Source organism: Mus caroli, unplaced genomic scaffold, assembly GCF_978045245.1.
Source record: "Mus caroli unplaced genomic scaffold, Mus_caroli_1 scaffold_19, whole genome shotgun sequence".
Classification (NCBI taxonomy): domain Eukaryota; kingdom Metazoa; phylum Chordata; class Mammalia; order Rodentia; family Muridae; genus Mus; species Mus caroli.
This window is the reverse complement of record NW_028227274.1, coordinates 1,279,297-1,423,475: the sequence shown is the minus strand read 5'-3', so window position 1 is coordinate 1,423,475 and position 144,179 is coordinate 1,279,297. Positions and strand designations below refer to the sequence as shown.

The following is a 144,179-nucleotide window of genomic DNA, read 5'->3' as shown; positions in this document are numbered from 1 at the left end:
TACCTTTCATATTGAGGCTGAGTCTCTCTCTCTCTCTCTCTCTCTCTCTCTCTCTCTCTCTCTCTCTCTCTCACCTAGAGCTTGCTAGCTTAGTTGGTCTAGCTAGATTGCTTGCCCCAGGGACCCCTGTCTCTGTCTCCTGGGTGCTGAAATTATAAAGTGAGCCATAATAGCTGCTTGACATTTACATGGTTTTTAATGGGCTCTGGAGGTCTGAACTCCCAATAGTCACTCTTGCACAGCAAGTGATTTACTCACTGTGCCATCTACTCAGGCCCCCACCTAAGTTTAGTAAGGGGTTCTTACGTAAGCATTGGTATGGCATATTAGTAATTTATTAGTGGCCACACTACTGAAGAAAAGCGTAGCCCCCAACACCCCAGTAACCATTAGCTGCCAATAGCTCCTTGAGCCAAGAGACAGCCATCCATAATGGTATGTTAATGGGCCCCAACTTTTTTTTTTTTTTCATTTTTTTTCGAGACAGGGTTTCTCTGTGTAGCCCTGTGTTACCTCCTTCCAGCCTAGCTAGGCTGGCTTCAGACCATCCGCCACTGAGGCGGAGCCACCTGCTGTGCTGCTTCTCATTCCTCTCCTTTGATATGCCACTACCTACCACCTGCCTGAGGCCTAACTGGTTCTCCAAGATCTTCTGGAGCCTACACGTGGTCACCTGCAGCTGGACTCCAAGGATGATTTGGCGGGAATGCCTCCCCCCCTTCTTTATAAGCGCATGTTCCCCAATATTAAAATTAAACCTTGATCAGACTATTGTCTTGGTTCCATCCTTTCTCTCATCGCCTAGATTCCCTCTTTTCTTCCAGATTCCAAGGTGCCTTCCAGGCTCGAACCCAGACATGTGAGCCGCTGGCTGGCCCCAACAGCCCTGGCTGTCCTGGAACTCACTCTGTAGACCAGGCTGCCCTTGAACTCAGAAATTCGCTTGCTTCTGCCTCCCAAGTGCTGCGGTTAAAGGCGTGCATCACCACGCCCAGCCTAATGGGCCCCATCTTGCAGAGGTCTTGGACACATACTCATAACAGCTGTGCATTCATGAGCATAACAGCCACACCATGTCTCAAATGCTGAGTTTCATAGCAGTCTTCCCAACCTGTGGCTCTTACATTCTTCCTGCCTTTCTTCCAGGGTGTTTCCTGAGCCCGGAGGAGGTGTCTCTTGTTCCGTGCTAAGCTCTTGATATTCACTTATTCTCAGCACTTTGGCCAGTTGTAAGTCTCTACATTAGCTGCTGCCTGCTGTAGAACGCAGCTTCTCCAGCCAAGGCTTCGAGCATCAGTTATCTCTAGGCTCGAACACACTGCTCTAATTTCCTTGTTCCTTGTACATACCTCTACCTCAGAAGCTGTTCATCTAGCAAAACTGGGCCACACTTGATAACAATTCTTCTTGAGTTTGCAAATCTCTTCCATATTTAATATTTAAAGCACTGTTTTCTTAGTTCTCTGCAGCGTTTCCAAGCTTTCCTTTGCTTGCTTGATTTCCTTGGCTAGAACTTCAGGGGTCATGGTCTACAGAAGACCTAAGAGCAGACATCCTGGTCTTAGTCTAGTTTAAGAAAGACACTCAGAAGCCGGGCGTGGTGGCGCATGCCTTTAATCCCAGCACTCGGGAGGCAGAGGCAGGCAGATTTCTGAGTTCGAGGCCAGCCTGGTCTACAAAGTGAGTTCCAGGACAGCCAGGGCTACACAGAGAAACCCTGTCTCGAAAAACCAAAAAAAAAAAAAGACACTCAGTATTTCTGAGCCAAATGTTAGCTGTGCTTGGGACTCATCACACATAGCATTTACCAGATTATATTCCCTCTAGTCAGCTGACATTTTCCATAATGAGTAGGTGGATGGATGCATAATTCATTTCTGTTTTACTCTGACTTTAAAATGTATAAAGTCATATTTCTAGAATAAATACCATTTATGTACAATGTGATAACAGCATAGACTTTATCAGTTAAGTATCCATAATTATCAAATTTGAAATATAAAGTGCTCTAAACCTGAAACGTTTAGAAAGTCATTAAGTACTTAAAAGGCTTGTTTTGACTTTGGGAGCTATTGAGATGGCTCAACAGATAAAGGCTTATCCCCAAGCCTGATAACTCAGACACAGTTCTCCAGCACCATGTCTGCTTGTATGCTTCCAACCATGATGATAATGAACTAAACCTTTGAGCTGTAAGCCAGTCCCAGTTAAATGTGTTCCTTTATAAGAATTTCTGTGGTCATGGTGTCTCTTCACAGAATAGAAACCCAAACTGAGCCACCATACTAAGAATTGGGAGAAAAATGTAACTGGGTCTGATTGCTTGGAATCCAACGTTGGCCTCCAACACCCATACTTTGTGTAAGCTCCCAGTCTTTACATTAAGTTATGGCAGTGAACAGAGTAATTTCTGACCACTGCATGTTAAAGCAAAGGGAGTTGGGAGTATGTGTTAGAGTAGAAACTAAAACCACAGCTTTGGAAATGGATCCATAGGTTTTTGTGGTAGAAATGGGTTGTATCTACTTCCCCATTTCCTAAGTGATTTTAGGGATACCTCTTCTGATGGTGTCGGGAAGATTTTTAGTAAAGAATGGCATCTACCTCCAGGTGAAGACATGCCTCTGTTTCCTTCCTAAGGGTTAACCCCATTTTGCCAGTCACTCATCCAGCCAAGGAATCGCCTTCAGGAAGGCAGGTTCACAGTAAGCCATGCTAATGATCTCTTTAATGAGATCATGTATTTTTCCTCTCCAGGATGCAGTGCAGTTCCTTGGTACAGTCTGTCTTTCATGTTGAGACTCAGAAATGAATAACTCTTTTTGTGTGTATGTGTGTGGTTTTTTTCGAGACAGGGTTTCTGTGTATAGCCCTGGCTGTCCTGGAACTCACTCTATAGACCAGGCTGGCCTCGAACTCAGAAATCTGCCTGCCTCTGCCTCCCAAGTGCTGGGATTAAAGGTGTGCGCCACCATGCCCGGCTAAGAAATAACTCTTGTTCTTTCTTCTCTTCTACTTTTTATTTCTTTTCCTTTCAGACACTAATCAGAGCCTTGAGTGTCTCACTCAAGCGCTTTCACTCTTTTTTATTTTTGAACTTGAATATCAATTTATTTATTTATTTTTTATTAGAGATTTTCTTTATATACATTTCAAAAGCTATCCCGAAAGTTCCTTATACCTCCCTCCACCCTGCTCCCCTACCCACCCACTCCCGCTTCTTGGCCCTGGCATTCCCCTGTATTGGGGCATATAAAGTTGGCAATACCAAGGGGCCTCTCTTCCCAATGATGGCCAACTAGGCCATCTTCTGCTACATATGCAGCTAGAGATACGAGCTCTGGGGGTACTGGTTAGTTCACATTGTTGTTCCACCTATAGGGTTGCAGACCCCTTCAGCTCCTTGGGTGCTTTCTCTAGCTTCTCCATTGGGGGCCCTGTGTTCCATCTTATAGATGATTGTGAGCATCCACTTCTGTATTTGCCAGGCACTGGCATAGCCTCATACGAGACAGCTATAACAGGGTCCCTTCAGCAAAATCTTTCTGGCATTGTGCAATAGTGTCTGGGTTTGGACGCTTTCACTCTTTCTCTCAAGCATCCCTCCCTGCCATGTGGCTACTTGTCCACCATGTGGCTGATGCCCATGCTTATCCTTGTGGAGGCAGAGGCAGGAAAGATGGTGGGGCTAGGAGTTAGGGAGGTGATGCAACCAGGAATGCTGTGCAAGCTTGACAATTTGAGTTCAATCCCTGAAACCAACATAGAAAAGCCAGATGTGGTAGCCTGTGACTCTAATCCCAGTGCCCCTACTGCAGGGAAGGAGTCAGGGCAGGAGGACTGCCTAGTGGCTTGTTGGCTGGACAGTATGGAATATGCAACATGGAAGCACAATCAAGAGAGACCTGACTTAACCAGCCCCGGAAAGGTGTTCTCTGACTGCACATGAGTGGGTACATAGACACACAGATACAAACAAACAAACAGAATAAAAATAAATACATAAAAAGGAAGGGAAAGGACAGGACTGCTCCTATGTATGGTGGAGTAGAATGTTTATTATAAATATAAGGGAGAGCATAGCCAGAGACGGACACATCTGGAAGAGTCCAGTATAGTCATGATCCTGAACTATGTGTGAAAGGGAGAGGGAAAGAGAGAAGAGAACCAGATGCAGCACAAAAGGGTTGGGTAACTAAAATGTCATAGGGAAGACCCTCTGGGGAAAGGTCAGCTAAGATCCTTGGCTAGAAAGTTTAGCATAGGGGGCAAAGTATGCCAGCCATACCCTGTAACAGGTAGAGAGTGAGGGATGCCAGAGAACCTAGCAGCCGTTTGTCCTGGGTTTGAAACAACACAAATAAACAACTGAGTTTTAAAAGAAGCTGGGTTGGGCAATAGTAGAGATGGGTTGGGGTAACAAAACAAACAAACAAACAAACAAACAAACAAAAAACCCCACCCCAACTAAAGGTCTAGGCAAAGGAAACTATATGCTTGACCAACAAGGTATGCTGGGGAGGTGCAAACGCTCTGAGATAAGATATACATTTGGCTTTTATTCTAACTCAGGTGGTGGCTGTGTCTCTTCCCCATTGGCTAGCATCCAACCTCAGTCTCATTCAGTTGGATGGGCTGAAAAGTATTGGCACACAGGAAATGAAGAAGGGAAAAAGGTAAACTGTTCCAAGGGGAAAAGGGTCACTTCTCCAGGCCATCAAATTCCCAAAATGTATGTCAAATGTGCATATGTATATCATATGCAAAAAAAATTGCATGAAAACTCTTACAAGTTGGGGAAAATAATATTTTAGTTCCTCATCTTAGACACAAGGTTTTCAATATTTGATAGAAAAGACTCACATTTGATAATTCTTACAGGTTTTTAACCTCGATGCCCACCCAAAACCTTTTTGTCAGCTAGACCCTACCATCTGTAGCATCCACAACCTTTTAAGACAGAGCCACCTGCTGAAGTCATTGAACAGGGCTTCTTACATTCGGACTATGCAACAGTCAATATTGCTCAAAAATCATTATACACACATGAAAAAAAATCAGTTGAACGAGCTTCTTGAAAGCTCCGTGAGAGTCAAATTATCTGTGAGTCAAATTGCAGCTGTACCTCTGCCTTGTTTTCAGAGTACATCAACCCTCTCTCTTCCAGCAGATTTCCAGAAGAGAAGCCTGGCATAGAAAATAGGGGTAACTTCTTTTTAGAGATTAAATATTCCCAATGCAGCTTTGTCTTGGACATTCTAGGTAGATTTATAACAGAGATACCATATAGCTAACCCTTCAGCTGCCTTCTGAGCTGGCCAGCTTTCTCTGCCCAGAGAAAAGTCCCCCTCATGAGGACTGTAGCAGACACAGACCACTGTGAGACTGGGAGAATTCCCCTAAATGAGGAACTCCAGACCTTTGAAACTTGTCTGGTATGGCTCTAGTTTCATCCACTCAGCTCTAGCATGCTTTTATGATTCACATAATCACAGAACTTGCATTTCCATTAGTATGATGACATTATGATTCTAGTTTTTTCTAAATTTCAGTTAGTATACAAATAATAAGCTTCAATATGACATTTTCATACATATTTATCATGCATTGTTCTTATTTGCCCTATTGCCCTTTCATGTCCAGCTTTCTCCCCAAGAATAGTCCCTCCTGCCTTCACGGCACATGTGCTCCATTATGCTAACCTGTTCACTCTACTGTAAAGCGTCCTCTCTTCCCAGTCCGCCTCAGTTGCTCACTCTATCTTGCTCTCCATCTTGTTCCTACACACAGACACACACACCTTAAATCTAGACATGCCATGAGAGAAAACGTGTTTTTCTTGCGTGACTTATTTTCCAGCCCCACACAGCTCCCTCAAATGTCATAATTTCATCCTTCTAAGATGAATCATTATTTGATTGAAGCGAGGATACAATAGAACCACCAAACTGGGCCACTCCATGGGTAGAAAGCCTCTTGTGTAGAAGAGCCATCAAGGAAATTTTCTGCTATTATTTAACTGGATGGATTCATATGCCATTAGTTATTATTTTAGAGCCTTCTTCTGTCTTTGGATTCTGAGGGTCATTAGGAAGCTTAGTCAGATTCTCGAGTTGTTTAACTTGCCCGCTTTCTGTCTTTACTGGCGTAGGAACTTTGTCTTCAGTGTTGGATATGCTTTCTTCTCTTGGTTTTTTGTTTTGTTTTTGATTCATTACAATTTTTATTTCCAACATTTCCCCCCAAATCTCAGTTTCCTCACAAACTTTCTCTACTGTGTTGCTGGCATTTCCCCCACACTGATTTTCCCACCCGGTTTTCTGACTCTCTATTCCTGACTTCCCTTTCTAGGGGATTCATCACTGACAATTTTCACGGGTAAACATTGGAAATCTTCACAAGGCATCACAAGGATTGTCTCCCAGACAGGACTTAAATCATCTAGGAGACAAATCTAGGGCATGTCTGTAAAGGGGTTTTCTAGATTCAGTTAATTGAGGTGGGACAAACCACCCTAAGTATGCCCATTCGATGGGCTGGGGTCTGAACCAAAGTAGAAAGCAAGCTGAGCACCAGGGCTTATCTTTCTTTGCTGTCTGGCTGCAGACACGGTAAGACCAGCAGCCTCATTAACTACCATCATGACTTCCCAATGGATTATGCTCTCAAACATTGAGCACCTCCCCCCACCCCCTCAGGAAAAAAAAGTCCTTTCCTTTTTAAGTTGTATTGTGGGACTTTCTTGGATGTGCCAGTAGTTCAATATTGACATGGAGACATCTAATATAGTTTAAAGCTTAGGCCTTTTACTGGGGCAGTCCCCCAGCTACTTTTTTTTTCAAACAATATTTTATTAGATATTTTCTTCATTTACATTTCAAATGCTGTACTGGCTATTTTTGTGTCAACTTGACACAGCTGGAGTTATCACAGAGAAAGGAGCTTCAGTTGAGGAAATGCCTCCATGAGATCCAACTGTAAGGCATTTTCTCAATTAGTGATCAAGGGGGAAAGGCCCCTTGTGGGTGGGACCATCCCTGGGCTGGTAGTCTTGGGTTCTATAAGAGAGCAGGCTGAGCAAGCCAGGGGAGGCAAGCCAGTAAAGAACGTCCCTCCATGGCCTCTGCATCAGCTCCTGCTCCCTGACCTGCTTGAGTTCCAGTCCTGACTTCCTTTGGTGATGAACAGCAGCATGCAAGTGTAAGCTGAATAAACCCTTTCCTCCCCAACTTGCTTCTTGGTCATGATGTTTGTGCAGGAATAGAAACCCTGACTAAGACAAATTGGTACCAGCAGAGTGGGGTATTCCTGTGACAACCTGACCATGTTTTGGGGAGGACTGTGGAAGGACTTTGGAACTTTGGGCTTGAAGATCCATTCGTTGTTAAGAGCTCTGTCAGATGTTGTGTAGGAGCTTGGAAGATAATGCTTAGAACAGTGCAGAAGATGGAGGCCTGGTTTGTGAAATTTCAGAGGGAAAATTAAAGACTCTCTTCAGGGCCATTGCTGTTTTTATTGTGAAGATTTTGTAGTTCTGGTTAGCTGGGGCTGAAGAATCAGCTGTGATTAACAAGATACCAGAACTACTAAAGCAAAAACTTTGCATTACTGGGACTATTGATGCTGGTTAGCTGGAGCTAAGAAATTAGCGGTGATTAAGAAGAGACCAGCATCGTTGAGGTGACATCTTCTGGGAAGTGTTTTCTGAAAGCACAAAGAGGCTGTGTTCCAGAGATAGGCAAGGTTGTACTCCTTCTGCAGTGGGACTTGGTAATGTGTAAGGGTCACCCAGGTGGTACTGGTTTTGAAGGCATGAAGGGGCCATGCAGAGGAGCTGAGGCTCGGCACTGTGAGAGGCCATGGAAGGCCATTGGTGAAGGTGCAGCCTCAGTTGCAATTGAAGGCCCAGGACTGAAGGGGTCATGCAGTGTTTTGGAGATGCCAGTACCACGAGATGACCACCAAGAGCAGCAGCAGCAGTGGAGTACAGGCATCTGGAGCCCAGAGGACGACGTGTGTGCTACAAAGGGCATGGCTGGAGAAGTGACCCAAGCCCTTGGAGGAGCCCAGAAGATCGTGAGTTGGATCCCAGACGTTGGACGGTTAGAGATTGATTTTTGCTTTGATTGTGACTGTGCCCTGATATTTTCCCCCTTGAAGGAAGAAACTGTTTTAGTGGAACCCACAGTTAAGAGACTTTTAATTGTAAAAAGACTTTGGATTTTAAAAGAGATGTATATTTTAAAGAGATTGAAATTTTAAGAATATGTAAAGACTGTGGGACTTTTAAAGTTATTTAGATCTTGGGGATGAGTAAGAATGTAAGGGTTGAGGCTTACTAGTGATGTGTTTGTGTGTCAAGTTGACAAGGGGTCAATTGTACTGGCTATTTTTGTGTCAACTTGACACAGCTGGAGTTATCACAGAGAAAGGAGCTTCAGTTGAGGAAATGCCTCCATGAGATCCAACTGTAAGGCATTTTCTCAATTAGTGATCAAGGGGGAAAGGCCCCTTGTGGGTGGGACCATCCCTGGGCTGGTAGTCTTGGGTTCTATAAGAGAGCAGGCTGAGCAAGCCAGGGGAGGCAAGCCAGTAAAGAACGTCCCTCCATGGCCTCTGCATCAGCTCCTGCTCCCTGACCTGCTTGAGTTCCAGTCCTGACTTCCTTTGGTGATGAACAGCAGCATGCAAGTGTAAGCTGAATAAACCCTTTCCTCCCCAACTTGCTTCTTGGTCATGATGTTTGTGCAGGAATAGAAACCCTGACTAAGACAAATGCTATCCTAAAAGCCCCCTATACCCTCCCCCTGCCCAGCTCCCCAACCGACCCACTCCCGCTTCCTGGTCCTGGCATTCCCCTGTACTGGGGCATATAATCTTTCAAAGACCAAGGGTCTCTCCTCCCAATGATGGCCGACTAGGCCATCTTCTTCCCAGCTACTTTCTAACTTAATCCAACTTCCCAGCACCGTGTCCCACCACATGCTAACTCTTTCCCTTTCTGCTCTGCTCTGGTCTCCCTTCTGTTCTGTTTTGTATCTGCCTCTGAATTTCCTGGATCTGCTTTCTTCTTCCCAAGTCATTCTCCCTGCCCAGAAGTTCCACCCTCATAGTTTCTGCCCCAGCTATTGGCTGTCAGCTCTTTACTATAACCAATCAGCAGTAAGACAGCACCAGAACATCTCTTAGCTTGACTAAGGCATTGAGAAAAGCCTGACCTTCATGTTTTGGGTAGGTGTGGTAAGCATTTATAAATATAAAGCTGGTGATAGGCCATAGAAATGACAACACCAAAATCCTGCCAACACTCTGTTGACACTCTAATCAATAACTGAAAGAAAAGACATACCTTAATACAATGTGAATAAGGTCATCCTAAAAATGTTGCTTTTGCCTGGTATTTTGTTACAACAATGAAAAAGGGATAAATACGGGCATTTTAACCATTTCTGTATCTTTAAATATAAGAACCTTTGAATATAAGATCTTTGGTGGAATCACAGTCTTGTTTTTTCACATTTTCTTATGACATGGTTCACACAGCTATTGGTTTGGCCATCCCTCCTGGTTGCCTTTGGGGATTGCATTATTGAGTAGTCTACTTTTGAGGGCTCAACCCCAATACTTGTAATGGAGAAAATATCTAATAAAAAATTGTTTGAAAAAAAAAGGGAGGAAACAAACTGCGTTAGAACAAGGCTTCTGCTACCCCTGATTCAGTTGGATTTTTTTTTTCCCCTCAGAGTATCTCCTGAGTGCAGAAAAGAATGCAGCAGGACCAGGAACTCCCAGCAGCTGCAGCTGGCCAGATATGTTTCATCTTGCGGCCTGATTGTTTGTTTAAACTTATATTTCTGGGCCTATACAGATCTCTCAGTACATGGTATACATCAGACCCTAAGTTTTGTCCCCAGAACATCAAAAATTAAAAAAAAAAAAAAAGTGAGCAGAGCGTTTCCATCTAAAGCAGCTTTCTGAGGAGGAAGAAGAAACTGATATGTAAAATATCCAAACTGGAGGCTTCTTGCTATCTCAATTGGAATTTTTTATATCAAAAACTATTTTATAAGATTTTATTTATTTAGGGGTGTGTGTCTGTGTGTGTGTGTGTGTGTGTGTGTGTGTGTAAGCCAAAAGAGGGTGTAAGATCACCTGGATCTGGGGTTACAGGTAGTTGTGGGCTACCTGACATGGGAGCTGGGAAATTAGTCCTCTCTGAGTGCTCCTAATTGCTGAAACATCTCTCTAGCTTAGAGATTATTTAAAAATTAATATGAACGAGGGCTCAAGAGATGGCTCAATGGCCAAGAGCATTTGTTGCTCTTGCAGAGAATCTGATATTGATTCACAGCATCCACATGGTAGTCCAGAACCATCTATAAACTTCTGTTTCAGGGATTCCATACATTCTTCTGATCTCAGCAGTTACCAGGTATGCACATGGTACACAGACATACATGAAGACAGAACACTCATGCACATAAAGTGATTCAAAATAATAATTAAACAACAATAACAAAAGTAAAGCGACTCCAAATCCTTCCAACTACATTTTCATTTGCTTTGTTTGGTTAGCATTTAGAATGCTGCTCAAATTTCTTTCTTTGCCATTGTACCCATAACAAGAAATCCACAATAACCTAGCACAACACAATTATTTCCTTGAGGCACCATAGGTAGCTTACTAGAAGTGGACATTTATTAACATATTCAAAAGTAGCTTTTCCATTCTTGCCTTTAGGTGGAGGAAAAACAAAAGACCTGACTCATTACAATCAGTATAGAGCTATTTTTATTTTACATTATACTAAAAAATAGACTGCTTCTTCAAATATTGTTTTTATTATTAAAATTATTTTAAGTAAAAGTTATGTCCCATTTTCTCAGTTATAAGTTTAAGAATATCTGTTGCATATAGCCTTTTGCTCCCCGGCCTTAGCTCTGGGATCTGGCTGTGCTACCAGCCCTCTCAGCTACCCTTGAATCCACTGATAAAACACACACACACACACACACACACACACACAAACACACAAAATTGTTCCTCAACTTGCTTTTGGACACTATTGCTGGGTGCTACTATCTCCCACCTAGAAAAGCACACCCTTAAAACAATATTTTTACCTCTACACCTCCCACTTGCGGTTGCTAATTACATCGCTGACCACCTGCCTGGAGGGGCAGCCTGTGTGGCCACTCTGTTTTGAGATCTCACATGGCTCTTCAACCCTTCTCCATCAGAAGCCTGGTGAACTCTGTCTCTCTTTCCTTGTGTGTCTCCCTTTTCCTCCAGGGACCCAGAAGTCCTGCCTGTACTTTCATGCAGCAATTGGTACATGGCTTTCTTTAATGACAGATTAATAACCAACTGGGGAACAGGACCTTAGCATCAGACCTGCCCTACAAATATCAGTTTGTATTATAAAATAATTGATTAAAAAACAGGGCAAACTAGTAAAATTTAATCTTAATACAGTAAAAAAGTATGACCCATAGTTCATACACATTATCTACAAGAGCTCCAGGGGTCACACACACAATGATAAAGGCATAAATCTGTCCCTGTGAAGTCAAGGTCAATGTTACCATTCTATTCTGCTTTACAGGAAGCCATGGCCACTCTAAGCAGAGAGAAATGGAAAGCAAAAGATCAAAGGCTGAAGAAACAGTATAGTTATTTGCAGGTGACATAGGAGAATTCTGTGGCATCTAGAAAATGCCACAGCACTGTTGAAGGTACCAACAATATTATTAAAAATTAAAAATTTATGGTATGCAGAAGAATGAAAACAGGCCTTCCTCTTTCACACTATATAAAAATCAACTCTAAAGATCAACGATCTGAAACTCTGATGCTATTGGAGGAAAAGGTAGGGGAGGGATACTTCAAGGTAGAGATGCAGACAAAGACTTTCTGAATAGGACTCTAGTCACTCCAGAAATAGTACTAAAAACTGAAAACTGTAACTTCATGGAATTAGAAAGTTTTGGCATAGCAAAGGAAACAATAAAGATGGGGTATTCTACAAACTAGGAGAAAATCTTTGCTATCTATCTGACAGAAGATTAATATGTGTAATACAAAAAGAAACTCCAAGAACTAAGAACTCATGTGACTTAATAAATAAATGGGCTAATGAAATGAAGAAATAGTTCTCAAAGGGAGAAACAGTAAGTAACAAACTTTCCCCCCACTACAATCAGAGCATTGCAAACTGAAACTACATTGATTCAAGCTCACCCCAGTCTGAATATCAGTCATTCAGAAAACAACAGCAAAGGGACTGGCCACTTGGGGGTTTGAGCACGTTCCAGTGAGTATATGGACAACGGAAACTGGACTTGCTGTCTCCTGCTGCTGCTGCTGCTGCTGCTGATTTGCTACAGGAAGTCATAAGCATAGAGGAGTGGACCTGAAAGGACTGGGAAGTGAGGTGATAGGAGTGCCTTATGTGAAATTCCCAAGTAATCAACATAAATATTATAATTATTATGTTAGGAGAAAAAGGTAATACAAAAAACAAAAGAAAAGAAAAAGAAAGAAAGAATACAACAAAAAACACTGCTCTGGATGTGGAGAGAGGGAATTATATAATGCTGATGGGAACAGGAAAAAGTTTAGTCACTCTGTAAATCAATATGGAAATATTTCAAACACCTAACAACAGATCTATCTTATGACCTAGTTATATCACCTCTGGCATTTAAATACCCAGCGAACCCCATTCATGGAGAAAAGACAAAAGATGTCCTGACTCATTACAATCAGTGTAAAGCTATTTTGTTTTACATTATGATTTAAAAAAATCTACAAGAGCTACATTTTTTGACTCACTAGTCTGCCTGCTTTCTGGAAGCCACACAGGACCCAGGAACCCCAGGTAAGAACTTACCCTATGCCTGCCAACACCCCTTAAAACATACCACAACCATAAACTGCCCACAAATTCAGTAGAAGACCCCTGCTTTCGCAAAGGCCACACTGGTTTTAGGAACCCCAGAGGAATCTTGGCACCCCAAGCCCCAGATGCCACAAAAATCCCAGCAGACACCCTACTGGATCTGAAAACTCACTGGTCACTAGAACCCCAGGCTACTCAGGCAAGAAGACCAGAGCAAAAGAGTAAAGCAAGGGAAAATAACATCCAAAAAACTCTCATCCAACGAAGATAAAATAAGAAATCAGCACCTAAACCTATAATAACCCCAAGTCCAGTTGACGAGAGGCCAGCATACAATCAACAGCAGGGCAGTATGGCACCACCAGAACCCAGATATCCTAATACTTCAAGTCCTGGATATTCCAAGACAGCTGAGGCAGGCACAGGCATGTGCATGTGCATGTGCACACGCACCAAAACACTTGACTCCAATCTTGTAAAGATGATAGATGCCTTTAAAGAAGAAATGAATAAATATCTTAAAGAAATACAGTAAAATGCAACCAAACAGGTGAAGAAAATGAATGAAACTGTTCAAAACCATGGAAATAGAATCAATTAAAAAAAAACAAAAACACAAACTGGGGGAATTCAGGAGACAGAAAATCTAGGCAATCAAACAGGAACTACAGACACAGGAGCACCAACAGAATACAAGAGATTGTCAGGCATAGAAGATATGGTAGAAGAAATTGATACATTAGTTAAAGAAAATGTTAAATCTAACAAGTTTCTGACACAAAACATGGAGGAAATCTGGGACACTGTGAAAAAAGAAAACAACAACAACAACAACAACTAACCCTCAAAATAATAGAAATAGAGAAAACATAAAATTACCAGATCAAAGGCCCAGAAAATACTTTCAGCAAAATCATAGAAGCAAATTTTCCTAACCTACAGAAAGAAATGCATACAAACATATAAAAAGCTTAAGGAACATCAAATAGATTGAACCAGAAAAGAAAATTCCTCCCTACCACATGATGATCAAAACACTAAATGAACAGAACAAAGAAAGAATACTAATAGCTGCAAGAGGAAAAGGCCATGTAACATATAAAGGCAGACCTACTGGAATTATAGTTGACTTCTCAACAAAGACTCTAAAAGCCAGAAGGGCCTGAGCTACCTTCTAGACTCTGAGGAACCATGGATATCAGCCCAGGCTACTATACCCAGCAAAGCTTTTAATCCCTGTGAATGGAGAAAATAGAATATTCCATGACAAAACCAAATTTGAACAATGTCTATACACAAATTCAGCCCTACAGAAGAACTAGAAGGAAAACTCCAACCCAAGGAGTTTAGCTAAACCCAAGAAAATACAGGGAATAATTTCACACAATAAGAGAGTGGAAGTGCACACATTCACACACACACACACACACACACACACACACACACACACACACACACACACGTCATCACCACCACCACCAACAACAAAATAGCAATAATTAACAATCACTGGTCATTAATATCTCTCAATATAAATGGACTCAATACCTCAGTAAAAAGGCACAGGCTAACAGAATCGATGGGAAAAATACACCTCAACATCAAAAATAGGCATTAACTCAAGAGTAGAGGCCTGGAAAAAGATTTTCCAAGCAGTTGAAAAGGGGGAGAAGGTTCACATGAAGTCACCCGACTGATTCACTCCTTGTCCCAGGCAGCCCCTCTTGGAGAAGCGGAATTAGCATCAAAATACAAACAGCACCAGGGCAATTACAACAATCACCCAGCACAAAACTCAAGTCCAAGTGGATAAAAGACCTCAATAAAAAAACAGCCACACTTAACCTGATAGAAGATAATGTGGGGAAACAACCTTGAGTGCACTGACACAAGAGACAAGTCCCTGAACAGAACACCAACAGCTCAGGCTCTAAGATCAACAATTAATAAATGGGACTTCATGAAACTGAAAAGCTGTAAGGCAAAGGGCACCATCAAAAGGACAAAATGGCAGCCTATAGAATGGGAAAAAAATCTTCACCAACCTCATATATGATAGAGGTATAGGAATATGTCTTTCACTTGCTTAGAGTTACATTGTGGGTGTATAGGAAGGAGGTGGGGTTCAAATAGGAACAGGAGGGATCAGGTGGGGTAAGGATGGAGGGAAAGAGTACTGGGAGAGACAACTGGTGTGGGAAAATATCTCTGGGATGAACTAGAAACCTAGGCCAATGGAAACTCTGGAATCTATGAAGGTGACCCTAGCCAAGACTCCTAACAATGGGGGATATGGAGCCTGAACTGACCATCTCCTGTGATCAGGCAAGATTTTCCAGTGGAAGGACTGGACCACTAATCCAGGCACAAAACCTTCTGCCTACACTCGTCCTGCCTATAAGATGTGTGGGAATAAACATGGGGCAGAAACTGAGGGAACAGCCAACCATTGGCTGGTTCATCTTGAGACTCATGCCATGAGAGGGTGCCTACCCCTGATACTGTTAACTATATTCTGCTACACTTGCAGACAAGAGCCTAGCATAACTGTCATCAGAGAGGCTTCACCCAGCAATTGATGGAAACAGAAGCAGAGACTCACAGTGAAACATTAGATGGAGCTTGGAGAATCCTGTGGAAGAGGGGAAGAATTAAGGAGCCAGAGAGGTCAAGGAAACTACAAGACCACCTACAAAATCAACTAACCTGGGCCCACAAGGGCTTAAAGACTAAATCTCAGAGCTTTGAAAACTTTCTTTGCCACCATTTCTCAGTAATATTGAAATCAGTTGTAGTTGATACCTACTCTCATATGGGTTTTCTACCTCACCTTTGATCATTCTGTTCCCAGATAAGACACACAACTTTCATATTTATAATAAGCCTTTAATACACTAGATCTGGGCAGATACCTACCCTCTAAGGTATTATTAGAATCTACTTTCCTTGCTATTATGTCTACTTCCCCATCAATAACTCCTAGGTCGGGCGTGGTGGCACACACCTTTAATCCCAGCACTTAGGAGGCAGAGGCAGGGGAATTTCTGAGTTCGAGGCCAGTCAGGACTACACAGAGAAATCCTGTCTCGAACGCCCCCCCCCCCCAAAAAAAAACCCAAAAAACAAAAAACCTCCTAGTTATAACTTGCCATGTTCCATGTGGGCTGCTCTTAACTCCAACTGGCCAGCCCTCATGCCATGACTTCATAACTCACCTACCTCAAGGTGTGTTGTCCTCTCTCCACCTTCCTCCTTCTCTTTCTTGTATTCTTCCTCCAACCCCCAGCCCAGGAACCCAAACTCTGCCTGTTTCTCTTCTGCCCAGCTACAGGCTGTTGGCATCTTTATTCAACCAATAGTTTTAAATTACAAAGCAAGGTCACATAGCATTACTCTGTGTGCATGCTGATTGTCTCATTGGGGTGGGGGTGGGGGGGCAACCAGGCCTTGAAAGCCAGTATTCAGCATTTCAATACATAGCAAAAGACTAAACCTCAATAAAAATCACAATGATTGTGAAAGGGTGAGAAAAAGACAGCAGGTTTTATTGGGTACCACACACATGGCCTTTGTCTAAGTCTCCAAGCCTTAGAAAGGAAGCAAGGAGGTGCTGAGGAACGTGGAATCCAAGCTGAGTGCACTTGCTGATTAGAACATTTGACCTTATATAGAAAGGCTGGAGCTGTTGGTCCTCCATGTGTGACTAGACATGCTTCTGATGGTCTTAGAAAATATGTCCTTGTTGCATATAATTTTAAAATCACTCTTGCTCCTTTGCCTGGGGCCACACTCTCACCAGCCCAAGCTCCACCTAGTTATCTCTTCATCCTAGCTAGCTTTGCCAAGCCAGAGCTGAAGATCACTCTTCCGCCAGCCTGCCCTCCACCTGGTTACCTCTTCCCTGGAGCTTTGTCCTTCACTGGATCCTCCTGTTCCAAAGCCTGACAAATTCTGTCCTGGCTGTGCTCTTTCTCTTTCAGCCCATTTTAATGCAGCAATGGAAAACACCAGACAGCCTTAATATTTTAAAACCAACCAGGTAACACAACTGCTGGGCACAGAATCTATAGCCTTAAACTCATTAGTTATCCTATGTCAGAATTTTGCAGGTGGCAGAGGCCACCACTGGTTCTAGTTGCCCTGAGGCCTTATATGGTGTCCATTCATGCTCCTCTCCCCAAAGTCTAGTGGAAATTCACCTATTCTTGTCCCCTTCTCTTCTTCCTGGGACTTGGAAATCCTACCCCTTTTCTTTCACCCAGTGACTGGCTTCTGCTGTCTTTATTGACACAATCAAGAACCAATTAAGGAAAAGACACCTCCACCTACATGTCCTTTGTATCTTCTGATGCTATCTGAACTTTTAATTTTAAAAGCAAAACAGATTTCAGCTGCACAGGGTTTAAACAGACTGTAGATATGTAACTGCATTTAAGGCCGAAAGTATTTCCTCTTGAATCCATATATTTTATTATGAATAAAATTTATTCCTGGATGATACTGCACTTACTTAATCATAGTCAAATCTTTCTTCATCTAGAAGACTAAATACAGCTAATATGGCTTAGAAATGGGAACTACAAAAGGCTTTAAACAATGCAACCTTTACACTCAACATCACCTAATGAAACTTCCATCCGACAGCCACACGGCCTTTGAAGCACTGCTTTCCAAAGCTATGAAGATAAGAACAAAGTAACTCCAGCTTTCACATGGTTTTATTAAATATGTAGACTTGCTTGGTCTCTGGCAATCCAACAGTGCTAAAATATATGTAACACATTATAATTATATATGGAAAACTATAAAATAAAGACATCAATTTTTATTGTTGCCACAGCAAATGTAGACTGTTTACATAACTGAAAATAAGACACATGAGTTAGTTATATTTCACCTCAGGTATTTCACCTGTGTACACATGCATTTAAATCTTCATTGTAGGATATTATAATAGGACGAAGATGGTTCAAAGTACAAGAATGCTGTGCAAGTGAAAGGGCCTGACTCTGCATCCTCAGCATCCACATAAACATTGCCATGGCTGTGTACCCTTGCAACCACATTGTGGGGAACAGAGACAGATGGACCCTAGGCGTCAAAATACGCTCTATATTCAGTGAGTAAGTAAGGTAGAAGGTAGTGGGAGACACTCGCCATCCTCCTATGGCCTCCACATGCCACATAGAGCACATCTCCTCCCCCAGTAAAACAAATAATAAAAACATTCCCAAGAACTTATGCTAAAATTTGAAAAGACATTTTCTAATGTCCCTTTTTACAGATGTCTTTCTTTTTCAATGTGTGTGTGTTTGCATGCATGCATGTAAGCGCACCACATGCATGTGTCCAATGTCCACAGAGGCCAGAAGAGGCCATTGGATCTCTAGGACTGGAGTAGAGATGATTGTGAGAGGCCATGTGGGTGCTGGGAACCAAACCCACAGAGCAGAAAGTGTTCCTAACGGCCATCTCTCTAGCTTTTAACTTCTTTTATAAATAAGAATATTTTTAAAAGAAGATTTTCGGCCTAGAATGCTTCATTCTTTATCTTTGCCAAGACAAGTATTTTGAAAACTTTTCTACTTCTCGGTTAAGTGTCTCAATGTATACATTCATCTGTACACATTTATCATACATGGTACACACACATGGTACACATACATGGCATTTGTACACATTCATACATGGGACATATTCAACCTTGAATTCGCATGGACAGAATCCTCTGAGAAAAACCACAGGCTGGATGTCAAAGGAAGGCATGCTCTCTGCTTTCATGGTGATAGATGGGTGTGGCTCCAGTTGGATGATTGCACAGAATCCCATTCTAACAAGCTGGTAGTGAGAGAGCACTGACTGAAAGTCCCTGAGCAATACACACTCCTATACAGGGGCCAGGGGTTAGGGTCAACAGACCTCATGGGTTTCTAGTAAAAGCAGAGCAAATAGGTAGGAGCCACTGCTACAAATGACAAAAAAGTAGAGGGATAAAAAGGCCAGCAGCTTGAATACATCAGAGTGCTCAAGGGGTGAAACACTACAAGTCTGATGAGAAGTAAACTGCAGGGAAGCCCAATCCTTTCAGGGGAACAGGTGTGGGAGACATGTACTGAAGCAGTAGTTCACAACTGAGAGGGCCAGACAGCAGTGTGGACATATGCTGAGCATACCTGCCTGGGATTTGATTTTTCCTGCCAGTGCTACAACTTAGAGTAAACACAAAACTCTATACTGAATCTATCCTCAAAATATCATGCCCTTTCTGTAACAAGGGAACCCAAGATTCTCACCCACCTTCTAGACACAAAAGAAAGCCTTTTGCATGAAGCATGTCACTCCCCCCCCCCAATCCCCCAGGACCACTAGCTTTTGCTCTGCTCAGCAGGAATCAATATCACTGGTTTCTGCTCTGCTCAGCAGGAATCAGTACCACAAGAACAAGCAGAGCCATGGAGGGACAAGTCACCAGGTACTTCCCAAGCTGCTGTATACAGGAAGAGAAGACCAGGTACTTGAGTTGAGAATTCCAACCAAATTGGAAGTTTTTGGCAAAAGTGTAGAACTGAGAAAGAAAACAGGAGGAAAAAAACAAAAAACAAAAAAAACAAACCCTCAATTAAAATATAGTTTAATAGATTTTAAGTTAAATGTAAAAAATGATATATTGTAATATAGGTCAGAAGTAAACTGAGATAAAAGGAGAGACTTAGAAGGGAAGCAAACAAAAAGGTTTAACAGATGTAGCTGGATGCTTAGAATAAAGGTGAATGGAGCCAGGGCAATATTTGAAAATAAAATCCATAAGTAAATGGGTCCTACCCAAGTAAAGGCACTTGGGGAGCCACTAATACCAGAAGACTGGTATTAGTCAACCTTAGGGTCTGTTCCTCAGGGGTGATCAATGATTAAGAAGGTCCTACATTTCAGTGATACTGGCATGCTATGAAATAAAAGAGAACAGATGGAATTCGTTTAGAATGAAGCAGAGGTGGCAAGCCAGTCAGTTATAGACTTAAAACCCTTTGCCATGAGTTAATTGTCCAAACGCATAAAGGATCTCTGCAGGCCCATTATACTTTTCAATCTACTTTCACTATGTTCATAATTATCAACATAATGGTCAATATGATTACCGGTGAGCTTGCTTCCCTGTGAGACAGCAGCCAGCTTTGAGAACTACCTTCTGCGGTCAGGTTTAAGAGAGCAGAATAAAAACCTGCCTTCTTGCTCAGCCCAGGCAGGATAAACACAGCCAAGCTTAATGACATCCGCAGATGCAGTCCTCTGAGCCCAGATCCAGAAACTGTCACAGGAGAAGTTTTGTGATTGGGCCTTACCAAGTGACACAGTAAAGTGTTGGCAGCAGAGGACACAGTGCACATTAGACTGACAATGTGCTCATCTGAGTAAAGAGCATGCATCATGGGAAGTGCTCAATGCTGAACACTGCAAAATGAAGCCAGAGAAAACCACCACCTACTGTTCATTAATTTCGACTTGGTGAGCTCCAGATATGGTACAGGCTGAGCATTGCTAATCCAAAACGCTGGGGCCAGAGTGCTTCAGATTTTAGGTACTTGGATGGGGGTGACTGCAGAGAACATCCCTAATCCAAAAATCAAAACTAGACATGCTCTGCAGTGAAAAGCTTTCAGAGCACTGATGTGATTTGATGTTCAACCTGTAGACAACACATAACCATCCCTGTACATACAGAAGATCAACTTACATGTGACACTTTCACTGTTATTTTGTTTTTGAGACTGGATCTCAATGGAGTCCTGGTTGGCTTTGAATTCTCAATCCTCCCACCACTGCCTCCCAAGTGCGGGACTGCAGGGCTAGGCACCACTCCCAACTCTCAAGTATGCATTTTAATTTCTTTTAGAATTACATGTGGGTATTTGTGCCCAAGCATATGGGTGCACAAACCTGTGTGCTGGCCAGAGGTCAATGTCACTGTCTTCTTCTCCCACTCTCCTTAGTCCCTTCAGATCGGATGCCACTGGACCTGGAGCTCTCAAGTTCGACTGGCTGGCAGCCAATCTCCAGGATCTGCCTGTCTTTGCTCCTCTACGGCTTTATGGGCTGGGGATTCTCAAGCAAGAAATAGCAACTACAAAAGGCTTTAGAACAATGAGACATGATGAGACATTTACATTCAGTATCACTTACACAACTTCCATCCTACAGCCACATGGCTTCTGAAACACTGCCTTCTTCCAGAGCTATCATAAGATCAAAATAACTTACGTTTTGTTGTAGAAGGAAAATGTTTTAACATAATTCTCATGTAATGGACATTTAAAAAAAAAAAAAGCAAATTTCACCTTTAGAGCCAGTGAGTAAGTAAAGGTGGGTGGATACACCATAGAGCGGTTACATCACGTTTAAAAGGCAAAGTAAATAATTGGGGGATTTTATGTATCTTGAGTCAAAGATACTACAGATGAAGAATGTTCTTTGCAGCAGACACTTTCTAAGAGCTATTTCATGGGAATTTTTGAGGATCACTATCATGTTTGTATCTTCTGCAATCTGTATCTGCAAATAACTCGATTCAGGATGGAAACCAAAATAAACCTAAACATTTCAAATAAACATCCCAATGCTATACCAAGGTGAAAATGACTTCTGGTTGGTTTAATCTCTTCCAAGTATGTACTACTAAGAAGTCCTTGTTATCAAGAGTTCGCATGAAATCCTATGATCCCTGCACTTCCTGCTGAGGGTCGTCTCTTCAGCAACACATGAAGGAGAAAGAGTCATGCAAAGGTGAAGGCCAACCTTCATCTAAGTTAGTGATGGAGCCTATGGCATTCAATTTACTACTAAGTCTAGTTGGCTGGATCTAATGATCAGCTGCAAACACTAATTATGCCCTGGCACAGAGTTGTTACCATGGAAAACACCATTATGCAGTTCGCAGCCTTTCAAAACTGTCTTAGTTATGTCTATTGCTCTACTAAACACCATAACCAAAGTCAACATTGGGAGGAAAGGTTTATTTCATCTTATACAACAGGTGAGGGAAGTCAGGGCAGGAACTTGAGCAGGAACCTGAAGGCAGGACTGAAGCAGATGTCAAGAGACTGCTGCTTACTGGCATGCTTGTGTCTTGTTCAGTTTGCTTTCTTATACATCCAGGACCACTGGCCCACCGTGGCACTGCCCAAAGGACTGGGCAATTCCACATTAGCAGTTAATCAAGAAAATGTCACACAGACCTGTTTACAGGCCAATCTTATAGAAGCATTTTCTCAATGAAAATTCCCTCTTCCCAGATATGTCTAGGTTCTAATCAAATTGGACAAAACAAAACAAACAAAAAAGGAAACAAACAAGCAAAAAACAAACAAAGCAGCACAACAGCCTTGCTCAGCTCTTAAGCAGCAATGTAGATCTCCTGGTTTCTAACACTCACTCCTGACTCCTTTCCTTTCCTGGGATAATCCCCTCTCCATGTATCGACCCCAGTGATCCAATCATGTCAAACAGAAATTCTACCTATAACATTTTGAGTAATCTCTTATCAGTTAGCAGAGACTGAACACTAACAGCTACTCACCCATCCGATGCCAAGCTCTGGGAAGCAGAGAACTCACAGTGGAGCTACTGTACCTTCCTGTGGCTTTGCTACAGATGTCTCTGCTCTTCTTATTCAGACATGCAAACACAGCCTTCGTCTACTGCCAAACCTAGGCTAGGAGTTCAAAACAGCCTATCAACTAAATGAGCTTCAAGAACAAATGAAAGCAGCCTTTGCTGAATACCTGTAGGAGAAAACTGCCACTGGCCTGCCTTCAGATGTGAGATCACAGCTCTGTGGACCGACTCCCTTCAAAAACGTACTTTCCCGAAATAGTCCAATTCATTAGAATTCTGTCCAAAAACTTTAAGTTTACCACTATAAGCTCTAAGGGTAAATTTTGAATAGCAGGAAAAATATTAGACTATGAACTCTAATGAGTAGTAGGGGCTAAGATTTATCTTGTGACAAGTGCTTGCCCAGGACACACAAGACCTGGTGTTCTGCCTCCAATGTCCCCAGTCAAAAGCAAGAGCAGGAGCATTGCTGAGAATAAGCTGAGCATCCCTCTAAGTGCTAAGACTCCAGGGACTAACATGGACCTCAGGAGTGTAAAATGGCACAGCACAAAGCATATTCATGGATAACTGCATGCTGCATATGCACAGATCTTAGAGAATAGGAGTGAATATAGTGCTTGTCCCTGCTCCAAGGTTTGTCATTAAACACTGACTGTGTGACAGATTTTGGCCAACACCTTCCTTGTACCTCAGCTAACCATTATACATTTCTAAACTGCACCATCTCTATCTCACAAGGAAAGCTACAGAATACAATGTAAAATATATTTCTCCGTGTATGTACCGTTTCTTACACAGAGAGATCTCAAAAGCAGAAGTGAAGAAATATTAGAAATACTGTTATCACAATTCAGTAGAAACAGGGTTTTATTCTTGAAAACAAAAATAAAATTTGACTTGAAAGTACAATATATCCACAATTCTACATATCTGATCGGAACACAGAATACATTGACTTAAGTGTCTGCACTTTTATGTATCAGAGACACAGTTTGGGAAATCAAACCCAACCTGTCTAACTGGGAACGGGGAACTTTACTTGAAGTACCTCAGATCCGGGAGGATAGAGCTGTACATTTCCTCTCCTGTGTGAAAGTTGGGTTCCCTTTTGATATTATGTGTGAAGCATGTATGAAACTCTGGGGACCTTTTGGGGGAAGGGAAGAAGCAGCAGAACAGTCACTCATACATGAAGCAGAATCCAACTGAGGGCTAGTGGGGAAGAAAAGTGAGAGAGGGTATGGAAAGGGCAGGAAAATCAAAATCAACAAAGACAAAGCATAAAAAGCCTGATGGGATACAAGCACAATGCTTTATATACTAATTGAAAGACAAAACATCTAATAAGAGAACTTTGATTGAAAAATAGAAAATAGATACTAAAGAGTACTATCAAATTTTGAGCTTTATTGCATTCATCACCTATATATGAAGATAACTGAAAGGGTTTTGAAATGATTTTCAACTAGAGAGTAACAAAAGTATCAACCAGGTTGCTGATAAAATTCCTTTTTACGATTCACTTTGCAGAGTTCAAATATGCCTTTTGCAAATTTTTTGCCACTGATATTTTAATAAACTCCATCTGATCAGAAGGAAAATATCCAGAACTTCAGATCAAGTAAAAGCATGATGACATCAGATATATAAATGTTAAGGCCTATGAACATTCAGTGGCAGTTCTTCCCAGAAGTTCACAAGGTTGCCATCATGCCTGTGTACTAATTGTTCTCTTTCCACTGGTATCTGTGGACCTGTCAGGGCTGTTACTTTTTATGGATGCTAACAAGCCTTTGACTTTTTCACTCATCGGCTTTTTCTTCTTCTGCCGGGAGAGAGAAGTGTGGCCTGACCCAGGTGGCAGCAGGAGGGCAGCCAGTCCCCAGGGTTGCCTACTCGAAGAAAAAGGCTGATTCTTATCTTCCTGTTCCAAAATCCAGGCACTGTCTCTTGCCAATTCCACAAATTTTTGTAGCTGGTTCTGACTCACATTTTTGCTTATGTTGAGAGATGTTTCAAAAGGATTCTGGATGTATAGAGGAGAGGAATCAGGCTTGTTTTGTTCCCTTCCCTACAGACCACAACAGAGAAGACACACATATGTAAGGACTTAGCTGCCAGGAACACACAAGGCCAACATAAGTCACAGAGTAAAGAACTTAATTTCCCAATCGTTTTAGGTACATATGCATTTATATCAGTGCAGATATGATCAGGCTGTTCCTTATCCCACATAGTTTACAAGTATTCTCTGAAGACAATTACTTAGATTAATGATCTATGAATGATGATGTCAATGCTGAGATGACAGGTATCTGGACTAAGTCATGATAAAAAAACCCTCTTTATATAACACAACTTCTACTTAAAAAGAAAAGGGTCTGAATCAAGAGATGGAAGAGGGAGGGAGGGAGAGTGAGAGAGAATATAAATGAAGTCAATCTTTGTTAAGTGGCATGTACTAAATTAAGCCTCAACTGCTGAACCTGAGGGAAGCAGTCAGATCTATCTGTCCTTGAGACTTGGAATCAGGGTAGTAGCACATGCCTGCAATCCCAGCACTGGGTTGTGGAAGCAAAAGTACCCCAAGTCCAAGGCCAATCTGGGTGTACATGACAAAACTTGTCTCAAAAATAAGACAAGTTCTTCCACTGGGCACATCCTGCGTTTCTTTAAACAAGTCTATGTAAACTGCAGCGTTGCTATCCCACATCTTAAAGGATACAGTCTTAGCATTAAGAATAGACCATGTACGGTGACAACACCAGATGCCAGAGTTGCCTCTATTCTTGCAGCTCCATGGATGCTGAGCTCAGTCAAGTGCCACAGCCCATCTCAGTTCTACCTCATGGCTGTTACTAAGATCTAAGCGTTCATTAAAATGCTTTAAAAATGAATCAAATGAGAACACTAGTACAGCAGCAACCAGTTGATAACAAATGACACAGTCTTTACCTGTCGAATGTTTATGGAATTTTTATTGAAAGCGAAATTGCCAAAATACTCAAAAAATTCCTTTATTAGTAATTCTGCAAAAAAAAAAAAAAAAAAAAAGATAAAGAAAATTAGAAGAAAATCTGTCAGAACCTAAAAAAGGAACAAGAAAAAAAAGGAGAAAGACTTACCTAATGTTTCTGTGTTTCCAGAAGGTTGAATTTTATTCACATCCTGGATGAATGTACAGTTGTTCCCCTCTAGAATACATCTATCTTCAGCATCTTAAATACACAGAGAGAGATTTTCATCCTGTAAAGTATTTCCTCCTTCAGAACTATGAATATACCAGTTAAATTCCAACGTACTATCATTCGTTGTGTTATATGTATTTAGTTCATAGGTTTTACAACTCCACTTACAAAGGATTTGAAATGATTACACAACAGTGGACACAATGCTACAGTTCTTTCACTGTACTAAAGTTAGAGTCTAGCAACTCAAAGATTTTAACTCATCTTTTGAAGTAATGAGTTTTCTAGTTATAAATGAAAACAGGCAGTTTTCAATGATTAAAACTAGTGGTTCTAAAAGGATTTAAAACTGTTAATTTATCAAATGAGGAAATCCAGAGTGATTAGAATTTCGTAATTCGGGAAACAAACTAAGTAAGAATATATTAAACCAGGCATTCACTTTCCTAATATTATTTATCTTAAGATGGAGTAATTTTCCTTATTTTTGCTAAGTCCACAAGTACCATGAAATCTACCAGGTACCCTACATGATGTTTCTCAAAAACAACTCCAATCTCACAAGGCTGATCAGCAGCTGCCTCCTGTTTGACTATTTCCTAATATAAGCCATCCTCTACTGAAACTTACCTGACTGCATTTTGATTATAGGCATGATGTCTCTCACCAGACTGCCCCAGTCTAGGAATAAAAAGACCACTCTCCTGTGATTATCCCTCTCCTAGTTTGACCTACAACCATATCTATTCTGTAGCAGACACTTTATAATCTGAATGACTGTGGATGTCTATAATTCCCAGGGGAAAACTAGAAAGAGATAAGGTTCCTTCAATCCTCTCTCTCTTTTATGTTATTTTTACATTTTTTTTTTAACAAAATAAAATCGACATTATTTCCCTTGCAATGTTATGTGTTCTACTGTTCCCATTTGAATCTGGAGTGTCCCCCAAAGGCCCATGTGTTAGAGACTTATTCTCAGCTTGGTGATCTTGGGAGGTGGTAAACACATATTGAGGACATACATGCCCTTGAAGGGAAGAAACAGAGGGACCCACCTCTTCCTCTTCTGCTCATGTCTGTTGGGGCCCAAATGCCCCTGGCATCTCAGCCTCCATCTTGTCCCTGGGCCGTCATCTATTAACTAACACTCTTTGATTTCTTCTTCTATCTTGCCTTCGTTCCCGCAATGGACCTGGGACATTTTATGATAGGAAGCTTTCTGGACCTTTTATAATGAGGACATTCCTTTCTGGACTTTTTACAATGGGACATTCCACTTACATTATTATGTAACCAAGTAATAATATTGGTTTAGCCCGTGCACCTGGGCAAACACCTTTGTGGTTTGTAGCTTTTTAAACCCTTTGTTTCCCTAGAGTAAACTGAGACTTGAACAGAATTTTTTGTCTTGTCTCCTTCCTTCCAGTCTCCTGATCCCAAATTTGTTGTTGTTGCTCCCTTCCCTGAGACCCCTGTTGCTTACATCCTGCAGGACCAGGCACATGTCTATATCCTATAAAATTCCCGTGCATCCTCCACTACTGTGTGCAACCTTACCACATGCCCAAAGCTATAACAACACAAAGTCAACACATTACCACCCATGAAAGGGTTAGTAGCATGGAACTCCCCTGGTGGATGATTTTCACTAGGCATAGAGGAATAGCATAATTAAGTATTTACTAAGAGACCCCCGGTGGTGGGTTAAACAATAGACTAGAATTGCACCTGGGCATATTAGCCCTTTCATCTGGCTCCTGTGAATAACTGACTTTAGATAGGGCTGATCTTATCTCAGTTGTAAATACTGCCTGGTTCCTGTCAGCCTTTATGTATACACTTCTCTGTTTTGTGTAAAGAGTCATTTTGCATATCGATGTACCTTGACTGATGTATTCGCCTAACTTCCTTTTTTCTTCTATATTATAAGTCTGATGCTCACGTTGAGAAATTACGTTCAGATCTAGCACTCTCTGATGTTCATGTCTGTCATTCTCCAACTCTTTGCCCGCTTGAGTACCGGGACCCTGATTTCTCCTGCAGGGTTGAGGGACCAACTGAGGCCAGCCCATGGCAATTCACTGTCTTTTAGCAGCTGTGCCCCGACCCCCAGGAATGTGTCTCTGATTTATAACATTACTAACAAAGGGGCCCCATGGAAACCCCTAAACAACCCAGGCTACTGCCAAGGCTATTGGTTGCTCTCTACAAACTGATAATAAGGCCTATTCCTGAAGACATCATCTACATAGCTTCATCAAATTCCTCCCCTCAGGGCTCAGGGAACTCCTCCAAAGAGGAGGCAGAAACATCTTAAGAGACAGAGAGAAGGAGGACAGCAAGGAGACAAAGCCTTATAGACAGACACAGCAGGACTGAATCACATAAGAACTCACAGAGACCATAGCAGCATGCACAGGGCCTGCACAGGTCTAACTAAGCTAGGTGGGGACCCAGGGCTGAGGGAAATGAGACACAAGTCCCCACTCCTAGTCTACCAGAAGCTATCTCCAATTGATGACCAATCAGTCTCACTGAGTACACAAACCTAGTAGCCTGGTAGTAGATGGTTAACATAAAACAAACTCAGTGTTATCTATGGAGGTTTTTTGTCTCACAATGTCTGGAAATTTTTTCTTCTTACAGATCTTTTGCTTATATATTATGCTTTCCAATTTTGTTTTTATGTGTTTTCTGCATGTGCAAATGTGTGTCTCGGCATTTGTGTGTGTTACTTGTGCTTTTTCTTCAGCTGCTTTTTCTATTTGTATGTATGCTTCTACTTTATCTTATTTTTTAAGCTGCCTGTTTGTATTCTGAGACAAAAAAAAGCTGTGGACAAGGGCTAGTGTGGAAGTGGAGAGCATCTGGGAGGAGTTGGGGAGGGAAAACCATAATCAAAATATATAGTATAAAAAAATCTGTTTCCAATTTTAAAAATTACTAACAAAGAAAAATAAGAGTCACATTAAAAATATTTCTATAAACACACTCAATTAAAAACCCAGAGACTTTCTCTACTGACGTATTTATATCTTAGGGTTTCTATTGCTGAGATGAAACACCATGACCAAAACCCAGCTTATACTTCCATACTGCTGTTCATTACCAAAGGAAGTCAGGACAGAAGATCTTGGAGGCAAGATGTGATGCAAAAGTCATGAAGGGGTGCTGCTTACTGGCTTGTTCAGCCTGCTTTTATGTATAGAACACAGGACCACCAGCCCAGAGATAGAACTACCAACAATAAGCTGGGCTTTCCCTCATTAATCACTACTTAAGAAAATGCCTTAATATAGATCTTATGAAGGTATTTTCTCAATTAAGGCACCCCTCCTTTCAGATAACTCTAGTTTGTGTGTTAAGTTGACACAAGACTAGTCAGCACAGTGTTCCTTTTCACTAAAAAGATTTCATAGAAAATACTGAAACTCAAAGGCAATTTGATTTAAGGTAAGACCATCTTTGCTTTTTCCACATCTTAGCATTGAAGCCTGATAAACCGTTTGGTTTTCTATTCTTTTCCTCTCTTCTCTTCCTGTTCTTTTCCTTCTTTAAGTATCACCCAAACATGGACACTGTCCGATAGGATAGACACAGTTACCTTTGACTACTAAAATGAAAGTAGGGTGAAAATCTGGTGGGGAAAAAGGGAGACTAGTAGTGGAGGAGTAGGGAAGAAAACATGTGACCAGAATATATTACATATGTATGAAACTGTCAACTAAATTAATTAAAAGCACAAATAACTGGACTAGACCTAGTAAGTCATCAAATCTTCTGAGTACCTAGCATAACTCTTTGTAGACAGGCATAGGCAGGCTTGAACAGAATGAACCTGCAGCAGTCATATTATGCCACCCACAGTAAGCATTACAGTGCTACTGCAATCCAAGTACTGCAATACTGCTCAAAGGGGAGACAGACAGCATCTGAAGACATGTCAGTACAGAAATAGGTACACACAAATATGGGCAAATTATTGTCATTAATTTTTGGTGAGGGTACAAAAATAACTCGATGGAGAAAGTGTACCTTGTTTTAAAAGCAAACAGTGCAAAGAATAACTGGTTATTCACATGCCAAAAAGAACTAACTTGAAATGGATAACAGGACAAAGTGTAAAACATAAAAGTTACCAAAGAAACTTTAAGAACACGTTAATCACCTGGAGTTAGGCAAAGTTTACAGAATTTCAAAAGTATAATCTAGAAAAGAAAAAACTGATTTATTCAGACTCATTGAAATTAAAGGGCAAAGCCCAGAAGAATCAAATGCTATGGATCAGTGGGATTTTCAGAAAGTGGAGTCAGCAGGTCCAATGTTTGTAGAGATGGGCCTGAGTCCCTGATGCAGACAATACTCTGGGAGGCATTCAGAATGTGGTTTTTAGGCAGTTCTACATTTTGGTACACAGCTGATTCACGACTATGCTATGGAACAACTGTTGTCACAAATAAGACAGGAACATGGAATAGCCCCCAAAATACCAGAGAGCGCATTTCCTCTGAGACTGAAGGGAAGGCATCAATATGAGAACTAGAAATGGCACATTTACTTTCTCTATTAAAGAAGATGAGACTGTACGTTTTTCCTTTGGAGAAATAAAGGTAGCAGGGATCAGTGGAATGCATCATGACTTTGCTAGAGGAATGGAGGTGTATATCCCCTTCCCACAGAAAACCCCACAGGTCTACAGAAGGTGTCTTAACATGTTCTAAGGTGATATGGACAGAGTGAAGGCTTGCAACATTATATAATAAAATAAGAGAATGATGAATAACTCTTATTATTGTTTCTATTTTCCCACTTTTAGTTCACTCAAACTAGTATGTGACAGCCTCAAATGAGAAAAGGTGAAAATACTATTCTAACTGGCTATATGTACAAACACATACCTCTCATATTGCTTACTCCCCAATATCTTTTACATTTATCCTTTCGTTAATGACCTCCTTCAACTACCACCTCATTTCTCCAAATCACACAACAGAACCTCTAGGGTTATGTTTGTATTTTCTCAATTTCCTGACTACATATTTCTCTTCATCTTACCTATGCTGCTCTTCTCAATGGAATGAGCAATTCACAAACAAACTATTACGAATGTGGCTGCTCCCAAAGATAACGCTGAAAATGTCAGATCTGTAATGATGTCTTTTACATAAGAAATAAACAGGTAAAAATCAAGCTATCCCATTAAGAGCTGGCAGGGTAGTACCCCCAGATAACACAGCTGCAATTCCTGCAGTACATTATATGCTTACAACATTGTACTCCTGAAGTAGACATGCATCCAGCCCATGGAGGCACACACAGTACCACTTCCTGCAGGGCAGGAAGCAAGGCCAGGCAAGCCTGGCAAATGAGAGCCACTCAGTACAGAGTCTGTCTTTTTGCTGTCCTGACTCATCTTGTGGCAGTTCTCCATAGACCGTGGTATGACAGAGAGCACAGCAGGCAAGGGTGGGGAGAGGTGAATGAGCAGGTACAGAGAGAGCACGACTACCCGAGACGAGCAAGAGAAGAGGCCCCAGGAGAAAGAGAAATAGGCAATGCTGAGAATGTCGGCTTTCACCTTATCCTAGGTACTGAACAGTGGTTTGCAAAGTTCTAGAGGCTCTGAAGGGTACTGCAGGAATTAAACAAACAAGCAAGAAAACAAAATTATTTTAAAGAGAACATACTGGTAAGACTATCCAGTGTTCTAAATAAGAGGCCCAGAAGAAATCAAATATGAAAGACATTCAGCTAGTTAATGACAGTTTCCAAAATGTCTTACATTCTTTGAGTTTAACATTGTTTTTTTTTCTCTTAGCCACGGACTTTTTAATCAACATTAATACTAGCCTTATATAAATCAACATGTACTAATGCAATAACTTTAAACACGTGAACAGGAAAAAGACATTTTGATAAGTTCGCCTCAAAGTGATTTCTACCACATACTTAACAGATATTCATTTAAGAAATGTTCTTTCATGGCAATTTTAAAATCGAAAATTAAAAAGTAACCAAAAGCCGGGCGTGGTGGCGCACGCCTTTAATCCCAGCACTCGGGAGGCGGAGGCAGAGGCAGGCGGATTTCTGAGTTCGAGGCCAGCCTGGTCTGCAAAGTGAGTGCCAGGACAGCCAGGGCTACACAGAGAAACCCTGTCTCAAAAAATCAAAAAAAAAAAAAAAAGTAACCAAAAAGTAAATTCTACTTTGAATTGACTGACAACCATACCTACAATGTGTTATAGAGAACTACTAATCAGTTTGCAAATCAATGGTTGGATATCTTTAAGTGGAAAACTAAGGAATTCCTAAAATAACCCCTTGTGGTATTTTTAAATGATTTAGAATGAAAACAGCATACTTTGGGGGAAGGAGGTTGTGGGGGAGATGAACTTCGAGCCTTGTATTTGCTTCTCAAGTGCTGGACTACTGAGCTAGAGTCCCATCTCTCAACACACATATATTAGTTTGTTTATAAACCATACTCTTGTATTAAAATTACTGGCAGATACCAGGAAGATGTTGAAGAACTCCAAGGAAGAGAATGAGACCATCAGATACCTGCTTATGAAAAACCTCCATTAGTACTCAAGAGCTGAAGGGCAGGGAAGAAAACTGTGGGAATGATGCCAGGGGAGTCCTCTATGCTGGGAGAAGGGGGTCACAGCAGGCCAGAGGAGGCCTGACTGGGGCTGAGGACTTTGAGACTGAAACAGAGCAATGATATACTCCATCATTTTGGTGTTGTTATTGTTGGTTTTCCAGTTTCCAGATCCCAAGAGCTCCATGACAAGATGACTTCTCAGTTTTAAAACATCCGTGTACCCAGCAGGAGCAGAATAAGAAGGAATGTTTACAAGTTGTTCATTGATGAGAATCTTCCTTCATTTTGCTTATGTCTTACCTTTCTAGTTTGTTAGCTATTGGAAACTGTCTATCTGACACATGCAGTCACTAAATACTTTGTGAATGAAGGATGCCAGGGAGGAGGGGCCACAGGCAAGGCTGCTGCCTTCTGTTTCAGGCTTAGGACCTGAGACCAAGTCCCACTCCACCCTGCTAACTCTCTGGCAACCAACCAACTCAGCTTTTTCTTAGCTCAGTTGTGAACTATACTAATATCTGTTGCATTTCCAGGAACTTCTGATTTGAATTAAGGGAAGGTAGCAGAGAGAGATAATTTAGTCTGAGAGAAGAGAAAGCACATTCCAGGCAAACATTTAATTATGACTAAAGGAGCAGATTAAAAAAAAAAATCTTATGAGAACAATCATAGTGTAGGTGGGCATGGGAACACATAGGGAAGACTGGCAGAGGATATTGTAGCTTAGAAAGCAGATGGTTTTAAACACTAACACATAGTTCACAACTCATTATATAGGAATAAAATTCCTTTCAGGGTTATTTTAAACAGAGAAGATCATCCACAAACACTTAAGAATTACCTTAGAGCAACATGCACAATGGGACATATGTCCCCCTAAATTATCTTCCTTTTACAGATTAGAATATTTTTCCATCTCTTCTAGCAAGCTATTAAAATTTCAATTTATTCATAACATAAAGAGCACACTGAATTTAAAACACTATATATCCAGGACTAATTTTAAACTCAAATCTAAGTCCGCTGAGAATCTTTACAAAATCAGGAAGCTGTTTCAGACAGCACAGTGCAGTCTGGAGAGCAGACGCTGGAAAGTCTGGGAACTGTGATCAGATCCAGAGCTGGACCTAAGTTGGTTTTCAACTTCATCTCAGACTAGGTCAACTAAGTGAGATGCTCCAGCTCCTGGAAGGCTATGATAAACAAGTTGCCAATAGACACAAATAAGGCCTAGCTTGACAGCACCAGTTTTTATGACTGATGGTGAAAACATACACATACAGCACTTACAATTTAGAATCAGAATTAAAATTTATATCCATGTATCTTTAGATTTAAAAATAAAGACATAAATGACATGACTTACAAATATATGTGCTTTGACTCTACAGGGTAAATGTCTAACCAGTGTCAAAAAGAGAGAAAGTCACTTCTAGTCTTACCTGCTATGGACTTTAGGGAATCTAGAGTTGGAAGAATGGGAGGTGATCTTCTCTGGAGGAAAAAGATGACCATCACTGTTAAGGAGAAGTTTGTAATCCAAGCACCAGGAATACTGCTTGTTAACGAATGTGCCCGAGCCCAGCATCGCACACTGAACACCAAAGCTCTTACTCTCGAATCCAGGGAGCCATATATATAAAGGAGTTCGGAACTTTTCAAAGCAATACTTTAAAACAGAAAAGTTAAAAATAAGAACTGCAGACCCCAAGTTAAGACACAAGGGTCAAATAAAAGACACATTGGGGAACAGATCTAAACATCTCACTGCTTCTGCCTACATTTGATTAATCCAAAGCATTATGCTGGCAGGCATGGTGGCAAACACCTGCAAATCAGGCTACATGGGAGGTAGGGGTATGGGGACAAGGAGCTGAACAACAGCTCTACCTATAAAGTAAGCTGGAGTCCATCCTGAGTTACATCAAACCCTGTCTAAAAGCCAAACCAGCTATGCATTCCCAATATTCAATTCAATGTAAATGCTTGAATATCAAACACATTCACTGCCAATGCAACATTCTTAAAAACAGTGAAACCACAATCCCCCTGACTCACACTCTCCAGGACGGGGATTATAGATATGTGCCATTATACCCCATTTAGTGAGTTCATATTAAACCAAAGAAACCATTCAGTATTGAAGTATGTGTAAAAGAGCTCTGAGCTACTGTTTGTAAACAAGAATTGAGCTAAGAACACAGTCACAGCTAAGTGAGTTCGTTTACCAGGTCATACCTATTGTTAGCAGTCAGATCACACTGGAATCCAGAGGCCTGATGGGAAAATCTCACCAGTGGACATCGAGCATTGAGTATCTTCTGAACACCCACACAGCCAGGGCCAAAATTGTCAAGGCACTCTCCTATTACAGATAGGATCTTCTGGGTTGCAATTCTTTCTGAAGGAACGTTTTTCACTTTAAATTCCATTAAAAAATTCCCTGTATTCTGAATATGAAAACACTGATAATTATGAGGAGATTTTTGAGAAGAGAATTTTTTTTTAAACTTTAAAGAAAGAATGATTTAGAAATTAAGAGTATAAATAACTTCTGGCCAAACCAAAGCAGTACTGAGACACATGCAATCATACCAAAAATAGACTTAAAGATATTTGGTAGCCTTTGAGTTTTGTGAAATACAAGCACTAACCTACAAAACCACTGACTTAAGATTAACATATGTACTGCAGTAGAGTACGTACATAAAAAACTAATACCCACAGACTCACTTATTACACACATAGCCAGCAAACACCCCAACAGACCTGTTAACACACAATGGTGGGGAGGATACAGGCAGAAGAATGGCAGATCAACAAGAAAAAAACAAGACACAGAGGCATAGAGGTCAACAGAAAAGTAAACAAAGAAAAAGATCATCCATTTAAGACAACTAGTAATAAATATATTTGAAATTAACTCATCCCAAGATGGTTTTTAAAAAAGTCACTAACCTGAAGAGCAGACAGTAGAGGAGTGAGTGAGACTTGTTCTCTCATAAGCAAAGGATACAAAATACATGGAAGAGGTGCAGGTGATGCCACAAAACAAACAAACAAAAACAAAAACAAAAACAATCCAGTTCTGAGGTTCTGAGCAGTGGACTTCAAGGCGGAGAACTGGAGCTGGGAAGGATGGCCAGTTCAAGGACAGTGAGTGAAGCTGCTCTGTGAATGTGTGTATGGTGCTGCACCCATGTGGGTATGCTTTGTATGTAAGCAGGCTTCCTAGATCATTCTTAGGATCAGAACAAGCCATAAAGGGCCACACTTCAGCTCTCTATGGTCTTGTCAGCATTTTCATTGGTAGGAAGGACACAGGCAGAGACAAATGAGTCAGCCTGGCTGCTGGAAAGAAAGGGATGACCAGAAAGCTGACATTAGGCTGCTCTGGATTCAGTCTAAGCAAGAGATAGTCATATGTAAGGGGGCACTGAGATCTGGGAAAGTGACTGCCACCAAAGCATACTTGAGCTTAGAATGAATGATATAAAAAGCAAGAGAACATGTAGGCTAATCATAAACCCTGCACCAAAATAACACAATGTTACTATGGAAGACGCAGATGAATACACTGATGCTTGCCTAGTAAATAAACAAAACTTTGACAAAATAGGGCTAGGAAACAGCTCCACTGGTACGTGTCTGCAGACAACCAGTGCTACTGGACAGCTTGTCTAGCCAATCAGAATGCTGAATTCAATAGAGATGATGTCTCAAAGATAGGGAAGACACCCCATGTTGAACCCTGGCCTCTACAGATAATTACATATATGTGCCTGGATGACCACCCATGTTGAACCATGACCTCTATCAAGCACTCACATTTGCATGCACCCCATGTGTACACATGCATTATATATAGGCAGAAAAACTGAAGAAACAGCTAACTCCATGAGTGGTTCTCATATTTGCTGTTCCTATAGCACTACATGTCGATGAAATTCTAATGAGAAAAAAAAATAGCACACAGCCCAACAGGAAACATTACTCGGGACATAGTTACTAATTTTTACTTCTATTGCCTAAATCCTGGAATACTTAAGACTTCCTGTCAAAACAGCAAAACTGGAGAAAACCAATTTCCAACACATGTTAACCTTACTGAAATTGACTTGTTTAGCTCTGATGTCATTGTACCCCTTGCTAATTTCAGTGATGTGAACACACACATGTTTGCTGGCTTCAAGGCTAGAGCTGTAATAGAGGTAAAGCACAGACAACATGCCTGCCCTGCTCAGCTTAGGACACCACAGACACATGCCTGCCCTGCTCAGCTTAGGACACCACAGACACATGCCTGCCCTGCTCAGCTTAGGACACCACAGGCACATGCCTGTCCTGCTCAGCTTAGGACACCACAGGCACAGACACACACTTGCCCTGCTTAGCTTAGGACACAGGGGGAACTGGCAGATCAGTCACTCATAGATAGGACAGGAAGACTCAAAAGATACAAGCATCCAAAAGGTTCAAAAAAGATAGTGGGGTGATTAATTTTGAGCAGGGTGGGGGAAAAAGAAAGGACAGCTACAAGAAGGCTGAGGCAGAAGTAGGCCTTAACTCTAAGAGACAAATCTTTTCAAGGCTGTGCTAACAAGAACTATTCTAGAACAGAAAAAGTAATTCTAAGACTGCAAGAAACCCAGACCGCACTCTAAGATAACTGCCAGACAGCTGAGAGCTGGAACACCAAGTGTCACCTAGGAAAAGTAGAAAACAGAATGGTTCAAGCCATGAGGTAATTCAAACAAAAGAAGACTGCAGGGAAAATGTAAACCTACTGATATCTGAAACACACCTATGCGTGTGGACATGAACGTCAGTGCCCCAAACCCCGAGGAAGCCAACTTTTGTGCACATGTAGAAGCAGCACAGTAAGTGACCCCACACCAGACCAACACAGAGAAAGACATTACAACTCCAAATAATCACTAGCAGATAAATTGCATTCTTTAATCATGTTCACTAAAATTAAAAATCAACAGCTATAACTATATTAGGTCCAAAGACTTCTATCTTTTTATAGTGGGGCAAAGAGATATTTATTACCTTGTGAACATCAAGTTTTCCAGTTTCATCTAGATCTAAAAACATGTCCAAATCACATCCTAATTTGCCAAATGTGTTCACTGAGGAGCCAAAGGGCCGGATGACACAGCTGGGAAAATATGCAGCAGCAATGTCCTCAATCAGAGAGCAGGTGAGATGTCGGAGCCTGACATTCTCCTCTGTGAGCTGGAAGGCCTGCAGCAGAGTGTTCAGCTGCTCCTCTATCTAGCTGGCCAAAGACAGGGACAGAATACACACATGTTTAGGTTCTGTAAAATAAGGTAATTTTCATTCTAACAAGATTTACCTTAAAGAATTTTTTTTCTCAGTCTTAAAAGTAGATTTAAAATGTATTTGCATGTGTACACACACACACACCCACATGTGCTCCTGTGATATACTAGTATACACAAGAGTATTTATGGAGATCAAAGATTAACACTGAGTTTCTTCCACAGCTGCTGTCTACCTTACTTTTTGAGATGGGGTATCTTTTTGAAACCAGAGATCACTGTTTAAGTTAGATTTGCTGGACAGGGAGCTATGGAGATCTACCTGTTTCTGTACTGCCATCCCAGTGTAGGGATTATAGGCTCATGCCATGACGGCTCTGTTTTCATGTAGATGCTGGGGATCCAAACATGGGTCTTCACATTTACACAGCAAGCAGTTTTTCCACTGAGCCATCTCTGTAGACCAGGCTGGTGGTGTCAAGCTCAGAGATCCCCTGCCTTTGCCTCCCAAGTACTGAGAATAAAGGCAAGTACCACCATCAACTGGCAAAAGCTGATTCTTAACACTACTACTAAAAGTGCTAGCGAAATAAAACTTAGGCCGGGTGTGGTGGCACACGCCTTTAATCTCAGCACTTGGGAGGCAGAGGCAGGCGAATTTTTGAGTTTGAGGCCAGCCTGGTCTACAGAGTGAGTTCCAGAACAGCCAGGGCTACACAGAGAAACCCTGTCTCAAAAAAAAAAAAAAAAAAAAAAAAAAAAAAAAATCAAAACAAACAAAAACAAAAACAACCAAACAAAAAACTTAGAATTAAAACAAGTTTTCATTATAAGCAGTAAGTAGGAAGTATTGTTTTAGCAAAAAGAAAGGAAGCAAGCATCTGACAAGAGGTCAGAACAAGCATAAAGATCAGAGCGGGCACCCCAGTGTCAAAGGGTAAGAAACACAGAATTCAAGCAGTAAAGGCCCCACTGACTCCTTAGAAGACTGATACTAAAAAATAAGTCAATGGCAGTGAAGGAAATATGTAGACTAGAAGCAAAATATTAGAACTCAGAAAATCAAACCCAAAACAGTATTTAGATAAATAAGCTGATTCTTTGTAAAGATCACTAACCTACCTAAAAGTTTGATCAATCAGGATTAAAAAAAAATACTAGGATAAAGATTCAAAACTAGAAATACATTATAATACATTATAGACACTTAATTATTGCATTAAGAAGAGAAAAAAGGTCTACATTGTTCAAAAGGACCCCAAACTTCGGCATCACGGCATGGGGAGTCTCTAACTGGAGAAGGGAGACTAATTTTTTCATTCAGCTACTTCTGTAGTGTAGGTTTCTTTTAATTACATGTCTGGGTGTATAGACATGAGAGTAAACTGCCCCAGAAGAGGGATCGGATGCCCGGGAGTTAGTCACAGTGCTTGTCCAGCATCTGACAAAAGTGCTCAGGACCATTTAGCAATCTCTCCAGTCCCCAAGCAGAAAGAATTTCTTCAACCAGTTCCATTCACTAATAAAACTTTGAGTTGTTAAAAAATGAGTCAAGCAAATACACATTTAAAAAGTACACCTTGATGAAACAGATAGATTCTATGAGTACAAGAATGTTTTGCCACCAGGACCCTTATGACAATTCACTACTCTAAAAGAAATTAGGAGGAAAACCATACAGTAATTTTGAGATCATATACCAATTATCAAGATAATCTCACATACTAATCGCAGCATCTACCCAAGGGACTGCATCTATCAATTCTTAGCAGAAACTGCTATGCATGCACTTCTAACTCTTCTCATCTTATAACACCCTGTACCTACTGAACAGTTACGAAGCAGAGTACCAGAACTTTTATAATGCACAAACATACATTTAAAAATCTGACATACACATGTAAACTCACGCTTTCTGCATAACTCAGTAATTCAAAGAGCTTTTTGCTTGAAGGAGGTGACTGGTTGGTTGTCCGCACAAATGGCTGTGCAGATACTTGGCTAGATGGATTCTTCAGCCTTAAGTTTAAGAAACGTGACTTGAATGGAATTGCAGCCTCTGTGCTCTGGGTTGGAGTATGTGTTCCATTCTGCAATGAGTTTATACTGTCCTTTTGGCAAAATTCTACAACAGCAAAGAGACCCTGTATGAAAAGCATAAGAAAAACAAAAACAAAAGAAAATCATGCTTCACAATGACATTTTCAACACATTAACATAGCATCCTCAAAACAATTATCATGTTATTAATTTTGCATTTTCAATTTTATAAATGATGCCACTATTTTTTTTTTTTTTTTTTTTTTTTTTTGGTTTTTCGAGACAGGGTTTCTCTGTGTAGCCCTGGCTGTCCTGGAACTCACTCTGTAGACCAGGCTGGCCTCGAACTCAGAAATCCACCTGCCTCTGCCTCCCAAGTGCTGTGATTAAAGGTGTGCGCCACCACGCCTGGCTAAATGATGCCATTCTAACACAACTCATTACAAGTAAATTAGGAAAAGAACTTTACAGTAACCTGAAAAGATCAGTGTAACAGTACAGCACTGAATATAGCTCAGATTTCTTTCTGCCAGTATCTACAGCACTAGACTAAGTCAGTGGTTCTCAACCGTCCTAATGCTTTGGGGACTCCAACCATAAAAATATTTCTCTTGCTACTCCATAACTGTAATTTTGCTACTGTTATGAATCATAATGTAAATATTTTTGGAGACAGAGCTTTGCCAATGGAGTCGAAACCCATGGGTTGAGAACCACTGCTCTAAGATCTTCAGATTATAGAGTCACTCCATTATAAGGTCCTGACAACTCTTTTTCTTTCTGCAATACTGGAAATTGAACAGAAGATCTTCAGGTGCTAGATAACGACTGAGCTAGACCTCAACTGTAATCCCGAAGCACTGCAATACGGGTATCTTTTCTCACACCCCAGGGGAGAAAACCCTCATTAAAGAAATGAAGGAATGGGTGAAATGCCAAGAGATGCTGGCTAATACACTACAAAAGCAGCCAACTACTTTCATAGCATCACCACCAGGTGAGGTAAAAGTTTAGATACATACAAAGCTCTCGTAGAAGAAATGATTATTGACTGGTCCATGCTGGGATAAATATTTTAGAAATTTTTTCTCATTGATATTATTTGGGCAATGTATCAAAACAGTCCGCTGGGCCTGTTCTCTTCTCTCTTTCTGCACCTCAGAAAATTTCTTTTGGAGGGTCTTGTCTTCAATGCCTACAAATAAGACAAAAACATTTCTAATATACACATAAAATTTAAAACATATGTTGATAAAGTTTATGAAGATTAAACATGTAATTAAAACCATTTTATCCTAACCAAATATTTAAAATTTTTAATTTTTGTGTGCTCATATGCAGCTGTGCATTGGCATACATGTAGAAGTTAGAGAACAGCTTTGGGGAGTTTATCTATGAAATGGCATCACAGGGCTGAGGGATGGCTCACTGGTTAAAATGGAGTCACAGGGCTGAGGGGATGGCTCACTGGTTAAAATGACTGCCATAGAATTTTGAAGACCAGAGGTCAGACCAGGTAGGCAGGGAGGCTCACCTGCAATCGCTAGAAGCTAAATTACAACAGAATCTCTGGCAGAAACCGTATTTGGATTTGCTGGGTTATTTAAAGAATTTTCAACAGAAGCTGCTTCTGCTAAATCCAATTCAGTCATTTCAACATACATCAAATGTCTTGCACGACTGTTCTAGAAATCTATCCACAGGTTACTGGGATACAAGAAAGGCTCAATATGCAAGTCTGTTATCAATAGGATTGTGCTGAAAACTCCAAAATAATAAAACAGACATTTCATAGGCAAAGGGTTCTGAGAACCAGGAAAATCAGCTGTTCATTAGCCTGGAGTGTAGTCAGCCTCTCGCAACATCTTATGAATATTACACTGGCTAGTTTTAGCGTTATCAGAAACAAGGGAACTTCAACTGAGAAAATGGCTCTATCAAGATTGTGTTGCAGGCAAATCTGTAAAGCATTTTCTTTAATGAGAGATTGGTATTGATGGGACCAAGCTATTGTAGGTGGTACCATCTTGGCTTTGTGCTCCTGGATTATAAAAAAGCAGATTAAGCAAGCTTCTGCCCCAGATTTCTGACCAGTTGGAATTCCTGCCTTGGCTTTCCTCAGTGAACAGTGGGTCGAAATATGGAACTCAAATAAATTCTTTCCTTCCCTGGTTGCTTTTGGTTATGGTCTTTCAGTACAGCGCTAATAACAAAGATTACCAAAGGCAGACGCGCTAAGGTCAGGGATGAAGCAAGGCCCGCTCCCTGCGGGCAAGACTGTTACAAGCACCGCGAACGGTTTCTGTGTTGAACTATAAAGCACTCGCCAACTGCGTTCCTTCCCTAAACAATTTCACTGCTGTACAGGGCAGTCGTACTCCAGTGACGGGCGGGAGGGAGACTGGGCCGCTCGGCCTCCGCCCGCCCCGGCCAGCGCCGTCACCTGTTTCCGCAACCGCCGAAGGCTGTTCTTCGCTCCCGACGCTCGCCGCTATAGTCCCTGGACAACTGAGGTGCCTGGAAAAAGAGCGCGGGATTCGGTTCCTTCTCTGGGAACACACGGGCAAACGGGTCAAGAACCCCACGCCGCGAGCAGCCATTGTCAGGGCAGCAGGAAGTAAACGCCAAAGGTCAGCGGGCTTCTGAGCATGCGCGCCGACAGACTGCAACAACGGGAAGCCCATTAGGTCAAACTAGGAAGTCACTATCAGGTAGAAAGCAAAATACGAAGGCCAGAATGGAAATTGCTGAGGTTTGCATATACTTACGTGGTCTGAATTTAACTTTCTGTGTGCCTCACTGAACCCTGGTGAAGTGTTGCTACTCCATTATACAGCGTTTAACTTGTTACGCTTTATTCACATTTTGTTGAAGAGGAACATGAATGAGCCTCAGAAGTCAGACTCAAGTCAGACTACCAAAGTTATTGTTTTGTTCCTAAATAGGCACGTTTTAAATCCCTAGTTAGATATCTTTTTAAAAGTGCTAAATGCTACTAACTTTATTGAGTTTGTATGACTATTGAGTTGTTCCTTTCACTAATTCAAAATTTAATTAGATTCCCCCTAACTTTCTACATTTGTTGTAAGTAAGTTTTACTAATTGAACTATATTCTTGCATTCCACCTCACAACAGAGGAAAGTTTTCAGTTTTCTTTATTTATAAAGTATGTGTCCTTTATGTAGCTTTGTACTTGTGAGTGCAATGCCCAAAAGTGCCACCAGAGGGCATGCGCTCTGGAAGGGGTGAAGATACCAGGGACTGTGATCCTGGTATCACGTGGGTGCTGGGAACCAAACTGTGATCCTCTGCAAAAGCAACGTGTCCTCTAACTCCTGAGCTGTCTTTCCAGACTCTCAGAGAGATGGTGTGCCAAATGTGCTTTATCAGTTTTGAGACCTCAGTAGGCTGTTTCTACCCTTTTACTGTTATAATTTGAGTAGCTAAGAACATTCATGTGATAGTTTTGTGTGTGAATGTGTGCATCTAGAGGTCATATATCAACATCAGGTGTCTTCCTCTATTGCTCTCCAATCTTATCTTTAGGTACAGTGTGCCTCACAGTTTTGTATTGTGAGCCTCTGAGATCTACCTGCCTCTGCCTTTCTTCACCTGGTGCAATTGAACTAAACTTAAGTTCTCTGCAAGAACTGTATGTGTTCTTAACTCTCTAGCCATTACCCCAGACCCTGTTTTAACACTAAAAATATATAATATTTAGTTTGAAATGTATGCATATACGTGTGACAGAGTATTTGCACATGTATATGAATGCCCACAGAGGCCAGAGAGGGCCTTGGATCTCCTGGAGCTGAAATCACAAGCCACCCAATGTGGATATTAACAATTAAACTAGAGTCCTCTGCAAGAACAGCAAATCTCTCCAGGTCCTGCTTTAATCTTTTGTGGAACTCCTATGCTGTACTCCAGAGGAGCAGTATCTTTTTCATTGCCACAAGAAATACATGAGGTTTTGATGTTTTGCACACTCGACAATATTTGCTAATTTTGATCTATGGTATAATGTCTCTTCTGCTGCTGTGATCAAACATCATGACCAAGGTAACGTATAGAAGAGTTATTTGGACATACAGCTTCAGATAGTTAGACCCTCAAATGGCAGAGCAGAGTGGATAGGTACAGCGCCTGGAGCAGGATGCTGAGAGTTCACATCTCGGACTGCACGCACAAAGCAGAGAAAAAGCACCGCAAATGGCTCAAGTCTTTAGACTTCGAGCCCACCTCCAGGAACACGTTTCCTCCTGAAAGGCCACGCCCCCTCCAGAGCAGCTCCACCAACTGGGTCAAATGTTCAAACCTCTAAGCCTATGGGCGACATTCTCTATCAAACAACTGCAGATTGTTTCTGTTGTTGTTTGTTCTGTTTATTTGTGGTTTTGTTTTGTTTTGATATCGACCATCCTAGTGCCTGTGAGGCAGTGCCACACCATCCTAGTGCACGTGAGGCACTGCCACGGGTTTTTGATTTGTATTTCCCTGATGAAGGCCAAGCACCTTTTAATATAATTATCAGCCTTGGTGTTTTCCCTCTGGGGAAAGGCCAATTTCCATACTTTACTCTAAAAATAAAATCAAAACACAAAAACAAACAACTTGTTTTATCTTTCATTATAGAACTGGATTTGTGTGTGTGTGTGTGTGTGTAATAGAGTTGGCCCTTTGCTTTTAAGAGTTAGAGGAGAGAAAGAGAGAGAGAGAGAGAGAGAGAGAGAGAGAGAGAGAGAGAGAGAGAGAGAGAGAGAGAGAGAGAGAGAATATTTTCCCATGAAGGTCAGGCATCCGAGAATTTGTACATTAGGCAAGTTCTCTACATTCAGCTATACTTTCCCCCTGAAGCATTCTTTACATATTCCTGGTAAAAGATTCTTGTTGTGAACATGAGATTCATATTTGATTTGTAAATATTTAATTCCATTTTGTGGTTGTTTTCACTTAAAAAAAAAAACCAATTCATTACGTGTGTGGCGCACATGTGGAAGTTAAGTGACAGTTTGCAGGAGTCTGTTCTTTTCTTCCACCATGTGGGTACCAAAGATTGAACTCAGATCACCAGGCTAGGCAGCAAATGCCTTTACCCACAAAGCCCTCCTACCCAGCTCCTGTTTTTGCTTTCTTTATTATTTAATTTAATTTTTGTTATTGTTTTGTTTTGTTTTGTTTTTGAGACTGTGTCTTACTATGCAGCTCTGGCTATCCTGGAACTCACTATATAGATCAGTCTGGCCTACAATTCACAGAGATTCACCTGCCTCTGCTTCCCAAGTTCTGGGATTAAAGGTAAGTACCACTACATCTAGCTTTCATTTTTGCTTTCTTAATGACTGAATTGCTGAAATCACAACATCACATCCCCATACAAAAACTTGTAAGATGGATCCAGGCATTTCCATTCTTCCTGGGAGAAAGTTGACAGTCATATCCCTGAATATCAAGAAGCTGGGTGCATGGGTGCCCCTCAAACAGCTGAATCATCACAAAGTCTTACCCATCACGAATGATGATTTTGTGGAAGCTACATCATGGGATTCTCATGGTTGCTATAGATATATAGACAGACAGATAGATGCATGGGTGGGTGGGTGGGTGGATGGATGGATGGGCAGACACACAGACACTCTCTCTCTAGCCTGGTCTTTACCAGGGAAAATGTAAAGAAACATGCATTCCTGCTAGGTAGGGCACCAATAGACTGAAGGTCCATTTAATCCAAGTCTGTCTTAGTGACCCAATATGTTTATTATGACTTACAGAGATGTGTGAAGAGTCACTTACAAGGAGCATAGATGAACCCAAAGCAGTGATATCACCCAGAAGCCTCATGGTAGAATAGATGATGAGTTCTCCATAGTCCCTCTTCATTCTATTGATACATATTACATACTCTAGAACCTCCTGAGGCTCAAGGCCACATGCAGCACAGGCAATATTATATATTACTGGGAGGAAGTAATAGAAAGGGGTGGCTGGAATCTCAGGTGAATGTCTAATACTTAAAGCCCCTCCTCTATGAAAGATGGCAACAGCCCTAATCTTGGGGTCTCATATGAGTTGTTACAGAAGACAGTGTGCTAAAACATGCATGCGCACACCTGCACATACCCACAGACACACACACACACACACACACACACACACACACACACAGAGAGAGAGAGAGAGAGAGAGAAAGAGAGAGAGAGAGAGAGAGAGAGAGACAGAGAGACAGAGAGAGAGAGAGAGAGAGAGAGAGAGAGAGAGAGAGAGAGAGAGCCTGGTCCATATGTTCACAGAATTCTTCTGTCTTTGCCCCCATCTTCCCATAGGAGCACAGAGATTATAGATGTGTGAACACTATCAGCTTTGAAAAGTTTCTAGGGCTGAACTCATATTCCCAGGCTTGGGATATAGCTTAATGATAGAGCAGCACATGATTATCATGTGTGGTACACTGGGTTCAATTTCACACTAAGAAAGTAAGCAGGCAAATAAATAAATAGATAGATAGATATAAAGTGCTCAAATTACATGTTGAAATCCTGAAAGCTTTTTAATTGTGTATTTAGGTTGCTTCATTATTTTAATATTGTGGTTATGAATTTTCTCCTGAAATTTTAAACTTCCACTTGACGTTATTAGCTTTAGATATCCATGTACAGGTTGAGCAATGAAACCCCAAAAATCTGAATTCTGAAATATTCTACATATGAGACTTTCAGGCCTTTGGTGTTGTTGCAGGATATTTGATCACACTGCGAATCCCGAAACTGTGTTACTGGCTGAAGAAACTTGTTTCTAGTTGTAGTGGGGATCAGCCCTTAGCACATCCGTTAATCCCTCTGGCTGGAATACAGACACACATGCCCTTAGTACATATCATAAAATCCAAAACAATGAAGGTAAAGTTAATTTGTAGAAGGAAGCACCATGTTTGATGTCTAATTGAGTGGCAGACAAAGTGACGAATCAGAGAAAGATTTGGCAGAGTAGGATATAGCTAACTCTCATAAATTAGAGAGAGGAATAGGAAGCTAGCTACTCAAGAGAAAGCAGTGCAGAGAGAGGAAGGAGGCAGTTTTACTAGAAGAGTTTTACAGATATAAATCAAAGAGAGAACAAGCTAAACACAGGTGAAGACAGAATGAGCCAGAGAATGAGGAGTCAGAAGATTGCCAAAGTTGGTTTGAGGCCACGCAGAGCAATACAGAGAGAAGCCCAGTTGACTTGGTCAGCTAGGAGAGAACTTTGGTCCAGCAAGCCAAAGCTCAGAATGAGCTAGAAATGGTGAGCATATTCAGCAGTGAATCTCAGAAGCTGAAAACATTCTAGGCCCAGATTAGAGGCTAGAAGCTTCCAGGCCTACGTTAGCAGGTGAAGGCAGTAAACCTCCAAGACGATAATTACTACAGGAGAATAGAAGTTGCTGAGATATTGTTACACCACAAGTGGGGGAGCAGATGTGGAATTTTGGTGAGTTATTGGAACTGGCATAGCAAAACACAAGATGTCATTCCAGAAAGCTCTCATGGCTTGAGCTGATGCTGGAGTCAGAAGGCCCAGGCTGTCATGGTAAACTTGATGTAAACACTCTGAGCACCATGAACACATGAAGCAAGTGGCTTGCCAGTGGATGTGAGACAGCCAGAGTTCCACATCTGAGCTCACAGGATGAGGCACAGTTAAGATGCAGAGGCATTGAACATATTGTATGAAATAACTCTCAGGCTGTTTGCATGAGACATACATAAAACAGAATGAATTTTATCCTTAGATTTGGATAAAATATTTCATATATGCAAGTTCTCCAAATATGAAAATAAATAAATGCAAATACAAACCAGCAATGTCCCCAGGCTTTTCAAGTGACAGACACCCAAATTGTACCATGAAATGTTTTAAACGTCATATTTTATTGTTCTTGTTAAACCCAAGAACATATAGAAGAACATATAGAACCCAAGATTAGATACTGAAATTGTTTAAAATGTATATGGTGTGCTATGAAATAAAATTTATGAACTGTATTTGTCATCTGGCATAATATATGCCATGCATAACATCTGATACGCACATATACATGCAATAATAATTAATGAAAAATAGGCCACGGATTTGAAAGGAGGGGGTATGAGCAGGTTTAGAGAGAGGGAAGGGAAGGGAAAATGATGCAATTATAATCTCAAAAACTAATGTTTTAAAAATCCAATCTCGAGAGAGTACTGAGTGACTAATGGGGTGGAGTACAGAGCCTGGAGACTCCAGAAAAGCAGATGGTTCGTGTCCAGAGAAGAGAATGGTGGGTGGTGCAGAATGGTATGAGGCTTCTGAGTAACACACGAGTTTAAATTAATGAATTCTCTACTTCTAGAACTTTCCATTTAATATTTTCAGACTGAGATCAACTATGGGTCACTGGAAAAAAAAGAAAGTGAAATTATGGGTAAAGAGGGACTACTGTGTGTCTGCCTGTCTGTCTCTCATCTGTGTGTATGTATGTCTATATCTGCCTGCCTGTCTATCTATGCATCACCTATCTGTCTGTGTGTCTGTCTGCCGTGTTTATTATTTATATATACATATCCAAATGAGACTGCCATCCTTATCATTTAAAGCAGTGGCTTAGACCTCCTTATGTGAGTTTTCAGGACTCATTTTCGATTTCTCGAGGTCTGGGTATGCCAAATTATTTTCGGATCTCAAGCACAACTTAACGGAGAGAAAGGGTGAACAATGTGACCACTTCTTGTAACACATACCAATTTCTGATAGGGCCACACGGGGTCACTGTTGACATGGTGCTTTTATTGGGCTCACATGGTCCCATCCAAAGTTGGGAGGCCCTCGCTATCCTCATAAAGATAATTTACTTTTCCTTTGATCTTATTATTGACAGTGCTGTACTGTGACTAACTGTACCTGAAGATGTTACTATTTACCCCATTTTATGGAAACCAAACTTGAAAAAGATTAAGTAAAATTATCAAGGTTAAAGTGAGTGTTCTAAACCAGGGTTGCCTGAGTTTTTGACAACTATGTCTTAAGACTATTCATGATCCTGTAATTCCACCTATAGAAACCCATCCAATTAGAGATACATGCACTCACAGTCTCTCAGTGCTAGACGTAACAATAGAAAACACATTACACTTAGTACGTAACTAATTATACTTGTAGATCTCAGGCCTAAGCACTTTGTTTTGTTGTTTAGTTAACAGGCCCCCAAATTGTATCACATTTCATCTATCAAGGGTGTCAACATTATTAACACCCATTATTATTATTATTATTTGACACCATTTTTGTATTTTCTGAACCACTTCAGGTGGCTCAGTGGTAAAGAAATCCTTATGCTCTCGCAGAAGATGGGCATTTGGTTCCAAGTATCCACAAAAGGTGCTTACAACCATGCAAAAGCTCAGCTCTTGGGGTCCTGGTGCCTTCTTGTGGTCTTTAAGTGGACCTGCAAGCAGGTGGTACACATACAACAATAGGCTATATAAGTTACTTTTCCTTACTGTGATGAAACACTGAGCACAAACAACTTAAGGAAGACAGTTTTAGAGGCTAGATGTTCAAAATGGTGAGTAGGCATGGGGGTAGGAATAGGAAGTTTAGAGATTGCATCTCAATCACATACAGGAAATAGAGAGCAAATTGGAGGTGAGGTAAGGCTATAACCCCCAACCCACAAGCCTGTCCCCAATGATGTACTTCCCTCAGCAAGACTCCCATACGAGAAGTTCCCCAGCCACCCCAAACAGTACCACCAATTGGGGATCACACATTTAAATACATGAGGCTTTGGGGGACATTTCTCTTTCAAACCATCACAAAAGCACATACAGATAGATACACACAAAAGTTTTAAAAGAAACTGTTTTGTTGGGGAGATGTTGGTGTGTGTGTGTGTGTGTGTGTGTGTGTGTGTGAATTTTGATAGTAAGACATTGAGGGACAATAAAATGTGAAAAACCTGTGGATAATTATTCTCTTTCTCCAAGGAACAGGGAAAAGGTCTGTTCTGTTCAAAGATGAGAACACTCACCTGGGAGGCTGGCTCGTGTCTCTTCCTGTGTTCCCTTCACTCCTCTGGACACTTGTGCTGACAAACAGAGTTCTACTTTGGGAGGTGCTGGTGATGAGCCCCAGGTACATGCTAAGCATGCTGGCCTTTGATGGAAAGCCAACTTAAAATCATGAGAGCTTGAGCTTACACTGCCAAGTCTGTGAAAGAAACACACAGCCATTGGTAAGGAAGTACACAGCACATTCTTGCCACATTGGTATTTTGCTGTGTCTTTTCTCTTTTACATTTTAATTCTTTAAGTTTATGTGCAAAGCCATTAGTTGTATCATGGCTTTTTTCATCATACTTTTGTCTCCTTCATTTCCTTCCCCAGTGAGTGCTCCCTTCCCAGTGTGTGCTCCCTCCCCAGTGAGTGCTCCCTCCCAAGTGTGTGCCCCCTTCTCAGTGTGTGTTCCCTCCCCAGTGAGTGCTCCCTCCCCAGTGAGTGCTCCCTCCCCAGTGAGTGCTCCCCCTCTGTCCCCTTTCTTTCCCCAGCTGATACTGGGGATTAAGTGTTCTGCTTTCTCATCACATGCATTTCATTACCCTCTCTATTTCCCTCCTCCCTGAAGATCTCCTTTTCCCCAACCACATCCCCTTTCTAGTTTTGTGACCCATGTACACATATGTAAACACACAGGGTAGTGCTGGGGCTCAAACTCAGGGTCCTCATGTTTGTAACACAAGCACTTTACTGGCTGAGCCACCTCACCAGCCCCTAGCTCACAGTTTTAACCCAGCTATTTTAAGTATACTCATTTAAGTTCAGCTATTTCTCTTTGCTGTATGGTATTTGTTTAAGAAGCCTTGTGAAAGGCCTAAAGATATTAAAGCCCATTTTTTCCCCTTAGCTATTTCATGGTGTGAAACAGTAATCACCCATTGGAGATCCCTGAGACACAAAAGACATGATCTTAAACCTGACCTTTTAGGATGTCGCCAGGGCCTCTGCAAACGATGTCAAACTCTGACCATTTCTAAGTTGGGTATTTCCTTTAAAATGTCCTGCTGCTTATCAAGCTCACATATTTTTCCAAGAACTCAAGGGAGATTTGCAGTGGGATAATCCACTTCACATGGTAAAAATGAAACCCCACAGACCTCGTGATGCAATAAAGAGAATGCAATAAAAGAGGCTCTGAAGGAAACCGGAAGTTTTCATATCTTAAAGAGAAAAACCATACTCATACAGCTTTGACCTGCTAAATTGCTGACCCGGTTTCTCCACGCACAGATCTGGGGTTTCTGTTAGTAACTCTTGCCCTGATGTGTTGAAAGGAAAACCAACCATCATCAACCTACTGTGTTCCTGCATGAAAGAGGTCAAATGGCTTCTCAATGTGACATTTTAAAACTATACAATCTACTTTTAAATCTTTAACATTGAAATAGCAAGCATGCCTACGAAGTGTCCAGAGCCAGGAGGAAATCACTTTCCCAAAGCACACAGCTCATGCTAGGCAAGCGGATACCTGCATCTCTGTGTGTGGGATTCACGATGGGGAGCTATGTTTTCCAAACTTCACCAGCACAGGATGGGGTGGGGGTGAGGTACCTTGAAAGCTAGGTGTTTGGCTGGACTCTTTCCCAGCATGTTAGTGGGAATTCCACAGAGGAGCATCTTACCTCATCATTCTGTTACAGTGGTAATTGGTGGGATTCCTGGGTCCCAAAGGCTGACTTCTACTGTTTTCTGACTCTGTCCCTCTGTCTGTCTCTCAATCTTTCTGTCTCTCTCTCTTCATCCCTTCTTCCATCCCTCTCTTTCTTCCTCTCTCTTCCTTTCTCCTTTCTCTCCTTCCCCCTTCTTTTTCTCTTTCTCTGCACATGTGTGCATGCATGTGTGCATATGGCATACATACTGGACACCAACTGAGACCTGGTGTCTTTCTTTATGGCTCTCCACTGTATTCTATGAGACAGGGACTATCAGTGAGTCCTCAGTTTGTTTCGTCTATACTGACTGGCTGGTCAGCAAGCCTGCAGGATGTTCCCATGTTCTCTGTAGCCCTAGGGTTTACAGGCACCTACCACCTCATGCAGACTTTGCATGGCTTCTGGAATTCCAAACTCAGGTTCTCTCGAACACCACACACATGACCATCACTCTAGCCCCCAATTCTGTTGTTTGCTAGTACTGGGAGTCTAGCTGTTCATGGTGCCCCCACCCCAGACCCTACCCCCTGCCCCAGCCTCAGTTTAATCACATAAAATGAAGTTACTGGATTAAGTCACCGCTAGGCCTTTACCTCTTGTGGGGTTCTTGCCATGCCACATCGACTAGTAATGGAACTGACACAGGCCTCTCAATGCAGTGCCCTTTGACCAGGTCCTTGTCATCTCCAAATACTGTCTCTGTGTGAGGGAGGGCATTTCAGAAGATCCTGTGATCTCAGGAAATACAAGCACATTAGTTCCTCCCTCCACTCTCTTCAAGTCTACATCCTCCAGGGCATGCATCTCACAGGACACGTGTCTCATGCTGTAGTCTTACATATTCTCTTTGCCTGTCCAATCTCTCTATCCCTGGTCCAGCTGTAGGCTATTGAGTTTTGTGCACTGTTGTCCCCAGCAATGGACATGTCGACAAGCTTACAGTTCACACTCGACTCTCACTGCATGCATGAATAAATGAGCAAGTTGCTTTTAAAATAGCCCAGTGAGAGCTGGGCTCAGGCATAATTTCTATATTTGAGAGGCAGAGAGAGACAGGATAAGGAGTTTGAAACCAGTCTGGTCTCTGTATTGAACTCTAGGTAAGGCAGAGCTACCAGTTCAGAACCCACCTTTCTGTCTTGGTCTTCGTGGATCTTTTTCACATGTGTGTGGATATTTTGCCTTCATGTATAGCTGCGCACCACATTTGCCTGGTGCTAGGTGAAAGTGTTTGTTTCCCTAGGACTAGAATCACAACCAGTTATGAGCTGCCTTGTAGTTTCTGGGAACTGAACTCCAGTCCTCTGCAGAAGTATCCAGTGCTCTTAACCCCTAAGCCATCTCTCCAGCCCTAGATCCTGTCTCAAAATAAAACAAAAATAAAATAAAATAGCATACTTGCAATTCTTACTTGCAAAGTTAATTTTATTTATTTTAATACTTCTCTTTATTTGTGTGTGTATATGTGTGTATATACATTTGTGTGTGTATATGTATGTGCACATTTGTGTGTGTTTATGTATGTGTGTGCACATGCACTATAGCACTCTTCTGGTGGCCAAAGAAAAATGTACAGTTGTCTGCTCTCTCCTTCTATTATGCAGGTCCCAGAGATTGAACTCAGGTCTTCAGGCACAGTGGCAAATGCCTCTACCTGCTGAGCTACTTTGCCAGCCCAACACGGTTAATTTTAGAAGCTATAACTAGGATTATAGATAATGAAATGCTAATGTTTGTGCATAGTAAAGAAAGTCAGAATGAAGTTGATGGAAATAGTAAAGGCAGGTTTTGCTGGCCACAGCATAAGGCTGGGAGTAAGTCAGCATCATCGTTTTCATTTTCCAGAATGTCTATAGAACCACAAGCTGTTAGCCAATCAGATCTACATTTCCAAGACAATGAGCATGAACTTATAGTGAGCTCCCTAACTTAAGGAAGTGCTCCCCCGTTTTCCGCATTTATAAGATGAGTGTGTTAAGTCACCTCAAAGACCTTTGCTTATGTTGAAGACCTGTCCACATCAATTCCTAACAAAACAATTGGAGGGAAATGATGAATCGCATCTGGGAGTGAGGTGGGAACCTCAGAAAGTTCCTCACCTTTAATTAACTGGAGCCAGAAAGATGCATCTTATTCAGGGAATCTTAGCTAGGAGGTTGATGCAGGGAGGATCAGATCAGCAGCTGACTTCCAGTGAGGGTTCAAGCAGCAGGAGAGGGAGAACGACCTGCTGTGATTGACAGCAAGCATGTGCACAGATGTGGGGAGAGAGAGCAAGGGTGTCTTCCTGCTCTGCAGCAGTCAAGGGTGACTCCTTTACACTGAATCAAAGCCCAGGGGCCTCATATCTGCTGGAGTCTGGGACCGTTTGTTTTTAGTGGCTACATCATTTTGAGGTCACTAACCAGGGGTCAGAACTTTGGCTTTGTGTGTTAGCTGAGTACTCTCAGACACTTAATCCTGCTAAATTTATACTACTCAAAGATAAAACAGGGTTAGTATATTATTATATAATTAATATACTAATTACATGCTTTACCATACATAACTAACCAGTAAGTAAAAGTGTTTTACTTTTCAAAAGCTCTATATGAATGTGTACAGAATTGATTTCACTTTCCTCCTGCTGTTAGAATTAATGTTAGAAAAAGAAAAAGGAAAACAAAATCACTTTTTTTTCCTTTAATGTAAACAAAGACAGCAAGATCTGGTGAGATTACGTGATTTGCCCAGATTATGGGGACCAGGAAAATAGGGGCAGTGATGTAGCTCAAGTTCTTTCTCTTGGTGGGAAGTTTCTAGTTGTAACCCCCTCAGCCTTTGTAGAACTCCTGTTTCATGGTCACAAGCCTACACCTTGCTAAAGGAAATGTCCCAGGTGATAATTCTTGTCAAAATCCCAGAGCAGACACTGCTCAAGTCCTGTCCACCTGCAAGCTCCATTCTCAGTCCTTGATTCTGGGATCTTTGTTGCTCTGGAGAAACAGACAGCTTCGGGGCTGCTGGCTGTGACACACCCTCTCACCCCGTCTCTTCTCAACCATATTATGGGTACTCTTCAATTAGATGTGTGCTACATGTTCCTTACCCAGAAATCCCTTTGATTTCCCAGAAGCCTGGGACTCAGAGACAGCACGGCCTGGTTCCCTGGTGAAGCTCATCCCTTTCCTCTGGAGAAAGGAATTCCAGACTGTTTCCTGGGACTCAGATCTCATCAGAGTCCCTGCTGTGCTGCTGTCTGTCTGTCTGTCTATGCCCTTACTAAATCTTCTAATAAACATCTTGCCCCAAAGGACAGCATGTCTCAGTCTATCTTTCTTGAGTCCCAAACCCATAGTATTTTGGTGAGGAGGCAAGCCAAGGCAATTTGACTTGACTCATCACTTTCTTGTGGAAACAGAATATCTGAAGAGCAGCTGAAGAGAGATCAGGTCTACTTCAGCTCACTTGGTAGAGTCTATCACAGCAGGAAGACAATGGGGACTGGAGTAGCTTGGTTGGTGATGGCAGGCATCTTTTGGTACAACTTGTTTACATCTTGGTGGATCAAACAGAAGCATTTCTGTTCTAAGTGGGAAAAATGTTCTGCCAGATATTAAACAATAAAATTAAATTTAAAAAAAGGGTTGGTTAAGCACTCAATTTTAAGGACCCAATTTTGTATCTTTCCAAACCTAGGTAAATATCAGGTGGTATTGGTGGTTCACCTTTAATTTCAGTCTCTAAGATCCCCAAAACAAACTGACTAGCAGGCTGTGCATTTGGTTGAGAGACCCTGCCTCAATGAATACGGTGCAAGCAGCAGCAAAAGGAGGTTCTCACCATCAGTCTTGTGCCTCCACAACTATGCAAGCTCACACACATGCACTCACTGCTTGTAGATGTATGTAAAAGTGTGCATTCAAACATCTAACACACATGAACACGTGCATAGACAAACATACTCATGTGCGTGCACACACATTCCTGCAAGGAATGTGGGAAATGGAGGAAACAGATATAAATATCTCCCTCCTACTAGCTTCAGACACCAGAATGTGGATGGTGCTTACCAGGGTTTCCAGATTCTTGTGACTCTGAACAAAATTTAGGCACGTGGAAAGTAGCAGAATAAAAACAGTTTATCAAGAAAGAATGTGTGCTGAAGCTGGGCAAGACTGAGAAGCCATAGCAAATGTTGTGCAAAGCATTGAGATTGGTATGTGTGAGAGTGATAGAAACACACACACACACACACACACACACTTTATTCCTTTGAGACAAGGTCTTTCCCTGAATCTGTTTCTAGATTGGCAGCCAGCAAGTCCCCAAACCCTTCCTATCTGCAGCCCTCAGTTCTGAAGTTATAAGCAGGTGCGGCTATACTTGGATTTTCCATCAGTATTGGTTGGTTTTGTAGTTTGTAGGTTTTGTCGTTTGAATGAGAATGACTTCCATGTCTCACTTGCTTAACTATATTGACTATATATGACTTCCTAAAGCTCAGTTGACAGAAAGCTTTGAGAAGGATCAAGGTGCTGGCTTGTTGGAAGAGGTTAGCCACTAGGGGAGGGCTTTGAAGTTTGAAAACATCAGTGCCACTCGCAGCATGTGTCTCTCTTTGCCTCTTGGTTGTAAGTTCTCAGAGACTGCTCCAGTGTCATGCCTATTTGCGTGCTTGCCTGCTGCCATGTTCCCCACCAAATAAACTCTGACACTCTGAAACTGTGGGCCCCTGGTGTCTGTTCTTGTTTGTTTTAAACAAAATCTCAATAATTAGATTTTTATCAGTGAAGACTCCAGAGCCAGATGCTGGGGTGAGAGTCTGTTAGGGGAGAGAGAGGCAGAGAAAGCACTTCCTCTTCCTCTGTGACATCCCAGAAAGAATGCCATTCAAACTGAATGTCCCTCCCTTTTACTTCCTGTGCATCTCTCGATCAGTTTTCCTGACTCTCTCTCACTCTCTATGGTTTTTCTTAATAATTCTATGTTCACTCCCTGACAATTGATTGTTTGATTCACATTTGACCTATGGTTGACTTTATTTAAATCTGTTTATAATATTCAAGCAGAAAGCCCTTGGGTTAAAGGTGTGTGCTAAGACTGAGCCACACCACAAATAATAACAGGTTTTTATTATTAATAACAGTAAACACACAATCTCAAGGTTCACAGTGTCATTAAATTAACCAGTTTCTTTTCTAAGTTGCCTTGATTGTGGTATTTTGTTAGAGGAATAGGAAAATGACAAACACATACATCAGATTCTCTTACTCACTAAACCAGTGGCTCTCAACCTTCCTAAAGCTGCTGTGACCCTTTAGGACAGATCTTCATGTTGTGGTAACCACCAACCAAAAAATTATTTTTATTGCTACTTCATAGCTCCAATTTTGCTACCATTATAAAGAATAATGTAAATATTTGTGCTTTCTGATGGTCTTAGGCAATCCCTCTGAAAGGGTCATTCAACCCCCAGAGGGGTCTCCACCCACAGGCTGCGAAGCACTACACTAAAGCATCTCCCCAGCAGCAAGAATTTCAGGTGTCTGTTTCCCAGTATTACAGGCTTAGCTCTTTTGCACACACTGTGCCTTTTCTCCCATGCTCTGTTACATGAGGGCACAGAGGGGAAGATTTCCAGTCTTCCACTTCACTAGCTGGCTAGCTGGTTCTTGTTGTTGTTTTTTTAATTTAAATATTATTATTGTCATTATTATTGTGTACATGTGTATACATGCATCATGGCCAAGGTTTAGAGGTCAGAGCACACTTGAAGGAGTCTGTTTTCTCCTTCTACCATGTACAGCCCAGGGACTGAAGTAGGGTCTTCAGCTTTTGCTGGAAGGCAAGTGCCTTTACCCACTGAGACATATTGCTGGACCCCAACTCATTTCTCTGACATGCCAGGCCTGCTTTGTCCTAGTCACATGCTTCATGTCATGTGAGAATGATAGTGGGGGAGGTTTTGAGAAGTGAAGCCTTGAAGGATCCTCACAAGGCCTTACAAATGTGTTGGGCAGGCATCATGCAGTATTTGGCCTCCTTCACCAAGTGTGGACACAGCCTTAACTCCCTCCAGCAGTAGGAAGGCTCCAAGTTCTGTTACATTTAGTTTGTTTGTTTATGTGAATATACCACAATGCACCAGTAGAGGTGGAGGTTAGAGGACAGTTTTAGAAATTGGTTTTCTCTTTGTGAACCCCAGAGATTGGAGTTAGGCTGACAGGCTGGATGGCAGGGACCCATCTTGCTATCTTGGAAGCAGATACCAAGCCCTCAGCCGGTACAGTACACACATCAGACCCTCAGCAGGCACAGGACACACATCATACCCTCAGCAGACACAGGACACACACCAGAACCTCAACAGGTACTGAACACATACCAAACCCTCAGCAGGTACAGGACCCACATCTTCAGCCACTCAACACCTCCACTGTGAGAATATGAAGCTTTTATAAATTACTCACAGTCTAGAATTGTGATGCAGAGGTACACATGGTATAGGAAAGGAAAGATAGAACTCTGGGACAAGGGGCTGAAGTGCATATTTTACATATCAAAGCAGACCTGGTCTCCAGGTTCTCCCAGCATCCCTCAGTCCCTAGCTGGCATATCCTGCCCCAGGGCCAGTGATCTAGCCCCAGAGTGGCTTCCCAATAAACTTGCTTTTAATATAATCTAATCTGGCTTGAATTGGTTCATTTCACTGGTGGAAAAATAACCTATCAATTTTAATTTTAAATTTTACTCTCTTGATTTAAAACAAAGCACCCAGGGCTGGAGAGATGGCTCAGTGATTCTGAGCACAGGCTATTTCTCCAGAGGACCTGGATTTAATTCTCAGAAACCACAGGACTTCTTGTAACCATGTGTTACTCTAGTTCCAGGATCCCAATGTCTTCTGCTGGCCTCCCTGGGTTCTACACATACATGGTGCACAGACATACATGAAAGCAAAATACCCCATACATAACTTTTTAAAAAGATTACTTTTTAAATCAACACCAAAAACTGAAACTCAAAAGGCTAAACCAACCAAACTCTGAATCTGTTGAAATAATCACAAAGGCTTACTCTTGTGTTGCACATAAAGAAGGCTAGTTTGGTAGGGGCTTCCTATGCAATTGGTTTTGCAGGGCAGATTCTGGTTGTGTTGTTGTTTTCCCCCTTCACTGAACATTTATGCTTGCATGTACAGTAGGATCAAGTTGTATAGTCTTTTCTTAAGAAGTTACTCCCCATACCCAATCACACATGGACAATAGGTTCCATGCATGGCCAACACTATTGTCCGTGTGCCTTAGTTGCAGGTGCTATAAGCAGAAAGTCAGAGAAGGCTGTGTGGAAATGTAGGCAAAGAAGAGGGGAGAGGCAAACATGACTGAAGATGTAGAATCTCTACAAATCCAGGAGGGGCTGTGTGAGGAGACAGAGGTTAGGAGGACCATCACCAATGTTTTCTCCCCTCTCAAAATGTGACTAATGAAAGCTAAATTCCAGTCTGAGGATAAACCCTCCACAGTCCTCGGAACAGCCTGCCCTCTGTGGTCATTTTAGAAGGCCACGAGTAAGAAGTTTGCATTTGAGAGGTTGAATGAAGAAACTCACAGCAATAGTTCCCATTTTCCAAATGTGGTACAAGGAGCTCAAATTTGGGGATGTCTCAAAAGTCAACTTAAAATTTAAAAAGCTTAAGTTTTAGCTTTAGCTGCCAACAGGTGGTCTCTCCACACCCACAAGCCCAGTTCATAGTCAGACAACAGCCACAGCTGAGTACATTCAGAAACACCCCTTCCATTCCCATGCTGCAGTAGTCCCTCAGGACTTCCCTTCTAACCTCAAGACTCATCAGTCTCTGCTGAGGCCCTAAGTCCTCTTTCCAGTGCTTCTTCCTGCTCTGCACACTGATGGCAAAAGCTGACAGGTTCATAGAGGAAAAGGTAAAAGTAGGATGGCAGAGGAGACTGTCCCTTTGGGCCTTGTCTGCTCACTGCTACAGTCAGTCCCAGGCAGAGCTGCAGAGGATGAGGACAAAGCCTCACAGGCTTATAGCTTTGTCATATGTATGTTCCCAAATGGATTTGTTCTTTCATCCATACAGGTGGGCAGGTGAGAGTCCAAGCTCTAGGGTCTTTCATTTTCCAGTGACATATGAAGTCTTAGTGAGTTACAGGGGTGGAGCAGAATCTAACGATGCTCTCTGTGGTCCCATCAGTCTGATGGACATCCTTGATCTATCCTAAGATGCAGAGTGTGACTGAATGGATGACTCACCAACCAGCAGCTGCAGGACACACTTCTTATGGTGATGAGAAGGAGCACAGTGTGTGCTAGGGGATGAAATTAATATATTTAGTGCCAGAGGAATATGGTCAAAACCAAGGGGTGGGATACAGAGCAGAAAGCCTTGACTCTTAGCTGGTGCTCACATGATATACCATCCGTGGGACTGTGTGCCTTATAAGGGTGTGCCAGGCTCTGACAAAATTTATGTGTTCTGCATGTAAGAGCTTTATTATGTTGAAACACCAAAGAACTCCAAATAGATTGGACCAGAAAAGAAATTCCTCCTGTCACAAATGCACGAAATAAAGAAAAAAAATATTAAAAGCAGTAAGGGGAAAATGTCAAGCAACATATAAAGGCAGACCTATCAGAATTACACCAGACTTCTCAGCAGAGACTATGAAAGCCAGAGATCCTGGACAGATCTTATACAGACCCCAAGAGAACACAAATGCCAGCCCAGGCTACTATACCCAGCAAAACTCTCACTTACCATAGGTGGAGAAACCAACATATTCCATGACAAAACCAAATTTACACACTATTTTTCCACAAATTCAGTCCTATAAAGGATAATAGATGGAAAACTCCAACACGAGGAGGGAATCCTCACCCTAGGAAAAACAAAAAAGTAATCTTCTTTCAACAAACCCAAAAGAAGATAGCCTCACAAACATCAGTCCACCTCTAACAACAAAAATAACAGGAAACAACAGTCACTATTCCGTAATATCTCTTAACATCAATGGACTCAATTTCCCAATAAAAAGACATACACTAACAAACTGGGTATGTAAACAGGACCCAACATTTTGCTGCATACAGGAAATGCACCTCAGTGACAAAGACAGACACTACCTCAGAGTAAAAGGCTGCACAATGTTCCAAGTAAATGGTCCCAAGAAACAAGCTGGAGTAGCCATTCTAATATAGAATAAAATTGACTTTCAACCAAAAGTTATCAAAAAAGATAAACATACTCATCAAAAGAAAATATACCAAGATGAACTCTCAATTCTGAACATCTATGCTCCAAATGCAAGGGCAGCCACATTCATAAAAGAAAGTTTACTAAAGTTCAAAGCACACATTGTACCTCACACACTAAGTTAGACTCCAGAGAACCAAATAATCCTATCAACAGAGAATTCTCAACTGAGGAAACCTGAATGGCTGAGAAGCACCTAAAGATATGTTCAACATGCTTAGTCATCAGGGAAATATAAAATCAAAACAACTCTGAGATTCCACCTCACACCAGTCAGAATGGCTAAGATCAAAATCTCAGATGACAAAAGATGCTGACAAGGATGTGGAGAAAGAGAAACACTCCTCCATTGCTGGTGGGATTGCAAGCTGGTACAACCACTCTGGAAATCAGTCTGGTGGTTCTTCAGAAAATTGAACATAGTACTACTGGAAGATCCAGCAATACCTCTCCTGGGCATATACCCAGAAGATGCTCCAACCTGTAATAAGGACACATGCTCCACTATGTTCATAGCAGCCTTATTTATAATAGCCAGAAGCTGGAAAGAACCCAGATGTCCCTCAACAGAGGAATGGATACAGAAAATGTGGTACATTTACACAATGGAATACTACCCAGCTATCAAAAACAATGACTTTACAAAATTCACAGGCAAATGGATGGATCTAGAAAATATCATCCTGATTGAGGTAACTCAGTCACAAAAGAACACACATGGTATATATTCACTGATATGTGGATATAAGGCAAAGAGCGTGGAACACCCAAGATACAACTCATGGACCATATGAAGCTCAAGTGGAAGGATGACCAAAGAGTGGATGTTTCAGTTCTACTTAGAAGGGGGAATAACATAATCAAGGGAAATAGAGGGTGGGAGGGACTTGGGAGGAAGGGATGGGGGAGAGTGGTAAAAGAGGAGCAGAATCAGATATGGGAGGAGATGGAGGAGATGTACAGAGGGTCAAGAAATTGAACAGAGGTATGTAGAAATTGGAGTGGGCATGAAGAACTGGGGGTAGCAACTAGGAAGTCCCAGATGCCAGGAAAGCAAGAGCCTTTCAGGACCCCATGGGATGACATTAGCTGAAATATCCCACAAAGGGGAGGGAGAACTTGTGGAGACCATATCCAGAGGTTAGGCATGGCCCCTCAGTTGAGGGATGGAACCACCCACTCATCTCTAAAATTTTAACCCAGAATTGCTCCTGTTTAAGAAATACAGGGACAAAGAGCGAAACAGAGACTGAAGGAAAGGCCGTCCAGAGACTGCCCCACCTGGGGATCCATCCCGCATGCAGATACCAAACCCAGACACTATTGCTGATGCCATGAAGTGATTGCTGACAGGAGCCTCATATAGCTGTCTCCTGAGAGGCTCTGCCAGATCCTGACCAATACAGATGTGGATGCTCACAGCCAACCATTGGATTGAGTACAGGGACCCAGTGGAGGACTTAGGGGAAGAACTGAAGGAGCTGAAGGGGCCTTATCTGGCATCAATAGGAAGAGACACCCTTGGTCCTGTGAAGGCTTGATGCCCCAGTGGAATGCTAGGGTAATGCTAGGGTAGTCAGGCAGAAGTGGGTGGGTTGGTAGGGGAGCACCCTCATAGAAGTAGGATAAGGGGGGAATGGGATAGGGGAGCTGCAGAGGGGAAACGGGAAAAGTAAACAAATAAAATATCCAATTAAAAAGAAGAGAGCGACTTAGAAATTAAGAGAACTCATAGTCTGATAGGTTTCTCCCTTTACTTGTACTTAGGAATAAATGTTAGAATCTCTTAAAAAAACTTATATTCACAACCTTCACTCCCTCTTAATCTAAAGTATTTTATGAAAAGCTTTCTTAAAATCGAGCATTTAATTATTCCTCAATACCTTGTGGTTTTGTTATAGTCCTAAACAGAATTTTGAACCATTGCTTCCTATCAGAATGCATGTAATTATCGTCCAATTTATTCTAGTTTATTTTGTTCACAAATGTCTGTATTTTGTTTTTGCCTTTTTGAGACAGGATCTTGCTATATAACCTATTGAGCATTTAAAAGATGTTATTTTGTTAAAATTTTATTATGTGCATGTTGTGCTCGCTCTCTCTCTCTCATATATATATATATATATATATATATATATATATATATATATATGTGCAATGCCTGTAGAGGCCCAAGAGGGCGCTATTCATCCTGCAAATGATTGTAAGCCACCTGATGTGGATGCTGGGAATCAAACTAATGGTTACTGCAAGAGCAGTAACCATTCTTAACTGGTAAGCTGTGCCTCTAGCCCTTGGCATTGAACTTTTGATCTTCCTGCCTCAACCTCCCCATGCTAGGATTACAGATCCTTGCCACCTGTAGTGGTTCTAATAGGGTTAGCCCCCATAGACTCACGTATTTGAATGTTTGGCCCTTAGGAAATGACACTATTAAGTGAGTGTGTCCTTGTTAAAATGGATGTGGTCTTGTTGGAGGAAGTATGTCACTGTGGGGGTGGGATTTGAGGTCCTACGCTCAAGCTCTGCTCAGTGCAGAAGACAGTTTCCTTTTGGCTGCCTTTGGATCAAGAACTCTCAGCTCCTTTTGGAGCACCATGTCTGCCTGCACATTGCCATGCTTCCTGCCATGATGAAAATGGACTGAACCTCTGAAACTATAACCCAGACCCATTTAAATGCTTATTTTTTATGAGAGTTGCTAGGTAATGGTCTCTTCACAACAAGTAACCTAACTAAGACGCCACCCTTGTGTCTAATGCCTGGCTATGGTTTGGTACATACAGAGAAGACTGGAGAGCAGTGCCTTAGGAATATACTGAACTACAGACATATGTTTTATTCCACAGATTAAAGGATTGTCAGGATAGTTGCTAATCATTTTCTTTCCTGAATGAGTAAATAAGGAAACAATTTCTAACACAACAGAGTCTAAGCTCATTGTTGCCCCAGCTGAGGGAAAAGTTCCTCCAGCAGCAGCCTGCAGCCCAGCCAGGTTGGAAGTTTGTGCCCTGTGGAGACCTTCCTAAAGCTGTAATCCCAGCATGTGGGGGGTGGAAACAGAAGTACCTCATAGGAATCCAATGCCAGCCTGGGCTGCAATATCAAGTCACAGGCTAGCTTGGGCTACAGCATGAGCCTCAGTCTCAACACATACATGCATACGGACATTCATGCATAAAATAAAACAGACTCTCCTAGCCTTAGCCAGTGGCTCTCCACACACAGGCTTCTCACCTGCAAAGTTTAAAAGTTATTTAGCCCTATGTGGTTGTGCACACCTACAGTCCTAGATACTTGAAGACCCAGCTACACCACCACCACCACCACCACGACCACAGGTAAACACACTTTGCTAGCTTGGGTCTGAAAAGAAATCCAGGAAGAGTTAGCTTCTTTCTTTGCAGTTGTATTCTCTTTTCAGCCTGTTTGAGGTTGGTAAATTCATTGTTTTGTTAGACTTAAAAAAATGTCTGAAAGTTGCCAGGTGTAGTGATGTATACTTTTAATCCTAGCACTTGGGAAGCAAGTTTCTTAGTTCATGGCTATCCTAGGCTACAGAGTGAGTTCCGAGACCAGACAGGGTGGCACAGAAAAACCACCCTATCTAAAAACAAAATATAAAATGTCTGAAAGTAAATTTTTAAATTCACCCCACAACATAAAATCAGCAGCTGCTTAAAGCAAAAGCATTAAAGTTCATTAAAGTACAGTTGTACTGGGGAGCCTCCTGCAGGGAACTCACAGGCTCACTTCCCAAAATATGTGTGGTGTAATGAGCTCATCCAAGGGGGCAGGGCAGGGCGAGGAGTGGTTTCATGATTCTATTTTTAAAGTGTTTATAAGCACATCCTTTATTGCCTAAGTCAGCTGACAAGGGAGAAATGAATCTCACATAGCAGGTAGAGGCAAACTCCGTACTAACCTGGGTTTCCTCTGAAAGTCTAAAGGGTAGCAGTGCTTGAGCTTCAACAGAGACTGGAATGATCAGCTCTCTAACCAGTTCTAGAATCCAAGGAGTGAGCCCCCCCCCCCCCAACAGCCCAGTGCAGGCTGCTTTTGCCAATTCCCAGGCTGCTTGGTTGGTGTGGGCTATGCTAGCTTGCTCTCTGTGAGAACAGAAAGGTCAAGTCCTCCACAAGGGGAGCAACAGAGATTCCTGTAACCATCAAAGTACTTCAAGTCACACAAAGCTCTCACATTTATAAAGTAATTGCAGACAGCCAGGCGACTTTCCTCACCACGTAAATCTAGTCTTGCTGGTTATGTACCTTAAGGTTCTATAACCTGGGCGCCGTTCCTAACCCCAGCTTTCTGTCCTACCTCTGCCAGACGTTTTCTTAGGATATCCTTGAAGGGCAATTCATTTTCCACCGAGGGATCCTGGAAAGATCATCTTAAGGGGTGTGTTGGATCTGGTGAGGACGATGAGCAAAGTGAGCAGCAACTTAGTTACAGGGGCACTGGCTTCACAGCTCAGCCTAGGACCCCCAGGTCTGTCGATGGGATGGACATTAGACCTCTTTTGTTCTCTGGGGTCTGGTAAAGTACCTGGTCTTTGATGCGGAGCATCTGGAGGGTGGGGGAGCATTTGGAGGGGTGGGGGGAGCAGGATAAGTGGTGACTTGGAGTTCTTGGAGGAGCTTTCCTCCTAGAACTGTCTTTCGGTCTCACCTTCAGTAAACTTTCTAACAAAAAAGCAAACCCCTAGAATATTACCTGGAGCTAAGGGATCCTAGAAGTCAGCTCTAATAGTGGAGCTGTGCCATCGAACAACTGGTTCAGTAGACTAAAGATCAAAACTAGTTGTGAGAGCAGAGAATACCGCAGGCAATTTTTGCCAAAACTTAAAAGTACAGTATCTGAACTGATCAGGGCGAGACCATCCTGGCTGCTTGCAAGCCTCCCGCAGCAACTGGGAGAGCTGGTCCTCTTGGCAGGTCCCGGAGAGGATCTAAAACCGCAAACTCCGGCCAGGAAGACGCTCTCTGGCCACAAATTGGGGGCACAAGCCCGGGGTGGGGTGGATTCTCACCACCGCTCCGCCTGGTTCCGCCTCCATCTCCACCCCGCGCCCCGGGGCCCGAAGGTGGGAGGACGGAATTTCCCAGCGCGGGGGTTCTTGTGTTCCGGGCCAGCCGACAGGCCCTTTCTGTTTACGGAGAGAAAAGGGAAATGGAAAAGGCGGGGAGGAGGTTGGCGTCGGCTGCGCCACTCCAATGCTGGTTCAGGCGCCGAGAGTCAGGGGCCCGCAGCGCACTGGTCCTCCTGCTGCCTATCGCCCAGCCTCCAGTCCGCCGCCGGTCCTCAGAACGCCCACACGCCTGGGTCCGGCAGGCTGGTCACCCGCTGCCCACCGAGCCCAAGCTCGGAGCAGGCACACAGAACACTCAGGTTAACAGGGTTTAGGGTGCCCTGAGTGTGTTTCAGGGGCAGGAATGCCCAGGGGTTCCCACTCTGAAACGGAGCGTGCCTTCCACCGCACGCACTGCACGCAGGTACAGCTGGAAAACACCTTGCGCAAGACCGCCGGGCGGTGTGGACTCGAGGCTCCTCCCACCTTCCTCCTTCTTCCCGGATCTCGGGTGACCAGTCAGTGCAGGCCTGGGCTGTGGCGCGGGACGCGAGCACTGGCGCTCACCGCGCCTCCTGCGGGGGACACTGCCTGGACTGCTGAACTCTGTTTGCTGAGCCTGGGTGAGTGCAACTTGGAGCCTAAAGGACCTCTATGGTCGCTCAGTTTCTGGGCTTTTTTTTTTTTCCTTAAGTAAAGCTTGTTTATCTTAAGGGGCCAAGTGGGTCGAGAGGGAATTGTGGGAAACATATTTGGATCCCAAAGGAAAACAGAATCAGGTTTTTTTTGTTTGTTTGTTTTTTGTTTGTTTGTTTGTTTGTTTGTTTTGATAAAATGGATGGGGCTGGGAAAGATAAAGCCAACAAGCTTGCTTAGCATTATAAGACATCTGCTGAGGCACCCAACTTCAATGGATTGAGGCTTGTGTGTTCTGGCCCTTAAAGACTTTATCCTGTAGGAGAATAAGAGCAGGAGACTTGAGACATCTTGAAGTTTTGAACAAGAGTGAATTTGATTCTACAGGGCTAGAAAGCATGTTTCTGGAACTTTTTCAAAAGAAAAATATATTAAGAGATATGTCCTAAGGAGCAATGGATTGTTTCAATGGGGGAAAATCCCTTTTTAAAATGGGAACTAACACAGGCATCATCCCCCCCTGCAAGGCAGAATATCAAGACTGTATATAGTCTGCATTTACTTGCTGGGCAACTCGAGGTTCGCTGTGTGGATGTTAACAGCCGTGTCCTGTTTTCTATTTTCATAGCTACTTTTTGAAATAATTCTAAGTTAACTTATAGTTAATATTTTGAAATTTAATTACAAAAAACCCCACCAGTCTTGCACTGCATTTGGAACAACTGTCTCTAAAACTGTCCTAACTCTCCATCCTGCTAGGACATATGGGTTTTTGGAGAGGATTTTGACCTGAGTCCAGGGTCAGGCATTTTAAGCTGAGCGCATTTGTCACTAGACTGGAGTGGCTTCATCATGCACAGAAAGGGATGCTGGTCTTGTGTAGCTCGGAAGCCATAAGCTAATGTGTGGTGTGCTTAGTTGAGCCAGGAGGGTGTGGGATGCTCCTCAGGTTCCAGAGGCTGTTGGGGCACTGGTTTACTGGGCAGCAGATCTTTGTGGCAAGAGCCTCTCAGGAATTGAGCAAGCTCTGTAGAAAGTTTCAGAATTAAACATCCTTCCATCTCCCTGTCCTCCCCCTCTCTGTCTTGTTCCCATACAGCCGTGTGTGTGTGTGTGTGTGTGTGTGTGTGTGTGTGCGCGTGTGTGTGTGTGTCTGTGTGTGTGTGTGTGATTTTTTTTTTAGGCTTTAAGTATAGCCTATAAGGGCACACATTTTGTTCAAGCCTTTCTGCAGGTTTGCAAACCCAAACTGGTCTTTCCTTTCTCGAACAGTGCCATAATTTGGAACTGTTTGGATGCCTTCCCCCACACCCCTTCTTTCTGGAGTCACAAACTTTACTGTTTTGTCAGGTCATTTATTTGCTAATTCAGCTTGGAGCCTTTACCAAGGAAGCTTAAAGCCAAAGGATTTTTAACTTCTGTTTTCCTAGTAAATTCTACAGCTGCAGAAACTGCAACTAATGGCTGTGCGGAACTGAGGTTAAAGGTTCTCTCTCCTATCAGCTTAGGAGGCTTCCTGTGTAGCTTAACAAGTCAGGGACTTGAATCACAGTCTTCTTCAGCGATGTGTAAGCTGTCGGGGAAGGCACTGTGTGGACCATGGTCTAGATTTAAGTGTGGTGATAACACGCATCAGCAGACTTTTCGGTCTGGGCTCGCCTTCCCCCTTTGCTTCAACGTCGACACAATCTTTAAAAACTTACCAGTCTGAGAAATAGGCGTCAAATCGGACTCCCAGAAGAGAAAGGAGGCCAGCACGGTGTCTGTTCACCTAGGTCCACATCCTAGTGCTTGTTGGCACAGCTTAAGTCACTACACACCACACACTGGCAGATTATCTCCACCTTGCAGATGAGGGAAACCAAGGTACAGAGAGACTGAGATACTTGTTTAACCATCTCTTAGGCAGAGAGGTTGCTGGTGAGATTTGGGCATAAAGACAGGAGGATTTTAATGTGGGATGGATGCTAGATGCCTTCTTCATTTGCACATCAGAAGCACATGACTTGATCATGTGTGTGGATGTCCCTGGTGGAAATTTCCATGAACTTTGAACTGAAGCTCCACATTGATACAGGTGCATAGCTTTGGCCGAATAATACTTTGTTACTTGGTGTGTGTGTGTATTGGTGTAATGCACGTGTACATGCTTGTGTGTGTGTGTATGTGTGTGTGTGTATATATATATATATATATTTATTACAGGTGCACATGCATAGCGCATGTGTGTGCTGGCACATGTGGAGACTAGAAGTCAACATTGGCTGTCTTTCCCAGCTTACTTTTTAGGGAGGTCTTTCATTAAACTTAGAGCTCATGGGAGTCACCTGCCTCCACACCCCCAGCACTATAGCACTTGCCAAGTTCCTGTGCTTTTATGGACCTGACGTATCTTCCAGAGAGGCTTAAGTCACACAGGCTTTGAAATCTGCTTAAATCTAGTAGGTGCTCTTATTTTTTCTCACTTGTAGGGGAGCAGAGTTATCTCACGACCCAGCGGGACAGTACCACTTTTTGTTGTCACTTTTTATCAGCTTGCTTGACTTCTTTTGTCATCTACATTTCCTAAGTGTAGCACCTGGTCTTGTGGGACTGAAGTGTCACTTTGGCTGGTGAAGTCAGTTGAACGTCACCTGTGGCTTGCTTATAGCAGGTTTGGTTTTCCTGGGCTCTTTTCTCCTACTAAAGCCTCTTCAGATATAGGTATTAAGTTAGCTTTCTGGGACCCTCAAGATGTGTGCTTTGTGCTATTTAAAAAAAGAGACTCAGGTGTCAGGAGGGAGCTATGACTCACAGATCAATGAGTCACCTTTCTGATACTTGTTTATCTTTGGCACATATAGGATTCCAGCTCCTGTCCCCTTCTATAGAGCTGTTTAATTTCTTCCCACCAGATTTCCCCCCACACTGAACTTCTTACTGTTTCACACCCTCCCTCTGAGTAAGCTGTTTTACATGCTTGCTTCTCTCTTGGGACTTAGCTTGCTTACCTAGTTAGTTCCTGAATTTCAGTCAAGTGGTTCATTTTCTTTCATACCACTTTTTCTTTAAAGCCACAGCCATCTTGGGCTATACAATGAAGTTTTACAAGGTCAGTAATTATAAAAAGCAGAAACCTCTGTCTTCAGAGAGACCTGGACTGTTCTCTGCTGTGTTTGTGTTTAGTGAAAGTTTGTTTTCAGTAGCTAAAGCAGATGCCAGAGTGAGTGCCTCCCAAGCATCTCAGGTTTCCCCTGCAAAGCAAGCTGGACTAAAGATTTTCTAAGGTCCCTTTGAACTTGGCACTGTCCACTTGAATCCACTTGTGTGAGTAAAGAAGAATCCTTGTTATGAGCAGAGGCACAGAGGCGCAGATCTCCAGGCCCTTTGGTCTCCAATGCAAACACATCATAGTGAAGGGCATGTTTGTGTTTTCTTCAGCAGACTCCCAGCAGGCACCACAGTGATGGAGTACATGAGCACTGGAAGTGACGAGAAAGAAGAAATTGATTTATTAATTAAGCATTTAAACGTGTCGGAAGTCATAGACATAATGGAGAACCTTTATGCAAGTGAAGAGCCAGCAGTGTATGAGCCCAGTCTGATGACCATGTATCCAGACAGCAATCAAAATGAGGAACGCTCGGAGTCACTGCTTCGGAGTGGCCAGGAGGTTCCCTGGCTGTCATCTGTCAGATATGGGACCGTGGAGGATCTGCTTGCATTTGCAAACCATGTCTCCAATATGACAAAGCATTTTTATGGACGTCGACCACAAGAATGTGGAATTTTATTAAATATGGTATGTTTCTTCTCACCAGTTGAGTGCTGTGTGCTCTGCTTTGCTGGCAGTGCTTCATTGAATGCACAGTGGCATTGAACTTGGCTTAAGGATGGCTGCCAGATACAAGTTACTGTATCTGGCTACTGGTAAGAATCACCTCTTAAAAATGGGAAGAAGATCCTCACGCAGACTCCATTGTAGGCCTGTAATTTAGTAGTGACCTTATGAAGAAGCAATAGGAATATACTTTGTTTACGTAGGGCATGGAAGGTAAGCACTGAACCCTGACCTATACCCTCAACCCTTACAGATTTATTTTCACAATTCACTGAAAGGCTCATTCATTATATACATGAAAGAGAGGGTCTTAATTGGAGTGCATCAGTCAAGAGACAAATGAGTGCTGTCTTAATATTTTAGAAAACAGAATTATTTTCTCTTATCACGTTGGTTAAACTTGGTTCTTGTAGAACTTCAGCTTACAGGTGGCAAATAGCTACCCACAGATTCACTCTCTTTAAGTGGCGATGACCCACGGGATGGAGTTGCTTAGTCATCCCAAGTATGCAGATAATTCAAAACTATTGTGACAAGTCTTTGTTGCCACAGTAGTTGCTCAGGTGGAGTGTTTAGGTGTGGCTGGCATTCTGTCAGGTCCTTATTGTGTCAGAGGTGAATATGTGGGCGATGGCTAAAAGGTGATCTAATTTTGTAAAAAGGACAGTTGGCAAAAGAGTAGGCGGTAAGTTACAAACATGCCTATTTGTAGAGATGGCTCTCTTTTGCTTGGTGTGTACAAATGGCAGTATGTCCCGTGCTGGGGGAGCTCTTCCCAAAGAGCCCGAGTTGGGACAAAGGATATCACAACAATAGCAATAATAATAATAATAATCTTAATTGTCTCATTTATTTAATGAAAAATAGCACAGTAATTTAGGTCAGCTATGAAGTGAATTGTTTGTCAACTGTGTTTGGCTCAGTAAGAAGCAAGCTCACATTCTGCATAAGGGTGTGACTTCCTTTGGTGTGGGTCTACCACACTGCATTTAACAGTGGACTAAATGCTTTGTCTGTAGGATGTAACTTCATTCTATAAATGGGAATTTATCATTTGAAGCAGTAGCCATACCTGATTTTCTCAGGCAGGGTAAAATTAGAGAAGTATGCTTCAAAATAACACACTTGGGTGTGACAAATTCAGTGTAGATGCATTTCTTTCGTTTTCACACATATTTGATAACTGAATACAAATGGGATAAACTAATTGTCCTTGCTTGTGAATATATAGAGACTTGGGTGTGCTTGCCCTCAATGAGGAGAGATGGACTACGGTCCAGGTACATAAGGGATACTGGGATATTTTAGAGACTCCTAGAAAGTGGTTTCTTGCTTCTCTTTAAGGGTAGAACCAGAAGAGCTAACACAGAAAGGGCCAGAAACCACAGTCATTAGAAGGATGGACAACCTGACCAGCAAAGGTACAACTGAATGGTTATCATTCCTTGCTAAAGAGGCCATGCTCAACACATGAGCAAGTCCAAACTAAAAATAAAATTATGAATCAAAGATACCATGAAGGCAGGGCTCTTAATAATCTTAAAAATACTTGTATTTTCTTTTAATGCGGAAGAATATAAAACATAAGGTGAGAAGACCAGAAAGAATGGGATGATAGGAAGCAGTATAGCTCATAGGCGAGTATATCTGTCTCCATTAGGCCTGGGAGCTGGGCCTCTCAGGACTGTTTGACTTTCCTGATACTGGCATTAAAAATGAAACTGTTCCCTGTAGCTGGTGGCAATCTGTCACAGCTGTGTGCCTCATAAGTCATTGCCTATGGAGTGGTCTCTGGTCGGAGCTGGTCTGGTGTAATGGTCATAGGCATGGCTTTTAACCCCATTGACTCTGGCACAGTGCCTTCTGTGGACCCATCTATCATCTAGTCGAGCTTTCTTTTGTCATGCTTCATCTGCAGACTTAGCAGAGCTCTGTGCTTTGGGCTAGCTTTGCTGTTCCTTATCTCTCTTCTTTAGAGAATTAGCTGCTACCTAGAATGGGTCCAGAGTAAAATGTGTCCATAAAAGCTTCCTACATAGGGAGAGAAACCTTTCCTTACCTACTTGTTCACTTGGTAGGCAAACCTGGACAGCCATGGTGTATCTGGCTGTTCCAGATACTAGATAGGATTTTGATAGTCTGTACCACAGGCAGCTCACTGCCTGATGCTGCAGGACGCAAGTGAACAGGTAATTTAACAGCACACAGTCAGCCACAGTGGACCTATACTCTGACAGGCGTGGGAATGCTTAGACAAGATTTCTAAGGGAAGGAAAAAGGAGGATGTCAGCACAGGCTTGCAAGAAAAACTGGCACCCATGCCAAGGTGTAAACACCACCTTGGAGCCAGCTAAATTGAGTGAAGAGTGTTTTCTGTGAAGGGACAGTATGTGCACAGGCTCACAGGCATAGAGACCTGCTGTGTTCTGACTGCCAGCACACAGAGTGCTGCAAACTTAATTAGACAGGATGTAGCGCTACTGATAGAACAATAACCCAAAGCATGGCATGTTGGCTAGTTCTCCCCGAGTGTGTATTTATATGTGTGCTACTTCCCTTAAAATAACATATGTTATTAAAGATTGCACTCATATTCAACAGAACCCAAGAAAAGAGCATCAGGAGACTAGCCTAGAGACTGCTCTGTGTCAGAGTGCAAAGTTATTTATAACCAGTTCATACTTGACCTGGAGTAAAATACAAATGAATCCCCAGGCACTCAACCCTGGGAATTATATGTGAATTTCCACCCCCCTCAGTACTCCCCCCAAAACACACCTCTCCCTGGATTCGTTCACTCACAGTTACTGGTGTGGCATTTGGAATGAGGATCCTCTTGGGGTTGAAGAGTCCAACCCTCCACTTGGTGTTTGAGCCAGGCAGGTTCAGTGCCACATTTGTCAAGTTCTTACATATAACCGAATTCATCTCTGATCCCCCTTACCTTAGATTCTACTCTGTGGCCCACTTCCACTCCTGTAAATATATATGATGAACTGTGGTGGTGGCTGAGAGTTCTGAATTAAGAACCTGGCATGTAGTTTGCCTTTGAAATGGAAATTCTTACTACCTGTTTTACTAGCCAGAACCTGCACATCAGGATCCACTTATGTCCCCAGGAGGGTAGGAGAGATGTAGCTTAGCCTTTGTTTTAGCTAATCTATTTCCATGGATTTAGCTGAAGACCACTCCTACTTTGGGTCATCCAGCTAACTCAATAAAATACCTAAGAAATGTTCTCGGGTACTGCCTGCTGTGTGGGTTAGTACAGAAAAGAGCAATCTGGATGTGAGACTAGATGGTATATGTCAAGTGTCTGTCCTGGAGAGTGACTTTGGTAAGTTGAAGATCTGGCAGAAATAAAATCACAGGGTTCTGCAAGGTTGTTTGGATCCCTAGAAAGAGGAAATTAAAGCTAAAAATCCTTGTCAAACTCAAGCAAGGAAGACCTGGAGTTAGGGAGAAAGTCAGGAACGCTGTGAATTGCTCACTGCCTGGAACTTGGGCCTCACTGGATGAGTCCAGGTGGCTTTGAAGACCTGAGTCTGCACCCTAGCATGGCTTTAATTACAGCCTTCTGGAACACCAAAGGCTCTTAGACAAAGAGTGGGCACTTTGGCTTTGGGGTTAGGCAGAATCAAGTGCAAAACCCAATTCTGGCACCAGCTGGAAAGTTGCTTCACCCCTTGGAACCAGCCTCAGCTATGCAATGGAAAGAAAAATAGAATGAACATAGCTCAGGCTGGCTGTAGACTTTAATGAGATAATGCAAAACAGCTAGGTAAGCACAGGTCCTTACTTAGCTTTCAGAGTGCAGTGGCCGATCCTTCCCTATGTCCCCCTGGAAAGAGTAAGGGGGTGGTAGTGGAATTGGTTCATAGCACACTTAGTTTGGTACAAAGCCAAACTTTCATGAACAAGGGTTAAACAGTGAGATGGTTAACTAGAACATTCTCTGAATGACAAGAAGCAAGGGGACCCAAAGAAAGTCTTGCCAGATGTTAGCTCTGGCTAAATGTGGAAGAGACCACCACTGCAGTGTCCTCAGCAGGAATAAGAGACAACACTTCTTTGGAGAGGCGGTTATCATATTTTAAATGAGACCATAAATACCATGGTCTCTACTTAGTTCCTGGAAGGACCTGTACAGGGTTACAACTCAGCAAAAGCACCCTGTAAATATTGTTAAAATTTAGTGATTTTTTGCATATCCAAGTATTGGGTTATTCTTGGCTTCTTTCCCTGGCTAACATCGAGCACACATTTGTGGACTGTGGAGCTAAATTAGTAATGATAGAGGTTGAGTGAGCAGTGCTTTGGTCTGCCTCTAATGGTGAGTAGACATCTGGTTGCATTTACAGTTGCATCAAGTGCTTGCTCTTCTTTCAGGGAATAGGCTTAGGGGCTCCACCTTCTCCTCAGCTCTTAAGGCAGCTCAATACTATTTCATTCCTAAGTCCTGGAGTGATATCTCAGGCCATAATATCATGAGTCACACTGGGGAGAGAGCTGGCATTTTAGGAGACTATCCTTCAGAACAGTTTAGATCAGTGGTTCTCAACCTGTGGGTCACAAGCGCACAGGGGTTACATATCAGATGTCCTGCAGATTAAGTATTTACACTACAATTCACAACAGTAGCAACAACGGTCATGAAGTAGCAATGAAGTAATTTAATGTTTGTAGGTGGGGTTGGGGTGGGGATCATCACAACATGAAGAACTACATTAGGAGTCAAAGCATTAGGAAGGCTGAGAGCCACTGCTGTAGACATTTTTAAAACATGTGTTCCAGGCCACGCTTCCCATGGACTACCATTTTATTTGAGTTAGGGTATGTACTCACTTTTCATTTATTTTTTTAATGTTCTTCCCATGTATCCCTGACTGGCCTAGCCCTCACCACTCTCTTGCCTCTGCCTTCTCAGTGCTGGTATTTCTGGACTGTCCCACCATGGTGGGCTCGGGTGGAATCCGCATCCCACATGGCTCTCAGGACATACCTCTTGATGTTTGGACAGCACTGTTTTTGTTCTTGTTCTTTGCACCAAAGTGTGTTTTGTTTGTGGTTTATGTATGCAGTGCTAGATGTCAGTCCCAGGACCTTATGAGAACTAGGTGGGTATTTTACCCCTGAGCAACACCCCCAGCCCAGATCCACTTCTTCTGAAAGGCCTGATTCTAACCCTTCAAGGCCTGGGCCCACCTATCTCTTCTCATGGCTGCCTACTCAACACCAAGTCCATCCCATAGCAGGCACACATTAAGTTAAGCAAGGAAGTCAAAGAGAGACAACTCTGCCCTTCCTTCTTAACGTGAGGTAGCATTGTCAACTCATGACTGATATCACGGGCCCCACAGTCCTCCCTTCCTTCTTAACGTGAGGTAGCATTGTCAACTCATGACTGATATCACGGGCCCCACAGTCCTCCCTTCCTTCTTAACGTGAGGTAGCATTGTCAACTCATGACTGATATCACGGGCTCCACAGTCCTCCCTGAGCCTCAGTTAATTTCCACGCTCGCTCTGTGTGCATCCTGGGTGAGTAACACCTAGGCAGACAGACAGGTTAGCACATTTAAATAGAATCAAGTCAACCTCCAGGCTGGGGTGCAGCCTTCATTTTCAGTCTTTGGGTCTCTGTCATCAGACTCCTTAGATAAATAATTTTTCAACTTTTATTAAGCAGCTAACTACTCACAAGCATTTAGAAATATGAGCAGGTTAGACCAGGAACTTGTGTCTGTTACAAACTTTCTCTGGCTTGCTCAAGTTCTAAAAATAGCCTGTAAAGTCAGAATCATACATGGAACTATTGCACTGAAGGGCTGTGTATAAGAATGTTTCTAAAATAGCCGCTACTGAGTGAGCCTCACCTCAGCATCTGTATTTCCTAACAGGTAATCAGTCCCCAGAATGGCCGCTACCAAATCGATTCGGATGTTCTCCTTGTCCCTTGGAAGCTGACATACAGGAACATCGGCTCTGGTTTCGTTCCTCGGGGGGCCTTTGGAAAAGTATACTTAGCCCAAGACATGAAGACAAAGAAAAGAATGGCATGCAAACTGGTGTGTGCAGCCACACTGTGTGTCTGACTCCCTGGCTTAGGGTTATTTACCCTCACACTGGGTCTTACCTAAGGTTCCTACCCCAAAGTGTCTGTCATTTCTGGAGTGGCTTGTGGCTTGGGACCATTCAGCTCCTACATCTCTACTTAGATGTCTTGTAGCTTGTAATCTAATTAAAAGAATGTTTTGATGTGTTTGACAAAGGCTTGGATAACACCATCTCCCTTAAATGGGAGTAGTGGAGCTTGCCTGAGTTGGAAGATATCGGCTACTGTTCCCTGGGGAGGGGTCCATGGCAGGCAACAGAGGCTAGAAAGACAGGGTGTTCCTTGGGACTGCAGAATTATAGGGCTGAATTCAGTTGTACAAGTTTCTGATATGACCTTATCTCTTATTAAGCAATGACTGTTTAAAATTAATGCATTGGTACTTCAGAGGACTGCTGAGCAGACTGGCAGCTGAGAATGTACAAATCTGGAATGTCACTGCTTAATGACACCCAGCAGAGGTCTGTCCATTTGTGGGACAATTCTGGGCAGTTCACTTAAGCACAGTTTTCTGAAGTACCATTCTGAGAACTTCACAGGTGCCAGACAGGTGAATATTTATGCTCTGGAACACTAGAACACAAGGAGAATGAATGGCTTACAGCTAAAGCAGTGTGAATGAATCTCAGAACCTTAAGTTCAGAGAGCTGGACACCAAATAAGATCTAGTGTATGAGGTTTTATTTGTATTAGGAACAAAAACAACCACAAATAAATGCTGTGATCATGGAGTACCCTTGGGACATAGTGACTGGAAAGAGTCGGGATTCCTAGTGGAGTCTGGTATTTTTATTTTAGTTGGGAATCACTTCTGTAGTGACTGTCAACAGTTAACTGGGTTTGACATCATTTTACAGTGTGATAAAGTTAAATATTATTTTCTGCTCTTTGTGGTGCTTGGAATCGAGCCCAGGACCTCACTTATCCACAGCAAGTACTCCATCACTAGGCTGCATCCCTGGCCCATGTCTACTCTTGATTTAACAAAAAAGCAAAATAATGAATATTTGTCAGATACCATGTTTCAGTCTCCCAAACTACCCACAAGACAGCAATGTATAGTCTTTAATTTGTTCTTTCATTATGATTCACTAGATACGCCTTTAATCCCAGCACTTGTGGGGCAGAGGCAGGTGGATCATAATAAACTAAAGGACAACCTGGTGTTCATAGTGAGTTCCAGGACAGCCAAGGCTACATAGTGCAACCCCCATCTCAAAACAATAAAAATAAAAAGCCTGACTAAATAATCTTTTGTTAAAAGGAAAACAAGACTTATAGTAAGCTATTTGAAGTATCTATCCAGAGTTTCCAAACTGTAATTGTCTGGAGACCTTTTATAAAAAATGGCAACCCAGTATCATCATTTTTAAATTTTACTACAAGTTCATGGGGAAATGGCTTTGTGGGATTGTTGTTTTTTTAGTATTTGTTATAGTCACATATTTTAGGGCAGTGCTTTCTTAGAATCAAAATAAAATTAAAAATCCCAGACAGGCTCAAAAGGATGGAGGCTTGTGAATAAGGTAGCCTTCCATAATGTGACAACTTTCAGGAACTTCTTATTTTCCCAGATGTGTGCACAGCATCGTTTAAAAACAATATTGGAAATTTTACAATTTTTCTTTTGCCCCTAGCACAATATTAGGAGTCATTTTAGAATATCTCTGCTTTGTCAATACTATTTCTTATCACAGTTCTTACTGATGAAGACCCGAGTTTTCACGGGATGTAAAGATGGGTGAGCGCTTTTCTTAAAGGCTTGAGTCTGAAGTGGTCAAGGGACCAGTGACTTCATCTTATCACACAGCGAGGAGAAATTTTGGAACACAGTGTTCTAGGAGCCATGGAGATGAAGAGCATCAATCATAGGAAATTCTTAGCTCAGTCAGTATTTTGAAACCTTGTTCGGATTCCTAAACTCTAAATGAAGTGAGGTTTTCCCTACCTTGTTTTTCACTGTCTAAAAAAAGTTCATATCTAAAGATGTCATGATGTAGAAGTGGGTCTGTGGTAAACATTTCTTGACACCACGGTGCTCTGTTATACACATCAAGGTGTCCTTGTGTTGTTTTGGCTTCCTGTTTTCTGGTTGCTCTGTATTGTCTAGCGTTTGTTTTATTGTCCTGAGGTTTTTAGACTCTTGCCCCTGTTTTGTGTTGCTAGATCCCTGTAGATCAGTTTAAGCCATCGGATGTGGAAATCCAGGCCTGTTTCCGGCATGAGAACATTGCTGAGTTGTATGGTGCAGTCCTATGGGGCGATACCGTCCATCTCTTTATGGAGGCCGGCGAGGGAGGCTCTGTTCTGGAGAAGCTGGACAGTTGTGGGCCCATGAGAGAATTTGAAATTATTTGGGTGACGAAGCACATTCTCAAGGGACTTGATTTTCTGCACTCCAAGAAAGTGATCCACCATGACATTAAACGTGAGTAGTGGGGTCTGCCTTATTGCTGTGAGATGGGGCTAGGGAGATGCGTTAGCCCAAAGGCACTCAGTGGCAGGCAGCTCCCTGCAGACACAGCATCCTTTTCTGTGCTCCATAAGGGGCTCACAGCAGGAATATTAGCAGTCAGAAGGGAGGCTGAGGACTGGAGATACAAGGGTGATGACCACGTGTTTGTTGGATGTGCTGCCTCTGTCCTTGTGTTGTGATTTAAAAACAATCAGTACTGAGTGGGTAGCTCAGGGATAGAACTCCTCTTTAGCCTATAGGAGGTCCTGGGTTTGATCCCCAACACACACACACACACACACACACACACACACACACACACACACACACACACACACGGGGGCGGGGGGATTATATAATGCAAGCACATAGGCATATATTTTTGAGTAACAAATAACCTCTTAATTTTGAGCCATGATTTGGCAACAATTCATTAAACAATCTCTTTTTAAAAAACCCAAATTGTTAGAACTCAGATATAATATAGAAATAAACCAGAGAGACTCACTATAAATCTTTTAATACCTAATGTTGAATTGGACAACACAGCTTCCCCCCCCCCCCCCCCACCGAGACAGGGTTTCTCTGTGTAGTCCTGGCTGTCCTGGAAGTCACTCTGTAGATCAGGCTGGCCTCGAACCCAGAAATCTGCCTGCCTCTGCCTCTGCCTCCCAAGTGCTGGGATTAGAGGCGTGTGCCACCACGCCCGGCAGACAACACAGCTTTAATCAGAAAAAAAAAAATGACCTATACATATATATTTTTAACAACAGTGGCTCTATAGTAGATGTGTATAAATAAATCTTAGATTTTGAAGCCAAAACCGTGAGCTTTCCTGCTGGCTGTAGCTCCTATCTGTCCACACTAGGTGGGTTCCTGACAGGCCTCAGGTGGTTTTCACCTGACTGCTCCCCTACTTCTCTCTTCTGGGTTGAACCACCTGTGTCATTATCAGAAGCATTTCCTTCTGCTCTGATTGGAACTTGCTGTTCTAGATGACTTTTCCTGTTGGGTTAGGATGTATTAACTCACATAAAAAACCCCTCTCGTTGCAGCTAGCAACATTGTATTCATGTCTACAAAAGCTGTTTTGGTAGATTTTGGCCTGAGTGTTAAAATGACTGAAGATGTCTATCTTCCCAAGGACCTCCGGGGAACAGAGGTAATTAATTGTATTGGTGATGGTCTGGAAATAATGTGACAAACAGCAAGGAAGGGGACAAAATGGCAACATTGAATGATTGTTGTCACCAGAACAAATTCACTTTACATTTTACCTTTTTTTTTCTCTATTTCTATGATAAGACTTTAAATATGGATGGTTATATTTATAGACATTATTTATTACTGTTTATATATACAACACAAAGCACTTACAGACAATCCAGTGCCAAAACAGAGGACCAGTTGAGCGTTCCTAATCCAAACGTCTAGAAAGCTAGACAAGATTTAGAGAGAGGTCGCCAAGTAAAGTGCTTGCTACACAAGCCCGGGGACCTGAGTTCAAATCCTGAGAACCCAAATAAAGCCATGTATGGTAGACCTAGTGTGACTATGGGTAGATCTTAGTAGACAGGAGTCTTCCCCAATGCTCACAGGAGAGTAGCCTGGAATACAGGACTATGAATAAGAGATCCCGCCTCAAGGTAGGAAGTGTCATATGTGCAATGTTGTATATTACACAGACAGACAGACAGACAAGGTGAAAAGAAAAGCCCATAAAAATATCAAATATTCCAAAATATGAGCTCCTAAATCTGAGATGTTTTTGGTTCTAAGTTTCTCAAGTAAGGGATACTCAGAATTCATCTTTAAAACTGTTAGAGAACAATAGTCAACTTATAGTTCACTTAGCACCTTAAATGAATTATTTCTTCCTTAAAATTATTGTGTGTAAATATTGGTATAACAGGTAGATGACTGCTGTTATCCTATTTTATAAGAAGACAATGGAGAGATTGTAACATGGTGCCTGATATTACCCAGTCACCAGCAGAGCCTGAATTTGAATTCTTAAAGAATAAGCATTTAGTTTTGTATTTTCTGTGAATTGAGGCTCTAAATTCTGAGTAACATTTAAAACAGAACTACCACATTACTACATATCAAATTATGACTACTGCAACTCCTGGTTCAGTAGTTTTCCCAGCTCTGGCTGTTAGCATTTACTGAGGAGTGGCCACCGATGCCTGCCTGCCTTTCACCCCAGGACAGCATAAGCTTGGAGTCCTGAGTACAGATGCACCCTGGTGGAATCTGGAGTAATAGAATGTAACTAGTCTGCAGTTGAAGCTCACTGAGAAAGCCCTCCCTGGGTAGAAATAAGCCTCGGTGATTCCTTGGTTTTGATTTCTGTGAGACAGGCCCCAGTATATAACCCTGGCTGACCTGGAACCCATAATCCTCCTGCTTCAGCCTCCCTGGTGCTGACGTCATACTAGTTCATAAGCCTCTTTTAAGTTAAAAGAATGTTTGTTTCCTGCTTAAGAGAGCTTTGTCACAGTAGAAAGTCTGAGCAGACTTAATGCTCAGGACGTTGTCTTTGGAAGGTGTCTCCACTTTTGGGCATTAGTCAGGAGTGCAGTTCCAGGACATTCCATCCTTTTCCCTGGAACCAGTTTGAGAAACAAAACTATTTATGGTATTAGAGAAAAAAAATACCTTTTATTTCCTGGCAGTGCAGTCAAGTTGAAGATTTTGCAATGTTGGGGAAAATCTTAGGTGTCTGGAATTCTCAACCAGGATGGTTGGGTGTCGAGTCACAGATCTTGGTCTTCAATAGCTTTTCTTCTTATTTGAGTTTGGGATAGCTTAGGCTGCCTCAATTGCACTATATAGCCTAGGCTGGACTTGAATTCAATATCCTCTTGCCCCTGCCTCTGTGTACTCATTAGAATTATGGGGCATATATCATACCCATCTAGCTCCTGAGTAGTATTCAGATGACGTACTTTCAGCCAATGCTAATTTGCAGGTATTCAATACAAAACTGATCTGGTTGTCTTTTTGGTTTTTTTTTGGTTTTTGCGAGACAGGGTTTCTCTGTATAGCCCTGGCTGTCCTGGAACTCACTCTGTAGACCAGGCTGGCTGGCCTCGAATTCAGAAATCCACCTGTCTTTGCCTCCCAAGTGCTGGGATTAAAGGTGTGCACCACCACCGCTGGGCCCAGGTGTCTTCTTATACCCTGCCCCCATCAATTGTCTCCCTTGTACTGTCTGCACAGTACAAATGGAGGTCTGGTTGTGATCAGTGTGCAAAGGACAATGAAGTCCTAATGCACTTCAGCAAGTCTGCTTCTACTCCTCATATGAAAGAGCAAATTAGATAATACTAGCCAGGCAAGCAGGCGGGTTTACTTCCTTAAGGATATGTGATCGCTTTGCTGCTGGGAAGGCAATGTCTGTTTCAGATTTCTGCAGTATATTTCACAACTACAGACTGCACCTCTAGATAGTGCTTGCTCTCTCTCTCTCCCTCTCTCCCTCCCTCTCCCTTGCTCTCTCTCTCCCTCTCTCCCTCTACCCCTTTCTCCATTCATAATCAGAGTGTTAGACAGTAACTTGAGTGTTATACTGTAACATGCCATATACCCAAAGTTAATCTGGTGTATATCTACTGTTGTTTTTATATCAGAGGAGAAAAAATAGGAAATATAAATAACACACTAGAATTACTTTGTTGTGTTTTTTGTTTTTGATTTTTATAGTTCTTACTTTCTTCTGAGTCTAGCATCAGCTTCTGTAAGTTAACATATAATGATTATATATACATGTGTTCAGGCCTGTAAGTTAACATATAATGATCATGGGCACATGTGTTCATGCAGGCATTCCATGGCAGCCTCTTTTCCTCGCTACAAAAGCCTTAGCTCTGACTTCAAGTTCCCCTGCACATTACTCATTCCTGGGGCTTGGGGGATTAGACAACCCCGGGACCAGTGCTGTCTGTTTTGACCTAAGCCTTCCAGGCAGCCAGCCCAAAGATAGATCTTTCTGTCCTGCCTGTTCTGGTTCTTTCCGGAGCTTGCGGAGGAAGAAACACTGAGCTGGAAGCTCCTGGCTGCGTGCCAGAAGTCTGCACCATGGCAGACTGATAGTGGCAGCTCCAATCATAGGCTGGGCACGTGGGCATAGAGAGCTGAGATCCCACTCATGTATACATTTGCTTCGTCCCTGCTCTGTGTGACAGAGGGAGAGGAGGCCGGCATCCCCCACTGACAGTAAGCACACATCATTTCTTTCTTCACTGTATTTGATTACGGTAAGTTTCAACAGGAAGTCCACTCTTCTTGGCAAACTGTACATGTGTAACTCCTTGTTGATCATGGGGTACAAAGTTGACTAATTTTTAATTCTGAATGAGATTGTGCTTATTTTAAAAGTGAAGAGACATATACAGTGCATTGTCTGCAGGGAAAGTGGATGAGCATGGAGCTCGGCTACAGCCGGCTTGCTGTGGGAAGAAGGAAGTGTGTTTTAGGAAGGAGTTGAGCCTGCTAAGAAGGGGAAACTGGGCAATTTCCCCGTTTTTGTAAGCTGATTTTCTACTTATTTACTCAGAAATGAATTCTGAGAACACCAACCCTTTCCCCATATTCACACAACAGCATAAAACCTTTTTAAACTTCATACCTGAAGGGATTTGAATCCTGAGTGGTTCATACTTGTGAGTCTTCCTCTCCTGACCTCTCCCCTCCCCACCCTGTCTCCTCTTTTTTTTCATCTCATCCTTCTTTATTCTGATTTCTTTCCCTCCCCCATTCCTTCACTCTTTTTTTCTTGTTTGATCTTGGAGCATTTGTGTGTTGGTGGTGAGGTATCCCAAGGATGGGACCCAAGTAGAGGCACAGGGTTCATTAATCTGAAGGACACTTAGCAGGCTCTTCTCAGAGTGGCTGGGTTCTTACTGTGGCCGGTCACATGAGGGCAGATGTGGAATTTTCCACATGTGGCATCATCCAACTCAAAAGCTTTCGATTTTGGAGGGCTTTGTACTTTTAAATTAGAGCTATGCAGCCTACAGTGTTAATTAGAACACTAGTGTTCTGTGTCTGTGACAGCCCTACAGGATGTGTCTGTGACAGCCTTACACTCTGTGTCTGTGACAGCCCTACACTCTATGTCTGTGACAGACCTAACTACAGATTATTGGTGGCCAGGTCTTTTTTTTTTACCTTTTCATCTTAAATTTAGAAAAGCAAAATTTAGAGAAACTATCCCTACTCACTCAGCATCAGCTTGGGAAATCAGATGCAAATGCTGCTGTATTTTGTTATTTTTTTGTCTCTATTCTTTGGGGGGCCGGAAAGGTCTCTGTTTGTGGCCTAAGCTATCCTTGAGCTAGTGGCAATCCTTTTGCTTCAGGCTCAGAATGTGCACACTCTTGCTGTCTCAGACATTTGCTATTTAGTTGCTGGGATACTTGGCAGATATAAATGACTTCCTGGGCCATTTCCCCAGGCTTTTCTAGGTTCTTCCCTTCTAAGCCACTGTTGTAAAAACCCTGCAAGATTCTGCCACCATTTGGCAATTAAATGATAAATGGGAGAAATATAGGTGTAGTCTTGGCTAAGTCTAAAAGAATTGTTTTAATAGTCAATATTGTGTACCTGATGAACATCTACAGAACTCAGACCAGCGGGAGTCAGCAGGTTCAGAAATCTAGCCCTTTGCTGTTAGATCTGTTGTGTGTTCAGTCCAGGGACAGAGCTGCTCTTTGTCATCCTGAAGTGACGACTCCATCCAAGTTGTCCTGACTCTAGAGAACGTGCTGGGATTTTCCTTGGCTTGAGGGATACTGCAGTAGCATTCCCTCTGAAAGCCAGGGCATGCAGCAAATACCACAGAGGCAAAGGAGCCAGCTTCTAGAACTGGACGTGGAGAAGAAAGGCAGATAAACGAAGCTTTCCTCATCTTTTTCAGATATACATGAGCCCGGAGGTGATCCTATGTCGGGGCCATTCCACAAAAGCCGACATCTACAGCCTTGGAGCCACGCTCATCCACATGCAGACAGGCACCCCACCCTGGGTGAAGCGCTACCCTCGATCAGCCTATCCCTCCTACCTATACATTGTAAGTGAGTGTCAGCGGGGCTTTGCGAAGTGCATCCCACCACCTCATACCAAAAAGATAGGGTAATGGGAGAATTGTGACCTAGGAGAGGTGGCTCCCAATTCTGTTATTGACATGAAAGGCTGTTCGAATGCAAACTGACTGAAATGAGGGGACAGAATTTACATGCTATCCCATTGTGTGATAAGACACACTTAGAAACATCAGATTCTGACAACTGTCAGTTCTTTTTAAAATAAGAAAATATAGTAGTTTTGCTCTCTGTTCCCCTCAACCTCCCTTTGCTTTGCTGAACAGCCTAACATAGAACAGAGCTTGGGAGGAAGCAGATGCAGGTATTTCTCTGCTACAGTACCCACTGTTGGACCCCCATAAGAAGCTGTCACAGCTACTTTAAACCCAGCTTTAAACCAAAGGTGGTTTAACCAACCCTAGGAAGTTGGAGAGTATTTGCTAGATCATGCAGTGGTCCTCTCTCCTAGCCTTTCCTGCAGAAGATATACCTCTACTCCTTCCATGCTTACGGAGCTGGTTTGTTGGCAGATCCACAAGCAGGCACCTCCCCTGGAAGACATTGCTGGTGACTGCAGTCCAGGCATGAGGGAGCTGATAGAAGCTGCCTTGGAGAGGAACCCCAACCACCGCCCCAAAGCAGCAGACCTACTGAAACACGAAGCCCTGAATCCCCCAAGAGAGGACCAGCCACGATGTCAGAGTCTGGACTCTGCCCTCTTTGAACGGAAGAGGCTGCTGAGCAGGAAGGAACTACAACTTCCTGAGAACATTGCTGGTAAGACACCATGCTGGGTGTGTGGGTGTATGCCTGTGGGTGTGGAGCCACTGGCCTCCCTCCTGCTGTCTACAGCAAAGCTCTGATGTGGGTCAAGAAAGCACATGTGCGTGCGCGTGCGTGCGTGCGTGCGTGCGTGCGTGCGTGCGTGCGTGCGTGCGTGCGTGCGTGCGTGTGTGTGTGTGTGTGTGTGTGTGTGTGTGTGTATTATTGGGGAGCAGGGCTGGAGCGGGGGGTGGGGGTGAAGGTCAGTCATGATACATGACAGCAGCACATGCCTGTAATACCACCTTTTGGATAGGGCAGATAGAAGTTCAAGTTCAGCATCAATTACTTGAGACTTTGTCTTAAAAAGAGAAGAAGCTGGGCATGGTGGCACAGGTAGGAGGGCCATAAGAGCAAGGCTTGCCTGGATTTCTGAGTTTGAGTTCAGGGCTACCCTGGGCAGCTTAATGAAATGTTTTGAAATAAACTGTAAAACAGATGCTAGAGCTGTAACTTGGAGGCAGAACACTTGCCTGTCGTGTACAAGATTTGAGTTCCATCACCTGCAACACACACGCGCGCACGCACACACACACACACATACACACCAACCAGGCACATCTCTGGAATTTAAGACAGAAAGATTGCCCAGATGATAGCACAACACAGTGACCCCTTACGTAAATGACACAGAAGGGGTGACTTCCTAAGTATCATGCAATTTCATCTGAGAAACAGAAGAAAACATCCAGGCAGCGCTTTGGATCAGCTCACCCATCACCAGAATTCTAGCCATTTTCAGTTTGAACTGAGGTAACACAGTCATTGTATGTTGCCTCTGAATCGAGTTATTTGAAACAGAGTATCCTTTGACTTTAGAAACAAACGGAGAGTGAAGACCTGCCATTAGCCATGGGTGGGCAGGCTTCTGGGTAATTCAGCCTTGGCTCCAAGTGCTGAGAAAGTACCGAGTCTGATGACACCTTGCTTTTTTGTCTTCTGCGTGACATCTCCATGTTGGCTATGAATCCTTCCCACCTAGGAGGGCCGGTGAATTCCACTCCTACCCTCTGAGCCTGGAGAAGGCTTCTTCTATTCACTCACGTAGATCCAAAGTCAGAGGTCAAGCCTAAAGTGCCTGTCATTTTTTATACCTGTCTAATTTCACTATATCTAGTGGGGAGGGGGAAATGAGGTTCTGACAGACATGCTAGAGTTTCTACTTCATTCCTTGTCTTCATTGATCCCCATTTGAACCCTGTGATCTGTGTATGCTATTCCATAAGTAGCCCAGGATGTTCTTAAAAGCCAGCTGTGTCAGAGCCACAGCTGGGGACTGTCTCTTGAGCCCCTCAGGGTTCTTCCTTAACAGAAGGGACATGGAGTTGTTACTTGCTGGGCCATCCAATCATTTATGTTATTTCCTCATTGTTTCCATGTTGCCTCTGCAGATTCATCATGCACAGGCAGCACCGAGGAGTCTGAAGTGCTCAGGAGACAGCGTTCCCTCTACATTGACCTCGGAGCTCTGGCTGGCTACTTCAATATTGTTCGTGGGCCACCAACCCTGGAATATGGCTGATGGATGGCTTTGTTGGCAACAAAGTAGGATATTTCTCTCCCGAATGTTGGTTTTACAGACCCTACACAGCGGCTCTGGATAGGGAATTTTACCCAGGTTTTTAGGGGTCAGGAACGTTGCAGCTGTGGCCCTTTTTTGAAGCTACTCTGATATGTCCCAGAGCCCAAGGTTCTCAGTTCTCAGGTGGTGGGACTAGACAGAAGGGAGTGGCAAGCTCAGGGAAGGATCATTTCTGGTGATAATTCCATTCACTTTGCACTTTGATGGGCATTAAAAAAAATAGCCCTCACAAGATTGTAACCTCAAATTCCTGTTCTTGGTTCTTATTTAAGCATGGATCTTCATTCAACTTAGAAGACCTGATCTGTGTATATTCTGGTGTGTATTATATGGTAACTCTTTGAGCCTTGGTTGGTCGACTCTAGTGTAAGTTTAATTAATTGTATATTGTGTGAATAGAACAACTTTAATATTACAGCAATACACTGGACTAGTGTCTCACAAATGACTGATTTACCCAGAGCCACCTGACAGCAGGCCACTAGTGACAGTTTCTGTTATGTTCCTATGGAAACACTGTGTACTGTACATACTATGCTTAAAACATTTAAAACACAATGTTTTAGATGTGGACAGAACTGTGTAAACCACATAATTTCTGTACATCCCAAAGGATGAGAAGTGTGACCTCCAAGAAAATGGAAATATTTGTAAATTCTTGGTAATGCTTCTGTTGTAATTAATGAAATTATTTTCTTTAAAGTGTTTCTATGTTAAAATAGCATACTGTGTATGTTTTATTCCAAATTCATTCATGAATCTTTCATATATATATGCGTATATATACATATATTATAAAGTTTGCATATTCTTATTTAAAGTATATTTTTACATTATGCAAATGAACTTCAACATTTTAGTCCAATGTGACTAGTCAAATAAACCAAATAAACAGAGTATTTTGTCTTAATTTTTGAGATTGTATATTTCTCAGCTGGGTCACAGGTTTGGGATAAGAAGTTTTGTCACTGGCTGGCTCCTCTGCTGTTGCCATGGAATGCCTTCATGCTGAACTGGTAAATGCTTTATCCTTGGTTGGCTGCACTGACACAGAAAAAGACCTGTGACTTGGGGAAAGTATTTCACTCTGTCTGGTGTCTTGAGTTTATACAGTTGTACCACCTTGAGTGCAGACTTGGAAGCTGTTTACTTGTGAATGCTAACACTAGTAACTAACTTGCTTATAAATCAAATCACATTCACCAAATTCCAGTGGAGACAGTTTAATGGGAAAGCACATGAGACCGCTAAGTGATAGAATAGAGCCTTTCCATATGTGCTGGATACAGTGTACCATGTCTCTGTATGGTAATCAGCATCCCAGCACTGTGAAAAAATGCCTGAGATAACCAGCTTTCAGGAAGGAAAGGTTTAGTGAACTTTGGTTCACATTTTCAGCAGCTTCTCTCCATGGCTGCTTGACTCTGTTGCCTTTGGGCCTATAATGAGACAGCGTATCACAGTGGTATGCAGTGGACAAGATGTTCATTCCATCGCTTCTGGGAGAGAGATGGAGAGAGTGAAAAGCAAAACTGGAACCCAGTATTCTCTTCAAGAACACCAGCCCAAACATCTGACTTTATTACCCTAGGCTGCTCCATGTAGTGCCATGGGCTGGGAGTGTACACACACACACACACACACACACACACACAAGATATGCATTCTTCTTAGGAAACATTTTGAGTTTTGTTTTTTTTTTTTTTTCTCAAGAGCTCAAAGCAAGTGAAGAGTAGGGACATGTTTGAGACTAGACCTTTCTGACTGCAAAGCTCAAGCCCTTCTTCAGTCTGCTGCTCAGGGAGAGACCATCATGTGTAAGGGAAAGACCACCTTGTTGTAGGAGAGGCTCAGCACACACTGTGGAATGCAATGCCCTAGGTAAGGACAGAGGTGAGGTTATCACAAAACTGATGGAACTTCAAGTTCAGAACTCTTCACTTGTGTGAGCCCAGGTGAAGCCTGAAAGACTTAGTTCTGCCCTTTACTTAAAGGTTCATATTAAGGGCATGAATAAGGAGGTTCCATGGTATCTCCTGACCTTGTCCTCTGCCTGAGAAACACAGTAACTTGATCTTCCATTGATGATGCATTCCTGTGTTCAAGGGAAGAGCCTGTGTTTCTACTGGAGGGCCTGAGGAGACATTCTGTAGGTCTGAGGACAGCTTCATGCCAAGTTTCACTGGCAGCCAGGTAGAATGCGCCCAGTTAGATGGCAGATTTGTTAATGGAGAATTGAAGTCTCCTGGGGGAGAGGGGGAGAGGGATGCTCCATGAGCAAATAACTGTGGGGCACACAAGAAAAAAGAATCCTACTCATGAATTCATTCTTTTTCATAGCTGAGTAGTACTCCATTGTGTAAATTTTCTGTATCCATTCCTCTGTTGAGGGACATCTGGGACTTTCCAGTTTCTGGCTATTATAAATAAGACTGCTATGAACATAGTGGAGCATGTGTCCTTATTACATATTGCAGCATCTTCTGGGTAAATGCCCAAGAGTGGTATAGCTGGGTCCTCAGTACTCTGTCCAGTTTTCTGAGGAACCGCCAGACTGATTTCCAGAGTGGTTGTACAAGCTTGCAATCCTACCAGCAATGGAGGAGTGTTCCTCTTTCCCCACATCCTTGCCAGCATCTTCTGTCACCTGGGTTTTTGATCTTAGCCATTCTGACTGGTGTGAGGTGGAATCTCAGGGTTGTTTTGATTTGCATTTCCTTGATGACCAAGGATGTTGAACATTTCTTTAGGTGCTTCTCAGCCATTCAGTACTCTTCAGTTGAGAATTGTTTGTTTATCTCTGTACCCCATTTTTAATGAGGTTACTTCTTGAGTTCTTTGTATATGTTGGATATTTTCCCTCTATTTGATGTAGGATTGGTAAACATCTTTTCCCAATCTGTTGGTTGCTGTTTTGTTCTCTTGACAGTGTCCTTTGCCTTACAGAAGCTTTGTCATTTTATGAGGTCCCATTTGTCAATTCTTGATCTTAGAGCATAAGCTTTTGGTATTCTGTTAAGGAAATCCACCACCACCCCCCTTGCCCACATGCTTGAGGCTCTTCCCCACTTTCTTTTCTATTAGTTTCAGTGTATCTGGATTTATGTGGAGGTCCTTGATACACTTGGACTTGAACTTTGTACAAGGAGATAATTCACGAAATTCATAGGCAAATGAGTGGAACTAGAAAATATCATCCTGAGTGAGGTAACCCAATCACAAAAGAACACACATGATATACACTCACTGATAAGTGGATATTAGCCCAGAAGCTCAGAATACCCAAGATACAATTCACAAAGCACATAAAACTCAAGAAGAAAGAAGACCGAAGTGTGGATACTTTGGCCCTTCTTAATTATCCATGGAAAAGAGACAAAGTGTTCAGCAGAGACTGAAGGAATGACCATCCAGAGACTGCCCACCTGGGGATCCATCCCATATACAATCACCAAACCTAGATACTTTTGTGGATGGGAACAAGTGCTTGCTGACAGAAGCCTGTTATAGTTGTCTCCTGAGAGGCCTGCCAGTGCCTGACAAATACAGAGGTGGATGCTCACAGCCAACCACTGGGCTGAGCTCAGAGTCCCCATTGGAGGAGCTAGAGAAAGGACCCAAGGAGCTGAAGGGGTTTGCAGCCCCATTGGAGGAACAACAATATGAACCAACCAGACTCGGCCTCTCCCCACTTGAGGTCTAAACCATCAACCAAAGAAAACACATGGTGGGACTCATGGCTCTAGTTGCATATATAGCAGAGGATGGCCTAGTTGGTCATCAATCGGGTTTTCAGAGGGAAATCAGGAAAGGGGATAACATTTAAAATGTAAATAAAGAAAATATCCAATATAAAAAAAGAACAAAGGATCTTGGTGCTCTGAACTGTCTAATTCCAGCAGAAATGAATCACATTCCATTCTGGAATTATTAGAGGATTCTCATTTTCAATTTATATCATCTATTTTAAAAAAGACACTTCTAGTCAAGTGTTTAATTGTCATTTTAATTTTTACCTAAGAGCCAATTTTTATTATTATTATTTTTAGTATAAGAAATGGAATCCAGGGCCTCACATGTGCTAAACAATTGTCTCAACTATAGAAAGCCACTTTAAAAAGCCAGTTTCATCTGTGATGCCTAGAACATGCCCATTAGCAGCAATAGGATCAGGCACCTACACCAGCCTCTCACACCTTGCTCTGGGCCACACAGGAACAGCATCTAGCCACACCCATCTGACTTGTGTACTTGTACAGCAACACAGCAGGGTTTGCACCTGCAACTGGGGAGGGGAGACAGGTAGATCAGAATGAAAATGGATCATAGTGCTCCTACTCTATAGGACACAACCTCTGCCCAGGAGCAACAGCAGTCTCTTCAAGAGTTGGCTCCTGATATACACATTTCTACTTCCTAGGTCAGAAATTATCTGAGCTGAGGGCAACTCATAACTATTTCCTGGAAGAAGAGAGCATGTCCTTCATTAATTTTTCATACTAGGATCAACTCTGATGACTTGACCAAATCGGAGACTTCTGCTCCACCACATATCAGAGAACCAGAAGTATGCACAACAGGAGACCGGTTTACCCAGAAGTCAGTGAGGGACCCCAGAAGAAGGCTGTCTGAACAGAGAAATTGATCTTCAGTTGACTGTGAGCAAAACAATGTCAACAATCTCTCACTACAACTCTGCATGGAGATGTCATGGGTTGATTCTAAGTGGATCATGTGGGGAAAAACCTTAAGATTGTAAGAGTAGGGAATTGATACTATCATCTTTAATGTGTCAGCTATTAACACCTTTTGATTCATTAATTTAACCATTCAATGAAACTTCATCTTCCCATATGAATGTGAAATTTCTTTTTGGTGTGTGTGTGTGTGTGTGTGTGTGTGATGTACATAGGCAATGGTCATATTCCCTGCTCCCTGTCACACTCCACCCTATTTTTTTGACAGAGAGTCTCTCACTGAATCTACCACTCGTTCATTTGGCCACACTGGTTGGCCAGTGATATCTAGGAATCTGCTTGTGTCTACAATCTCAGCACTGTGGATACACTGTTGCATCTGGCCTTAGGTCCTCAGGTTTATACAGAAAGCCCTTTATTGACAGAACCATTTCATTAACCCCACAAGTCTAAAATTTCATCAAGCATTTTATTTGAATATGTCTTTGTAGCGGTCCATGTATTCACAAATATTCTTGACATTTTTTGTCTAATTAACATACATATGAGAGATAAAGGAAGTTGAAAAGAAAGAATATTTTCAGCACAAAGAAGATTAATGGACAGCACTGAAGCCTTGGATCTAGGAGTGGATTTCACTTCTGGCCATCCTCCTTCTTGAAGATACCTTCTCTGAACCCGTAAGATTGAGGGTGGAAGAGTGTCTTCAAATAGCAACAAGATGGTCTTCTGAATATTTGAAGTTTGAATGAAAAGAAAAGAGCACACACATGCACACACACATACATATACACATATGCAAATACACACCTACACACACACACACACACACACACACACACAGGTCGTCTCCTCTCTCTGATTAGGCATTTACACTGTTGGAAAATCCAGGTCTTGCCTAAGTTTTTATCTCTGTAGGATAGACACAGTCTGAGGAGTGCTATAGAACTGCTTAAGACATCTTTCACCTTCTTTGTGTGTAATTTAACTGCAATAGCCAGAAAGAGAGAGAATAAAAGAAAATTCATTCCAATTTTCTTACTGAAACCCAAGAAGTATCTTTGTTAGGTCTGTCCAGAAAGCAGGAGGGAGCAGAACATTTGCCTATCCAGCTTCTCCCACTACAGTTACCTCCCCTAACCATCCTCCCGTAGAGCCCTAAAAGTAACTGCAGGTTATTCCACTGTACACAGATTGGTGATTCTATACCAGCAAACATGCACTCAGTAACATAATTTATACATGCCTCTGTGTCCTTTTGGTAGAACATTTTCCAAATATTACAGAGAGAAGTATTTCACTAAGGTTGGCCCTTAGCATGAGTCTTACTTTGTAGGAGAACTATCCTAGTCATTCCTTCAGTACAGTGGAAGGCTCTAATTTTCCTTGTTCATTTCTTATTTCTTCTTAAAACTGGTGTTAAAGTTGCATCTGGCCCCTGATTCTTTTTTTTTTTTTTTTTTGAAACAAAATTGAATGGCAAACAACTTACCAATATGCCTCAGGTCCATCCTTGTTCAGAGAGCAGGGTGGGGAACCAGAGCCACTTAATTCTAACCGCAGGATTTTACTAGCAGGATGTAGTATTGTTTTCTGCTTACTGCTTCTTTCCTAGTGTCTTTTGCCTGGGAAATCCCAGAGCAGAAGTAAGGCATTACATTATACTAATGCTAACGTCAGGGTATGGGGAGTTGATAATAGCTCTCTGAATAGACTGACCAAGTTTCTCTTGTAAGGACAGTGAAAGACTAAACCTGTCACCACTCAATATCACCAGGAGTAATTGAGAATTGGCTGGGGGAAGGAGCTAAGGAAGACAGGCCAAATCTAAATGATATTATAGAAATGATAGTGTTTAGGAATAGAAAACTAAGTCATGGCTTTCCCACTGAAGTTAGTGAAAAGAGATGAGAAACGATGGATACCCTAGGGTCTCAGATGCTGTGTGTGACACTTCATAGTCACAATCCATGAACTAACTCAGTGGCACTCAAGGACCTTGTCTTAGGGTTACTTTTGTTATTATGAAGCACCATAACTAAAGCAACTTGGGGAGGGAAGGGTTTATTTGGCTTACTCTTCCATATCACTATTCATCATTTAAAGAAGTTACAACAGGAACTCAAACAGGGCAGAAAACTGGAGACAGGAACTGAGGCCATAGAGGGGTATTGCTTACTAGCTTGCTCAGCCTTCTTTATTATAAAGTCCAAGACCACCAGTCCAGAGGTAGCACCACCCACATGGACTGAACCCTCCCACATCAATCACTAATTAAAAATATGCCCTACAGGCTTGCCTGCAGCCTGATCTTAAAAAGGCATTTTCTCTATTGAGGTTTCCTTCTCTAAGATGACTCTAGCTTGTGTCAAGTTGCTGTAAGACTAGATAGCACATACCTTTTTGTGGTAGCCATAATAATGGGGTATTCTAATTCTATTTAGGAGAAAAAGAATCTCAGAACGCTATGAATTTGGCAATCTGAGGTCCTAATATTCTCAGAGGAAAGCTCTTCCAAACTTGCTTTGCATTAGAGTTAGCAGTGTGTTAGGAGTATTGGTTTCCATCCTAAATTGCCTTGATTACCAAAGCCAGAGTGGGACTCTTTTGCAGAGCCTAGGCCCAGGCAGGGGTTTACAAAAGTCCATGTTTGGGCATTACAGAGTTGGTTCAATTAGAAACAGTCAAAACATGACTTCTTGTTCTGTGAAGCTTTCCTTTTGCAAATCTGGGAAACACCCTCATAGAAAGCAAACAGGTTCTTCATCAAGTGCATTATTATTATCCTTAGCCTAGTGGAAGACTGAAACTGTGAGAGACTGGAGAAGCAGGTAAGACACTTGCTAGTGCATGGTAAACCTGAGGTTGAGGCTCAAGTTTACCTGGCTTCAAAGTTTGAGGCCCTTCCACTAAATAGTACAACTCTGTGAAAATTCTGGAGAAAAAGGGAGAAAGAAATTTTTTATCAAAACTTATTAAAATAGGAATTCAAGCTAGGCAAAGATGACTTGATCTACAATTCCAGAAGTTGGGATGTAAAAGCAGTAAGATCATGAATTTAAGCCCAGCATGGATTATTTAGTGAGACTGTCTCAAAAACAGCCAACTAATGAATAAATGGATGGATGGATGGATGGATGAATGAACAAATGAATGAAAGAATAAAATAAATAATAAACTAGGAATCTAAGTATGGTGAATAGTATTTAAATTTTAGAAACAAAGTTATTAACATATTAAAACAAAATAGCTGTAGAAAGTGTTCTTCATTCCTAAGTATCATTTTGTTGGAAAGTGATTACAGAAATGGTGAGAACTGCAGGAGCAGGTCATGAGAAGACCAAACCTAAGGATAATAAGTATAGACAAGAAGGAAGATTGCCAATTTAAAGGGCCAGTAAATATCTTCAACAAAATTATAGAAGAAAACTTCCCTAACCTAAAGAAAGAGATTCACATGAACATATAAGAAGCCTACAGCACTCTAAATAGTTTGGACCAGAAAAGAAATTCCTCCTGTGACATAATTATCAAAACACCAAATGCACAAAACAAAGAAGACTAATAGCAGTAAGGGAAGAAGTTCAAGTAACATATAAAGGCAGACCTATCAAAATACACCTGACTTCTCCCCAGAGACTATGAAAGCTAGAAAATCCTGGGCAGATGTCATACAGACCATAAGAGGACACAAATGCTACCTCAGGCTACTATACCCAGCAAAACTATCAATTACCATAGATGGAGAAACCAAGATATTCCATGACAAAACCAAATTTACACAATATCTTTCCACAAATCCAGCCCTTCAAAGGATAATAAAGGGAAAACTCCAACACAAGGAGGAAAACTATGCCCTAGAAAAAGCAAGAAAGTAATCGTTCAGCAAAGCTAAAAGAAGATAGCCACATGAACAGAATTCCAACTCTAACAACAAAAATAACAGGAAGCAACAATTACTTTTCCTTAATATCTCTTAATATCAATGGACTCAATAATAATACACAGACTAACAGACTGGTTACATAAACAGGACCCAACAGTTTGCTGCATACAACCCACCTCAGTGACAAAGACAGAAACTACTTCAGAGTAAAAGGATGGAAAACAATTTTCCAAGAAAATGGTCCCAAGAAACAAGCTGGAGTAGCCATTCTAATAAATAATAAATAATAAAATTGAATTTCAACGTAAAGTTATCAAAAAAGATAAGAAGGGAAACTTCATACTCATCAAAGATAAAATCTACCAAGAGGAACTCAAATATCTGAACATCTATACTCCAAATGCAAGGGCATCCACATTCATTAAAGAAAGTTTACTAAAGCTCAAAACACACATAGCAGTGCACACAATAATAGTGGTAGACTTCAATAGCCCACTCTCATCAATGGACAGATCATGGAAACAGAAACTGAACAGAGACACAGTGAAACTAACAGAAGTTATGAAACAAATGGATTTAACAGATATCTTAGAACATTTTATCCTAAAACAAAAGGGTATAACTCCTTTTCAGCACCTCAGGGTACCTTTTGCAAAACTGACCATATAATAGGTCTCAAAACAGGCCTCAACAGATATAAGATTGAAATAATCCCATGCATTCTATCAGATCACCAAGGACTAAGGCTGATCTTCAATAACAACATAATTAATAGAAAGCTCACATACATGTGGAAGGTGAACAAACACTCTACTCAATGATAACTTGGTCAAGAAAAAAATAAAGAAAAAAAATTAAAGTCTCTCTAGAGTTTAATAAAAAGGAAGCCACAATGTACCCAAAGTTATGGGACACAAAGAAAGCAGATCTAAGAGGAAAACTCATAGTTCTGAGTGCCTCCAAAAAGAAATGGAGAAAGCATACACTAGCAGCTTGACAGCACACCTGAAAGCTCTAGAATGAAAAGAAGCAAATTCACCCAAGAGGAGTAGATGGCAGGAAATAATCAAACTCATGGCTGAAATCAACCAAGCAGAAACAGAAAGAACCATACAAAGAATCAACCAAACCAGGAGCTGGTTCTTTGACAAAATTAACAAAATACATAAACATTTAGTCAGACTAACCAGAGGGTACAGACACAGCATCCTAATTAACAAAATCAGAAACGAAAAGGGAGACAAAACAACAGAAACTGAGGAAATCCAAAAAATCATCAGGTCATACTACAAAAGGCTATACTCAACAAAACTGGAAAACCTGGATGAAATGGACAACTTTCTAAACAGATACCAGGTACCAACGTTAAATCAGGATCAGATTAACGATCTAAACATTCCCATATCCCCTAAAGAAGTAGAAACAGTCATTAAAAGTCTACCAACCAACCAAAAAAAAAAAAAAAAAAAAAAAAAAAAAAAAGCCCAGGACCTGATGGGTTTAGTGCGGAGTTCTATCACACCTTCAAAGAACACCTAATACAAATGCTCCTCAAACTATTGCACAAAATAGAAACAGAAGGTACTCTACCCAATTTGTTGGAAGCCGGCCTGCAGCTAACATGAACCGGGTTTCACCTGGGAGGCAAGCTGGGGCTGAAAAGAGAGGGGAAACTAGGCGGTCTAGAGAAAGAATGGAGCTAAGTCAAGTTTCCTGATCAAAGCTCAAATGTTTAATAAAAGTCTGCGCTTATAAAGGGGGGAACCCATCCCCTGCCATGCCAAGTTTCTTGATGTCATGATGCCAAGTTGTCAGCACAGCCTTTTAGCAGTAAGTCGCCAAATTTACAGGTTGCAGTTAACTCCAGAAAATCTTGGAGAACCGGTTCGGCCTCATGGCAGGTGGTAGGCAGTGTCACATCAAAGGAAGCTAGCTGAGTTGGAGGAGCTGCACTGCAGGTGACCCCACCTCAGTGGCATAAGGTCTGAACCAGCCTGCCTAGGCTGGAGGAGGTTACATTTCCCCCCTGTTATTAATATTAAAAAAAACGGACTGAGGCATAAAATTTATTTATGCTCTATAGTCCTGCCTGGGAATTATGGTGGCTGGCGGCTGTGCCTGTCTTAGGAAATCTTAGATCTTCCCGAACCATCCAATTCTGTCATGGAGGCTACGTGTAGCTAGTTTGTGTCACACAAAACATGGCTCTGTGGTGTGTTATCAACAGCCATGACCTTTTGCCATGTACCTCTGTCTTAGATTGGTATGGTTCCGAGATCTGGGTGCCCATCATTGACTGTCCGGCCCTCATTAGCACACCTTATTCCCAATTCAGACCAAAGCCACAATGTGTAATTAGAGTGCTTCCTCATGAAGATTAATAACTGCCACCTGCGCTGTTGGAGGCAAGGCTGCACACCTGCTGCAGTCAGGCTGAAGGGCATTGACTGACCTGCTTGAAAAACAAAAGTCGAGGCAGTGAAAAGCAACAGTAGCAAAGCTTCTTTGGAGAAGTCCACGTATTCCATTCAATTGCAATTTAGCAACGATCAAGCTTTGACTTAGAGCTCCCAGTATGAGGGAGGTGGCTTTGAGAATTGCAGAAAGGCTGCAGCTTCTCTGTGAGTGGAGGCTGTGCTCCAAATTAACTTTGCTAGGTAATTAAGATTTTAGCTATCTTCCCTAGGAATCTCTAATACTGGAATTATTACTAGACCAGTCCAAGATTGAGCTAGAATTGAGCCGGTCACGTTGAGGGAAGGAGAAGAATCACTATATCTCCTTCTTGTGACTAATCTTTCTAAGTCAGATTACACGGTCTCTAATGTTCTATGTCCCAAAAGGTTTAAAAAGCTTGAAGCAAGGCAGCTTAGCTTGTCCAAACTGGGAAAATGGCAAACAAAGGTGGGTCAAAAACATATATCCAATTCAACTTTCTTGTCACTACAGTCAGGGTACTCAGTGAACTTACCTGTCAACTTGTCACACAAATTAACCGTCATGCTTCTGCAGAGTTCTGTGAAGAGAACCTATGCTTTTCCCTTTCCCAATAAGGTAGCTGCTCAGGATCAAGCCATATGCCAATAAGTAGATCCTTTTCATTCTCACCTAGACATGATTATGTCTGGTTTTAAGATACTGTGAGGCATTTATTAAGTTCCTTGACATCCAAATTTCAAAATTCTTAAAATAAAAGTATGATTTAAATAATGTGCATGGGGATATAATTTCCCCCTTTCTTTGTTTTCTACGAAGAAGAGTTTTTAAAGTTCCACAATACCCTGTCTTTGAGAATTATTAAATTGTTGACAAAACATCTCAAATACTTGACTGTTAATTCTGCTAGTTGAGCTGAGAGACCAGGAGTCTTTATGATTACCTGTTGATTATTTATAAGATATCCAGCTCGCCCTTTAGAGGAGCCATCAGTAAACACCAGAAGAGCATTGTGTAAGGGTTTAAAGAGGTCATATTAGGAAATATCACCTCATATACATTTAAAACCTTTATCAACCTATCTTGAGGATAGTGGCTGTCTATAGTTACTTTAAACCCTATTTGAGTAAGCAACCAATTTGTACTGTGCTGTTTCAGCCAACTGTCCTGACCTACACTGTAAGGCTGAACAATGATATCTGGCTCTTTGCCAAAATAAGTTAGTGCCTGCTTCCTTCCAAGGATAATCATCTGAGCTACTGCTTCATAATATGGCAAGATATTACATTTAGGAGAAATCCTTGAATGTATCCACATTAGAGGAGACTTTTGCCATAACAATCCTGTAGGCATATGACGTATTAAAAATTAACAAATATAAAGGCAAAGAGTAATCTACATAAGTGACAAATTGTTTTTCAATAGCCTTTTCCACTAGTCTCAAGGCCAGCAATCCTTCTGAGGCTAAAGATCTAGGGGAGGTAGATCAGAACTCCCTTTAAGAATATCAAATAAAGGTTTCAACTCCCCTGTAGTAAGCTTTAAATAGGGGTGAAGCCAATTAACATCACCTAACAATTTTTGAAAATCATTCAAAGTCCTTAAGTTGTCTCTGTGAATAACTATCTTCTGGGGAGAAACAGTTCGATTAGTAAGTCTAAAACTCAAATAATTATAAGGATTCTGAGTTTGTATCCTTTCAGGAGCTATCTGTAATCTTTATCAGCTAAAGCTTTATGTAAATCTCTATAACACAAAAGCAAATCCTGGGGGGTGGGGGTCTTTTCCAGGCAACCCAGGACAAATTCTTAACTGTCCAAAAGCAGTCTTCTTAAAGGAACATATATATATATGTAAACATACAAATTAAAGCTTGATTATTCACTTTAAAACACCATCTACAGCACACAATTTAATTATATGTGCTGAATCAGGAGAATACTCAAAAGAATAAGCGTGTGATCCAATTCACATATACTTTTATCCCATAAAAGGGTTGTTTTTGAGCACAGGCCCAATAACTGAAGAGGCTGAAGCTGCCCAATCTGCTGTAGGCCAGGAAGCCTGAGCGGGGGTGGCAGCAGGGACAAGTGGAGGCTCATGGGGGCAATGGCAAGAGCGGCCCTCCCCAGAGTTGGCTACAAAGGTGCCTGCTTTCTGGTGGCCTCCCACGCAGCCACCACTCAGGGAAAGATGCATACCCCAAAACCCCGCCCAGCAGCAGCCAGCAGCCAGCAGCTGGCCGCTCCATGTGGGCCAACAGTTGGCCGGGAAGAGAAGAAAAATGACTTTACAATAATGTTTTCTCTTGCCAAAGAATTGCTCTTGGCATAGCTAATATTTAATTACCATTGATTATAATTGATAACAATTATAAAAGCTTTCTTTATTTTCTGCAAAGCCTTTTGTTCTTTGTCAGTTAATTTGTGTCTCACTTAATAGCACCTAACAAAAGCTTAAGTTCTCCTGTGGTGAGTTTAAGGTGAGGTCTTAGCCAATTAACATCTCCTGGAAGCTTTTGAAAATAAAATTTTGAAGCAAATCAATTTTCGTTCTTAGATTTTCTGTACCACAATTTTATAGTATAACTAAAACCCTAAGTATTCAAAAGATATTGCCTCTGAATCTTTTCTGGAGCAACAGCTACTCCCCAGAACTTAAAAGCTCCTTGTGTGAGAGCAAGGATTTAAAGTAAACTTCCCTTGAGAGACATTAGCTAATAAAATACTTTCCACTTAGGAAACAATATACACTGAAAGAGTCAAACTCTTAGCTTCTTGTATTGAAGCAGAGACACTAAGAATTTTTCTTACATGAGGTAAGGCTATATAAGCCATACCTAGAGGCAAAATTTTCCAGTGATTACAAGCTCACTAGAAGCAAAATCTTACAATTTTCCAGATGCAAAGGAAAAAACAAACTTAAATCTATAATAACTTTACATGAAGTAGGCAAGTCAAATCGCAATGTCCTGATAAATTCTACAGCCTGATTGACCTTTTTATAAACTTAGAATTTAAACTTTATTTAGAACAATATCTGGATAGATCTGCAACTGTGTTATTTTAGCTAAAAGGAATTTTCGCTGAAGGCAAGGAGAGGCAAGTTTCCAGAGCTTCCTTAGGCACTGTTTGCAAGACAAAAGAAAGTCACACAAGCCTTGCAGAGGCTGCTCAGAGCTTAGTTCCTCTTGCCCTGAGGACAGATTTCAGAATTTTAAAGTTTCTTTTGAAATATTAGACTATAACTACAACCATGGGAAAGCAAAACCCAATTTCAAAACAATTTATCACCTTAGAATAAACATCAATTGAAAAATTTGCAGGGCTCCCTTGTGCAGTAGGGAAAGGCTGTTGAAGGCTGAGGGCTAGCTGCATGAAGCCTAGAGGAGGCAAAGGGTACTTCAAAGGCTGCAGAGGGCTATGAAGGACTTGGAAGCCAGGCACTGACCTTGTGTTCTATCAGGACTGCAAGGGGGATTTCCCATTAAGCACTGTCAGATTGGCTGGTTAGACAGCTGAGCTGGAATGAATCCTTTTTATGATTAATTCTTCATGACAAAATTCTTATGTTGATGACATAAAATCGGCGTGTGTGTGTGTGTGTGTGTGTGTGTGTGTGTGTGTGTGTGTGTGGTAACTGACTGGGTTAAGTGAAACAAGCCATAAAAGGGCATGTTCTGCATGACCCCACTCAGATGTGGAATCTATAAACACTGGTTTCCAGGAAGGAAAGTCTAGATCCTAGAACAACGTTTACCTGATGCTAGGTGTATTGATTGTGTTGAGAGGTTGGTCATGGGTTACAGAGTTAAAGGTAGATGGGAGGTGACCATGACTCTATACTTCATGGGAGGGTGAACATGGCCCTATACTTCATGGGACAAAATTGGGATTCTGATTCACAAGAACACCTTATGGATTTGAAGGTCATCCATCATGATAAAGTAGGCTTCATCTCAAGGATGCAGGAATGGTTCAATATACAGAAATCCATCAACATAATCCACTATATAAATGAACTCAAAGACAAAAACCACATGATCATCTCATTAGATGCTGAGAAAGCATTTGACAAAATCCAACACCCCTTCATGATAAAAGTCTTAGAAAGATCAGGAACTCAAGGCCCATACCTAAACATAATAAAAGCAATATAGAGCAAACTAGTAGCCAACATCAAACTAAATGGCCCTCCATTTGAAGCAATTTGAACTTGAAGCAATCCCACTAAAATCAGGGACTAGACAAGGATACCCACTTTCTCCCTACCTTTTCAATATAGGACTTGAAGTCCTTGCCAGAGCAATCAGACAACCAGAGGAGATCAAAGGGATACAAATTGGAAAGGAAGAAGTCAAAGTATCACTCTTTGCAGGTGATATGTTAGTATACTTAAGTGACGCCAAAAATTCCATCAGAGAACTCCTAAACCTGATAAACAACTTTAACAAAGTTTCTGGATATAAAATTAATTCAAACAAATCAGTGGCCTTCCTCTACAAAAGGATAAACAGGCTGTGAAAGAAATTTGGGATACAACACCCTTCACAATAGTCACAAATAATATAAAATATCCTGATGTGAATCTAACTAAGCAAGTGAAAGATCTGTATGATAAGAACTTCAAGTCTCTGAAGAAAGAATTCAAAGAAGATCTCAGAAGATGGAAAGATCTCCCATGATTGTGGATTGGCAGGATTAATGTAGTAAAAATGTCCATTTTGCCAAAACCTATGCATTCAGTACAATCCCCATCAAAATTTAACTCAGTTTTTCATAGACTAAGAAGGAACAATTTCCAGATTCATCTGGAATAACAAAAAAACCCAGGATAACAAAAACTATTCTCAACAATAAAAGAACCTCTGATGGAATCACCATGCCTGACCTCAGTCTGTACTACAGAGAAATTGTGATAGAAACTGCATGGTATTGGTACAGTGACAAGCAAGTAGATCAGTGGAATAGAATTTAAGACCCAGAAATGATCCCACACTCCTATGGTCACTTGATCTTTGACAAAGGAGCTAAAACCACCCAGTGGAAAAAAGACAACAAATGGTGCTGGCTTAACTGGCAGTTATCATGTAGAAGGCAAGTCAATCTACCCATTCTTATCTCCTTTTACAAAGCTCAAGCCCAAGTGGATCAAGGACCTTCACATAAAACCAGATACACTGATCCCCAATGAAGGAGCTAGCGAAAGGACCCAAGGAGCTGAAGGGGTCTGCAGCCCCATAGGAGGAACAACAATATGAACTAATTAGTACTCTCAGAGCTCCCAGGGACTAAACCACCAACCAAAGAAAATACATGGTGGGACTCATGGCTCTAGCTGCATATGCAGCAGAGGATGACCTACTCGGTCATCAATGGGAGGAGACGCCCTTTGTCCTATGAAGGCTGTATCCCCCAGTATGGGTAAATTTCAGGGCCAGAAAATGGGAGTGGGTGGGTTGGTGAGCAGGGGGAGGGGGAAGGATATGGGGGAGGTTTTTTTGGAGGGGAAACCAGGAAAGGGGATAACAACATTTGAAATGTAAATAAAGAAAATATCCAATTAAAAATAAAATTAAAGGGACTAGAAATGAATTTATGATTCTTTATCTCACAGATATTTTTTCTCTCTCAAAAATATATTCATGCAATTAAAATGAATCATTTTCCTTTGCTTGTTTGTCCTATAATATTTATTTTATTTATTTTGCTTTTCTTTTTTTACTGGCAATAACATTGATTTTAATTCAATAGAATAAAGATTTTGTTGTCTGTTCTTCATGTCTGGCTGTAGTTGTAATCTATTTCATTCCATTGTATGACTGAAGATAATTTTGTCATAGACAGCAATGAGACTTGTCCTGGGGATAAATTTTCTGAGGCATGCCACTGTGTAAGGAGGCCTTTTTCTGGAAAGATACTCAGTCTTACTCAGGTAAGACTTTTAGACTGTAGATTAGAGTTTGAGTCTTGGTCTTGGACTTAACTCTTACTTAACTTTACCCAGAGTCAGGTAGATTGCAGTGTGATCACAAAGCTCACAAAAGTTGGGGACTTTAGTTCATGTCTCAAACAAGCAAGTACACAAAGGCTCTTTCTGTGGGAGTCCTCTCTGTGTGTAAGGGAACATGGGATTCCTAATAGAACTTAGAGAGTTTGAAGACATACTAAGAATAGACCAAAGACAAACATGCTTATTAGGGTCATATTTCTGGAAGAGTTGTAAAATTTTGTGTGGGGATTTTGATGTTTTGGTTGTACATAGCATGATTCTTAAGAAATTACAAACAATGAAAACAGACTGTTTCCTTAATGAACAAAACACCTTTAATGTAAAAGGAACCACATGGTCAGAAAAGATGATAGAGAAATGGAAGGTACCACTATCCCCACACATCACTGAGCATCCTGCACTTTGGCTCTTTGAAGCCAAAGCTGAAAGATGAGATTTGGTGATTACAACCTTGACCAACTCAATTGAAACTTAGTGCCAAGCTTCAGATGAGGCTCCAACCACACATCTGACCAAAAATAGCCCAGGTACTCAGGAAGGATGGCTATTTGCTTCCTTCCTCTTCTTGAACACTCACTGCTCATAATAAAGAACTGAACTGGAATACCTTTAAACGGACCCCAGAGAAAGAGGAAGTGCTTAAAATGAGTTCCCAGCAGACCAAGGGCTTGCTGCTGTCTCCCCATGCCTTCTCCCTCTCCCTCTCCCTCTCCCTCTCCCTCTCCCTCTCCCTCTCCCTCTCCCCCTCCCCTCCCCCTCCCCCTCCCCCTCCCCCTCCCCCTCCCCCTCCCCCTCTTCCCCTCTCCCCTTCTCCTCCCCGTCTCTCCCCCTCTCTCTCTCCCTCTGTCTCCCCCTCTGTCTCTCCCTCTGTCTCCCCCTCTGTCTCTCCCTGTGTCTCCCCGTCTGTCTCTCCCTGTGTCTCCCCGTCTGTCTCTCTGTGTCTCCCTCTCTGTGTCTGTCTCTGTCTCTGTTTCTCTCTCATGAAATGCAATGCTTGTACATTTCTCATAGTTTCTGGAGGGCTCCACTGAAAGTTCTGTAGTGGATATAGATAGATAAACACCAGTGATCCTGTTCAAGAATTTGGATATTAGTTTTTCTTTTGACAAATATTTTAACTTCTGGTGCATATTTATGAGTCTCTGCTGCTACTTCCACCCAAACACACAGTGCATAATGAAAAAAATCTGGTGAATTACTGGATATATTACCTCAAACTCTTCATTTCTTTGTGATGAGACCTCAAAATCTCTTCTCATGATTTTCAAATCCATAAGGTGTTCTTGTGAATCAGAATCCCAATTTTGTCCCATGAAGTGTAGAGCCATGGTCACCTCCCATGAAGTATAGAGCCATGTTCACCCTCCCATGAAGTATAGAGCCATGTTCACCCTCCCATGAAGTATAGAGTCATGGTCACCTCCCATCTACCTTTAACTCTGTAACCCATGACCAACCTCTCAACACAATCAATACACCTAGCATCAGGTAAACGTTGTTCTAGGATCTAGACTTTCCTTCCTGGAAACCAGTGTTTATAGATTCCACATCTGAGTGGGGTCATGCAGAACATGCCCTTTTATGGCTTGTTTTACTTAACCCAGTCAGTAACCACACACACACACACACACACACACACACAAACACACACACACACACACACACACACACACACACACAAACACACACACACACACACACACACACACACACGCCGATTTTATGTCATCAACATAAGAATTTTGTCATGAAGAATTAATCATAAAAAGGATTCACTCACACACGCCGATTTTATGTCATCAACATAAGAATTTTGTCATGAAGAATTAATCATAAAAAGGATTCACTCCAGCTCAGCTGTCTAACCAGCCAATCTGACAGTGCTTAATGGGAAATCCCCCTTGCAGTCCTGATAGAACACAAGGTCAGTGCCTGGCTTCCAGGTCCTTCATAGCCCTCTGCAGCCTTTGAAGTACCCTTTGCCTCCTCTAGGCTTCATGCAGCTAGCCCTCAGCCTTCAACAGCCTTTCCCTACTGCACAAGGGAGCCCTGCAAATTTTTCAATTTCGCTTACTACCCTCACAAGAACCATCTGAGGAACAAGGGTTCTAGACTCTTCAGTGAAACAACTGCTGTTTCCTCTGATACTACAGCCTAAGACCTTGTATTCCCAGGGTGGGACTGAGTCCTTTACACATGTAAATGCCCTGTTAAGTACTTGATAGATGGCTTTAAGCATGAAATGAAAATGCAAAATCAACAATCATCACACTATTACATTGTTGTACTGAAAGAATCCATTTTGAACACAGGCATTACAAAGATGTTAGTATTTTCATCACAGCCCTTCTACTGCAGTTAACTTCTCTCTCTCATCCTCTCTGTCTCTGTCTCTCTTTCTTGCTCATCCTCTCTCTCTCCCCCACCTCCCCCTCTCTTTATTGTATTATCAAGAACTGTTTTGGTAGTTTAAATGTGTGACCAAAGAGGAAGGCTATGAATTCAGCTTTGCAGTTAGGAACTGTTCCAAGCATAGTGCCTTAAGCATGCTTTGAGAAAAAAAAATTTAAAAAGACTAGGAAGTCTGGGGGAAGGGGAATTTTGGTTTCTACAAACTACCATGCTGCAGGCCACAGCAATGGCAGGCTCTCTGAGAGGGGGAATGAAAGGGCCACCCCGGGAAAACACTTAAAGCCTGCAGGAAAGAAAGGATATGGGTAAGGAAGAGATAGAGGGAGAAAAGCTGGATCTTTGGATAAGAAAGAACTAGAGAGAATGCTAAGCATGATGAGAAAGTAGCCAGGGATAATCCAGAGCATGAGTGAAGGAGGTGGGAGCAATAGCTTGCAGCTGCCAATGTGCAAAGTGAGGAGAATGGACTCCTAGGTTTAGATGAAGAAGGGAGCAGGACAGAGATTCTATGTAAATCAGATGGCACCAATTGTACTATTTGAATGGGGACAGACAGGTTTGTCTCCTAGTGTGTATAGAGAGCAAGACCCTGGACAAAGATGCCCAGTCCTCCACAGAGGGAATGCCAGTTCATCTGACAGCAAGCTGGAGATGTCAGAGGTGAAGGACATGTGAGAGCAGAGGGAAGATGAGGAAATGGACCCACGTGGTGAAACTCAGCTGAAAGTCGAAACGCTCGTGACTAATCTAGTGAGCAAGGGACACAGCCTGACCCAAGGAAGAACTGGAGGAAAGGGCACTGAGAGGGCGGAAATGAGAAGCTGTTTGTTGTACTAGAAGAAACTGGGTGGAGGTGCATGTCACAGGCAGCTGGCTTGTCTAGTGGGCTGGGGCAATAGAAAAAGACAAATTGGGCTGGTGAGATGGCTCAGCAGGTAAGAGCACCCGACTGCTCTTCCGAAGGTCCAGAGTTCAAATCCCAGCAACCACATGGTGGCTCACAACCATCCGTAACGAGATCTGGCGCCCTCTTCTGGAGTGTCTGAAGACAGCTACAGTGTACTTACATATAATAAATAAATAAATAAATCTTTAAAAAAAAAAAAAGAAAAAGAAAAAGACAAATTGTCAGGGCCTTCTCAGAGGCAGCAGAAACAGCAAGAAGAGCTAAAGGCAACTGGCCCTTAGAGGGCTGCAAACATGCAAGAACGTGAGGGTGGCTGACTCGAAGCAGAGGGAGCCTTAGATGGGCTCACCTAGCTTTGATGGGCAGCACTAGGTTGTTGGAGTGCATATCCCAGCAGCTCAATTCTCAACTACTTCCTCCTCCTTCTGTTAGTTCTAACCAATCAGCTTCAGCAGATGTCACGAGATGGACCCAAGTAGGTTTCAGCGGAGAATTTTGAACCTCACCTTTTCTAAGACCCAGTATGCTGAAATCAGTTCTCTTCATCAAATGCATTAAGTTGTGCCAGACAATAATCACGTGTCCTGATGAAACAAAATGAACATCCTCCTTTATGCGGCCATTAGCCATTGCTGACCGAAGACTTCAGCAGAGACCTTGGCAGGGAAAGAGCCGTGAATCTCACCCAAAGCCAGTTCTGGCAGATGCAGCGATTATCGTGTACTAGGGAGACATTGGTCCAAGCAGCATGTCTCACAGGATCTAGACTAAGGTATTTGCCAAGACCCACTGCAGGTCCTCCCAGCCAAGGATAACCTCAGGGCTACTGGGGTTTCATGTTCCAAGTACACACATAAGCAATGATGAGTTATGAATCACACACATGCACACGCACACACTCAGGCACATGCATGTATAGCTCTGGTTCTCACTTGCAGCCTTAATTTTCCTGTATTCCAGGAAAAAAAATCAGGAAAGAGAAGGGGGTAATGTCTAGGTCCCTCTCCCCATTTCCTATACCTTAAAATGTATAGAAAATCATGAAGCAGAGGCCAGGGATGGTTCCGTTTAGCTGGTCCATTTCCTGAAGGTGACTTAGGCCCAGGCTGCCACCACTGTCCTTTTCTGTGTCAGAGACACTTTTGTTGTTATTGTTGTTTTGTTTTGGTTTTTTGCCACTGTTGTTTCAAATTTAAGTCCTAGCCTGGAAAAAATGGGACAGGTGTTATGTCCTAGAGAGCCACTATTTTTGAGAGAGGAAAGAGTGACTTTATGGGATGGTGGATGTAAGATGGAGGGATGCTTTTCCTATGGGTCCTTTCCTTTGATGGGGGTGCAGGAGGCAGGTGGGCTAGGGCAGATGCTTTCAGTATGTTGTCTTACAGCATCTGCTTCAAGCAGTCTCCTGCATAAGCATTAAATGCATTAAGTGGAAACAGAAAGGTGCTACTTCTTATAGTCAAGAGGAGTGATCCAGGTGTCTCCCATAACCATGTTTTGTTTCCTGTCCAGATGAGATCATGGTTAAGATGAGTCTGGTGTCAGGACCACTGGAACTGTCTTTTGCTTCATGGGAAGGTTGCTTATTTAGGGGACAAACACGGAGTCCCAGTAGCACTTGAATTTCTAGCTGTACTCTTTCCAAGTTCAGCCACATCCTGGCCTTCAAAGTCTCATGAACTTTCTTAGATGTTTGAACTCCCCTTTTGAGCTAGCCTGGTTTGAGTTGGATTCTGTCTCTCATCATCAAATTGGCACACACAGGATGGCAAATCACAGTGCCAGCATTTGCTAAATAGAACACAGTTCTGAAGGTGAGTCCCTGCAGGAGCAGACTGTGGGATATGGGTATTTATAGCTCCTTTGAGTTTGGTGAGTCCTTTAGGACTAGGGTAAGAGGAGCTGAGGTAAGATGCTAAGAGAAAGGTGGAAGGTTAGGGCAGTTGGGGGAAGGGCAGCACTGAAACTGTGAAGAGAACAGCTGTGTGTGAGTGCAACCTCCTTGGTCTTGCCTGTAATGACACCCCAGACTTAACCACTCATTCTGGGAGCTTGACTTTTAAAGCAGAACTTTAGCTGGTCTAGGGGACAGTCAGAGACCTGCAGTACACATGACCCAAAAGACATGAACGTATCATGCAGGCTAAATGACTGCTGCATTCTGGCAAGATTTGAATGTTTTAAGTGGAGCTCACAAAGGAGAGCTGTGGCATTTCAAACGTCTGGCTATAGGTTTGCAAACTGTGGGGCTTGCACTCAGGCTATCATGGGACCATCTTGTCTTATGCCTGCTATTTTAGTGTAAGTACTAATGGCACTCACCTTCACTCTCAAAATCCCCTGATGTGAAAGGTCAAACAATTGTCCCTAGTGAACAGGCAAGAGGATGTGGTGTTGTAACTGAAAGGAGCCTTGGGTTCAGGGTTCCAACATGGAAGCAGATTGGCAACCACTGCCCAAAGAGTAGAAAGTGATGGAAGTGGTGACTTTGGGGTGAGAGAAAAATAAAGCCTTGTCCACACTGGTCAGGAAGAAATGGGAGTTGTTGGGGATTTGAAAAACAGCAAGGTGAAATCAATCAAAAAAGAGGCTGATGACAGAACTAAGCTTCTGTGGACAGGTCTGGTGATCTTAGAACCATGGGGCCTTGTGTTCCTAGCAGAGCAGAGGTGGGGAGGGGTGACCTTGGAGGATTCTGAAGTGTCACAGATGGAGACAAGGCGAGTCATAGAGGTAGAACTGGATCCCTTGTAACCCAGCTCTGAGTAAACTGCTTCGGGCAATTGGATCAGTGTGTGTCACAGTCTGACTCCAAAGCCCTGATGAGGATGACACAGGAATTGGATTACTATTTCCTGAGCCAAGGGAGAGAAGGCCACCAGTGAGTACTTGGAGGAAGCTGAGGCTCTGAAGCTCTGTGACTGATTCATGCTTTTACCCCTGAGAATTCTGAACTCATTGGTCACTGCTGACTCTGGGACAGACACAGGTTACTACATGTAAATATCTCAGATTAACCCCCTTCACTTGGGCAAAGAAAAGGAGACCAAGGCAGGTAGCAGTCTGTCTGTGCATGCAGTGATGTGGCTCTGGATTTAGGTTCCCCTCAGCTCTCCCTGGGGGCTCCCTGGAGTAAATAACATATTTCTATAGTCCCTCATGAGTTGCTCCTTTAGGAAACTAGTTGGGAGAGCTGGAGAGCTGGAAGCCCATGAGGCCTATGAGAAATGCAACTTACTTCAGGATTTTCTGACCTTCACCACTGTGGAAAGATAGGTCTAAGAACATACACTAGATATGAGAAGCAGGAGGTCATTGGCTGCCTAGACCCAATTTCCCTGTATCATGGACACAGTTTCACCCAGACCAAGTAAGAATATTCGTGTATTATGAATCTTACTGGGCAAGATGGTCTACAGGATGGGGGTTCTATGTGTGCCTCTCTACATCCCTTCTCCTGTCCTGCCATGTCCTTGCTCAGCAGGCTAACTTATCTGGATCAAATTACTGACCTTGTCACCTCTTTGGCAGGAAAAGAGATTTTCTAAAGTGAAGCCCTTTCATCAGACTACAGAAGTAATGGATTCTAGAGAACTTGAAGTTTCCCAGAAATTCCCTACTGGCTGTGTAATGGAAAGGCAGCTCTGACAGTGTCACACTACCTTGTAGGGTAGAGTGGAGTCACCACAAGAATGTCTGTGATGCTCAGGGTGAAACATTGATCAGCGTTTGTTTAATTATGTATCCCTCCTTTTCTCTTCCCTCCCTCCCTTCTTCCCTCCCCCCTTTCATCTCTATCTATCCATCTATCTATCAATCTATCTCTCTCTATGGAATGGAATTTATGGCATTGTGCACATCAGGCAAATGTTTAATAATATGCATAATATATTTTTGCAGCACTTAGTCTGCAAATTCTCCTTCACCAATGCTCCATGAATAAGCATCAAAACCCATGTGGACATTTTTGGAATGACATTTTCTGCCACTGGGACCCTATCTGGTAGATCTGTTCCGATCACCTGTGGTGAGTAAGGATGGCCTCTATAGGTTCATATATTGAAGTGCTGGGTCCCTAGTTGGTAGAACTGTTTGCAAAGGATTAGGAGGATGTATATCACTTATTGGAGGATGTATATCACTGAGAGTGGGCTTTGAGGTTCCACACTGTTCCTAGTTAGCTCGCTCTCTTTCTCTTCTCTTCTCTTCTCTTCTCTTCTCTTCTCTTCTCTTCTCTTCTCTTCTCTTCTCTTCTCTTCTCTTCTCTTCTCGCCTCGCCTCGCCTCGCCTCGCCTCGCCTCGCCTCGCCTCGCCTCGCCTCGCCTCGCCTCGCTTCGCCTCCCCTCGCCTCCCCTCCCCTCCCCTCCCCTCCCCTCCCCTCCCCTCCCCTCGCCTCCCCTCCCCTCCCCTCCCCTCCCCTCCCCTCCCCTCCCCTCCCCTCCCCTCCTCTCTCTCCACAATAGACACTCACTGTCCTTAGCCCCAATTCTACACTATGCATGGCTGTGACTCTCTGCACTTTATCCACACATTTGTAAGCAGGCTTTTGATCACAGTCTTCTCAAATTGGGACTTGTCCTTCTAGGATCTTGTGATGCAGACCTCATTGTTGAATATAATTCATTCATTCACCAGCAAGTATTGATCGAGTGACTGCAGTGTGAAGACATGCTGCCAGGGGCAGGAATTCAATAATGAGCACGAATGGGCAGAAAATAAAGTATGGGAACAAATCAAGCTTATCTAAAGACTGCCCTACCTGAGGATCCATCCTATAAACAACTACCAAACCCAGACACTATTGTGGATGCCAACAAGAGCTTGCTGACAGTAGCCTGATATAGCTATCTCCTGAGAGGCTCTGTCAGTGTCTGACTAATACAGAAGTGGATGTTACAGTCACCCACTGGACTGAGCACAGAGTCCCTAATAAGAAAGTAACCAAGGAGCTGAAGGGGTTTGCAACCCCATAGGAGGAACAACAATATGAACTAACCAGTACCCCCAGAGCTCCCAGGGACTAAACCACCAACCAAAGAAAACACATGGTGGGACTCATGGCTCTAACTGCATATGTAGCAAAGGATGGCCTAGTCGGTCATCAGTGGGAGGAGAGGGGCCCTTGGTCCTGTGAAAGTTCTATGCCCCAGTGTGGGGGAATGCCAGGGCCAAGAAGTGGGAGTGGGTGAGTTGGTGAGCAGGACGACGGCGGAGGGGACAGGGGTTTTCAGAGGGAAACCAGGAAGCATTTGAAATGTAAACAAAGAAAATATCTAATTAAAAAAAAAGACACAAAATGTAAACCACAGAGTAGTAAAATTTTTGTTCTTTTGAAACTGAAATGGATGTCATACATTCTTTAGGAAACTTAATATAAAGATGTCATTGTCTATGAAAAAAAAGTGAAGGAAGAATACAAGAGTAAGAAGTAGAGAGACCAGGGTTAACACCAAAGCACAGAAAGTAGAAAAGGCAAAGAGAGCGAGGCAAAGATTGGAAGAGGAGCAGAGATGGCTCACCTGGTGAAATGTTTACCATGTGTGTTGGAGGACATACTCAAAGCAGGAAAGCCTAGGGGGCGTAGTGGTCAGCCTTTAATCCAAGCACTTGGAAGGGAAAGACAGGAAACCTCAAGAACATGCTGAGTAGCCTTATAAGCTGAATTGGAAAGCTGTGAAATCAAGCGAGAGACCCAACCTACATATATAAGGTGCAGAGTGCCTGATATCAATCTTTAACATCCATATACATGTACACACCTACATGGGTACCTCAAAAATGCTAACACATGTTCAAACATGTACAGTGAGAAAAAGAAATAAAGGTTTTCAAGAAACAGAGACCCTCACTCTCAAAAAGAAGGGAAAACTGGAGGTGCTTAAAGATGGGACCACACTGGTGTGTGATGGCTGGTGACAGTCTATAGCCCTGGAAAGTTTCTTCCAAGCAACATGGAAAGAGAATGCTGATGAGGACTTTTGCTTAGTGGGATCAGTGAAGACAGCAAGTTTATTTAAAGTGATGAAGAAATACTTAAAAATAATATAACTGTGGGGGGGCGTGTGTGTGTGTGTGCGCGTGCGCGCATGCACATGGGTGGGTATACAGAACATAAACAAGGAAAATCAACTTTCACTGTGGTACAAGCTGCCATGGATAGACAAGGAGCCCTTCACTGTGCTATTGGGACAGGATCATGCAGTCAGAGCATCTGGTCATGGCACACTGCAGACACATTTTTGACTGTAACACAGAAGGATGAGAAAGGGCTGAGTGTGACCCAGTGGTCCCACACTCGCCTTGCATGCTCAAGGCCCTGGGATCCATCCTCAGCACTGCTAGGCCATAAATAATAAAACCTTTCTTGTGGGGCTGTGAACTCTGCTCCTGAACTTTCTCCATCACATATTTTGTGAGATTCATCGTTCTACAGGCTTTTGTGAATTCTCATGTGCCAATTAAACCTAACAAGCTGCCATTAACAGGTATCTCCTACCCATGACCATGGTTTTCTTCCTGGGATTATTTCTCCTTTTGGAAATGCTTGTCACTTCAGACATAAAACCTACATTTTTAGGAGATGTTAGACAACACCTATTATAAATAATCTGGTTATCAGAGACCACAGGCCAGAGCAAGAACCTTTGACATGGGTGTTCGAGGAATCACTGTGGCATACAAGTCTGTCAACAAGGCTTGAGAAGGAATTTTCCCGAGTCCTGCAGTGACCACTGTTCATCTGGTTGGATATACTACAGACAGACAGACAGACAGAAAGATAGAGTGCTCTAACCACTTCTTCCCACACCTTCCTTGCCAATCTCAAAATCTAATGTTAACACCCAGCCTTCACATGAATTCCTGGTCTAAAACCCATAGCCAGGCTTTTAGAATTAACAATCAAGAAGGATTGCTTACAACAATATAGATATTTTTCTTTCTTGATCTTGTTGCTACAATGATCTGAATAGTGAATTGAGGATAAACTGGAAGGTAAAAGAGTTACCAGGTTTCAAATCAGAAGGGAGCATGAGAAAGGATGGAGCAGGTGTTATGGAGACAATTTTCTACAAGGACCTTGTGGTCTAAAGGTTGAGGCCTATCAGGGGTCACGACCAGAGGAAGAGTCAGGGCTCCTGGTTCTTAGGACTGCCAGTCTAGTCTCAGTTCTATTATAACAGGTCAAGAGAAAGAGATGTCACAGTTAGAGTTGAAGTGACTGTTAATGACAGATTTTTTTTTTTTTTTTTTACATAAGATGTAAAAAGCTTATCCTGGGTAGTTTCTTGATAAAACTTGATAAAACAATATTTTAATGGAAAACCATTTGGCTACAGACTGTAAGACAAGCACAGTCCTCTAGAGAACTTAGACATAGTACCAACCATCAGGTGTCTACAGAATTCTAGACCAAAGGAGCTCCTGTCTGGGATACTCTGATAGTCATTACAGGACTTATGAGAGACAATACAGTTGAGGGTGTGAGCAGGGAGGGACAGGTATATGGCAGGGGATATTCTACAGCTCAGACAGTCATAGGTTCCATCATGGAAAGGTGAGGATCCAAAGCTTATAACTGTGACCTTGACCTGCCTAAGCCCTCACCTAGTGAGTTGGGTAAAGTGTGTTCACATCTGGCTGGGGACATGGAACCAAGACAGACTTCCTGACTATCAAGTGTAATGTTGAACCTGATGCCCACCACTGCAAATAAATAGCAAATGGAGGCAACCAGTAATTAATCATTCATTAATGAGTTTGAGGGTAAAAGCAGGGTACCAAGTCTGGGGAGATAGCCCAGCGGGTGAGGGTTGCGCCACACAATCATGAGGACCTGAGTCTGGATCCCCCACATCCTTGTGAAAACCCAGTTTCAGTGACATACATCATGATCTGAGGAGGTGGAGGCAGGAGAAGTCTGGAGGGCTGGCTCCCTGGCAAGCCAATCTACTCAAATCAATGAGTTCCAGATTTAGTGAGAGGCCTTGTCTAAAAAACCAGTCTAGAGAATTAATTAACTGAATTAATGAACACACATGCATATGCGCACACATACACACACACACTCCTACCCCTCTACACCTCTACTCCCATAAACACAGACTCATGCGCATAAGGACATACATGCTCATACACACTTATACACACACATATGAGTACACACATGCACATGCTCTCAGGAGATTAGCATAGGTAGAAGTGATTGACGTGTAGCAGAAGAATTCTCTAACTTCTTCATATTTGAAGGTGAGGAAGACAAAGGAGAGGAAAGAAACATTCATTCTTACCTGAGTGTGAGCCAGCACAGGGACTAGGAGACATGGCAAGGGAAGCAGGCCCACCCACAGGGGAGATAAGCCCCCCCCCCAACATGCTCTACCCAGAACCTCAACCCACAGGAACCTACTCACACCATTCATGAGGCTTGACACCTTGCTGCATACCCTCTGGGTCCCTTTGTCTGCGTGGAACGGGTCTCTGGGTGCAGATGGGCAAGGAGTTGGCATGTGACAGACAAACCAACATGCAACACGTGAGATTGTGTAGAATCTGAATGTAATTTGTCAAATTGAGCATCAAACTTTTTATACAGAAGAAAATAGGGAAGTTAGGTGACACATCAGCAAGGTACAAATGAGGTTACCGAATGCTTAATGACTCTTACACAAAACAGAGGAATGTAAACACAAAGACTGGCAGGAACTGGGCAATAAAAGAACTGAGACAAAGTCAGCCCTATCTAAGGTCAGTTATAGTCTTAGAAGCCAGGTGTGAGGTCTTTACACTCCTAGGGCAAGGGCTTTCACATCCAAGTCATGGTTCTAATTAGGGAGTTCCGCTCTAGCTAACCATCTCATGAATAATGCATTACCTAAAACCACAGCCCCATCTACTTCCTAAACCATTGTAAATTCCTGTATATGGGAGGACTTGGCTTTTATTCTAAGTGATAGTGTAGTACCAGAGGCAATTCTGAATGTCACTGAATAGGCAACATTCTTACTGAATTCCAAGCCCATGGTCAGCTCAAGGACTTTGTAGGACGTTGGAACATTGGTGAAGGCTTAGCTATGTCAGAATTCAATCTTAAAAGGCACTTATAATAAAATAATACTAAAAGAGAGCACGTGGATCCATACACCAGACTAACTCGGGAATAGGGTATGAGTATACGGGTTAATGAGAATGCCAAAGCTCCAGGAGGTGAGTTTCTGTGAAACTCTTTACCTCGTGAGTGCTTCCAGGCCTCTCGGCCTGCCAAGCAGACTTCACTGGAGTGTGCATGGCAACACCTGTCAATGGCTTTTGAAATCAAATGACAATGTTTCAGACAAGTATATAGGGGAAAGAGAATAAAGTGCCTTGCAGACAGTCCTGCTAAGGCACAGTTGCCCAGGTTGTCAATACTGCACACTTTAGATACATTTATTCTATGCACCCATCACCCCTAAGTTATCTTTTGAGCCCTTCTTCTGGTTTTGGGAAATGCCCATCTGTGTGCTTCCTGACAGCAGGACCCTGTCTTATTCTCTGTGGCCCAAAATGGAGAAAGCACTTAGCCACTTGTCTCTCTGGAGCTAAGAGTGTGACTAGATTGACTGGATGTTCTCATCAGGAACTGTTACTCTTGAAGGGTGAAGGAGAAGCTAGGGGCAGTTAGAGATGCAGGATTGTGTCAATCAGCAGACACCAGACAATCTAAGTGAGGAGCTGAGCAATAAGTGCTAACATAGCCCAGCTCGTGACAGCTTCCTTCCTGGTACATCTCTCCAGCCTCCTTTGGATGATGCTTTGGGGTGCTCTGAGTCATTCAGTATATTTCTATTAAGTTGATTATTTGCATATTTGCATATATTTTCTGAAATTATTGTTTATTGTTTGCCACCAATGACTCTGGTTGGAACTGATATATTTTCTTAGATAGCTGAACATAGTTGTGATTTGTCCCTTTTCTTTTCCTAAATTCTCAGGCCATTAAAATATAATGATAAAAATGGAAATGCAAAGAAATGAAAATATGTATATGTTATTGATTTCAAACACATTATTGAACTAATTGTCTTAGGGACTGGAAACAGAAAGGTGCCAGATTAGCTTTATCAACTATTCTCTATGTAGTCAAAACCATGGTTCTGTGATTTTTTTTTTGATGTCCTAGTTTTACTTCCCTGAGCTAGTACTCATTAAAGGCTAGCATTTTTCTTTTGAGGTGATCTTATTTTCTTCACTCTCAATAGTAATCAAAGCAATATGGAGAATATGTCTCTAAATCCTTCCCAAGATTAACAACTTGCAAACAGTTCCATTGGCCTTGGTATAAAAGCATAACACTTGGCCTAGTTTGGGCATTATTTGACTAAGATGGAACATAAAGATGCCCAGCTGTTGGGAAGAAGATTTTAGTTAAGCAGCTCTTGATTTGCTGGAACTTCTTCAGTTAGCTCTTCTTTCGAGGATGCGGTGGGGAGGGAGGGGAGGGCATGTGTGTTCAGTGTGACTCATCTGAGGAGAAAACCAGCTCGTTTCTCACACTTAGGAAGTGGTTTTGCTGTTGGAAAAACCTCACTCACAGAGTGACAGGTGGTCCCTGCACAGCTGGCTGCTCTAGAGCTTTCAAGTCATCCTTTTGACAGGATGGGCCACCAACAATAACATGCCATAGTGGCACAGGTGAACTCATGGGGATCTACCACTGTGTTCAAATGAATGACACATGGATACAGAGCCAAGAAGTCCCATGCTCCAAGGTCACATTAATTTCTTCTAAACCCATGGGTGAGAATGGCTTTTAGACTCAAAGTTTAGTTCTTTTCTTTCTTACCATGGCATGAAAACTTTTATTTTCTCTTTGCACTTTTCTAGGTCATTTGAGCACATTCCTAACATCCCCTTCCTCCTTGGTCTTTGTGACTTATGTCACTGTAGGCTGGCTAGCTCCTGACAGGGACTCTGTCATCTGCCACTACCTTAGTGACTGTTGTTCTCAACAACCCCTCCCCCCACAACAGTTGTTGCTCTGGAAGCTCAAACTCCTTGCTGTATGGCTAAACACTGGTCCCACAGAGTTTCTGAACCCTGTAGTATGTTTTTTAAGCCCCCCTGTTTCACCATCTACCCTGTCCTATACATTCCTCTGTCTCTCTCTCTCTCTCTCTCTCTCTCTCTCTCTCTCTCTCTCTCTCTCTCTCCTTTCTTCTGTCTCTTCTAGCTGCTTCTAGAAATGTTTCACAGGGCATGGCCCAAAGTTTCTCCTCTCTAGGCTCCTCCTAAGTCTGGGTCATATTTCATCCCCCAAGTGTGCTTTATGAGGTCCTTGGTCCATGTTCCTCCACACATGTGTGTGGAGACTAGATCTTCCTTGTCAGGCCACACTGGCCCACTAACTCTGACTGGCCACATGACATCCTGTCCTAGATGACATCCTCAGGGATACAGAGCATCTTCCTGTCCTTTAATTCTCAAGTCTTCAGCTTGCCTTCAGGATGTGCCGTGTGTGTAACTGGTTGACTTCAGGACCCACCACATATGTGTAACTGGCATCCCAGGCTGGTCAGCATAGGGAGTACTCTGTGCCATGTCCTTGTTGTCATCTCTTCCAGCACATTCTACCTCAGAGACCGTCTTATGAAAAACCTTTCAAACTGATCTCAGGGCATTGAAAAACCAAGTCCAAGACATGTGGAGTCAAGGCCTTGATTCCTCATGCACTGTCCAGTCACCTCCCACATTGTCCTCATTGTTCATCCTGCTGAGACGATGACCTTGGAGCTCAAGTGTTTCAAAGTTGAAGAATTCCATTGTTCTTTGTGTTTTTTCAAACAGAAAACAGCAATTGCCTAAACCATCCCCTCCTCAAACTTCTCAGCCCAGAGGTGACATTTCAACAGCTTTGAATGATTCTCTGGGCAATATTCACCCATGACGGCAGTAACCAGATTTTTATCTGCTATTCTACCATTAGCTTCTGAGCTGGCAAGATCCTGGCTTAGTTATCTCAGCCCCTCTATAGACATGGGAACTTCTAACATAAACTACAATTCAGTGAGAGGACATTTTATGTTGACATTGTTATAATGCTTCTTAGAGTTGAGTCACATAGCAAGCTAAGCTCTTGCTTTTCAGAATTGTGGTGTGTGTGTGTGTGTGTGTGTGTGTATGTGTGCATGTCTCTCTCTGTGAATCTGAATGATCTGGGTATCTATGTGTGTTTGTGTGTGTCTGTACCTGTGTGTGTGTGGTATGAGTATGTACACACATATGTCCAAGTGCACTCACCTATGATGCATGTGGAGGAGAGAGAGACACAGAGAGAGAGAGAGAGACAGAGAGAGAGGACACTTACTTTACAAGCATGTGTGTGTGTGTGTCTGTGTGTCTGTCTCTCTGTCTGTTTCTCTCTCTGTCTCTCTGTCTCTGTCTCTCTGTCTCTCTCTGTCTCTCTCTGTCTCTCTCTCTCTCTCTCTCTCTCTCTCACTCTCTCACTCTCTCTCTCTGTGTAGGTATGCATGCTACAGCATATATGTAGAGGTCAGAGGACAACTTTGTAGAGTCAGTTCTCCCCTTTTACTTTTACACAGGTTCTGGGAACCAAATTCAGGCTACCAAGCTTACTCAGCAAGTGCCTCTAGCCTCTAAGCCATCTCACTGCCCCTCCTTCCAACCCCCCACCTCGTATTTTTAAGGCAGGAACTTTCACTAATCTGGAAGTCACTATTTTGGATAGATAATCTGGCTAACAAACCTCAGAGGTTCTCCTGTTTCTGATTCCCAGTGTTGAGGTTACAGACACCCCTATTAGGCCTGAATATTTATACTGATGCAGAAGATTCAAACTAAGGTCCTCAAGACTATGATATAGTCACTATATTCACTGAACTATCTCCCAGCCCCCAGTGCTGCCTTCTCATGGAAGCTCTTCCAGGACACTAGTCAATATTGAATTTGTACCTTCCAGGAATTATATACCAGGAAAAAACAAAGGATTTCTGAGGAAAATATCTATAGGAAGATGGAATGAAGGAGACAGAGACAGAGAAATTTATAACTGGACTTTTGACTACTTTATTGGGTTCTTTTCCTGACTCTTCTTCATCTCTCCAACACTGTGGTCTCCCTTTCCCCCACCTGCTTGAACCTGCTTGCTCAAGGGCGGAGCTTCCTGCTCATTCGTCCTGCCACGCCTACTGCTGGACCCTGCCTTTGCTGCTTAGAAGAGGCACACACGTGTTTGTCCTGCTACTGGACCCTGAGTTACTTGGCGGGAAATTGGGTTCCCTCCCCCTTCCTTTATAACTGAGTGTCTGGAAATAGTAAAATTGAGCTTTGGTCAGAATCTTGTCTTAGCTTCATTCCCTTCTCTCGCCGCCTAGCCCCTCTTCTCTTCCAGGTTTCCAAAATGCCTTTCCAGGCTAGAACCCAGGCTGTGATCTGTTGGCTGGACACAACATTTGGCGAACCAACGCGGGACTGAGAAACGGCAAAGGATTTTTGGAAGAGACACTGCTGGTTTGGAGCTTCATGGAATAATTAAAGGATAAAGGAAATTCATACTGGAGAAGGTATGGGCTAAGCTGAGACAGCGTTAAGCCCGAGCGCTGGTTCACTTAGGTTCAGCAGTGAAGCTTAAGAGGAGCTAGGCACAGGCGGTAGGCCGTGGCTCGCAAAAGCTACATTGTTAGGTGTGAGAAAGGAAAGGGTTTATTAAAAGGAAATTAATACAGGTGGATTGCCGCAGTTATAAAAACTGCATCATGAGGGAGGAAATTGTCCCAAATAGCAGGAGTACTCTGCCCCCATTTTGTGTCTTGTTTAATGTCTGGTGCACCAATCTGTTCTCGTGTTCAATTCATGTATGTTCGTGTCCAGTCTGTATGAATGAATGTTCTATGTTTTATGTTGGATAATAAAGATGGTATATAAAAAAAAAAAACTTTATCTGCAAAGCCAAGAGCTGCCACGTGTTTCAGCCAAAAACCAGACACGTGGCAGGAGGGACCCTGATGGAAAAAATGTTCGTTTTAAGAAAAAGCAGCGAGTGCACAGCCTCTTAGTTTCAAATCTGATAAATGGTTCATGATTAATGTGTTTGACAATGGTAAAGTGCTTTTTTATTCTATGATTGTAGCTACAAAAATTAATATTCTGATTGGTCTAAAATTAACTGCTTCATTTAGTTCTTTTTTATTGAAAATGTGCTCTGCATGTTTTCGCATTCAGCTCATAAGTTGTTGGTTAAGATTAATAATTGTTACATTGCTACAGATGTTTAATGTTAAATTTGATAACTCAAGTTTAGAGTCCATTTTTCCAGTTTAGACTAGCTTCTAGCCTTTTAACTTTATGGCAATAGTACATCAGAGACTGTATATTCAGACTTAGTAAAATTAGTCATTTAATAGAGTCATAATGATTTTTCACTTTTCTTCAGTGTGACCAGCCATTCTAACTCAATCTTAGACTGGTCTAATATTCAGTTCAATTATTAGAGATTCCTATATTCTAAATTACCTAGCAAAGTTAATTCAGAGCATTTCCCCCAAGGTCACCAAAGGCTCATCTTGCCTTATTTGTCCTAAACTTTTTGCAAACTGATATTAAAGGTCAGTCTGCAGCGGATCACCACTGACATCCAGTTACTTCTAATTCTTATTGATTAATAAATTGAAAAAAACCCCTAACTACGAATAAAAGGATCTGGTTCTAATCTGGGGAAAGGGCTCGGTTTGTGTTTTTTCGAGAAATTAATTAGTCAGATGAACGCACATTCCAAATCTTATAAGTATCACCTTGAGGACTAAAATTCCTCTTTTGCTTAAAATTCAGCTGGAAACTGAAACTCCTAAAAAAAGCTGTTTTCCTGCTACTCTCTGAGCCGGCTCCCCCACAGGAGGCCGGACGGAGACTAGCCTTAGCTTTAAAATTTGCAACTGAATAAAGTACCTTGACTTCTCCAAAAAGAAAATTTGCATTACTACTCTCTCATTGTCTAGATCTCTTTTTTTTTCAAGTAGGTCAATCTATGTTCTCCAGCTGGACCTGCAGGCGTGCCTAACCCTCCCCCAAGAACACACAGGTGGTACTGCTATTATCTTCCTTCCAAGGACATTCCAGCATGTGGCTTTCAGTCTGAGATAGGATTTAGATTTACCAAGAGAGCTAGGGAACTAGAAATTTCATATATTTACAGAGATTAGTTCTTATTTTGATAGACGGGCTTAGTCCCATAGCTGGCCTCTGGCTTTTCACCCTTGCTGTTACTGCAAGGTGTCCTTAGTTCTTCAGGCTATTGGGAATAACAGGGATGAGGAGAAAAGACTTCCAGCTCCTATTTTAACCACAATTAGTGGTGTTAATAATGACATAATTCTTGTCTAGGCCTTGCTAAATCTGAGGTTGACAAGTCTCCACTAGAGACCACGCAGGACTCAGACCTGCGCTACTGATTCGTAATCAGACGAATACAGTATGGGTACCGCTTGGCGCAGGAGATTACTGCGGGGGAAGGTCCAGCTTGACCATTTCTGAGTTCCCTGTGTGACACACCTGATTTGAAAGAGGTTGGTATCTGACTCCAGCTAAAAACCAAAAATACCTAAGGCTCTGCCTCCGCTCCCCAAAAGATACCAAGAGCCACAGATGTGGGTTGTTATAACGCCCATGGGAGGAATCAGGTCAATGTCCACCCAAGTCAAGGTTAAAGGCCCACTCATCTACGGATGAGAAAATCATTTGATCACCTCAATTAAGCGTTGCCTATTTAAACTTAATTAATAGGGGGGAGAGAGGTTGGAGACCTTACTGTCGAAAGGGCAAGCCCTTCACTGCCTCCCACCCAAATAAAAAAGCCAACTGGCCTTGTACTAAAGAGCTGGTCTTACCCCTTCTCCCTGTTTCCCTGCCTGTCATCCAAAATTGCGGAGGAATATCAGCTCAGTGTTATTCTAAATTTGTTGAGTCAAACTTAGCCAGGGTTCCAACGCCCTACTTAAAATGCAACCAGGTAGTTACCTATTCAGCACTAATTAGCATTATAAAGTCAGAGCCTATTCTGTTGTTAGTGGTTTACTAGGATAATAAGGACAGTCTTAGCCAGATACAGTTTACCATTAGAAAAGTTAGGGAATCCCACGAAAACAGTTTTTTTCTTTAGCCCTAAGAACTCAGACAGAACTATTGCACATAGATAATTTTTCTGCCTCAGGCCAGCCTTTTCTTTTTTAATTTTTTTTGTTAACTAATGGAAGGATATGTGGTCTCCCTTTCCCCCACCTGCTTGAACCTGCTTGCTCAAGGGCGGAGCTTCCTGCTCATTCGTCCTGCCACGCCTACTGCTGGACTCTGCCTTTGCTGCTTAGAAGAGGCACACATGTGTTTGTCCTGCTACTGGACCCTGAGTTACTTGGCGGGAAATCGGGTTCCCTCCCCCTTCCTTTATAACTGAGTGTCTGGAAATAGTAAAATTGAGCTTTGATCAGAATCTTGTCTTAGCTTCATTCCCTTCTCTCGCCGCCTAGCCCCTCTTCTCTTCCAGGTTTCCAAAATGCCTTTCCAGGCTAGAACCCAGGCTGTGATCTGCTGGCCAGACACAACACAACACCCCAATACTAGATGGAGAGAAAGAAGGTTAGAGGGGAAAGGAGACTTTAATATTGTTAGACTACTTCCTGGTGATTAGGGGTGTTGAGTTCCTTGGGGCAAGTCCAATCTTTTTTGTGAGGATATCTCTAACTTGCAAGTAGCCAGCAAATAGCAAGCAGCAGCTGCTGCCGCTGCACCCTCTTGGGACTCTGACATTTATATATCTTCTGAAGAATTCTCAGAATTTCAAATGTAACCTATTTGCAGCTGGCAAACTCATGCCTCTGTCAGAGCATGAGACAAATTATAGCTACTGTAGACAATCTGAAGCAGTCCCATATCCCACACCTGAGATTAAAACAAAACATACATATATAACATTTCTGTGTTTTTAAAGAAATCAAAATTCTCACTACAGGGATTATCTATAGGAGATATGACATGACCCTTGGGAATGGAGAAAACGGGTGGGAGGACCCAGGAGGACAGTTTTCAAAGTGCTGATGGGGAGTTGCATTAGAAGAGCCCTAAGTTGGGTGGAGTGACCTATTTCTGGGACCCCAGTCTGACTCAGGTGTGAGCTAGGTGCAACCACTGGAGAATGTCCTAAAGGCTGTGGTGGACCAGGAGTCATGGAAGCTAGAAGCAATGCTGATTCCTCTCCTGTGGAGGTCCTTCCTGCAGAGAGTGTTGAGTACTGTGGTACTAGATCACACAGGCTGGCATGGTCTAGTTTCTGTCATTTACTGTAAAATAAGCTTCTCTGATGAGTATTGATAGATACACTAATCTATGGATATAAAAATAAGAATTACAGAAATGTTTAATACTATGGCCATTGTGATGGTTTGTATTTGCTTGGCCCAGGCAGTGGCACTATTTGGAGATGTGGCCTTGTTGGAGTAGGTGTGTCACTGTGGGCATCTTTAATACCCTAGTACTAACTGCCAGGAAGGGAACATTCTGCTAATATCCTTCAAATGAAGATGGAGAACTTTCAGCTCTGCCTGCACTGTGCCTGCCTGGGTGCTGCCATGATCCTGCATTGAAGATAATGGACTAAACCTTTGAATCTGCAAGCCAGCCCCAATTAAATGTTGTCCTTTATAATACTTGCATTGGTCATGGTGTCTGTGCACACCCTAAACCCTAAAACCCTAAGATATCCATTTAATAGGATAATAGTACTAGGTTCTCCCCTAGGGACTATATCCGAGCTAGCTACAGATTTTTGGCCCAGTTAACATAACTGTATTAGGAATGAGTTCCATCTTGTAGAATAGATATTAAATTTTAAAGGGGGAGAAGGTGGTTCGTTACTCCTACATCATTCATGCCATTATTATATTAGTGTGCATGTCTTGCCAGGCCAGCTGTTTTTGAAACTCACAGGGTTCAAAGCTAGGGTAAGATTGTAAGATGCCTTACCCCATGTCTCCTTACTAGTTCCTGCCTTCTCTGGAATCTCCAGTTTAAATACACACATCTAAAGGTAAAAAGTTAGCATCTACATATGAGAAAAAATGTGATATTTATCTTCCTGGATTTGGCTTTCCTCACTCAGCACAATTACTTTTAGCTCAACTTATTTACCTGAGAACATTATAACTTAATTTTCTTACAAGTAGATGAACACTATCCCATTGTGTACAGAGGTTTAGGCTGTTTTCATTCCCTGGCTATTGTGAGCACAGCAGCAATTAGTACAGATGAACAGGGATCTCTGTAACAGAGTCCTTTGGTAACATGTCCAGAAAGGATACAGCTCAATCATGTGACAAATCTATTTATAGCTTTTTGTCGGGTTGCCATGCTGGTTTCCATAATGGCTATACCAGTTTGCATTCCCACTGCAGTGAATAAATGTTTTCCTTTCTCTATAGACCCATGTTAGCACATGTCTTTTTTATAGCCATTCTGACTGGGACAACATGGAACCTCAAATTAGTTTTAATTTACATTTCCCTTATGGATAGGAATTTTGAATCCTTAAAACATTCCCCAGCCATATAGCATCACATAATCTGCAAATAATGATATTTGGACATCTTCCCTTCTTAAATATTTTACCTTTATTTCCTTCTCTTGTATTACTGCTAAGATTTCAAGTACTTGTTGAACAGAAGTGGAGAAAATGAATATTCTCATCTTGTTCCTGATTCAAATTGTTCTCCATTTAGTAGAATATTAACCAAAAGTAGGTCAGAGACAACCCAAATTAGTAAAACTAGAGGTTAACAGGGAGACGTGACAAGCAGCACCGAGGAGACTCAGACTCAAAGGAGCATACATCAAAAGTGAATGTTTTACTAAACTGAAACATCTCAAAGAAATGGATACAATTTTAGATATACATGATCTACCAGTTAAACCAAGTTGAAGTAAATAATTTAAGTAGACCCATACCAACCAAAGAGATACCAGCAGGAAAGAATATACTTGGATATAGCAGCAGGCAAAGACATACTTTTATTATACATGGTATGCTTGGTATGCTTGCTTTGTGCCATACTGCACAAAGCTCACCTCTATCAGTGTGCACACTTCCATCAGGACACAGTCTCCTTATTCTTAGCAGCACTCAGCACATGATTGGCTCAGCAAAGGAATATTTATAGCAATTTACCTTCAAAATTTTAGGGGGCGATTAAATGTCTTATAGATAAGGTGCTTCGTATTCAAGTGTGAGAACCAAGGTTTGGATCCTTAACACCCATGCAAATACAGGGTGCACGGGACAGCTTGCTTGTAATTCAACAGCCCAAAAGGCAGAGGCAAGGAAACTCGGATTAATCTGCCTAGCTAGCTAGACAAGACATGTGGACAAGCTCTGGATTCATTTGAGAGACTGCCACAAGAAATATGGTGAAAAGATACATACATACACACATGCACACCTTGCCCACATACACATAATTTTTAAAGGTTATTTTTAAAACCAATGGGTTTCATCATGGCATTTTTATGGATAGAGGACATTATATACTTTGTTTCTTTCATCCCCTCCCTGCTTCCCCAACGCCCCTCCAGGGGTCTCCCATCCTTGTTCCTCTTTCTCATCCCATAAATTCTGCTATTCTCTCTATTGCCCATCCCTCTTTGGATCTCTTCCTGTTCTCTTGGGATCCCTGTTTTAGTTTTGAGGCACACATAAACATGATCACATATGCATTTACATGAACATATATACAATTTCAAGTTTAGGTTCTGCACATGATAGAAACCATGCAGCTCTTGTCTTCCTGTATCTGTCTCATAGTGTACATGATTTCTGGCTGTCTCACTTTATGAGGAGCTCAGACTTCCACTTTTTTTTTAACAGCTGCATAAAATCCCCGAATTTTCTTTATCTGCTTGTTTGCTGGTGACACTCAGGCTACTTCCGTTTCTTCACTGTACAATTATCTTTATTCTGAGAAAGCTCTGGTTTCAACAAGAAGGACCTTAATAGTTATGAAAAAGAAAAAAAAAAACTGCCAGAGATCCTTTCCATGTTTAATGCTGGATTACCTGAATCTTAAGCTAGTGTTCACTAGACATGTGTTAACTAAAAACTATTTTAGGGTTGGAGAGATGGCTCAGTGGTGAAGATCAATATCTGCTCTTCCAGATCTACCTAGGTTCAGTTCCCAGCACCCACAAGGCAGCACACAACTGTCTGTAACTCCAGTTCCAGGGTACCTGATACCTTCATCTATGCAGGCAAAACACCAGTGCACATAAAATAAAAATAAATAATTAGAAAAAAAAAGAACTGGTTTGTTTTGTTGTTGTTGTTGTGGTAGTGGTGGTGGTGGTGTCTGTTTTCTGAGTGAAGTAGAGCTGACTCAGCAGACTGGATAATTTTGGGTCTTCAGAATCTCAGAACATGTAAGGGAGGGTAATGGTGACAGCGGTAGATAGAGCACTGGGAGGATATGCTGAGATCTGTCCATCAGGGCTCAGCAAGGTGTTGCAGAGATGGGAATTCACAGTTAACATTACAGAAGCACACAGAGGACACAGTCTGGGGGGTGGGGGCAGGGAGGGGAGGAGCCTGGCTGTAGCATCTTCAGCCTCACAGCAGTGGGTGCAGCCAAGCAGAGCTCTCCTTTGCCGCCTCTGGGGATTTTAGATGTAGCTGGAGGTTTATGCAGGCTCCTTTCGATCAGTGTTGGTTCTTCCTTGAATGTGTATGTGCTTTGCTATTGTTATTTTCTTTTGTTTTTTACTTTGTCTTTAGAATGCTTTGCTTCAAAAATCAAAACTTACATTACTACATGAAAGTATATTTTAAAAAAACAAATTCATGGCATACTCTGCCTAAATTTCAGAAATGGGCTTCAAACTTCAAATCCTCATAAGCTACTTATTATCCATCACAATGTCTACCACTTTAAAATATACTTATAAAAGATGCTGAATACTCCTAAGTACTTCATGTAAACATAAGCCATAATAGTACCAATTAACTACCATTAATACAAGCAATATTTTTCCAATGAATAAACTAAGGGAACTGACATATGCATTGCTTCTCAGCGTGCAAAAGTGTCCCAGAGCCCTGCACACAGAAGTCGTAAGCTTTCAACCAAGTTTAGATAAAGATGCCCGAATGTTGAGGTAAAAGGGGAATTTTGTGAGCCTTTCCAGGAGTGCAGAGGGTGGTCTGTGGTCTAATTACCCCTTAGTTCTCTGCAGTAGCGAAAATGTGTTCAAGACTGAATGACAGAGGAACCACAAGTGTGGTTGATGCTTTCCCTGACTACAGGAAATGCAGTTTTACAACTTCTATTTTGTGGTTGTCATTTTTGTGTCATGTGACACAGTACTTAGCAAGAACAACCCAAGAAATGGAAGATTAGTTTGAATTCCGAGTATGAGAGCGTTTGGGGCCTATTGAGTTAGCACTGCCATTTGGTTGGGAACCCAGTTCTTATGAGTCAACCAGGTTTCCTGAAGAAGTCATGTACCTCGTGGAGTTTACTTCAGAATCACCTGAGGACAAGTCAGTGGAGTGTGAGGTCATGAGACCGTCCATGAAAATCAAAGATGCTAAAGATGAATTTATTCTCTTTGCTTTCTATATATGTATGTACACACGTATATGTGTATATGTGTGTATGTACATATTACACATTTTCTTTGTTGTTAGTTGTGTTGTTGGAGATCAAATCCAGAACCTCATGCATGCAGGGTGTGTCCTCTACCACAGATTTGTATTCTCGGCCTTTAATTTTCTATATGTTTGAAGTTCTTTTTAAAAGCAATAGGATTCCCCTGCACTCCGCAGGCAGGCAGGTGGGTAGCAGCGTGGAGGTCTGGGTGGAGCCCTTCCTGGGTTCCCGGGATGCCCACAGGCCCCGCGAGGCCCGAGCAGAGTGCCAGCGGTGGGGAGGAGCATGAGCACAGGTGCTCGGAGGTGACAGAGAAACCTTAAACCTCAAGAGGAACAAGTATAGCATAGGAATGTGATGCCTCCAAACAGGCCGCAGATGGGCCGTGATGTGAACCTGTCAGGAAGGATCGTCGAGTGGCCCCTGTCTGACAACAGCACCATCAGTGGCTCCTGCTGGCTGCATGCTTTTGAGTGATTTTCATGTTCATGGTGGCCAGCAAGTTCATCACGTTAACCTTTAAAGACCCGGATGGGTATAGTGCAATCAGGAGTTTATGTTCCTGACGACCATGCCAGAAGCAGAGAATCTAAGAGGAGAGAAACATTTTCCTGAAGTCATGAAGCCAACTGCTTCGAACAGTTGCTTTCGAACAGCCTCCTAATCAGCCCCGGGTTTATCTGGAGCGGCTGGAGCTCATCAGAAACACCTGCAAGGAGGACGCTTTGCAGAACCTCTCACGCACCAAGGTCTCTAAGTTTGTCCTGGATCTTGTGTTTGTCTGTGACAAGCCTAAGATTCTTTTCTGTCAGACTCCCAAAGTGGGCAATACCCAGTGGAAGAAAGTGCTGATTGTTCTCAATGGAGTGTTTTCTTTCATTGAAGAGATTCCTGAAAACGTGGTCCATGACCATGAGAAAAATGGCCTTCCTCACCTCTCTTCCTTCAGCAAAACAGGAATTCAGAAGCGATTGAAAACATACTTCAAGGTTTTTTGTTGTGAGAGATCCCTTTGAAAGACTGATTTCTGCCTTTAAGGTTAAGTTTGTTCACAATCTTGGATTTGAACCTTGGTAAAGACATGAGATAGCTCTAGGCATTATTAGCAAGTACTGGAAGAACTGGACAGAGACCTGGGGGGATCCATTTTGAAGATTTTGTGCGCTTCTTGGGTGATCCAAACAGCAGGTGGTTAGATATTTAGTTTGGGGACCATATCATTCACTGCGTGACCTATGTAGAACTCTGTGCACCCTGTGAGATAAAGTACAATGTGGTCAGACACGGTGAGACCTTGAAGGCAGATACCCCAAGCTGGCATAGACCATCTGATGTCATACCCCACCATCCGTCTGGGCATCACCGTGTACAACAGAACCAAGGTAGAACAGAACTTCCTGGGCATCAGCAAATGAGACATCTGGCATCTCTATGCACATTTTGAAGGAGACTTTAAGCTCTTTGGGTATAAGAAATCAGATTTCTTGCTAAATTAATGTGTCAGACCCAGATGTGAGCACAGGAACGGTAGTTCCTCTACTGTGTCCCATGGTTCTGTACACAGATGATGTTGGGCTCTGATTACATGCTTAGCTCAGGTGACTCCCCTCCCCAGCCTGTGTCACCCCCATGAAAAGTTAGGAAAGACTGGATATTTGCAGACAGGTGGACAGACCCAGAGAACGTGTTAGGAGCTTGCTTCCTTTAACTGTCATGTTGTCATTGGTGCTGTGTCAGTTAGCAGTGGTCAGGTAGTATCACCCGTGACCTATGGATTGTACAGACCCAGCACTTTCAAGAAAGATGGAGATGCTGAGAGGCTGCAAAGGTTACTGGGGCCCATACAGTATTGACTCTAAGCCAGAATGATACCTCTTTCTTTCACCTTGACACAGCAGTAGCCATAGAAGCAGATCATATTCTCCTTGAGCTTGAGGCTCAAGGACATTTGGACATTGTGTCATTTGGTGGTGGTAATCACAGAACAGTTTGAGAAGTCTGACCTTCCAGGACCCAGGCTAGCCCATTCTCTGGGACCTCTCACCCTACAAGCACTGGCTTCATTCTGCAGAAGAGCTTCCCTTCTGGAAAGTGAGGGTGTTATCAGAACATCTTCGAGGACTTAGAACTTGGCACAGGGAAGGAGAAGAAACCATCTGGTCCTGGGAACTCAGGCTGCTGTGGAATCAGGTATCTTTGTCTTTGACCACTGCTTTTGTCTTCCACTGCCCCATCAGAGTGAGCAGCAGGGGCATGTCCACCTGTCTCCTGAATGAACCTCCCTGTCCTGAGAGGGAGGAGAAGACAAAGCTTCTCCAGGGCTAGAGACATGTACTTGCTGACATGTCAGGACAACACACGGGCTCGCCAGGCCTGCTTTGCAGAGTCCAGTGCTGTTTACAGACTGCCAAGTCCATTCCTGTTGCCAGATGGGATCCTAAGACCCTGAGTCTAATAGTGCCACCATCCTTGACTGAAAGGCCACAAGTTGGATAATCAGATTCATCAGCAATAAAATCCTGAGTGAGGCCACCTCTGGTGACGACATACAGATAACAAGTCATCAATCGTGGCACTGAGGCCAGCCCCAGCAAGAAGAAAGCCACAGCCGCAGTCTCGGCTGCCAACCTGCAGCAAAGGGCTATTAAAGATGACAGAGCAGTTTCTAGGAGTGAGTCCCTGGCCCAGGGTTGAGAGGAATTAAGCTAGCTTTATCTTGAGGCTACAGCCCTACTCTCAAAAAGCCTTTCCTGAACTTGTCAACATAAAAGTAAAATAAAATTTAAAATGTGTGAAAAAAAAAAAGCAATAGGATTCCTTCAAAGCAGTTCAGCACAGGGCACTAGAAATGAGCACAGGATTGAAGCACTGGGCTGTGCAGCTTCCCTTTCCACTGCTGTTGTTTATAACAAACACAAGATACCCTTGCCTGAGAGAGGGAAAACCAGCATCAGCTTTCTCCAGGGTGCTGGAGGATGACTCACTGACCAGCCCAGTCCTGCATCCACCTTCCCCCCACCCCCACCCCTTCTGCAAGCAGGCACAAGATTTGTCTCTCTTGAATGGGGTATTTCTCTGTGCTGTCCTGGACTTCAGTGAATCATTCCTGAAGTCAGATTGCACATCTAACTATAATGAGTATTGGTTATCAAAACTGGAACCCAGGGCTGGGTTGAAGTGATGAGAGACTACTCCCCTCCCCCAAAAGGTAAAAACTTTACTTCAGAAAATCCACATCTCTGGCTGGGAGCCTCTGCAGGATGCGCTCTTAGCTGTGAACCTTAAAGAGGAAGATGTTTCCTAAAGATGCAGTCTAATCTGTGTGACAGTCATTCTAGGGATGGAAGTGGGTCCAGTTGTGAGCAGATACTTCAGTGTTTACAGACACTGGTGAGAAGGTGCCAGAAGTTCAAGAGGCCAGTGCAAGCTGTCTCCTGTCAAAATCTTTTGATATTTAAGACATTTACTTGGATTTCCATGTAGAAGATAGGGGACCTTGAAATCAGCCCATCCATGTCAGATATGACTGTGAGAAAGTTGTTCCATCTACCTGAGCCTCAGTTTCCTTGGCTTGCTAAGTGGGAGGAAGAGTAGAGGAGTAAGCACTCCAGGCCCTGACCAGCTTGAATCATGACCAGAGTATGAAGAGCAGTAAAGGGGTTGACCAGGGTGTCCTAGCTACCTACAAGGGCATATTCTCAAAGACCTAAAACCTTCTCACTAAGCCCTGCCTCCTCAAGCTTCCACAGCCTCTTTAGGGCTTTGCTGGAGACAATGTTTGTAACACAAAGAACATTCCAGATCCAGATCCCAGGCTAAGAACTGCTGCTTGATTTTAAACTATGTAGAAATGATGTCATGCCATAAGCATTCTTCAGCACTTCATTTCATATTAATATGTTGTGGTTAGTGTACTAAGTTTGCTAACCTGGTAACGTATAGTATCCCATTAGAGAATATGGTGATTCATTCACCCACCTCTCAGAAGTGAGTGTTTATAATATTTCTGACTTTCTTGCTTTTTAAACAGTTCTGCTACGAACATCATGTCTGTGCATTGGTGCAGTGTGTGGGACTCCAGGCTCTCAGTTTATGAGTGTGTATGAGTCAAAGTTGAAGAAACTCTTTGCATTCTTAATATAAAATATTCAGAAATGCTGTTTTGTTTCTGACAGTCAAGTTTATCATATACTTGTAGGCAGACTTATGGTGGCATAATTTTCTTTATTTTCAGAATGAAACCAGCAGGTCTCCTGTAGTAAGTGACTCTTCTCCACTCACCTCAGGGTGCTGGTTTCTATCAAAGCCCCACTGGGTTAGTATTGGCTTTTCTCTATTGGATAAGATGTGCTAACACAGTGGATCTCAGTCTTCTTAATGCTGTGACCCTTTAATACATATAGTTTCTTGTGATGATGTGACGTATTGAAGTTAAACGTACCACAGGTCTCCAATAAGGGTACTGATTGTGCAACATATAAACTGTCAGTAAAGATATTAAAAGCCTCATGTACAGACTGAAAGACCTTCAGTACTGCTGTTAATTCAGCTAACTGAGCCTAAAGGCCAGGAGTCTCTATGATAACCTGTTGATTATTAATAAGATATCCAGCTCGCCCTTTAGAGGAGTCATCGGTAAAAATCAATAGAGCATTATATAAAGGCTGTACGGAAGTCATTTTAGGGAATATCACATCATGTACATTTAAAATTTTTATCAATCTATCTTGGGGGTAGTGGCTTTCTATAGTTCCGTTAAACCCTATTTGTGCAAGCAACCAATCTGTACTATGCTGTTTCACCCAAGTGTCCTTACGCTGTAAGGCTGAACAATTATATCTGGCTCTTTGCCAAAATAAGTTAATGCCTGCTTTCTTCCAGTGATAGTCATCTGGGTCACTGCTTCATGATATGGCAAGATATGACATTTAGGAGAAATCCTCGAATGTATCCACATTATAGGGAATTTCTGCCATAGCAGTCCTGTAGGCACATGAGTCGTATTAAAAATTAACAGGTGCAACAGCAAGGAGTAATCTATATAAGTGACAAATTGCTTTTCAATAGCTTTTTCCACTAGCTGTAAGGCCAGCAATCCTTCTGAGGTTAGGGATCTAGGGGAAGTGGGATCAGAACTCCCTTTAAGAATATCAAATAAAGGTTTCAACTCCCCTGTAGTAAGCATTAAATAGGGGTGAAGCCGATTAATATCACCTAACAATTTTCGAAAATCATTCAAGGTCCTTAAGTTATCTCTATGAATAACAATCTTCTGGGGGAAAACCAGCTTGATCAGTGAGTCTAAAACCCAAATAATTGTAAGGATCCTGAGTTTGTATCTTTTCAGAAGCTATTTGCAATCCCTTATCAGCTAGGGCCTTTTGTAAGTCTCTATAACACAAAAGCAAATCCTGGGGGTCTTTTCACGCCATCAAAACATCATCTGTGAAATGAATGATGTAAATCTTTGGCCATTGTTGTCTAACAGGCTGAATGGCTTGTGCCACAAACTTTTGGCATAAAGTGGGACTATTAGCCATCCCCTGCGGGAGAACTGTCCATTGATATCTTTTCCTGGGTTCCTTGAAATTTACAGAAGGAACACTAAAAGCAAATCTTTCACAATCCTTTGGATGCAAAGGGATGGTAAAGAAAAAAATCTTTTAAATCTATAACAATCTTATAATATCCCTTAGGAATGGCTACTGGGGAGGGAAGTCCCGGTTGTAAAGTTCCCATAGGTACCATAGTTTCATTAACTTTTCTTAAATCTTGTAACTGTCTCCATTTATCCGATTTCTTCTTGATAATGAAAATTGGTGTATTCTAGGGAGAATGAGACTCCACCAAATTTCCGGCTTCTAATTGCTCCTGAACTAGCAAAGAAGCAGCCTCTATTTTCTCTTTAGGTAAAGATCACTGATTCACCCACACTGGAATATCATTAAGCCATTGGATTTTTTTGGTGTGGGATGCAGGCAAGATAGTGGCCACTACTGAAAATACTTTAAACCTCTTGTGTTAGAGTGAGGTTTAGGATCCTCAAAAGTCTTAATTTGCTGTCCCTTCTTTATTAGTCCATGACCAGGCAGGGGTCCCTGCCTGAATGTCTGCTTAGTCACCATCTCCTTAGAACTGTACATTATAATGCCCAACTGTGACAACAGATCTCTTCCCCACAGAGTTACAGGAAATTTGACATAACGTATGGCTGAATTTTTCCTGATTTTCCATCCCCATCTCTCCAGGTTAGCAATTTGGAACTATGTTTTGGGTTACTAGCTTACCCAATTCCTTGAAGGTGAGTTAAGGAATCAGTCAACGGCCTGTTTGAGGGCCAGTCATGCCGTATTATAATCGTTACATCAGCCCCAGTATCTATTAATCCTTCAAAGCTTTTTCCATCAAATGTCAATTTAAGGTTAGGTCTCTGATTAATGATAGATTGCACCCAATTTATGCCAGAGGAGTCAAAGCTACTTGGTCCTCTCTCACTTTTAAAGAATCCATACGGTGACTGACGTAAAGGGATCAAAGTAAGTTGAGCAATTCTCTGATTAGTGGGTACAGTTATAACACCATGAGGGGAAGCAGCTATGATTTTAATATTTCCCTCATAATCATTATTTATAACACCTGGATAAATATGCAGGCCTTTTACAATAGAATTGCTTCGTCCTAAAAGAAAGCCACTAGTTTCTACAGGTAGCAGTCCAAAGACTCCAGTAGGCAGAGTTTGGACTCCCATTTCTGGAGTTAATACTGTGTGGATGGTGGAATAGAGGTCGAGTCTTTTATTTCCTGGGTTTGACCTGACAAGCTCAAAAACTGATCTTGTTGGCTGGGCAGCAGATTTATAGCCCCATAAGCTATTTTCTTCAAGTAAGTCAGGGTCTGGGGCTGACCCCTTCCCTCATTTCCCAGCACCGGGTGGCTCAGAATGCCTGGCTTAGACTTGCACTCCCTGGCCCAGTGGTAGCCTTTCTTGCATGGGGACAAATTCCTGGGGCGCTGTGAGCGCCCGACTTGCCAGCAAGAAAGACGTCACAATAGGATTCTTCTGCACACGTTTATTGGGAGAGCTTGATTGCAGAGGCAAAAAGACCCCGAGCCCCAGAACTGGCACTGCTTATATAGGCCTAGGAGAGGCGTGTCTACACCCGATTGGTTATGCTTTCAGTTCCTCATTTGCATGCCTCGGGCCAGGCAGTGACTCGGCAAAAACCTCTACTGCACATGTGCACATTGGTTGTTTACCTAAACTTATGGGTGGTAGCCAGCAACACCTTGTAATGGCGTATGTGGCTTCCCACAGGGCATGGCCTGCTTGACTATCCTTGGCACCTTTGTTCTTAGGACAATTACTTTAAAAATGATCCAAATTTCCACATTTAAAACATGCATTATTCCCTCGTTTCCGCGAGAACATTGCTTGTATGTGGGTCCCCTGTGAAATTGCACAAGACAGCCCAATGTCTGCGCAAAGATGGACATATCCTGCCAAATCTGTCTGTCCCTTATGTGGTTGAACTGCAGCTTGGCACATTGCTCGTTAGCATTCTCATAAGCCAATTGCATAACGAAAGGAATTCCCGTGTCCGACTTTGCAAGGATTCTACTAGCTGAAATCAAAAGCCTGTCCACAAAGTTTTGGTTAGGCTCATCAGAACTCTGCTGAATGCTAGCTAAACTTCCACCAATATCTCCTTTGTCTGGCAACTGTCCCCAAGCACTGCGCGAAGCTGCCACAATTTGCGTGTACACTGCAATGGGAAAAATCAATCTGATTTGTCTGTCCCTCATATGGACCCTCTCCTAAGAGCATGTTGCTATCCCAGTCTAAATTACCAGCCTGAGCATTTAAAGCAGCAATTTTCTTACTGGCATCTCGCCATTCAGAATCCCAAAGCAAAAAAATCTCCTCCTAACAGGGTAGCCTTACAAAGAGTCTTCCAATCTAGCGGGGTTAAGTGTGACTCCACGACTGTATCCAGTAACGCTTGAGTAAATGGGGCTGAAGGGCCATATTGCACAACAGCCGTTTTTAACTCTTTTATCAACTTGAAATCCAAAGTCTGGTAATGTCTGACTCTAGTATCTTGCTGATCAACTACCTCGACCACAGGAAAGGCTAGCATATCAGACGTATTCTGTCCTCTCCCACGAGCCTGACTCACAGCTCTTTCTAGCAGCACTGGTGAACTTCAGAAGAGTTACTCTTCCCTGCTTCTGACATCCTTTTTAGCTCCCGAAGCTCATTAGTCAACTTCTGAAGCTTAATTTCAAACTCTAATTTGCTTAGTAGCATGTCCCTATGAGTAGCATCTCCCGAGGTGGGGACCATAGGTGGAGCAGGAGACTTGCAAGAAAGCCAATTCTCATCAAAATAATGGGCAGCTCCTCTAAGTGATTTCTGTTAGAAATTAGTTCATCATCAGAGTTTCCACATTTATCAATTTTAGAGTTAAGAGGACCCTTTTCTGAAAAGGCCCTCTCTGATAGGCATTCTTCCTGAGATTCTACAAGCTCTGCCTGGGTACAATTTAACCCCAGAAAGGTAGCATCTTTGATAGCATCATTTACGAGCACCCAGAGGCCTAAGGTGAAATTATCTGCCTGAGTGATTTTCAAGGCCTCACCAACTTTCTCCCAGGTTCTGCAATCTACTGTTTCTTCTTCCTTGAACCATGGGCGACAGCTATCTATCCTGTCTAAAAAAATTTCTTACCAATTGTACTTCAAGCCCTACTCCTCTGGCCTGAAACAGCTTCTGAAAACTACGGATGACTGCCTGATCCATAACTTCAAACCCTACCTTCTCTCGCCTGAAACAGCCCCTAAAAGCTGTGAGCGACTGCCTGATTCCAGTTTCTAGTTCCGATTAATATGCTGCTGACCAAAGCAGGACCAGCGTTGGGTTAGTGCCGATTCAAGCTTAGTTCCTATCCTACCGCACCCTCAGTAACCCTTTAAAAATGAAATTTTAAGCTAGCGCTAGCATGTGTACCTGTTCATTGCTCCGGTGCCCGATATGAAGACCATTTGCTTTTCCCATGGAGCTCCACATGGACAGCGTTCTCTCAGTGTCCTTCTGCCATTCTTCAGGTCCCTGTTCGGGTGCCAAACTGTTTCGGGCCGTCCAGCAGCTCACGAGGAATGGGTACGGCTGAGATAGCAGATTCGAGCTGAAAGAAAAGGAACTAGACTGATGGGAGAAAGAAGGGGCTAAGACAAACCAGATTCTGATCAAAGCTCAGTTTTACTATTCAGTGCACCGGGTTATGAAGAATGGGGAAGGGGCCCATTCCCGCCAAACAACCCTGGAGTCCAGTTGCAGGTGACCACGTGCTTGGCAGCAGGTAGCAGGTAGCAGGTAGCAGGTAGCAGCAGTGGAAGTGGCAGAATGATAGGGCTGCAGACTCCACCCCATGCTCTCTTCTAGATAACAGTGAAACCTGAGCAAACAGGTTTCAGGCGGAGGGTGGGGAGGTTACAATCTGTAATGGGATCTGATGCACTCTTCTGGTGTGTGTGAAGACAGCTATAGTGTATTCACATCCATAAAGTAAATATTTTTTTAAAAATAGTGACAGATACATAGACGAGTTTGGAAGAATTTTCTCTGCCTGGACAGCAAGTGCCCCAGTCCTTGAACTTACTTTCTTCTCTGCCAATAGGAAAATTTCTCTGAAATATATTTGTGTTGTACAAACAGGCTTTACATGTTTTAAAATTGTATTCTTAGTCAACCTAAAGCATTTTCTTGTGTAAAATTAATTTTACAATTCCTAATTCTTAATGTTAGACACATGCTTCATATTTAAATGTTCAGCTTATGTAAAATTAGCTCAGTGATTTTCTAATTCCACTGCTCTTTGGGTTATCTTAGATTTTCTGCACATGAGAAAGGATATGGGTGAGTAGTGACTATGGCATTGTCTTTCTTGGGAGTCTTTAACTTCATTTGATTGTCTACAGCTCTGTACGGATGCCTGAGAAAGAATAACACAGTATGGATCTGTGTGGACATCACCTCAGTTTTAAAAATGACAATTTGAACATTTGCCTGCTAAGTGTGACTTTGTTTATATTGGTCGTTGCCATCCATTGTTTAGGTGCTATCATTTTGGGGTATTCTGCTGTGATCTGTCTTGTCTTCTCCCTACCCCTGCCGCCTCTATGTCCCATGGCTTGAATGGATGGTATTCTTTCCCTTGCCCCTTTGATCAAAGGTACAGTCTCCACAGTGGTGTATTTAACACTGAAAAGGCAAATGAGAGAGAATAGAGGGACAGATAGCTCAGCTGTCAGATGCCAGCTGGCATCTGTCCTCAGCACCCCACTTCTCCACACACAGGCTCAAGGCTGGAGGCTCAAAGGCTGCATGTTGACTCTCAGCCAAGACTGGATTGTTGTATTAATTGGGGTATCTACTCCACCTTTGATCATTCAGTTCCTAGATAAAAGACACACAACCTTTATATTTATAATAAGCCTTGATCAGCACTAGAGCTGGGCAAATATCTACTCTCTATGATACTAGAATCTATTTCCCCATCAATAACCCCAAGTTATAACTTTCCATGTTCTATCTGGGCATTTCTGGGCATTTCTTAAGTTCAATTGGCCAGCCCTCATGGTTATGTTTTCATGATTCACCTACCCAATAGCAGCTTCCTCTTCTCTTTACCATCTTCTCTCTCCTTATGGGTCCATGGGTCCATTAAGACCACATAACCACCTACAGACATTTCCTTTATTCCTAAATGTGTATTGCAGATGGGCACACCTTGTAGTAGACAAGATCATCACATTGTTTCTTGAATTTTCAAGTAAGAGCAGTCATAGTAGGAAAATCCAAACAAATAAAAGCCCTTGGAATCATGAGGTGAATAGTGTTTTGTGACATCCTCAAAGACTGCAGGATGTAGAAATACCCATCCCATCATCTTCATTGCCCTATTTGGTAGTCAGTCCCCCCAACTATGAAAATTAGAGTAATGAGAAATGACAGTGGTCTACTGCAAACTTAACAAAGCCTAAACACAAGTGCAGGGTGGAACCAAGTGTAGGATCTTTACAATTGTTTCATTAGAGCCAACCAGGAAGAGACTCTGACCTTGGCTGGAGGACAGGCTATGCTGCCCCAATATACACTTTTCTCTGCAGGCTGACAGTTGAGACTGAGTAGTTGTCTTGCTGAGCCTGGCTCATCTCAAGTATCTCTTCCATGATAAGCAGCCTCGTTGCCTCAGTGGTTAGGGAATGTATTCAGGATAATGTTGGTGATGTATTGATGAAAGCTTTATTCCCAGCGTTCCTTTGTTGCTGAATGTATCCTGATATAAAGATGTGTTTAGGGGCTGTCGTCAGCTAGGCAAACAGACATTCTGCTGGAGCTCGGTGTGTTACTGGCATGTCCTGGCATAGTGTTTCTGGAAAGCTTGCCAGAGAATGTCATTGAGTTACTGCCGCCACTCTGTGGTCAGCCCTTTCTGAGAGCTGCATCCAGGTTCCAGGAAAGGCACATGAGATCTGGCACAGCTCAGAAGGCTGCTGCTCACCACAGTAACTTCCTGCTTTCCAACTCAAGACAGCTTATTTCTGGGGCCTGATTGGGGCTGGGTCTGCCTGGTCCCTGAGTCCTAGGCTCAAGTTAAAGTGGGAGGCTGAAGGCAGAGCCTGTATTTCATACTCTTTGCCCAGGTTTGACCCCTGTGGCTGGAGTTCCTGAGTGTTCACCAGTAACACATTACCTAGGACAGCTTCAGCTCTTAGAAATGCAAACCAATCTGTAAACATGCAGCGAGTGGAACTTCAGTGAATAAAAAGATGGTTGACTTTTTCCTGTCCAATCAGATAACTTATTGACCAACAGGCAAGAACTGCCCTAGCTGCTTGCATTGCTCAGCTTTGAGCTTGATTTTGAGAAGAGTGTGGGAAAAGATCCAGACCCTGCTTTGTAGAGATAAACAGACTTCTACAAAGTTGCTCATATGTGTTGAGTGTCAACTATCTGTCAGGCCAGAACAAAACCTGTGTCCAGCACTGCCCTCATCCCTCTCAAGTCCTGCACTGGAATCCATGCAATTGGGCTTCTAAATGCCCCAGGGAGGATGTTTCTTAAGGACACTTAAGTTGAGTTCTTTAATAAATAGCAAAGTTATATTTAAAACAATAAAAACGGACAGTTCTTTGGGGTTTCCTTTATGAGAAAGGCCCATGCCAGACTTCTTCTGGTGGTGAGGAATCAGGTGGCCGAGAACCAAGAAGCAAGCTGGTCCAGGCCAGACGGGAAAGCTGACCTTCTGATCCTGCTCTGTGTTCTGCTGTCTCACTTGCTTCTCTTACAAAACACAAAAGCAAAGGCACATTAGAAAGTCTCTTAGGAAGTAAACCCCAAGTTCTGGCACCTTCTGTTTGTGCATCATTGCGTGGCTTCTTAGGTGCTGCTCTGCCCAGAGTGGTTAGCTGCATTAACTAACTGTATTGTAGAGGGAGAGTGGTTAGCTGCATTAACTAACTGTATTGTAGAGGGAGAGTGGTTAGCTGCATTAACTAACTGTATTGTAGAGGGAGAGTGGTTAGCTGCATTAACTGTATTGTAGAGGGAGAGTGGTTAGCTGCATTAACTAACTGTATTGTAGAGGGAGAGTGGTTAGCTGCATTAACTAACTGTATTGTAGAGGGAGAGTGGTTAGCTGCATTAACTAACTGTATTGTAGAGGGAGAGTGGTTAGCTGCATTAACTAACTGTATTGTAGAGGGAGAGTGGTTAGCTGCATTAACTAACTGTATTGTAGAGGGAGAGTGGTTAGCTGCATTAACTAACTGTATTGTAGAGGGAGAGTGGTTAGCTGCATTAACTAACTGTATTGTAGAGGGAGAGTGGTTAGCTGCATTAACTAACTGTATTGTAGAGGGAGAGTGGTTAGCTGCATTAACTAACTGTATTGTAGAGGGAGAGTGGTTAGCTGCATTAACTGTATTGTAGAGGGAGAGTGGTTAGCTGCATTAACTAACTGTATTGTAGAGGGAGAGTGGTTAGCTGCATTAACTAACTGTATTGTAGAGGGAGAGTGGTTAGCTGCATTAACTAACTGTATTGTAGAGGGAGAGTGGTTAGCTGCATTAACTGTATTGTAGAGGGAGAGTGGTTAGCTGCATTAACTGTATTGTAGAGGGAGAGTGGTTAGCTGCATTAACTAACTGTATTGTAGAGGGAGAGTGGTTAGCTGCATTAACTAACTGTATTGTAGAGGGAGAGTGGTTAGCTGCATTAACTGTATTGTAGAGGGAGAGTGGTTAGCTGCATTAACTGTATTGTAGAGGGAGAGTGGTTAGCTGCATTAACTGTATTGTAGAGGGAGAGTGGTTAGCTGCATTAACTGTATTGTAGAGGGCTGCTGCCTCTCTTTCTGACTCACAGACACAGTTGGGATTCAGATGAGGCAGGAGAGAGATTTAGAGCGTTCAGAGCCATGTTGAAGGAGGCAGGCCATTTCTTAAGCTGAGTGTCATGGATCTCACATCATGTTGCTCACTGTGAAGCCCATGCATGTGTAAGAGCATGCATGCTTTTCTCCAACCTTTGCATGTGCTTAGACTCTGTTTTATCATGGGTCTGGGGAAGGTACGCTAGGTAACTCCAGATCAGCCTTGTCTACTGGCCTTCGGAACCCTGTTGTACTATAGTAAAACTCCCCAACGAGGCTTAAAACGTTTTTACTTAAAGAACTCTTGGCCTTAGGGAGTAGCACAAGACAGTAATTCTGAATTCAGCTGTGTTGTTTGTAGGTGAGGGACCTTAGGCAAGATCAGTAAATAAGCTTTTCTCCATCAACCATCATATGAGAGTGATTTTATTTTCCTGTACCAAAATGGAATTCGGCTTTGCTATTGACTATATCCTCAGCCTTTGATTGCTTGGTTTGATTTTTGGTATAGTTTCCTTATGTCGCTCACACTGGTCTCTCACAATCTTCCTGTTGGACCTCCTGAGTGCTGGGATTACAGAAGTGGCCACACTTGGCCAACACATGGTCTGAATATACTTTCAGTGTTCTGCAGGAGAGACCACAGACTCTCCTTGTCAGCCAGGCACTGAGTACATGCTAGCTGTTTTTCTTCTTAGCCTGGAGGCTAGCTGGAGCTCACCTTGTCCCCCCCTGGCCCTGGGCTAAACCTAGCCCACAGGTTCCCACTCCATTCTCAGCCCTCTGTTACTCCAGCAGCAACTGAATGTCTAAGAGCCTGAGAACCCCATGGCCCCAGCCTCATTGCAGGCCCAGGACCCCCCCCCCCCCCCCCAACAAGCTCTGGCTTTCCCACATCTCACTGTGCTCCCCCGCCCCCCAGTGGTGCCATGACACTTCCCTATGGCCCAGGACCTGCGCAATATGGAGTGGGTAAGCACAGTGAAACTCCCCTCATCCCGCCTGCCCAAGCGGCTGTGCCCTGTGGCTGACTGGGCACGGGACCTACAGCCCTACAGAGTCTGAGTATTTGAACCTGACATGGTAAGCTTCATTCTCAGCATTGAACTTCACAAAGGAGGCCAAGTCTGGCTGGCTGTGAAAGATTCACTTCTTTGTGCTTTGTGCGCTGAGATTCTCAGTAAATGTCCGTGGGTAAGAGAAGAGAAAACACAAACCGTCAGCCATTGTATCATGACATATTGGAAACTTCACCTTTAGCTTACCACAGAAAGGCAGACCCAGCACCAGGAGGTTCACAGAACCTGGCTGTTGTGTGTGCTGCTCTGAGCAGAGCTTCGCACTCTGCTTGTGCACAGCGTTCTGCTGCTGGCTTGTGAAAGCCAGGGTTCAGGGTGAACAGCTTGTTTGTCTGGTTTTTCAGATGGCGGTGCTTTCATGCGCTGGGCTCATAGGATTCTTGTGTGTCTGCTTCACAATTAAATGTTGCTTATTCTATTATCACCTTTGGAAAA

General features: G+C 42.5%; 2 protein-coding genes and 1 pseudogene across 6 annotated transcripts; 2 read left to right on the top strand and 1 right to left on the bottom strand.

Moving 5' to 3' along the window:
* Positions 1-23,363: 23,363 nt before the first annotated feature.
* On the bottom strand, positions 23,364-42,251 carry Mtpap (mitochondrial poly(A) polymerase). 4 transcript variants are annotated; one of them, XM_021150534.3, is made up of 9 exons: positions 42,078-42,251; positions 40,657-40,829; positions 39,505-39,738; positions 37,362-37,586; positions 34,545-34,756; positions 33,749-33,975; positions 25,640-25,732; positions 25,470-25,543; positions 23,364-24,585 (listed from the first exon to the last, which is right to left on the bottom strand). In XM_021150534.3, the coding sequence occupies exons 1-9, from the start codon at positions 42,232-42,234 to the stop codon at positions 24,223-24,225; spliced, it is 1,758 nt and encodes a 585-aa protein (XP_021006193.1). In that variant the 5' UTR covers positions 42,235-42,251; the 3' UTR covers positions 23,364-24,222. The 4 variants fall into 4 exon arrangements, with proteins under 4 accessions (XP_021006193.1, XP_029327815.1, XP_029327816.1 ...); XM_029471955.2 differs by having other exon boundaries at positions 23,364-24,540; XM_029471956.2 differs by lacking the exons at positions 40,657-40,829; positions 42,078-42,251 and having other exon boundaries at positions 37,362-37,590; positions 39,505-39,688.
* A 23,062-nt stretch (positions 42,252-65,313) lies between these two features.
* On the top strand, positions 65,314-88,115 carry Map3k8 (mitogen-activated protein kinase kinase kinase 8). Of its 2 annotated transcripts, none has more exons than XM_021150719.3 (8): positions 65,314-66,310; positions 69,747-70,104; positions 76,043-76,210; positions 78,424-78,685; positions 79,768-79,874; positions 84,636-84,788; positions 85,332-85,578; positions 87,015-88,115. In XM_021150719.3, the coding sequence occupies exons 2-8, from the start codon at positions 69,769-69,771 to the stop codon at positions 87,143-87,145; spliced, it is 1,404 nt and encodes a 467-aa protein (XP_021006378.1). In that variant the 5' UTR covers positions 65,314-66,310; positions 69,747-69,768; the 3' UTR covers positions 87,146-88,115. The 2 variants fall into 2 exon arrangements, with proteins under 2 accessions (XP_021006378.1, XP_029328011.1); XM_029472151.2 differs by having other exon boundaries at positions 65,315-66,310; positions 69,744-70,104.
* A 41,352-nt stretch (positions 88,116-129,467) lies between these two features.
* LOC110285091 (carbohydrate sulfotransferase 10 pseudogene) lies at positions 129,468-130,725 on the top strand (annotated as a pseudogene).
* Positions 130,726-144,179: the final 13,454 nt, after the last annotated feature.

Coding starts and splice junctions, on each gene's coding strand:
- Map3k8 (XM_021150719.3), top strand. CDS start 69,769: ATGGAGTACATGAGCACTGGAAGTGACGAGAAAGAAGAAATTGATTTA. Junction 70,105..76,042: donor GTGGAATTTTATTAAATATG/GTATGTTTCTTC, acceptor ATTTCCTAACAG/GTAATCAGTCCCCAGAATGG. Junction 78,686..79,767: donor GATCCACCATGACATTAAAC/GTGAGTAGTGGG, acceptor CTCTCGTTGCAG/CTAGCAACATTGTATTCATG.
- Mtpap (XM_021150534.3), bottom strand. CDS start 42,234: ATGGCTGCTCGCGGCGTGGGGTTCTTGACCCGTTTGCCCGTGTGTTCC. Junction 25,733..33,748: donor TTCCCTAAAGTCCATAGCAG/GTAAGACTAGAA, acceptor TGTGTATTTAAG/ATGCTGAAGATAGATGTATT. Junction 24,586..25,469: donor ATTCCATAAACATTCGACAG/GTAAAGACTGTG, acceptor TGTGGTCTGTAG/GGAAGGGAACAAAACAAGCC.